Here is a 144,179-nt window from a genome sequence, read left to right on the forward strand (position 1 = left end):
TGGTGGTGTGGTGTGGTGTGGTGGTGTGGTGTGGTTGTGTGGTGTGGTGTGGTGTGGTGGTGTGGTGTGGTGGTGTGGTGTGGTGTGGTGTGGTGGTGTGGTGTGGTGTGGTGGTGTGGTGTGGTGTGGTGGTGTGGTGTGGTGTGGTGGTGTGGTGTGGTGTGGTGTGGTTGTGTGGTGTGGTGTGGTTGTGTGGTGTGGTGTGGTTGTGTGGTGTGGTGTGGTTGTGTGGTGTGGTGTGGTTGTGTGGTGTGGTGTGGTTGTGTGGTGTGGTGTGGTTGTGTGGTGTGGTTGTGTGGTGTGGTGTGGTTGTGTGGTGTGGTGTGGTGGTGTGGTGTGGTGTGGTGGTGTGGTGTGGTGTGGTTGTGTGGTGTGGTGTGGTTGTGTGGTGTGGTGTGGTTGTGTGGTGTGGTGTGGTTGTGTGGTGTGGTGTGGTTGTGTGGTGTGGTTGTGTGGTGTGGTGTGGTTGTGTGGTGTGGTGTGGTTGTGTGGTGTGGTGTGGTGTGGTTGTGTGGTGTGGTGTGGTTGTGTGGTGTGGTTGTGTGGTGTGGTTGTGTGGTGTGGTTGTGTGGTGTGGTTGTGTGGTGTGGTGTGGTTGTGTGGTGTGGTTGTGTGGTGTGGTGTGGTTGTGTGGTGTGGTGTGGTTGTGTGGTGTGGTGTGGTTGTGTGGTGTGGTGTGGTTGTGTGGTGTGGTGTGGTGTGGTTGTGTGGTGTGGTGTGGTGTGGTGTGGTTGTGTGGTGTGGTGTGGTTGTGTGGTGTGGTGTGGTTGTGTGGTGTGGTGTGGTTGTGTGGTGTGGTGTGGTTGTGTGGTGTGGTGTGGTTGTGTGGTGTGGTGTGGTTGTGTGGTGTGGTGTGGTGTGGTTGTGTGGTGTGGTTGTGTGGTGTGGTTGTGTGGTGTGGTTGTGTGGTGTGGTGGTGTGGTGTGGTGTGGTGTGGTTGTGTGGTGTGGTGTGGTTTGGTTGTGTGGTGTGGTGTGGTTGTGTGGTGTGGTGTGGTTGTGTGGTGTGGTGTGGTTGTGTGGTGTGTGTGGTGTGTGTGGTGTGGTGTGTGTGGTGTGGTGTGTTTGGTGTGGTGTGGTTTGGTGTGGTGTGGTTTGGTGTGGTTGTGTGGTTGTGTGGTTGTGTGGTTGTGTGGTTGTGTGGTTGTGTGGTGTGGTGTGGTTGTGTGGTTGTGTGGTTGTGTGGTGTGGTGTGGTGTGGTGTGGTGTGGTGTGGTGTGGTGTGGTTGTGTGGTGTGGTGTGGTTGTGTGGTGTGGTGTGGTTGTGTGGTGTGGTGTGGTTGTGTGGTGTGGTGTGGTTGTGTGGTGTGGTGTGGTTGTGTGGTGTGGTGTGGTTGTGTGGTGTGGTGTGGTTGTGTGGTGTGGTGTGGTGTGTGTGGTGTGGTGTGGTGTGTGTGGTGTGGTGTGGTTGTGTGGTGTGGTGTGGTTGTGTGGTGTGGTGTGGTTGTGTGGTGTGGTGGTGTGGTTGTGTGGTGTGGTTGTGTGGTGTGGTTGTGTGGTGTGGTTGTGTGGTGTGGTTGTGTGGTGTGGTTGTGTGGTGTGGTTGTGTGGTGTGGTTGTGTGGTGTGGTTGTGTGGTGTGGTGTGGTTGTGTGGTGTGGTTGTGTGGTTGTGTGGTGTGGTGTGGTTGTGTAGTGTGGTTGTGTGGTTGTGTGGTGTGGTTGTGTGGTGTGGTTGTGTGGTGTGGTGTGGTGGTGTGGTGTGGTGGTGTGGTGTGGTGTGGTGGTGTGGTGTGGTGTGGTGTGTGTGTGTGAAAGGGACATGACTGTGGGAGGAAGACAGGGAAAATGCTGCCTTATTAACAACATGAAAAGAGAGCCCCGGGCTGCACGGAGATGAGGGAAGCCTTAGAAGCCAACTAGCAGGACAGGAGGGGGGTGGAAGGGGGGGCGACAGGCAGCCGTGTAGCAGCTTCAGAGGTCACAGGCTCCGGGGGAGAGGAAGGAGGAGGGAGACAGCTGGTCACTCAGGACTCCACAACAGCGTAGGGTAAAGTGTGCAGAATACCTGCAGTTCTGCACACACAATTCTCCCTCCTCAATCCTCACTGTGCTGTTTCCATGCTTAGTTCCCTAATGCCTACCCGTCTGCCACAGTGCCACTACTGCTGGCTTCTTCCTCCTCCTCCCTCCTCGGCTCAAATCTCCCGGTTTGTCTCTTCTCAGTCCCGCCCCCCACTGTCATAGAGGAGGTAAGGAGAGTGGCGCTCTGCTCCGTGCTGTGCAGCATGCAGGGGGGACTGGAGGACAGCGTGGCAGCAGACAGCTGATCTGCTGCCGGTGTGGGGCATCCGCCCTAGCTCTACTGTCGGCAGGTTTCCGCCCTAGGAACCGGCCTAGGTGGCCTGTGCGGAAATCCGGCCATGACTGCACTGTTTACTTCCTGGTGCGGCCGCTCTGTGCGGCAATTGGCCGGCGGGACCACGTGATGCCGCATGCGTCCAAGAGTACGCATCACGGCAACACGAACGCCAGAGTGAGCTGCACAACGCGGCTCACTCTGACGTCCACATGGAAGAGCACCAGGCCTTGCGTTAGGTGCGCGTTATGCGACCTTAACGTAGCACCTAACGCAACGTCTTGGTGTGCAAGTAGCCTTAAAGGACTTTTTTCATGGTTATATTTTTTATTTCATTTAACCCTTTGTGGAAATGGGTAAGGGGTACTATGTACCCCTATACTCATTTCTCCTGGGGAGCGGCTGGGCATCTGGTAGTCCCTTTCTTAAAGGGGACTCCCAGATGCCAGATTCCACCATGAACCCCCCAGGTGTTGTCGTCCCCCATCCCTTTTTGGGGCACCGGAGGTGGGGAAAAGCCCCTTGTCCGAGGTTAGTACAAGGGCTTTGGGGGAGAGGGGGAGGCTTGGCCGCCCCTCCCCCCATACCATGGAGCAAGCTGGCTGGTATAGCTGTATTATATACAGTATATATAACATTTATACACATCTTGATACATTTTCATTTTACCGCTTTTAAATAGACTTTTTTCCTCTAACTTGAACATGGATTTTCGCAAAAAAGGTCTTTTTGAAAAGAAAAAAGAAAAAAAAGTGTTCTCACTGTCCTCCTTTGCTTTGCTATTAACTGCTAATTAATAGATAGTTGTGATTACATCTCATAGTTCAAAATGTACCTTCATAAGATATAGCATACAGCTTATTTGTAGATGTTAAATTTCCCTCCCATCCAATGTCAAAGAGAACCCGAGTTGTGTTTTACAAATCCTAATTGCATACAGAGGCTGGGTCTGCATATAATGCCCAGCCTCTGTTTCTATATTATCTCCCCCCAGGCCCCCCCTGCGCTCTGCTATGCCCCCCAAAGTAAACCGCCATGCTAGTGACACACAGCGTGTTGCCAGCAGGCGGTTTACATGTATACTGTCATTCTCGCCGCCCCCCCACCCGCATCCCTTCCCTCCAATCAGCGGGGAGAGAAGGGACGCAGGCGGGGAGCGGCGACAGGAGGCAGCTGAGGAGCGTGAGAATGACAGTATACATTTAAACAGCCTGCTGGCGACACGCTGTGTGTCACTAGCACGGCGGTTTACTTTGGGGGGCATAGCAGCTGTATATATTTCATTATGCGGCGCACAACTTTTGTGTGTGCCACGTTACAGTACCGCACATGTTAATGTTAACACCATTCATAATTTCATTACCAAACTATCTACTGAGCGGGCGAAGCGCCATTAATTTCAATGGCATATCGCACTTAGCGCGCAACCCTTAACGCCGTTCGCGCGCTAAAACTTAGCGTGAACGGCATAAACTTTGCACATGCAAACTACTTAGCATGCACGTTTGCACATGCAAAGCCTTAACACGTGATAACTGAGTTATCACAGTTTAGTGAATCCAGCCTCATGTGTATCAATCGCTGAAACGCGGTGGTGTTACTGGGCAGTGGAGGGACACAACATGTCAAGTCTGAGCGCAGCTGCATACGCACCTCCGTTATGGGGGGCACCTGTCCTGGGTGCTAACAAGCACCCGGCACAGGAAAGCAGCTGACTGGTAGTGACTTCCCGACTTGTCAGCTGCCCATGTGAAAGGGCCCTAAAACAGCCTGGTTGTTATGCTTTGTGCTGTACATACATGTTTATCTCATGACACGTTGCCTCGGGTACACTAACTAATTCAAACGGTTTAGGTTAAAGTACCCCCGAACCCGGGGAAAATGTATTACATTGTGGGCTAGATTACCCTTTAAGAAGGTAGATTACTGTGTTTAGGAAGCTAGTGCCCTTTGATACAAATTTCACAAGCTTACCGAAGTTCTGATTGAGATGTTCATTGTTCAAGTTGACTATGGCGTCTGTGGTTTCACCTGTTATGTCCCCCTGTTTAACCATCACCGAGGCATTGCCCACCTTAACTGCCTCGGGAGGGTTGGCAGCCATCTGCTATCTGGGCTTTGTCCGCTTCTGGAAAAGAATCAGAATAAAAATCAAAAGGCGAAAGTGTAATTTTTTAGAACTTAGTACTTCAGGTAGAAATATAGTAGAATAAAACATTTTAGCCCCATGACGACTGCAGTGGCCTACAAAACTGTAGAATGAGGATACTGCAACTGCTTGTCAGCACGGTTACTGCTGGCAAACCCCATTGGCCAGTGCAAGGACCAATAACAATTCCCCAAAGATGCTTTTGTTCCTTATACTTACTTTTTGTGCTGTAGGAGGAACCCTGGTTCCTTCTACAGCACAAAAATTAAGTATAAGGAACACCGGCAAGGCGGCAACGGCAAAAGACTTAATTGAATCCACCCGACTGGAGCTTGTCTACGAGAGGCTACCAATTCTGAATTGATGCAGCTGCTGCATTGCATTGGTGTGATTCCAAAATGCATATATTTACATAAAAACCATTGATAGGCTGTGAAATGCCTCTCAAATTCTCACAACTGCTCATTGCTGCTTGGCAACTGCTTGCTGAGCACACAGCTCAACAGTCGGTGTAAGGCCTCCTTTCCATCGACTGTTGAGGTGTGTGCGCGGCAATCAGTTACCAGATAGCAGTAAGCAGTTGCCAGGCAGCAACAAGCAGTTGCCAGGCAGCAACAAGCAGTTGCCAGGCAGCAACAAGCAGTTGCCAGGCAGCAACAAGCAGTTGCCAGGCAGCAACAAGCAGTTGCCAGGCAGCAACAAGCAGTTGCCAGGCAGCAACAAGCAGTTGCCAGGCAGCAACAAGCAGTTGCCAGGCAGCAACAAGCAGTTGCCAGGCAGCAACAAGCAGTTGCCAGGCAGCAACAAGCAGTTGCCAGGCAGCAACAAGCAGTTGCCAGGCAGCAACAAGCAGTTGCCAGGCAGCAACAAGCAGTTGAGAGAGTTTGAGAGGCATTTCACTGCCTATCAACAGTTCGTGGAAAAGAGGCCTAAAAGAGGCCTTACACAGACAGTACAGCCCTTATTCAAGACACTTTATGCTCTATTCATAAAACATGTGCGGTAAAAAAAAAATCTTGGAGGGAAAACACTGCATCGGTATTTTAGACTTTTGTGTGCTTATTCATAAAAAAGTTTACACTTGCGATAATAGGTCGGGGAGTTCCCGCACTAAACTGGCGGTGCTGCTGAGTTGTTACATTTGCTGGCTGAGTTGATACATTTTCTCCTGCAGAGACAACGTTAGTATAAAGGAGGCAGCCCCAGCATCCCTTTACATGTGCATTTTTCTGCCTCTCCTCCTAAGGGCTTGTTTCCACTGTTGCGACGCGATTCGCCGGCATTCCGACGCTTGTAAAAACGCATGCGGATGCGTTTCTGCATGCGTTTTTACCCGCGATTTCGCATGGCAGGGTGCCATGCGAAATTAACCATGACACTGCCAGGGCAAAATAAAAATTGAAAAAGGTGCGAAATCGCACGCGAAATCGCGGGTAAAAACGCATGTAACAAACGCATGCGTTTTTACTATTAAATACATTAGCGGCGATTCGCACGGATTCCCGACGCAGGCGAAATCGTTGCCTCTTTTGTGCGTTTTTTCTCCGCAACAAAAAACGCACAACGCCACCGCAGGAGTGGAAACAGCCCCATCCACTCACATTACATGTGCGAATCCGCATGCGTTGGACGCATGCGGATTCGCGATAGTGGGAACGAGCCCTAAATCTGCGCTGCATCTGTCTATTAGTCTTCCTAAACAATCTATTTAATTGCTGCAGCTTAGAAGAAGTTCCAGAAATAATACACATGCAGGCTTTCTGATGTGAAATGTATCTGTAAACAGGTACCCAAGGGGTTAAAAAAAACACAGCGGGCTCTATTCATAAAAAAGTTGTTGCGAGAAAACTCCTGGAGGGAAAATACCGCAGCGGTATTTTACACTTTTGGGTGGTCATTCAAAGAAATCTTGAAAGCTGCGATGCAAGAGCGGAGATCTCCCGCTGAAGGCTGGCGGTAAGCTGTCGGAAGGCATGCGGAAACACTTCAGCCGGCAGAGTCCCTCCGTGCACTGCTCTCTCTGGGAGGTCTGTCCCATTCACTTGTATGTAATCCGCAAAATCAGAGGAAGCGGTATTTCCCGTCCACATACCGCTTCCTCTAAACTTTATGAATGGCCATTTTGTTACTTTTTTCTAGATAAATCTAGAAAAACACTGGAGAAGGCGGAAATTTCTCGCTCTGCTGGGGGATTGTAGATTTTCATGCGGGAACAGCTTTTATGAATGCCGACTTTGCTAAATGGACGGGAAAATCCACTGTTTTGAGCGGAAAACTTGCGGTAAGGTTTTATGAATAGAGCCCAGCCTGGGTATTCCGGAATGCCTTGTCTGCTCTAATCTCACTGCAGCTGCCTGGGAGGTCTGTCTCTCCATTAGCTTGCCTGTTATCGCTGGCTTATCGCCTTATCTAAACAGCCGGGTTTCTCCACACACATTCCGCCTGCTCTAATCTTTATGAATTAACCTTCAGTGACATGTGCTGTGATAATCTCCGCACAAGGCGGTAATTTCCCGCACTGCACAGGAATGTCAGATTTTCATGCGGAAACAGCCTTTATGAATGCCCACTTTGCTAAATGGTTGGGAAAGTCCGCTGTTTTGAGCGGAAAACTTGTGGTAAAGTTTTATGAATAGAGCCCTTTTTCTCCTAAGGCCTCCTTTCCATGGACTGTTGAGCTATGTGCTCAGCAAGCAGTCACCAGGCAGCAGCAAGCAGCTGTGAGAGTTTGAGAGGCATTTCACTGCCTAGCAACAGTTCATAGAAAAGAGGCCTAAGTTTTTTCCTGGGTGATATATTGCGCACCATATTAATAAAATGCTTTTTAAACCACCAGCAAGCAAAAAAAAAAAAAAAAAAAAAAAAAAAAAAAAATTTGACAGTACTTTTTCACCAACTTTTTAATACTTTTTCAATTGCAGAGTGCTGAAAAGTAATTTTGAACAGCACATTAGTGAGGATCGTAATCTGCTAATAACACTTTTGCAAACTTTTGCATCAAATTTTGCATTAACCACGCGTAATTACAATTTTGAAATGCAACTGATTTCACATAAGCAATTTGTAACTTTGTGGCAACTTACTAGTGATTACTAGCAAAGCAAAGTTAAGCATAATGGCAAAATTATGTATCCAGATTAGGTTATGAACGGAATTGATAATTTTTTTCCAAAATGTTATATTACATTTTCACATAGTAATTGTGAATTATAATGCAAAATTGCAATTTTGCAAAATTGGCGACCACCACAACACAAAATTAATTCTTAGGAAAAAAGGTTAATTGAATTATAGCCGGTAGGGAATAGGATGTCAATGAGATGCAAATTTTGAATTGATGCTGAATTATGTAAATTTTGTATGCATATTAAGGCCTCTTTTCCACAAACTGTTTACAGGCAGTAAAATGCCTCTCGCAACTGCTTGCTGCTGCCTGCCAACTGCTTGCTGCTGCCTGCCAACTGCTTGCTGCTGCCTGCCAACTGCTTGCTGCTGCCTGCCAACTGCTTGCTGAGCACACAGCTCAACAGTTCGTGAGAAAAGAGGCCTTAAGGTGGCCACACACCATACAATTTTTTAAAGATCTGTTCAATTTAAGAATTGCAATCAATTTTTCTGACTGATTGTAACATTTCAAAAATATGACCAATGTACCACACACACGTTAAATTTTTCACCAATTATGATAAAAATGATTGGAAACTGACAAAATTGCTAGGGTGTGTATAATAAATTGACAATCTAACACACCATACAATCTTTAGAAAGATTGAAGAAAAATATCTGGCATTCTGGATCGATAAAGATTGAAGAAAATGGGAAATCCAATCGATTTTTTCAGTCGAATAAAAAAAGCAGCTTTCAATTTTTTCGGAAGATCCGATAGTTTTTATCGAATTGCCGTAAAATCGGATCATTTTATTGTATCGTGTGTGGCCACCTTTAGACAGCTTGAACATAAACCAAATCTAATCCTGCTGAGGTAAAATTTGATTAGTCTGTTTTCAAGCTGCATACATTTGCATACAAAATCACATTATTCTGCATCAACTTGAAATTATTTGCATCTTGTTGACCATTCCTAATGGTCAGTTCACTGGCAGTCACACAACATTTAGGCCTCCTTTCCACAGACTGTTGATAGGCAGATAAATGCTGCTGCCTGGTAACTGCTTGCTGAGCACACAGCTCAACAGTCCATGGAAAGGAGGCCTTACTGCCGGATGTACCCAGTGGTGTAGCTAAGTAGCTGTGGGCTCCGATGCAAGTTTTACAATGAGGCCCCCAAGCACTCTATACATAACAATTGATATGGTACACAAAATCAATGTCAACTACAGTGTCAGGGCTGGTGCACACCGAGCGGATTTCCTCGCGTTTTTACAGCCGCTTGCGGCTGTGGATACGCTAGAGTAATGTATTTCAATGGGATGGTTCACACCAGAGCGGGAGGAGTTTTGCAGAAACGCATACTCCCGGGGTGAGGCATTTTTTGGATTGCGGAGGCGTTTCTGCCTCCAATGTTAAGTATAGGAAAAACGCAAACCGCTCTGAAAAACGCCAGTTCAGAGCGGTTTTCCAGGTGTTTTTATTACAGAAGCTGTTCAGTAACAGCTTTGCTGTAACAATATATGAAATCTACTACACAAAAAGCGCTACCCAAAAACAAAACGCTAGCTGAAACGCTTCATAAAAATAAGAAAAAGAGGGTACTTATCAGTTAGCCAGGCGCATCCTCTAGGTGGTGACAAAACTCCACCAGTTACATCTTTCCCTACTATCCATGTCGGCCTGGAGGGGGAATAGTAATTAGCGCCACCTGCCGGATGCGTCCGGCTAACAGATAAGTACCAAAAAGAGTTTTAAAATCTGCTAGCATTTTGGGGATCTGCTAGCGGTTTTTGGTGTGCACCAGGCCTTTAAGGTGCAAGAAGGGGATGGGGAACAGCTATTACCAGTATTCAAAGTATCTATAGAAGTGATTATTATGAGCACAGGACCAATAGAGAGTGAATACTGTAGTTGAGGTAGGGCCCCTCTGGCCCAAGGGCCCCGATGCGGTGGCTACCTCTGAAACCCCTATTGCTACGCCCCTGGATGTAGCGCTCATAGCTTTCTGGAGTTTACCATCATTTGTGCAAACACTGCATTCTTTTTATCCCTAATTTTACTGCAACATGCGGTTTCATCTCCGCATCCCCTGCAGGGTTGAAAACTGACAATCAGCTGAAAGACGATAAAGAAGCCACTATAAGATGCAAAGGGCTTTACTGCACATTTGTAGACAAGCATTTAACCCAAGACCACTAGAAGCCCATGGGAATCAGCCATAATTAACTCACCCCTGTTATGCAGATCACATACAAGTTACCCTGCACTGGTGCGATCCCATGAGTATCTGGCTGCACCCCTAAGTGATGAGCACCTTGCTTTATAACCTCCTTCAGTGAATAACCAATCAAAAGCACTTCCTGTCAGCTTGGATTGGTCCAAATCCTATCTGAATACAATTTGCATTTGAAAGTTGGAAAAGTAGCACCTCACTAGGGAAGGTCAATAAGATGCAAATAAATCTGAGTTGATACAGGATTATGCAAATTTTGCATGCAAATGTATGCAACTTCAAAATGGACTAACCGAATTCCACCCTAGCGGGATTCAATTTGGTCCATTTTCAAGCTGCATACATTTGCATACACAATGGGCTCTATTCTCAAAGAGCCAGATTTTCCGCAAAATTTTACCGCTATATTCCCGCCAGCGGTAAACTCCGCATTTTTTCCACATTCACTAATATTTTCCGCATGTTTTCCGCATGCGGGGAAAAAAGATGCGGAAACAGCCATTATTCATGCGGGATTGATGCGGTAAAAAGGTCGCATGAAAAAATGTTTTAAAAAAAAAGTTAAAGTCCAGCAAGCACAGCCCTTAAGCCTCCACACTTCATTAAAGTCAATGGGATTCGGAATATATCACCTACTACTTGTAGGTGATAAAAAATCGGTAATTAACGACGAAATGATGCGCCTGAACATTTTTGAGAATTGATCTTTTATTGCGGAAAATACCGACTTTTGCGGAAAGTTCTCCGCATGAATCCCGCACTTTTACCACACTTTTTCCGCATGCGGGAAAAACATGCGGAAAATTTTGAGAATGCAAACTTGACGGTATTTTGGGTGCAAACTTCCCGCATGTACTTTACCGCATGCGGGAAGTCTTTGAGAATAGAGCCCAATGGCCTCCATTCACAATAGCATGTGCGATAAAGAAATATGTAACGGAAAAAATAACCAACAGCGGTAATTGCCATTTGAGTTTGAGTAAAGTTGTTAAATGTTTATTACAAATGCAAAATAACTGCGGAAAATCTAGTCTCTAGATTACATGTAATTGAAAATTTGCCCCAGGTACTTACAGGGGATAAATAATCGGTAATTAACGATGAAACAATTCACTCTTTTTTCATTCAGAATTTTATAGTTTGCATAATTTGAAGTGAACCTGAAGCCAATAAACAAAAACAAAAAACCAGATACATACTTACCTACTTACTTAGGAGAGTGAAGGCTCTGGCTCCTAAAGAGTCTTCCTGTACCTCCTATGGTCCCCGCGTTCAAACGCTGGCTCACCCCGTTAGCAGTCTCCGGCCAATGGAGAAAGCCTTCTCTGTCCTTAGGTAAGTATCTGGGGGATTGTTTTGTTAAATTGACTTCAGATTCTCTTTAAGTCTAAAATAATGATTTTTTTTACCAACATGTTGGCCTCTATTCATAAAGCATTCCCGCATGCGGTAATGCTCAAAACAGCGGACTTTACAGACCATTTAGCAAAGTGTCCATTCATGAAAGCTGTTTCCGCAGGAAAAGCTACAATTCCTGAGCAGTGTGGGAAATTACCGCCTTGTGCGGTGATTATCTCAGCACATGATGTCACTACATGTCAATTCATAAAGATTAGAGCAGGCAGTATCAAGACAGAGAATACCATCTGTTTAGAAAAGGCGATGAGCAGGCAGAAAACAGCAAAGCTAATTGGGACAGACTCCCAGGCGGCAGCAGCAGTGAGAACAGTACAAAAAAGGCTTTCCGCAATACCCAGGCTGTGTTTTTTAACCTCTTGGGTACCTGTTTTCAGATAAATTTCACATCAGAAAGCCTGCATGTGTAACGTTTCTTGAAGTTCTTCTAAGCTGCGGCAATTAAATAGAATGTTTACAAAGACTATTAGACACATTCAGAGAAGATTCAGGGCAAGGAGAGGCAGTTTAAAAAAAAAAAATGCACATCTAAAGGGAAGTTGGGGATGCCTCTTTTATTGTAACGCTGCCTCTGCACGGAGAAAATGTATCAACTCAGGCAGCACTGCCAGTTTAGTTCGGGAATTCCCTGACCTTTTATCGCAACTGTAAAAATTTTTATGAATTAGCACACAAAAGTCTAAAATACCGATGCGGTATGTTCCCTCCAAGATTTTTTTACCGCAAAAATTTTATGAATAGAGCCCGTTGTGGCACTTTTATCAATTTTTTAGTGCACTTTGTTCACTAACGGTAATTTCAAGTGGAAAACATTGTGAATGTGAACATGGTCATACTAAGATACTGGGGCACCTATAGAAGGCTAACCTATACTGAGGCATCAATACCTGACTAACCTATACTAGTGCACCTATAGATGGCTAACCTATACTGGGAACACTTATACCTGGCTACCTATACTGGGGGCCCCTTATACCCAGCAACCTATGCAATGGGGGCACCTATACCTGGCTACCTGTACTGGGAACACTTATACTGGCTACCTATACTGGGGGACCCTCATACCTGGCTACCTATACTAGGGGCCCCTCATACCCAGCTACCTATACAATGGGGGCACCTATACCTGGCTACCTATACTGGGGGGCTTAAGATCACATTGCAAATAAAGTTCTCGAGCCCACGGGGGAGGGGGGGGCTGGGCAAATGTCACAACCTCAACCTGGGAGCATTTTAGCCAGGGCAGTTTAGCAAACTGCCCTGGGGCTGGGTGCTAGGTGGTGGTACATATGTGGCTGGGTGGGGATTGCATGATGCTGGATATGTGTGCTTGCTGGTTGCTTGAACTGCTACTTACTGATCCCCGGGTGCCGTCGTCTTCTACATTTCCTGTAGCTCCCAGCGGCTTTCTGGGCTCCTCTGCTTACGGCTACGGACAACACGCCAGTATGGATGCAAGAAAGCTGCTGGAAGCTCTAGAAGTGTATAAGTCGGCGTCGGGAGGAGCGGTAACCTGCTTTCGCTGTGCTCCAAACTCTGCAAATGGCAAAAGTATTGTCCTCGTTGTCCACCCCAGGCATGCCGGTTACGGCAGTTAGTTGAGACATCCGGTTGCCTGAGTTCCGAATAACCAGGACTTACTACCAAACAACCTTACTACCTGGAAATATAGGTTCTGGGGGTCTCACGATCCCCCTGCACACCACAAACCACCAACCTCAAACAGCCAATTAGATTGCACCCTTTCATGTCAATGGGAAAATCGGCACGCTGCCATTCTCACAATAATAAACCCAGAGTTTCCAAACTTGGCAGTTTGTCATTTGGTAACCAAGGTTATAAATTCAGGGAAAGTGGGTGGAGCATAAAACAGCCAATTCAATTTCAGCCATTCATTTTACATGGGAAAATGTAAACTGCAGCCATTTTTAGGCTCCTTGCACACTGCAAATCTGTTTTGCAATTCCGATTCCGATTTTCCCTGAATACATTCAACAGAAAAATGAATCAGAAAATGCAGCATGCAGTAAAGAATTAAAATTGGAATCGGGTGTAAAAAACGATTAAAAAACGGAATTGCATGCAGTGTGCAGGGAGCCTTAGACTGGTAATGGCAGGGTTCTCAAACTTGGCACAGTTGGTCACCGGGTGACTGAGATTAATATTCAGTAAAGTGGTGGAGCCTACAACAGCCAAACTTCACCATTGATTTTCAAGGGGATTATTTAAATTGCTGCCATTATTCCATTGTTAATGACAGAGGTTTCAAACCTGGTACAGTCATTCATTGGGTGACTGGGGTTAAAATTCAGAAAAGTGGGTGGAGCCACAAACAGCCAATCAGATTTGTTTGATCGATAAACCGCTTCCATTCTCACATTAGTGATGCCAGAAAGCCCAAAGCTCTCAAACTTAGTCATTGAGTGACTATGTGTCAAGGTTAGGAAAAGTGGGTGGAGCCAACAACAGCCAAATACCCAAGCAATGCCAGGTCTTCACCTTGTAAATACTAATAGTTAACTACACAATCTGTTCATAGTATTCAAAATCTGTTGGCCTGCATACTACATGGAAGTGGCCAAATTGACCAATCAAAATTTGACATGTGCATGCACTCATATACTAATATCTGGGTGTACATGGATACCTAAAGCCAGTGGTACACACTTTCAATTATGACTGGCCAATAACAGATACAATTGCCTTAATTCACTAAGCTTATCTCCTGTGTTTAATAACTCTTCTGAGCTGTTTCTACAGTTATTACCATGGTGATATAATTGTGATAACTGTAGAAACAACTCAGAAGAGTCATTAAAGACAGGAGATAAGCTTAGTGAGTTGAGGCCATTGAATACTATGAGCAGATTGTGTAGGTAAACCCTCATACTACATCTAGGTCGTAAAAATGGATCCGTGATTGGCCAATAAGAATTTAAAGTGTGTACCAGGCTTTATTCTGGTATCTGGAGGGCACATGGCTATCTAAAGCCTAGTACACCTTTTCAATTATGATTGGCCAATCACTGACCTATTTTGCCACCTCCATGTAGGGTGAGGCTAGGTGCACACATAGCAGAAACGCTAGTGTCGCGGAAAATGCTGCATTTTTACCGCTAATGGAAGACTATGGGCTGCAGGAAAAAGTGCATATAAAAACGCATATGTTTTTTCTATACGTCTTCAAACCTGCATTTTTAAAAACGCAGGTTTTGGTGCATGATATTCATAAACTTATCAAAAACGCACATAATGAAAGTCAATGGGAACGCAACGGTATGCGTTTTTCATGTGTTTTCCATGTGTTTTTATATGCTTTTTTTCCCAAAAATATTTTTTTTATGCTGTATTTCCACTTCCTGTTGTCTTCCGAGTGATTTGCATAAATGTAAATTTAAAAGCGCATAAAAACGCATAAAAAACGCATATGCCTTTTGTACATGCAACTGAAAACACATTAAAACGCATGCAAAACAAATGAAAAATGCACCAAAAACGCAGTAAAAACGCACAAAAACCGCACACAACATTAACATAGAATATGACATAAAACGCATCCTTTCACGTTATGTTATGTGTGCTTCCAGCCTAAGGGTTTATCTACACAATCTGCTCATAGTATTCAATGTGCAGTGGCATACCAGTGTTACCAACCGCCCGTAAATTTATGGGCAGCCCGTAAATTTTGATACAAAATGAGCTGCCCGTGAATTCCGTAAGGAATTCAGCAGCGTCCGTAAAAGGGCGGCCAGTCGGCCGCCCGCCCTGTTGCAGGAGGACAGCAGCGCAGTGGAGGAAGAGCTGTGGGCAGCGGTGGAGAAGGGGGGCAATCTCCCCCCCCCCCTTCTCTCACCTTAGTGCTCTCCCTCCCTCGCTGACTGTCCCCTCCTGATCTAAGTGCAGAGTGGCGTTTGGCAGCGGGCGGGACTTACCTTCCGTCTCGTTCCTGCACCAGAAGTTCTGCTGCTCTGGTCTGGACCAGACTAGAGTAGCGGCAAATCATCCCGCGCCGGCGACGAGAGACGCAGCAGGTAAGTTCCGCTCGCTGCCGCCTGCCAGCCACTCCACACTTAGATCAGGAGGGGACAGTCAGCAAGGGAGGGAGAGCACTAAGGTGAGAGAAGGGGGGTAGATTGCCCTCCTTCTCCACCGCTGATGCCACAGCTCTCCCTCCACTGCGCTGCTGTCCTCCTGCTGGGGGGGTCACCTGGCTACCTATTGTGCGCACATATACCTCTGGCTACATATGCTGGGCACATCAGAAATATATACATATACTAGGACATATACCCTGACTACATATACTGGGCACATATAACCCTGGCTACATATACCTGTGGCTACATATACTGGGCACATATACCCTGCCTACATATACTGGGCACATATACCCTGCCTACATACTGTATACTGGGCACATATACCCCTGGCTACATATACTGGGCACATATACCCCTGGCTACATATACTGGGCACATATACCCTGCCTACATATACTGGGCACATATACCCTGCCTACATATACTGGGCACATATACCCCTGGCTACATATACTGGGCACATATAACCCTGACTACATATACTGGGACATATACCTGTGGCTACATATATTAGGCACATATACCCTGCCTACATATACTGGGGACATATAACCCTGGCTACATATACTGGGCACATAAACCCCCTGGCTACCTATTGTGGGCACATATACCTCTGGCTGCATATACTGGGCACATATAACCCTGACTACATATACTGGGCACATATACCCCTGCCTACATATACTGGGGACATATAACCCTGGCTAAATATACTGGGCACATATACCCCCTGGCTACCTATTGTGGGCACATATACCTCTGGCTGCATATACTGGGCACATATAACCCTGACTACATATACTGGGACATATACCTGTGGCTACATATACTGGGGACATATACCTGTGGCTACATATACTGGGCACAAATACCACTGGCTACATATACTGGGGACATATACCTCTGGCTACATATACTGGGCACATATACCCCTGCCTACATATACTGGGCACATATACCCCTGCCTACATATACTGGGGACATATACCTCTGGCTACATATACTGCGCACATATATCCCTGGCTACATATACTGAGGACGCTGGCTGTTTGCCATTATGTGCATTTACTGGTGAAAAGCTGTCTCTTATTATGTGCATTTACTGGTGAAAAGCTGTCTCTTATTATGTGCATATACTGGTGAAAAGCTGACTCTTATTATGTGCATTTACTGGTGAAAAGCTGTCTCTTATTATGTGCATTTACTGGTGAAAAGCTGTCTCTCATTATGTGCATTTACTGGTGAAAAGCTGTCTCTCATTATGTGCATTTACTGGTGAAAAGCTGTCTCTCATTACGTGCATTTACGGGTGAAAAGCTGTCTCTCATTACGTGCATTTACTGGTGAAAAGCTGTCTGTCATTACATGCATTTACTGGTGAAAGGCTGTCTCTTATGCGCATTTACTGGTGAAAAGCTGTCTCTCATTACGTGCATTTACTGGTGAAACGCTGTCTCTCATTATGTGCATTTACTTGTCATTCCCACTGTCGTTGCGCTGCAAATTTCCTTGTGCATGTTGCCCCCTACCCATTTGACTGCCCCCTCATATGTGCCAGTCTAGAACCGGCCCTGTACCCCTGCCTACATATACTGGGCACATATACCCCTGGCTACCTGTTCTGGGGACATCTATACCCCTGGCCACCTATTCTGGGGACACCTATAGACCTGGGGCTACCTATTTTTGGGGAACCACTGCTGTCAGATTAAATGTATTTCGGGGAACTGCTGCCAGATTATGTGTATGTTGGGGGAATCGCTGCTGCCAGATTACATCTATTTTTTGGGAACCACTGCCATATTGTCTGTATTTTGGAAGAACCTCTGCCAGATTACGTGGATTTTTGGTGAAATGCTGTAAGATTACATGTATTTTGGGGGAAGGGGGGAAAACACTATGGCAGAGCTCAAACTTCCCTGGCAGACCTTTTACAGCAATACTAAAATCATGTATATTTGGCCCCACCCATGACCACGCCCACATTCTGTTGCGTGACCACGCCCATTTTTCGCGCAGGAGATTTTGTCAGTAAATTTTAGGTATTTGTCAGTAAAAAATAACGTGAAAGGTTGGCAACACTGTGGCATACCTACCATAAGGCTACAAGTGCACACAGCCCCAGGTGTAGCCATGGCTAGGGGTGCCAGTATGGTGCTCAGCCACTGTGTTCTTTCATTTGGGACTTTTTTTCATAGTTTGGGCAACTTTCGGGAAAATATCAGCAGGAAGTGGGGCAGTGCATGGAACTGCACTAGATTGAGGACCCCTCCCCCTTCCTGTCTCGTGGGCAATGAGTTTCCTTGCTCTCTACACACAGCCTGCAGTGAGTGAATGTGCACTGCAGCAGGGTGAGTAGAGATAATGATTGCGGTGCTGCAGTTGGGACATTAGCAGGGAGAGGTGGCAGGATATGTTTCGTGCTTCAGAATTTGCTTTTCATTAGTAACCATGTGCACGGGCTGCTATAATACCAGAATGCCCTGGACTGTTGATTATTTATCCTGATGAGAGTAATTAATCAATAATGCAGGGCAGTCTGCTGTTGCAGAAGCCAGTGATACAGGTGCTGACAGTTAATTTTTGTAGTGAGCAGAGAAGCAAGCTCTAGGCAATTTAGATTAGCTTGATTGCAGGTACTCTTATCTCTTTGCCCAGCTGCCCCTCCCACCCTGTTGTCTTCCTCATGACCCTTTCTTCTTTTCAGATTTCAGTGGCTTCTTTTAACAGCATGCCAAACAGCACTGGTGATGTCTGTAGTCCTGATGAGAGTCCTTCCTGCCATTTCTCCTCTCCCACCAGACTCTCTGTCTTGTGCCTCACCCTTCTACCTCTTTATCCCCCCCCCTCCTATGCATCACCCTTTTTCGTATGTCCCCCTTTTCTGACTGTCCTCAGAGGAGCTCACAATCTAATTGTACCATAGTCATAGTCTAATGTCCTACCATATTATTATTTGTATTTATATAGCACTGACATCTTCTACAGCACTGTATAGAGTACAGAGTTTCATAAAGGTTAGCTCCATCCACATCCTGACCTGCTGTCAACCCTCCCATCCAAACATCCAAAAAAAATGTTTTGTTTTGTTTTTGAGGGGGGGGGGGCGGATGGTGGTCTGTAAAATATCAGCACCGGGTGTCTAATTTCCTAAGTACGCCACTGTCAATGTGTCTTGACTCTCATACAACACAGAGATGGTAAAATTGGTCAGTGATTGGCCAGTCATATGTACCAGGCTAAAGTGGACCCAGGGCTACTTAAATATTGTATCTGGGTGACACAGAATTATATAATTATGGCGTCTGGTGGCAAATAGTTACCTAATTCTGATATCTGTTTGTGTGTTACTAGTGTCTGTAACTTAGCATGTGTTAATACATTACACACAGGGGCGTAGCAATAGCCATATCAGCCATAGCAGCTGCTATGGGGCCCTGGAGCAGAGGGGGTCCAGGTGGTTCTTGATGTATTCACTATTAATTGTCTTAGGTTCTTCCGTTCTCTTAGTGCCCATGGAGTATATGCAGTGTTGCAGGAGAATGTAAATTGCAAATTAACTCATGTCCATAGGTTAGGGGCAGGTGGCATAGCTAAAGAGTGCCTAGGTTAGAGGGCCCCATGAAAGTTTTGCTATGGGGCCCCATAATATCTAGCTACGTCACTGATTACACGCATTCATAAAACATGTGAAGCATAATTTCCTGCTCATATTCAAAGTGCTTCCATCATATTCAGTGATGAAATTTTGCATATCTGGATGTAACAGAAAACCAACTGATTCTTAGCAGGTTTTTACATCACAACCTCAGATGAATAACAATACAGGGCATATTACCCTACGGTATGTCATTATTTATTTAGTTAAAATGCAGACGCAGGGAACAATTAACGTATTCTCAAAACGTTATATGAATTAAGAGAATAAGCAGCAGTCAGGTGTTGTTTATTATCAAATGTACTTAATCAATGGATCAGAAGCCCTATTGCGTTCCATCAGTCCAAGAAGGGTTATAAGGTAATTTTTGAATTAAAGGGGAACTTCAGCCTAAACAAACATACTGTCATTAAGTTACATTAGTTATGTTAATTAAAATAGATAGGTAATATAATCTCTTACTGTGAGAATCCGCTTAGCTGCCTGCGCGGGCAGGCAGCCTTTTGACCATTGTTTAGGTTTGCATGCTGCAGGACTCTGGAAAGGAGACCTTCTGTCAGTTTTGCAGCTTGTGCTTGCTGAGGAATTTGCATACGTTGTCATGCAAATTGCCTGGCCACATTCATTGGAGGCGTGTACTATAAGTACTATGTGTTTCCCACAATGCTTGGCTGGTCATAAGGATTCCTTCCTGTGATACACTCTCTGTTTGAAGATCAGCTTAGAGTAATTCCTGGAAACTGCACTGGGCAGGTTTCCCTAGTGCAGTTAGGATTGCTTATCTGTTTTGTTTGTCTGTTGCGATTGTCCTGTCCCAGCGGTGGTCGACAGGAAATCGTTCTGTGTGTTTGGGTGCTAACCAGAACAGCGGTTGTTACTGGTAGCCCCTTCTGATCTGTCTTCCTGGATTGCACTGGCCTCTTTTCGCTGGTGCTGTGGATCCTTCTGTTCTGCTACTCTTTACTTGGATCGCACTAGCATCTTGCGCTAGTGCTGTAGATCCTTCTGCTCTGCTACTCTGTACCTGGATCGCACTAGCATCCTGCGCTAGTGCTGTGGATCCTTCTGTTCTGCTACTCTGTAACTGGATCGCACTAGCATCCTGCGCTATTGCTGTGGATCCTTCTGTTCTGTCTTCCTGGATTGCGCTAGCCACTTTCGCTAGTGCTGTGGATCCTATTGTAACGATTGTGGAACTTTCCCCGTGATCAGCGCACAACGCGTGCGCTGACACGGCGGAAATCCTCCACAAGCGTATAATTTGCAGGAACCCAGCAAAAGGTGCTACGCACCCGTAGAGGGAAAATTCCTGTCGGCAGATGGCGCTGGGGAGTGCAGAGGAACCAATCCTCTGTACCTCCACAAATGCCAGACAGGAATTGTACGAAACACAGAACGCAATCGCAAGTGAGGCGATTGTGAATGAGAATGAGCAAAGGGACAGGTTGTATGTGTGTGTGCCAATCCAGTCGCCACCCCGCAACCGCACACACACACAACAGCAGATATGAAATAGGAACGCGATCGCGAGAGGTGCGATCGCCAGACGAGACACAAGGCAGATCAGAACAGAATACGAGGCTAGCAAAGGCACAGCAAATAATACAATGAGGAGATACGGAAAATAACAAATGCTAGCTAACCGCGAACACCGCACTCATTCGCAACAGTGCACGCGGTTATGCGCGGTCTCCACGTGATAAGCACAATAGAGACAAGCACGCCTAACTAACCATTAACAGACAAACATGAAACAGAGGACGCGAGCGCTTGCTTAACGGTTACCTCACCGAGCCTCCAGCAAGCGTAGCAGACAGACACACGAAAACAGGGACAAGCGAGAGATAGGATCCACAGCACTAGCAAAAAGTGGCTAGCGCGATCCAAGTACAGAGTAGCAGAACAGAAGGATCCCCAGCGCTAGCGAAAAGTGGCTAGCGCGATCCCAGAAGACAGAACAGAAGGATCCCCAGCGCTAGCGAAAAGTAGCTAGCGCGATCCCAGGAGACAGAACAGAAGGATCCCCAGCGCTAGCGAAAAGTAGCTAGCGCGATCCCAGGAGACAGAACAGAAGGATCCCCAGCTCTAGCGAAAAGTAGCTAGCGTGATCCCAGGAGACAGAACAGAAGAGATAGCTGGTAGCAACCGCTGCACCAGCTATACTCCAAGAACAGAGATCAGAACCATTTCCTGTCGACCACCGTAGGGACTGGACAATGGCAACAGGCAAGACAAGACAGAACAGGCAATACAGATAATACAATCCTAACTGCACTAGGGAAATCTGCCTAGCGCAGATTCAGGAATTACTCTAAGCTGATGTTCAAACAGAGAGCAAGGCTGACACCCCACCAGGAGTGTTACATAGGACGAAATCCTTATGAACAGCCAAGCATTGTGGAAAAGACATAGTACTTATAGTACACGCCTCCAATGAATGTGGCCAGGCAATTTGCATGACAATGTATGCAAATTCCTCTGCAAGCACAAGCTGCAAAACTGACAGAAGCTCTTCTTTCCAGAGTCCTGCAGCATGCAAATCAAAACAATGGTCAAAAGGCTGGCTGCCTGCACAGGCAGCTGAGCAAATCATCACAGTACCCCCCCCTCCAGGGTCGAATTCCAGACGACCCTCAAAACTGCTATTAGCAACAGACTCAAACTGAAGACTCATGAAGGTCGGGGTAGCCCGACAAGGTCCAATTCCAGAGTCAGTCCACCCGAAACCGACCTCATCGGAAACAGAAGCCACCGAAACATGCCCATCAGTACTACCAGTCTCAGTAGAACACCCATGAGGACTGTGACTGCCAGAGAAGAAGCCATCGACACCCTCCAGACAATACCCACCACCTTCCAAGGAGCGTCCGAAAATACCAAACCTGCCACAATACCTGTTCGAAGTGTCCCTTACAACACAAAAGCCACCGTTGATCTTATCCAGGGGACCAAGCAAAATTTCTCCCGGAATCTCCCAGAGCCTTTTGAAGCTCCACAGAGATCCCAAGAGGGCAGAACAATCACCAGGCTCACATGGAGAATTACCAAGAACCCCCATGGAACCAATGACAATTCCGGATTCAGAATTACGAGGACACCCATCAAGATCAAGACTTTCAGGGACCACTTCTGGGCATGCAAGCAGGCAGGCTAAATCAGAGCATGTCTCCACCGAGGAAGCATCTGAGTACGCTGGTAACCGAGGCACACTTGGGCTTTCTGGGTCACAGAGCACACTGGGGTACACCAGCACAGGAGAAACCTCAGGACATGTCGGGGAACTGCCAACCTCAGAGTCCGGCACGAGGAAACCAAAACCAGGACTGGGCAGAGAATCATCACGAGCAATGGTCTCAAGCACTGGACTTTCAAAAGAAGACTCGGATTCAAATTCGGAAATTTCTGTGACTGCAATATCATCATTGACTACACATGACTGAAGCTCCACCAGAGCTGAAAAGGTAGCCAGCAAGGCAGCAATGCCTACGGAAGAGGGCAACACCTCAGAAGGACTTGGGGGACAGGAGACATCTCCTACAAGTTCTGCACCCTTTGGGAGGAACTCGGAGACCTCCAGAATATCAAACAAGACCTCAGGAACATCATTTTTCAAGTTTTCTAGGAAGGATTCTGAACTATCCATGTTACAGGGCAAAACTGGAACTTTATTTTGTGGACAGGGCAGATGTCCCAGGAATGGTTCCACCATAACCTGAGACTGGATCTCATCATCATGAGGGGAATGTACAGGTATATTTACTGGAACACACACTGACTCCCTAACTTCATTCTCACTGTACCCAGAATTCTGTGTGGCAGTCAAACTAGCTTGTAACTCCAAAACTGCAGAAAAACAAGTAAAAATAGCAGCAATACCTAGACGAGCCTCTAGGGGCAGGGCAGGAGATATTGTACAAGGCAATGTTGACTCATCCAAAGTACAGGGTGGAGAGTCAAAACTTCCCTCAGAGCAAGAAAGGGACTCATAAATGTCAGTGTGATTGGACATCATATTGTTATTCATGGTACAGGGCAGGTTCAGAGAAAGCGTCTCTGAATAAGGCAAAGAGGGTTCAGCATCAGATTCTCAAAACCGAAGCGCTGTCTCACTCTTAGATTCGGCTAACAATGTCGAATCCGAAGAATCAGAACGCAAAACCTGCGAATCAAAATTCACTTTAGGTTGTGAAACTGACGCTTCTATAGCGCAAACCTCCGCGATCTGCGGAGCAGACTGCAAGGCATCTAGGACCGAAACCCTGAAGCAACTGTCCCCAGGCAACGGGCCCTTACAGGTGTGAACAGGGTGAGACAGAGACTCATCTGCAGAAGAAATAGTGACATCAACAGGACAAACTTTATTAGGCATATTAAATTTACTTTTGACGCTGCATAGTCGAGAACTTTTCCCCATAGCAGGGTCACAGACGGAAGATCTCAAAGATCTGTTTCTAAATGACAAAGGATCCCACACATCCTTGAGGAAACCGGCAGACTCATGCCGATCACAATCTGCAGGAACATCCGAGAAACAGGCATCAGATCGCACAGATTCAAACTGCACACTGTCAGAAGCGAATCCTTCAGGATTCGCACAAGAATCAACCACAGCGGCACACTCATTCATTTCAGATTGCACAAAGTCAAGACTCACATGCTTTACCCCAGAAAGGCAGGAACAATCATCCGACAACGATGTCTCTTTATTGGAATCAATTGGTTGGTGTGTGTGCAACTCATCCAAAATCGTTTGCCATACATAGATCACCAGATCCACATCATCCTTGTCACATTCATCGGAATCAATCAGAAGGTACATAGAGTCAAGACAAGCATTCAAGACATCTTCGCTTTTTGCGATGTAAAAATCGCAAAAGGCTTTCCAATCAAAATCGAATTCCTCCAGCAAGGCCCCAACATCCCAGGAAGCAAATGGGGGTTCAAACAGGCCAGTATCCAGATAATCTCCATAGGGTTGGAGTTCAGGAACAAGAACAGATTTTTTAACTGCTTTAATGTAGTGTGCGATCCTACCTATAGCAGGATCCACATAAGCTTTGGATTGGGGCAAAAAAGCCGGAGACGGAACAACATTATTACAAACATCAATAGGAAGTGTTTTATTCCGATGCTTGCGTTTTTTAGTTTTTCTCTTTTTCGCCACTTTGCATGTCTGCTGTTTAAAACCTGAAGTGGCAACAGACACATTGAACTGATTGTCATACTGAAAAGTTTTGCATGGAAGGGAAAGATCAGCTGACTTATCAGCAGCTACACACTCAATCAGAGCAGGTGGTAAGCCAGGCAGTTTAAGGGCTCGTTTCCACTATCGCGAATCTGCATGCGTCCAACGCATGCAGATTCGCACATGTAATGCAAGTGGATGGGCCTGTTTCCACTGTAGCGTTGTTGAGGTGCGTTTTTTCAGCGGTAAAAAAAACGCACAAAAGAGCCAACGAATTCGCCTGCGAGTGGAATGCATGCGAATCGCCGCTAATGTATTTAATAGTAAAAACGCATGCGTTTGTTACATGCGTTTTTACCCGTGATTTTGCGTGCGATTTCGCACCTTTTTCAATTTTATTTTGCCCTGGCAGTGTCATGGTTAATTTCGCATGGCACCCTGCCATGCGAAATCGCACGCGAAATCGCAGGTAAAAACGCATGCGGAAACGCATCCGCATGCGTTTTTACAAGCGTCGGAATGCCGGCGAAATCGCGTCGCAACAGTGGAAACCAGCCCTAAACCAGTGAGAGAATATCACTGCAAGCAACTGATACAGATTACCATTCCAAGAATTGATTTTTAACAGATTATATGCCCAGGTGAACAAATCGTCTTTTAAGAGCACATAGGCAAACAGAAGAGCCGACGTGGACGGATCAGAAATCTGAAAGGTGGGATTCAGACAAAACCTCACACATTCAGAAAGAAATTCCGCCTTGGTCTCTGAATTTAGCCTTTTAAAACTCTTAAAGACACAGGACCCAAACTCGACAAAATCGTACAAATCAGAAATTCCGTCTACACTGGGGTTTTGGGTTGGGCTGTTCATACTGTAACGATTGTGGAACTTTCCCCGTGGTCAACGCACAATGCGTGCGCTGACACGGCGGAAATCCTCCAGAAGCGTATAATTTGCAGGAACCCAGCAAAAGGTGCTACGCACCCGTAGAGGGAAAATTCCTGTCGGCAGATGGCGCTGGGGAGTGCAGAGGAACCAATCCTCTGTACCTCCACAAATGCCAGACAGGAATTGTACGAAACACAGAACGCAATCGCAAGAGAGGCGATTGCGAATGAGAATGAGCAAAGGGACAGGTTGTATGTGTGTGTGCCAATCCAGTCGCCACCCCGCAACCGCACACACACAACAGCAGATATGAAATAGGAACGCGATCGCGAGAGGTGCGATCGCCAGACGAGACACAAGACAGAATACGAGGCTAGCAAAGGCACAGCAAATAATACAATGAGGAGATACGGAAAATAACAAATGCTAGCTAACCGTGAACACCGCACTCATTCGCAACAGTGCACGCGGTTATGCGCGGTCTCCACGTGATAAGCACAATAGAGACAAGCATGCCTAACTAACCATTAACAGACAAACATGAAACAGAGGACGCGAGTGCTTGCTTAACGGTTACCTCACCGAGCCTCCAGCAAGCGTAGCAGACAGACACACGAAAACAGGGACAAGCGAGAGATAGGATCCACAGCACTAGCGAAAAGTGGCTAGCGCGATCCAAGTACAGAGTAGCAGAACAGAAGGATCCCCAGCGCTAGCGAAAAGTGGCTAGCGCGATCCCAGAAGACAGAACAGAAGGATCCCCAGCGCTAGCGAAAAGTAGCTAGCGCGATCCCAGGAGACAGAACAGAAGGATCCCCAGCGCTAGCGAAAAGTAGCTAGCGCGATCCCAGGAGACAGAACAGAAGGATCCCCAGCGCTAGCGAAAAGTAGCTAGCGCGATCCCAGGAGACAGAACAGAAGAGATAGCTGGTAGCAACCGCTGCACCAGCTATACTCCAAGAACAGAGATCAGAACCATTTCCTGTCGACCACCATAGGGACAGGACAATGGCAACAGGCAAGACAAGACAGAACAGGCAATACAGATAATACAATCCTAACTGCACTAGGGAAATCTGCCTAGCGCAGATTCAGGAATTACTCTAAGCTGATGTTCAAACAGAGAGCAAGGCTGACACCCCACCAGGAGTGTTACATAGGACGAAATCCTTATGAACAGCCAAGCATTGTGGGAAAGACATAGTACTTATAGTACACGCCTCCAATGAATGTGGCCAGGCAATTTGCATGACAACGTATGCAAATTCATCTGCAAGCACAAGCTGCAAAACTGACAGAAGCTCTTCTTTCCAGAGTCCTGCAGCATGCAAATCAAAACAATGGTCAAAAAGCTGCCTGCCTGCACAGGCAGCTGAGCAAATCATCACACCTATCTCTCGCTTGTCCCTGTTTTCGTGTGTCTGTCTTGTCTGCTACGAACGCTTGCTGGAGGCTCGGTGAGGTAACCTTTAAGCAAGCGCTCGCGTCCTATGTTTCATGTTTGTCTGTCGGTGGTTAGTTAGGCGTGTTTGTCTCTATTGTGCTTAGCACATGGAGACCGCGCATAAACGCGTGCACTGTTGTGAATGAGTGCGGTGTTCGCGTTTAGCTAGCGTTTGTTATTTTCCGTATCTCCTCATTGTATAATTTGCTGTGCCTTTGCTACTCTCGTGCTCTGCCTTGCTGTAACCTTTTGTCACGTCTGGCGATCGCACCTCTCGCGATCGCGTTTCTGTTTCGTATCTGCTGCTGTGTGTGCGCTGTCGCGGGGTGGCGACTAGATTGGCGCACACACATACAACCTGTCCCTTTGCTCGTTCTCATTCGCAATCGCTTCTCTTGCGATTGCATTCTGCGCTTCGTACAATTCCTGTCTGGCATTTGTGGAGGTACAGAGGATCGGTTCCTCTGCACTCCCCAGCGCCATCTGCCGACAGGAATTTCCCTCTACGGGTGCGTTGCACCTTTTGCTGGGTTCCTGCAATTATACGCTTGTGGAGGATTTCTGCCGTATCAGCGCACGTGTTGTGCGCTGATCACGGAGAAAGTTCCACAATCGTTACACTTACCCACCCTGTTTTAAAAGAACAGGCAAATGCTTCTAATTTCATGGGGGGCAGCCATCTTTTTCCTGGGGGCATCCATCTTTTTGGTTGAAAGGAGGCGACCGGGAGAATGAGACACAGTTCCAACTGTCCTGTGTCCTGATCACCTCTCCCAGCTGCGCCCGCTAGGCTTCAAATCTTAAATTCAAAATAAAAAAAAAAACAAATTTGCGCCAAAACAGCAAAATGAGAACAACAACATCAAAAATCCCCTCATGCTTTGTACAGCATCAGGGAAAATGCCTGGGCAGTTTTCTTCTGTGCAGCTAAAAATGAGGCTTGGGTAAGAAAAACAAAGTTCTGATGTTGTGAAACTGTTAAAAAACACCAAAGCCTTTTCAGATGCTGCTGAGTAGATTTTTAGTCTGGAGGTTCACTCTAACAATCCGAAGTCTGTCACTCTACAGTGAAAAGGATTCCCAAACAGAGAACATGCAAGAGGGTTGACATTCTTCCTAGAAGTAGATATCATGTTAAATTCACCACAAGGTCAGATTGTAGAATGCACAGAGAAATTGCAAAAAAGAAACAAAAACAAGATTCACCATAAGGCACTGTAGGCATGTGCCTACAGGTGCCTGATGATGGAAAGGCGGCTCTCTCCCCTCCCTGAGTGCCTCCCTCTCTTCTTTCCCTGTGCAGAGGTCCAAGTCGAGTTGAAAGGAGAGGCTACTCACCTGACTCTCAGCATTTCACTGATGAGATCTACCTTCAACTGGGGGGAACCTCTAGCTACCTAATACTTTGGGTCACCACTAGCTACTTAATACTGAGAGAACCTCTGGCTACCTATTACTTAATGGCACCTGTAGCTGCGTACATGCAAAAAGGGCATCGGGGAAAAAGGGACGTCTGGTGTAAACGTTAATCTGAAATATCGTTTATAAAACAATTGTATTTTAATATTTTGTTTACAATAATGTTTTACAAATTCAAATCATTAAATAATGTCTATGAAATGTTGTATTGGTAAAACGCTATTCTCTGTAATTAATAAACGGAAAATTACCATAATGTTTGTATATTCACAATGATGATTATAAATTATTATGATTTAAAACGGATTTTACATAAACAATGTTTAAAGGGACTCCGAGCTCATCTAAAAAATAAAAGTTGTACTCACCCGGGGCTTTTTCCAGCCCAGTGCTGGTCGGGAGGTCCTACGACGGCGCTCTGGCTCCTCTCCTACTCCCCGCTCCGGAATGGCTGACCGGCCGCAGCCCGGGCGACACTCGGCCGAGTGTCGGGCTGCTCCTTCCGCGTATGACGCGGCTGACGTCACACGCCGGCGGCCTCGCGTCATCACGGCGGCCAGCGTGGTAGTAACGCGCATGCGCGCTTTAATCGCGCATGCGCAGTACTTTCACGCCGGCCACCGTGATGACGCGAGGCGGCCGGCGTGTGACGTCATACGCGGAAGGAGCAGCCCGACACTCGGCCGAGTGTCGCCCGGGCTGTGGCCCTTCAGCCATTCCGGAGCGGGGAGTAGGAGAGGAGCCAGGATGCCGTCGTGGGACCTCCCGACCAGCACTGGGCTGGAAAAAGCCCCGGGTGAGTACAACTTTTATTTTTTAGATGAGCTCGGAGTCCCTTTAACCTCCTTAGCGGTAACCCCGTGCTGGACACGGGGTAAGCCGCCGGAGGGTGCCGCTCAGGCCCTGCTGGGCCGATTTTCATAATTTTTTTTTTGCTGGACGCAGCTAGCACTTTGCTAGCTGCGCCAGCACTGTGATCGCCGCCGGCCCCCGCCCGATCGCCGCTATTTGCTGCGGCGCGCGGCCCCCCCCCCAGACCCCAGCGCTGCCTGGCCAATCAGTGCCAGGCAGCGCCGAGGGGTGGCCCGGGACTCCCAATGACGTCCCGACGTCAGTGACGTCGGTGACGTCATCCCGCCCCGTCGCCATGGCGACGGGGGAAGCCCTCCAGGAAATCCCGTTCTATGAACGGGATTTCCTGATCGGAGATCGCCGAAGGCGATCGAAGCGGGCGGGGGGATGCCGCTCAGCAGCGGCTACCATGTAGCGAGCCCTCGGCTCGCTACATGATTAAAAAAAAAAATTTTTTTTTTTAAAAATGCTGCGCTCCCTCCTGGCGGTATTTTTCATACCGCCAAGGAGGTTAAAGAGAGTCTGAAGCCATAATAAAAATGGCTTTTTTCCTTATATATAGCAGGGGCATGTCTGCCCCTGCTAAAACGCCGCTATCCCGCGGCTGAACGAGGGTCCTTTCCCCTCCAAATCCCCCCCTGCAAAATCACGACCAGCTTGGTCGTAGATTTTGCTACCCCTGTGCTCTTCCGTGTGAGGCAAGGCTATGAGCTGCAGCCCTGCCTCACACGCGTCTATCATCGGCAGATCTCCGCCTTTCCCCCGCCCCTCTCAGTGAAGGAAGACTGAGAGGGGCGGGGGAGAGGCGGAGATCGGCCGCTGATAGACACGTGTGAGGCAGGGCTGCAGCTCATAGCCCCGCCTCACACGGAAGTGCTCCCCGGGCAGCACGGGGGGGGGGGGATTTGGAGGGGAAAGGACCCTCGTTTAGCCGTGGGATAGCGGCATTTTAGCAGGAGCACACATGCCTTTGCTATATATAAGGAAAAAAGCCATTTTAATTATGGCTTCAGACTCTCTGTAAGTACTGCGAGGAGAACGCCAGCGCATACCACTAAGGCTGCATCTGAAATGACCACCAGCTCAGTGTGTAGCACCTAAATAGATTTTCTGCACACTTCGCATTCAATTCAGATGCAAATCATATGCAAATCTGCTACTACTTCTCATGCAAACAGGAAACTCAGAAGGAGGGGCTTGGAGCAGCTAACCTGACAGTTATATAGTTACAAAGTTAAGGAAAGGTGGGGGGAAAGGCTTCGCATCCCTAAACACATGCTGCAATTGAATGATTAATCGCACAGGCATACTCCACCTCTGCCAGGCTGAAAAATGCATGCCCTGCATCCAAGACAAGTGCTAACAGAGGAACTTTAGCTTCCAATATGGTTTGCATGCAAACCATATTGGAAGCTAAAGTTCCTCCTAGTTTAATAAATGTTAGCACTTGTCTTGGATGCAGGGCATGCATTTTTCAGTCTGGCAGAGACGGTGTATGCCTGTGCGATTAAAAATTCTATTGCAGCATGTGTTTAGGGATGCGAAGCCTTTCCCCCCACCTTTCCTTAACTTTGTAACGATGTTTAAAGAGACACTGAAGCGCAAAAAAAATGATGATATTATGATTTGTATGTGTAGCACAGCTAAGAAAAAAAAACATTAAGATCAGATACATCAGTGTAATTGTTTCCAGTACAGGAAGAGTTGAGAAACTCCAGTTGTTATCTCTATGCAAACAAGCCATTAAGCTCTCCGACTAAGTTAGTCGTGGAGAGGGCTGTTATCTGACTTTTATTATCTCAACTGTTCCTGGACTATTTACTTTTCCTTTGCTAGAGGAGAGGTCATTACTTCACAGACTGCTCTGAAAGAATAATTTTGAATGCAGAGTGTTGTGTAATCTGCACATATTATAGAATGATGCAATGTTAGAAAAAACACTATATACCTGAAAATAAAAGTATGAGAATATTTTCTTTGCTGCTAATCTTCTAGTAATTATTCATAGTACACAACCAATTCACTATATCATATTTTTCTTCTTCGCTTCAGTGTCTCTTTAAGTACTGTTTGTTTTTTAGTTTTTTTCTGATTTAACCAGATCAGGATCCAAAAATATTTCTTTACATTTTATAGTACTATAAAGTTTCTAAACGATATTTTGTAACAATTTTTATTATAAAATTGATAAACCTTTAAAAAGTAATTTAGTACAGATTAAAACTTAATTCACATATATAAAAAAATCTAATCATAAAAAATATAAGTACGTTCGTAATAACTGTACTAAAACATTAGTAAATATTACTTACAGGGATGCTCATCTGGATCCCGGGTCCCCGGATTAACCCGGGTATCCGACCATTTTCCGCTATCCGGGTTGGATCCGGATTCCGGATACCTGGGCCAATATCCGGATAGCTCTATGTGGGTATCTGGCCGCATAATCCGGATACCTGCGGATATCCGACGCATATCCGGATCTGTACTGTACTGTAACAAGGGAGATGATGTCATTGAGCCAATCAGAGGGCTCCCAGCCAATCAAAGGGCTCCTAGCAGAAGCCCTAGCAACCAATCACAAAGGGGAACTCTGGCCAGCCCCACCTGACCTCATTGAGCCAATCAGAGGCCTCCCAGCCTAAGCCCTGGCACCCAATCACAGAAGGGAACCCTGGCCAGCCCCCCCATGTAATAAGAGGGCTGGCATGATGAGACAGATCGTCCTTGCTTGTGTGGCTGGCTGGTCACTGACAGACTTGCTCCAGTGCTGTTGGCATAGCAAGTGCTGCCTGTATACAGTGATAAACCTAAAGCTTTGAGTGCTAAACCCCTTCACTACACTATTGTTCTATTGTTTGTTTGTTTTAGCTAGCTAGTGTAATTGTTTGATTTCATTCACTCAGTTAGGTCCTGTCTGTGTCTGTGTGTGCTGTGCAGGCCAGAAGGACAGTATAGGTTAGGGAGGGAATAGGATTACTGTGTTATTGTATTGTATTATATAGTTAGTACTGCAGTTAGTTGTTAGAGAGAGTAGTACTGTGTTAGCTTACTACAGATTACTGCAGTGCTGCTGTGCTGAGCATTGTCAGTGTGACAGTTAGACAGATAGTGTGCACTGTCTGTCCTCTACTCTGCGGTCTGTCACTCCGTGCTGATTTGATTTAAAGTCCAACCCCGATTTCATTAAAGTAAAAGTACCCAACATCATCTGGTGACATCATCACGTATAAGTTGTACTATGTCTGCTGGCACCGGCAGCCGGGGGAGGGGCAGCAAGGGCAAGAGGACAGGGAGCAACATTACGGCCACCCTCAGGTCTGCCGTGTCAGTGTCGACCCCAGCGGGCAGCCTACCCTCAGTCAGCGAGCTTTTCGCTCCAGGCGCCACGATTGAACTCAGGGCTGTTAGCTGCAAGGAGTTTGAGGAGGATGTTCTGGGTTTTGAGGAGGGGGGGTATGATGTTGATGATGGGATGAAGGACCGTGACTACCATCCACAGGATGGGGATGTCAGCTTTGACTCTGAGGAGGAGGATGCGTCGGTGGGTTTGGCACAGAGGATCAGCATTGCAGACAGTGGCCGTGGAATGCGAGACCCACCACATCCTTCCGCCGCTACCACCAGCTGCACCACTCAACCCCCAACCGCCACAGGGAGAAAAGCCGCAGCATCCCATTCAGGCTGCACGCAGGGCCGGATTTCTGGAAAGGCCGCAAAGGTCAAGGCCTAGGGCGATAAAATTCAGCAGGGCGCAGGACTTGGAGAGATAAGAGGTCACATGTCAAAGTAAATCACTTCTGCTTTGCTCTATTCTGCCTGAATTCCAGAGATCCCTGCATCTCTCTCACTGCAGAGTGTGTGTGATGACAGTCAGCATGTGTTGTCATCTGAGGATCTTGTCCTAAGTATAATGAGTGGAGACATACAAGCTGCTGTGAGAAGAAAAATATATGGGCTCAAGTAGTAGAACTTTTGAGTTCAGATTAGTTTCTTTATGCAGCACGCATTCACTGACAGGAATTATCAGCTCTCCTCTCCCCCTGACTGATGTTTTATTACTTGGTCAGAGCTGTTAAAGACCTGAGACCTGTTGAATTTATGGTTTGTTTTCTTTCCTGACAGCAACATTCTCTTTGCTACAGTTTAACTCTTTCCTGACATGTTTTAGAAGCAGCAAAGCATTGTTCTGTGTTAGCCATCAGTGAAAGCAGGATGTTTTGAAACAGAATGATAACTGTATTACATTTATTTATATTTACAAAACAATGTATGCATCTCCTGCTGACTTTATATATATCTGGGTTCCCCAACATCTTACATCTTGTATACAGGAACAAAGTCTGAAGATGACTCATTAGCCAAAGGCTCACTATTTTCTTTTGGTTAGCCAATAAATATTATCATTTTATTACAAAACGTAAAAACTTCCTGCTGACTGATTAAGATCTGTCTTAACTTGCCCCAAGTGCTAAATTGTCACTGTGTGAAGTACACCTGAGCTTATGCTAGATACACATGATGCAATTTTCTGACAGATTAAGGCCCAGTGCACACCAAAACCGCTAGCAGATCCGCAATACGCTAGCGGTTTTGGGAGCTGATTTCAGAGCGATTCTAGGTATGTTTAGAGAGGTTTTCTAAACATACCTAGCGGTTTTGGGTGCGTTTTTGTGTAGCAGATTACACATATTGTTACAGTAAAAGCTGTTACTGAACAGCTACTGTAACAAAAATGCCTGGCAAACCGCTCTGAACTAGCGTTTTTCAGAGCGGTTTGCGTTTTTCCTATACTTTACATTGAGGACGAAACGCTTCCAAAAACCGCAAACGCGCAGCAGGAGGCACGTTTGCGGCTTGGCAAAAACCGCAAACCGCCGGTGTGCACCATCCCATTGCAATACATTAGACAAGCGTTTTTAGAGGCGGATGCGGCCGGCGGATCGCTCCAAAAACCGCTCGGTGTGCACTGGGCCTTACTGTCAGATCGACTATTTCCAACATGTCCCATCTGCTATCCAATAAATTTTCTGAATGATTTTTTTCATAGAAATGAACGGAAAATCGATTGAAAAATTGATCGGAAATCAAATCAGACATTGGAAATAATCGATCTGACAGTAAATCTGTCAGAATTGCATCGTGTGTACCTAGCATTACACGACATCTATGCCAGCATGTGTAGTGTTGGATCCTTCTACTTACCTGTTCTGTTTTGGATGGGTTTCTCTCCTTTGCGCTGCACCCTCACCTGTTTGTGACTCTGACTGAAGCAAGTCGCACAAAGGACAAAGAAGCAGCACATTTTCTGTCCTCTCTGGCTTTTTGTTATTACGCACTCCTGTACTGATGTGCACAGCAGCCGAGGCTGGGAGTGTTATGGGTATGTGTACTTGACAAGTGCTGCTCATATATGAGCATCATTTCTGAATTCTGCAAGCCCAGAACACTATCGGCTGCTGTGCATCCAGGCTGGAGTGCAAAATTACATGGAGTGGACAGAGCATGCACTGCTTCTTTGAACGGGGGGGGGGGGGGGGGGGAGGCAAAGCAGCAAAACAGACAGGAGCCCATGTAACCCAGTGATCACTAGTCAGAGTTGGACAGAATGGGGGGGGGGGGGGGGCGGTTGGTGACAGCCGGCCTAGGGCGCTGGAAAGTACAAATCCGGCCCTGGCTGCAGGGGAATGTTCACCTCCCCAATCTGGCGGTTTTTCACTCTGCCCTCATTGGACAGCAAGTTTGCCATATGCAATGTGTGCAAACTACAGATGAGCAGAGGTTGTGACCCCTACAAGTATGGCACCTCCAGCTTCATCACCCATCTGGCCAAAAAACATGTTGTTGAGCAAGAGGCTGAAGCAAGCTGGCGCTGGCTCCCACCGCCACGGTGCCACAGGCCACTGCTGCTGATACCACCACCTATATTCAACCCAAAACACAATTGCGGTGTCATTTTTTTGGAGGTGTCTGTCTGGGCTGAAAACTGTCATGTCCCAGTTGTGCGATTGGACTTTGGACACAATGTGGGCTGCACGACCGCTGTCTGGAGCCTAGTCCTGATGTTAATTGACAGCTTTTTTTTTTTTTTTCATTTTATGTCCACCAAACAATAAATTAGTGTGTCCCTTTAAAAAAAACATGATGCTACATGCATCATTTACCCTAAAAACCCTTTTTAAAGCTATTTAAAGGGCACTTCCGGTTTTTCTATCCAGGTACCCGAATAGGTCGGATACCCGCGGGTAATTTGGTCGGATATCCAAATTCACTCGGATATCCGCAAGGTCGGATCTGAATACCCGTATCGGATCCAGGTATCTGGGTACCCGGATCCGGGCGGGTATTAAAATGTACTACCCGAGCAACCCTGATTACTAACATTTTACTACAACTAAACCTAACCCTATTCTCACACAGAACCCTCCCTCTACCTATCCCTAACCCTTAGACCCCCCCTGGTGGTGCCTAACCCTAAGACCCCCCTGGTGGTGCCTAACCCTAAGACCCCCCTGGTGGTGCCTAACCCTAAGACCCCCCTGGTGGTGCCTAACCCTAAGACCCCCCTGGTGGTGCCTAACCCTAAGACGCCCCCTGGTTGTGCCTAACCCTAAGACGCCCCTGGTGGTGCCTAACCCTAAGACGCCCCCTGGTGGTGCCTAACCCTAAGACGCCCCCTGGTGGTGCCTAACCCTAAGAGACCCCCCTGGTGGTGCCTAACCCTAAGACCCCCCCCTGGTGGTGCCTAACCCTAAGACCCCCCCTGGTGGTGCCTAACCCTAAGACCCCCCCCTGGTGGTGCCTAACCCTAAGACCCCCCCCTGGTGGTGCCTAACCCTAAGACCCCCCCCTGGTGGTGCCTAACCCTAAGACCCCCCCCCCTGGTGGTGCCTAACCCTAAGAGACCCCCCCTAGTGGTGCCTAACCCTAAATCTCCCCTGGTTGTGCCTAACCCTAAGACAACCCTGGTGGTGCCTAATCCTAAATCCCCCCTGGTGGTGCCTAACCCTAAAAGTGATTGCTTTGTTGTGTGAATAATAATGTTTTACAAATAGTGACTGTAAAAAATATATTACAATGTACTTACTGATCGCTTGATTATGTGGATAATAATGTTTGACAAAAAGTAAGTGATAACATTTTAAATAACGTTTTAGTTAAATACGATAGATATGTTTAGTATGTTTGTAAGCATTATTCGTCAGATTTAGCTATTACTCGGTTTATCAGATGGATAATAGTATTTTATAAGTATTAGGTGAAAAATGATATATTATGATTTTGTTGTTGCGCAGTTTATTTGGTGGAGAATAATGTTTTACAGAATGTTAATAAAAAAAAAAAAAAAAGTATATTACGATTTATTTGTTGATGGCTTTATATGTTGAAAATAATGATTTATGAAAAGTGATTATTTAAATATTACATTACGATTTAACTAAAAACTATAAATATTATTTTATGTGTAAACGTTACTGGTCGCAGGCAAAGTTGGGAAACCTTAATTATCACGGATGCAGTTTGAAAACAAACATTATCACGGGCGCCCTTTTTTCCTTTTCGGCACCTGTTAAACGATATTTAAAGGACTTCCGAGGCCAAAAATCAAAATTTTGATGAGTACCTGTCTCTTTTTTTAAATCCATGGGCAAGTTCCTCCTCTCTCTCCGCTCTGTTCCGCGCAAATGTATTCTTTTCTCTGCCCCCAGGTCGGGCCCGACCCCACTGCACGGGTCGGCCCGTACTCCACTCGCAAGATGGCCGCCGATCAGAGCCGTTGCTGCGCAGTACATATGAAGGCAAGTGCGGCTGCGCAGCTCTCCTCTCGCAAGATGGCCGCCGATCAGAGCCGCGACTGCGCAGTACATGTGGAGGCAAGTGCGGCTGCGCAGCTCTCCGCAGCTGGAGTATGGGCCGACCCGTGCAGTGGGGTCGGGCCCCGACCTGGGGGCAGAGAAAAGAATACATTTGCGCGGAACAGAGCGGAGAGAGAGGAGGAACTTGCCCATGGATTTAAAAAAAGAGACAGGTACTCATGAAAATTTTGATTTTTGGCCTCGGAAGTCCTTTAATATGGGAGTAAATGGCGGCGCCCTTTTTGTCCACCTGCCTCATGCGCCCAAATTTCCTGCTTCCCCTGTAGTTACCTACGCCAGGAAAATGAAGTAAGGGAGAAGTGACAGCTGGGCCTGCCAGCAGTGCACACTTGCGATGCAGTTCAGCGGGGTTTGTAGGTTCGTGGAGGGCAAAGTCTATGGTGCCAGTAGACCTGTGCCTATAGGCTCATGTGATGTAAATCCGGGCCTGATAACAGTGCAGTCCTCATAACTTCCCCCACCCATAACAAGTGTAGCTACAATACCTTATCTGCAAGGGGTGGCCGGCCGGTATCGAAGGAACGGAGACTTTGAAGTTGTGGGGTGTGTATTGGCCCCCTGCTCCTTCAGTTGTTCCCCCTCGACTATAAGACAAAAAAAAGAAGCATGCGTACTTACCTCGATCATCTACAGCAGAAGTAACGTCAGAAGGATCTTGTGTCTCTTTTAGTTGCTTTATAGTTATTATGCTACCAGCCGAGAGAATGAGGGTCTGTGTTTGCTCAGACACTTGCTATTCCCATCCAGGATCTATATAGTGTACTGATTCATGGGGCATTCAATATGACAGCTGGGACTGCTCACATGCTCAAGGCACAAGTTACTTTCACTTTTACACCTGTTCAGTCGCTCACTGCTCAGAATAAATATTGCATCTTAGTTTATATGGTGAGAAAGACAAGAGACGCAACAGTTACCGGTATCTTTCTAGTTTAGTCAGATTTTATTGTCATCTGTGCCCCAATTGGAAAAAAAGGCCTACTTCCCTGCCCATTGCCATTGTTGCTTGCAAATTTTTCGCCAAAGTCATTTCGCAACAAAAATGCTATTTTTGATTTCGAGATAATTTTGCAAAAATAGCTTGAATTTGTTGTGCTGAACCTTTGCCTCCCTCTGCCCTCGCCATGTCTCCTAAGGGATGACAGATGTTTGCCAAGTGCAACTGGTGGCGGCCTCAGCTCTTGACTTTCGGACATTATTATTATTATTATTATTATTATTTATTAGATTTATATAGCGCCAACATATTACGCAGCGCTGTACAATAAATAGGCTTACAGACAATGATAACTGGGTTGACAGAACAATACAGGTAACGGACCATAGATACAACAATACAGGAAATAGCAATAAGATACACAACACAATGCAGATAATAGTACAATGCCAGATCATAAACTGGAATGGTAGTGGTAAAAAATTACCAGTTCCAAATTCTGGGTAAAGTGCACACAGTCAAGTATGATACACAAGGGAAGAGGGCCCTGCCAAAGGCTTACAATCTACATTATGCCCCCCATTCTTCCAGAACCTGTATGAGCCAAAACCAATCCCGGGTACAACCACCCATTTGTACTTGGTGAAATAAATGATTCTGATTCTGTCTTCGTGTTTTTCTCGAAAATGCGGAAAATCAATATTTTTAGAGAAAACATGGAAAACAATATTTTTACTGCGACAATTTTCAGCATGCATCGCGAAAAATCTATATTTTTACTCTGATAATTAGCAAAAAGAATGAAACAAATACACAAAAAAATGGTGGCATTTTCGCTCAAAAATCAAATTTAACATTATTTTCATGAAAATGAATGCGAAAAGAATATTGACATTTTTGCTCATCACTGCCCACTGCTTTCTGTTTAAGGAGGTTGTAAAAAGTGCCAAAAAGTAGTTATTTCCCCAAAAAATATATGTAAACTCTTTTAAAATAGAATACAAATTTAAAATAGGTCCCTATGTGTCCCCATTTCTTTTTACTTAGTCTGGAGAAGAAGAAAATTTGGGCACCTGCGACTAATGGACAATTTGGGCACCACTATAGACGTTAAAGGATACCTGAACTGACATGTGACATGATGAGGTAGACATGTGTATGTACAGTGCCTAGCACACAACTAACTATGCTGTGTTCCTTTTTTTCTTTCTCTGCCTGAAAGAGTTAATTATCAGGTATGTAAGTGGCTGACTCAGTCCTGACTCAGACAGGAAGTGACTACAGTGTGACCCTTACTGATAAGAAATTCCAACTATAAAACCCTTTCCTAGCATAAAATGGCTTCTGAGAGCAAGAAAGAGATAAAAAGGGAAATTTCTTATCAGTGAGAATCACACTGTAGTCACTTCCTGTCTGAGTCAGGACTGAGTCAGCCACTTACATACCTGATAATTAACTCTTTCAGGCAGAGAAAGGAAAAAAAAAGGAAAACCGCATAGTTATTTGTGTGCTAGGCACTGTACATACACATATCTACCTCATCATGTCACGTGTCAGTTTGGGTATCCTTTAATGCAAATATTGGCAGATAAATAGCGAGCACCAGGCCCGTCTAACGCCCCCTTCCACCCTAATACCTTTTTTCAGTCACCAGAAGTATCATTGATGATATTGACCTGGGTCTTTGAGTTTAAGGTAAAATGAATTTGGGGCCCTTTATATTTTCATACTGTACTGAAAGTGAGGTTGCGACTTCTACAGTACCAAATGAAGCTAGAAAGTAGGTCAGAGTGCTTTAGGTCCATTGCTGCCCAGCCACATGGTCAGGTCATGTGATCCCAAAGTCGAAGACCCTTGTACAGTAGTCGGGGATGTAACAATAACCTCTGCCATTGCGGGGGGGGGGGGGGGGCTTGGTCCTTTGGCAAGGTGTAGAGCAGGAGTAGCATCATCCTTTACATTATTATTATTATTATTTATACCTTCATCCAGTGGAGCGACGTGTCCTTAATCTTCTCTTCACTCTGTTAGAGAGAGATTTAACAAAATTATAACCTTAAACAGACCACTCTGCTCCATCACACTATGGCCGCTGTACAGTCTATCTCCCTCTGGCTCCCGTCTGTGCATGTCACGTGTGGAGATGCACTGTAAATATTACTGTGGGGAGGGAGGGAGCTGGCCTGTATTGACTAGTTGTTGTCCCGGTGGCAGTATATCTACGCCCCGCAGGACTTCATCTACAGTCCCAGGGGTGTAGATATATGCCTCTCACTGTGATTGCCACTACGCGCACTCTCGCTGGCTCCTGTACGTGCTTCCCGTGCACATTCTCGCCACCATCCGTTAGTAGGATGATCAATGAATGGGAAAGCAGGGGTCCTTTCACTGACACATCATTCAAAAATGCTGTCCGCCACCATCAGTCTCATTAGGTCCTGTGATTTCCATCAAATGTGTGTATGAGCCTTAGCAAGTTTCAAATGCTAAGCATGAAATTTGGGCACCTGTGGCTAAGGGACTGTACACACTGAAAATCACAAGCGCAATCACAAACGCAGTGCGCTGCCATTGCGTTTTTAAATCACATTTTAGGGCCTGTAAACACTGAAAATCACAAGTGCAAACGCAGTGGGACGCGATTGCATTTTTATTTAAATTTGTACTTGCGATTTTTGTGCATTTGCGATGTGCTTGCGATTTTGCTGAGTCTATCCTTTTCCTGGTTTCTTGATTGTTTACCTGAAAAACACATTAGAAATTGCATGCATTGCATCTTTCATGCACTTTTTCAAAGGCAGCACTTAAAAAGCGCAGCAGTCACTGCGATTAATTTTTTTTTCTTCTAAAAATGCATTGGACCAGTGTGTACAGGTCATCACGATTTTCAGGATATTTCAAAAGACCTTGCAATTTAAAAACCGCATGTGATTTTAAAAACGCAGCGCAAATGCAGCAGTGTGCACCAGCCCTTGATGGACATTTTGGGTGTCCGTTAGCCGCGAATGCAAATATTCGCTATAAGGTGTCTAAAGCAGAAAATTGGGCACACGATAATTATCATTTTGAAAATTACAGCGTTATAGTTTTTTGAAATGTTTTTTATCATTTTTAAAATTAGAGCATTCTAGTGTTTGACATTTGTTACTATGCAGAAATTATTCAGTTTTGAAAGTTATAGTTTTGAAATGTATTGTTTTCAATATTCAATATTATAAGGTTAGGAAGGGGGGTTTAGGGTTAAGCGTCAGGAAGGGAGGTTTTATGGTTGGCCTCAGGAAGGGGTTTTTAGAGTTAGGCATCAAGAAGGGGGGTTTAAGGGATAGGTGTCAAGAAGGGGGATCTTAAGGTTAGGCGCCAGGAAGGGGGGTTTTAGGGTTAGCCATTAAGAAGGGGGTTTTAAGGTTAGGCGTCAAGAAGGGGGGTTTCAGAGTTAGGCATCAAGGGGGGGGGGGGGTTTAGAGTTAGTTGTCAAGAAGGGGAGTTTTAGTGTTAGACGTCAAGATGGGGGAATTTAGGGTTAGGCGTCAGAAAGGGAGGGTTCTGTATGAGAGTAGGGTTAGGTTAAGTTGTAGTAAAATATTGTTAATCTACACCAATATTTTATTACAATAATTTACACTTTAAAAATGTAAAATATTGGTAATTAACGATATTTTTCAAAAAAAGTATTCATTTTTGAACTTTATCGTTTTGAAATGTATCATTTTCAATATTATATGGTTAAGAAGGGGGATTCTAGGGTTAGGCGTAAGGAAAGGCGGTTTTAGGATTAGGCGTCAAGTGGGGATTTAGGGTTAGGCGTCAAGAGTAGAGATGTTGCGAACATCAGATTTCGGGTTTGCGAACGTCGAACATGCGGATAAAGTTTGGATTTGCGCGTACCGGGCGAACCTCCATAGACTTCAATGGGCAGGCGAATTTCACAAACTACAAAACCTGTTTCTGGCCACAAAAGTGATGGAAAACTAGTTTCAAAGGTTCTAACACCTGCACAGGGGCATGCCAGAGGCGGATCCATACCAAAAGTCCCACCAAAAACTGTGGAGTTGACGCAGTCGGGTTTTAATCCCTAAAGGACAGAAATCACTGTACATTCCTGCATTTGAGGAAAAGGGCTGCTTTATAATGTCCAGAGTTGTAATGTAAGGGTTATGCCCGCTTCACACTGACAGACCAAACGATGCATTTACCGAGATTGAGCGCTAACAGGTCTGTAAGGCCCTTAGGCAGGGCCGGCCCGCTCATGAGGCGGGGTGAAACATTTGCCTCAGGCGGCAAATCTGGGGGGGCGGCACCCGCCTCTGCATGGATGCTGGGGCCGCCCGCCGAGCTGGAGGGGTAGCGGGCAGAAAGGGGGTATTGGGCCTAGCGGCGGGGAGGGGGGTCGGACCCCCCCCTCCCTCGCCTGGGTCCCCCGATCTGCGCTCCTCCAGCGTAAAGTACCAGGCAGCCAGCGTGCATATGACGAAGAGGCAACGGGCGGGAGAATCACTCACCTCTTCCGCGTTCCATCGCGTGCTCCACTGACGTCACTTCCGGCAACGCCGCCCACTGTATTGTAAGTGGACGGCCTTGCAGGAAGTGACGTCAGTGGAGCGCACGATGGAACGCGGAAGAGGTGAGCGATTCCCCCACCCGCTGCCTCTTAATGATATGCACGCTGGCTGCCTGGTACTTGACGCTGGAGGAGGAGCGCAGATCGGGGGACCCAGGCGAGGGAGGGGGGAGTCCGACCCCCCTCCCCGACGCTAGGCCCAATACCCCCTTTCTGCTAGCTACCCCTCCAGCTCGGCACTCCCCACCCCACGGGGGGGGGGGGGCGATTTTTTCGAATCTTGCCTCAGGCGGCAAAAAGTCTAGGGCCGGCCCTGCCCTTAGGTATGTGGGCGCTGCATGTGTGCTCAACTGAGGCAGACTGGCTCAGTGTACAGCTGAATTTAAATTTTTCTCTTGGGCCTATTTGTGAAAGTTATTGATAAAAAATATATTTTGAAAGTTATTTATGTATAGATTTGTTATTTATAACAAAATGAAAAAATACAAATGTATTTATACAAAATACACTTCAAGGTAATATTTATATAATTTCAATGATAATTTTCAAAAATTTTTAATTCATCAGGTGTCAGGCTGGCAGCAGGCATGCCTGCCATTCATAGTGGGGTGATGTGGTGGTGTCACCCAACTCCAATACAGAGTCACGCAGTGGAGACTTCCCGCCAGTTGCCATTGGTGTTCAGTGGGTGGCAGGCTGGCAGCAGGCCTGCCTGCCATTCATGGCGGTGGTGCCACCAATGCCACTGCAGAGCCACGCAGTGGAGGTTTGGAAGCAATGAAATGCAGGCTACCTGAAAGTCCATCATGGTGCTTGAAGAACAAAGAATGAGAAGGGAGGGTGGTGGCTGGTGTACATGAACTGGCATTCTCCTTTTTTTTTAGTTTACCTTGTTGGTCAAGTTAATTTTGAAAAATAAATACATATACAGTATAACCTATTTGTGTTTTTTACATATTGAAAACTGAGAAAACTGGGGGGAAGGGTCTCCCCAGATAAAGAAGTGTGTACACGTCTCTGGTTGTCAGTGGGCTGCGTAGTGTCACACACCGAGATACAAGATACGGAACAGTTCAAACACAATACAGTGATAATAACAGAGGCCCTGGAGCACTAGTGGTAAAACTGTGCTTGTGATTTTTTTTATGTGGCACACAATTTGATATCACTGTAAGCGGGCACGTGTGTGGCTCTGTGCCAGTGTGCTCTGTCTGTGCACTAACACGCAGACACTGAGAAAGGCAGCAACACTTCAAACACAATTTAGTGATAATAACAGAGGCCCCCGCAGCAGTAGTGGAAAATAGGTGCTTTTATGTGGCACACAATTCGATATCCCTGTAAGTGGGCACGTGTGTGGCTCTGTGCCAGTGTGCTGTCTGTGCAGACAGACACTGAGAATATGCACCGATACTTTAAACACAATACAGTGATAATGACAGAGGCCCTGGAGCACTATTGTGCTTGTAGTGAACACTGGGCACAATAGTGGGTGCCTGTGGGCTGTGGAGTGCCGTACACAAAAAAAAACAAAAAACAGCAGAAGGATAAAGTAGCCCTCAGAAGGGGACCAGTTCTGTTCTGCCGATAAAGGTATTTTAAAACGCTATTTACTCTCTCTCTCCCTCCTCCTCCTCTTGTCTTGTCTTCCAGGGATTTGTAGTATGTCAAAAGCCAGCTCACATACAATGGCCAGGAATCGAATCCAGGTCAACTGCTTGGAAGGCAGCTATGCTCACCACTATACCACCTACACTACATGCTGAATTTGAAGTCTGGAAGATTCCAGGGCAAGGGTGGGAAGGAGGAAAAGCTAGGTGGCCATGCAACCATTCCTGCTAACCTAAAGCTTACTTGTGTGTTTTTTTTTTTTCTTAAGTGTGGTGTCACAGTTCACTCATCTCTTCAACTACAAGAAAGGCCCAGTAGTCTTTGCTACCGTAATATCTATGTTACGGCAGGGCCCTTATTACACTTTCTCTTACAGGGCTATGGAAACCGTGTTGCCCATGTGATAAAGCGAGGTGCAAAAATGAAATCCTGCCTAGAAGAGGATGGTTTCAATCCATCATCCTCTGGGTTACGGGCCCAGCACACTTCTGCTGCGCCACTCTGCTTACATTTGTATACAATCTTCAAGTTTAAGAAGGGTACATTCGTTGAAATGGTTACACTACAATCTCTGTTACAGCAAGGCCCTAATGACACTTTCTCTTAAGGGGCTATGGACGCCGATTGGCCCATGTGGTAAAGCAAGGTGTAAAAAAACAAAGTACACCTAGCAGAGGATGGTTTCAATTATCAATCTCTGGGTTATGGGCTCAGCACACTTCCACTGCACCACTCTGCTGCCATACAGCAGACACTTCGTTGTAGGAGAAAGTGAGTGAGACCGTTTAGCCGTACGGAAAAATGGGCACTCCTTTGCCTACTTCTTTCTGGCCTTTGTCATCATGAAAGGACCATAGAAAGCCATCCCTGGGTGGGCTTGAACCACCAACCTTTCAGTTAACAGCCGAACACACTAACTGATTGCACCACAAAGACTGTGCACACAGTTGCTGCTAAATGATTTTATGGGGATGTATGTGTGTCTTTTGGAGGGAGGAAGTAAGTCTGCTCCAAGAAGTGTAACACCACTTTTTCCTAAAATGAAGCATTCACTGTGTGGCAGCAGAGTGGTGCAGCAGAAGTGTGCTGGGCCCAAAACCCAGAGATTGATGGATCGAAACCATCCTCTGCTAGATTTACTTTGTTTTTTACACCTTGCTTTACCACATGGGCCAATCGGCGGCCATAGCCCCTTAAGAGAAAGTGTCATTAGGGCCTTGCTGTAACAGAGATTGTAGTGTAACCATTTCGATCCATCAACCTCTGGGTTATGGGCACAGCACACTTCCACTGCGCCACTCTGCTGCCATACAGCAGATGCTTTGTTGTAGGAATTAGGCGTCAGGTTGGGAGGTTTTTCGGGTTAGGCGTCAGGAAGGGAGGTTTTAGGGTTAGGCGTCAGGAAGGGGGGTTTTAGGGATATGCATCAAGAGGGTGGGATTTAAGGTTAGGCATCAAGGGGGGGTTCAGGGTTAGGCATCAAGAGGGGGGTTTTAGGCTTAGCCGTCAGGAAGGGGGGGGGGGGGGTTTAGGGTTAGGCTTCAATAAAGGGGGAGTTGGGGTTAGGTTAGGGAGGGTTCTGTATGAGAGTAGGGATAGGTTAAGTTGTAGTAAAATATCGTTAATATATACCAATATTTTATTATTACAATAATTTGCACTATTTACACTTTAAAAATAAAAAAACATCGGTAGATATTAACGATATTTTATTAACAAAAATGGGCGCCCATTTTTCCTCGTCCCGCTTTTTCATGCATGCTTTCTAAATGTTCCTATTCAATACCTGATCTGATGAAACCTTTGTGTAGCTCTGCTCTCTTTGTTTATTATATACATTCCTATGGAGAGTTCACCAAGAAGCTAATGACTTGCTGATGGGTTTATGTGCATCACCCACAAGCACAGACTGAAAAGAGCTTCGGTGTATAAATAGCAGCTCTAAGATTTCAGGGAGTGTACGCAGCATATGTGAGCAATGCAGAGAGCGAAGCAAGACCTACAAACTTTCTGTTTCCTGGAATTGAAATGACTTATTCTATTTGTTACAAGCTGAGCAGGAAAAATAAAATCTAGGCTATCCATTATAAAATGAAGAATCAAACAAAGTGTGCATGAAAAAGCACCAGGAAATTTGAGCACCCAATTTCAGCAAGAAGACTATCGGTATATTTACTGATATTCTACATTTTTAAATGGGCAATTATGATAGTAAAATATTGGTAAATTATATCGATATTTTACTACAACTAAATCTAACCCTATTCTGACACAGCTCCCTCTCTCTACCAATCTAACCTTAACCAACTCCCCCCCTCCACTCCTAACCCTAACCATTCTCCCTCCAATGCCTAACCCTAACCACCCCCCCCCCGCAGATGCCTAACCTTAACCGACTCCCCCCTCCACTCCTAACCATGACCCCTGCCGATGCCTAAGCTTAACAGACTCCCCCCTCCACTCCTAACCCTATCCACCCCCCCCTCCAATGCCTAACCCTAGCCACTCCCCCTCCAATGCCTAACTCTAGCCACCCCCCTCCAATGACAAACCCTAACCTTCCCCCCTCGCCGATGCCTAACCGACTATCCCTCCACTCTTAACCCTAACCACCCCCCCAACCGATGCCTAACCTTAACCGACTCCCCCTCCACTCCTAACCATAACCACCCCCCAACCGATGCCTAACCTTAACCGACTTCCCCCTCCACTCCTAACCCTAACCACGTCCCCTCCCGGCAGGCAATGGAGAGAAGATACAGGAGGACTGCACCAGCCAATAGGCAAGTTGACACTTCTTCTGCACACACTATGGGCCCTAGGAGAAACACATTACATGGGGGAGACCTGGCAGGCAGAGGGGGTGGCCTTAATATGGTACATTCCAAATATACTTCATGTTGAAATGAAAGTAATAGATCTCTCTCTAATCAGATTCAATCAGAAAGGGATCCATCTGATGGTCGATCAGGTGGCCATCGAGTAATGCATAAGTAAGTAATGTATAAGGGCTGCCAGGCAACTGGTATTGTATAAAGGGAAATAGATATGGCAGCCTCCATATCCCTCTCGTTACAGTTGTCTTTTAAAGGATACCAGAGGTGAAATGAAATGCAGTTCTTTTGCTTACCTGTGGCGTCTTCCAGCCCCCATAAGCTTGTGTCTCTCGCTTCCTCCCCCACCTAACCTTAAAGTGTACCTGGGATGGGACAGGAGAGAACATTTATACATACCTTTATACATACCTGGGGCTTTCTCCAGCCCCTCCGGCCTGATCCAACCCTTGACATTCTCTGCTACCTTTCCCTTCTCCCGCAATCGATCCCAGTAAGTTGTCCAGTAGGCACAGTATGGCCGTTCGTGCTGCTGTGGCCGGGAACGTTCTGCGTCTGCGCAGTAGTTTCCTGTGCAAACTGTTGCATGATTATTGCATGCAAATCCCTGAATACTGAGCACTGTGTGTTTTGATCTAGCTTAGCTTACAGTAGATGCTGTCTGTGCTCATTTGCAGAAGCATTGAAAAGAAAAAATGACTCCCAATTATTGACTGAATTAAGATACAGTACCATTTTACAAGCGATTCCAACTTTTGATGCAAATAAACAATCCTGCATGCTACGTTTTTTCCTCTGTTGTTAGCATTCAAACATCGAAACCACAAATCAGAATCGGAATTATGATTTGCAGTGTAAAATAAGCATCAGTATGACAATTTCTGATATATTAACTTCTGATATAGCAAACTACTTTCAGGGCCCATTTCCACTATCGCGAATTCGCATGCGTTTTTCGCATGCAAATTTGCATAGCAATACAAGTGAATGGGACTGTTTCCACTTGTCAGGATTCCTTTGCGTTTTTCTGTGCAGAAAAAATTCGCATGGCAGAGCCATCAGAATTCGCATACCGCTATGCGAATCGCATACAATGTGTTTAATAGGAGATTCGCATGCGAATTTCGCATATAAACAATGGAAAAGCACACCAGCACTGCCATGGTTAAATTCGCATACATCGTCATCCATGCGAATTCGCATGGAAATTCGCATGAAACTTCGCATAGACCCACATGCGAAATTCTCATCCGCATGTGAATTTTTACCGCGGCGATTCGCACCGCACAAGTGGAAATGCAGCCTAACTGGTCCCTTGGGGTGTACTATAAAGGCAGAAGCATAGCTAAGGAGCTAGGGGCCCCAGTGCAAGTTTTACATTGGGCCCCCTCAAGCACTCTATACATAACAATTGATATGGAGCCAGGGGAGTAACTAGAAATCACTGCCCCCCCCCCCCCTGCGTAACTTTGGATGGGCCCCCTTCCCCCCACTTTCTAAACTGAGAACCGATGTTATTCACTTGGCCAGTGCACACTTGAATGTGGTCTCCCCATGCAGAGGAAAGTAGACAGCAGTGAAGCACTGCAGGCATTTTCTCTATCACTTACATTAGCTTCTGTGATAAAACGTGCATGTTTTCACACATACAGACACACATGGGCCCCGCAACTCTAAGGCTACTTACACACCAGGACGTTGCGTTTAGGGGACATTATAGGGCACATAACGTGCCCCTAACGCAACGCCTGGTGGTGTTGGAGCAGGACGCTACCAAGAGCCGCGTTACAAGCAGCTCTTGGTGCGCCTGCTCCGTCGGAGGCACTGCGGAGACCACGTGAGCGGAGCTCTCCGCATCACGTGGTCCCGCCAGCCAATCCGCGGCCGCTTCAGGATGTAAACACTGCAAGTGCAGTGAATAATAAGTAGCCATGTGCCTGGCTACGTAGCGGCCTCTCCCCGCCTCCTCTCCGCCCATAAAATGAAAAAAAACCCTACTGAGCATGTGCAAACAGTCTAACACGGCTTAGCCGCGTGTAAAGTACTGCATGCAGTACGTTCTGTAGACGTGCTGCGTTACAATGTAACACAACGTGGGCACTGTGAACAGCCCATTGATTTTTCATTGCTGTGCGGTGGGCTGCGTTACAGGCTGCTCTAATGTGCGCCTGTAACGTCCCACTGTGTGAAACCAGCCTAAAGCATGATAACTGCTATCACAGCAGTTATCACGCGATCGGCCGCGCGCAAAGGTTTTCACGTGAACCGCATTACTTCACGTGATAAGCGAAGGTTTGCGCGTGATCACATGTGCGTTTCAAGTGAAACACGCACGTGATCGTGCGCAATCCTTCGCTTATAGAGAATCGAGCCCTTGGTATGCAGAAAGATGAGTGTGCTCCCAGCCTCAGCTTATTACACTCACTCCGTCCATCTCTGATAGAGCAGAACTGGCTCTATAGACTCCTCTAGCATCACTACAGTACACAGCACTAGGGGAGGGGCTTCAGAAGCTGTGGGCAGGGCTCTGCAGACTCCTCCAGCCTCACTACAGTACACATCAATTGGGGAGGGGAGGAGAGGCTGGGGGCGGGGCTCTGCAGACTTCTCCAGCCTCACTACAGTACACAGCACTTGGGGAGGGGTAGAGAGGCTGGCAGCTGGGCACTGTACACAAGACCCTGCTGCACACTAAGGCCTCTATTCCTAAAGTATTCCCTCAAGCGGTAATGCTCAAAACAGCTGACTTTACTGACCATTTAGCAAAGTGTCCTTTCATAAAAGCTGTTTCCGCATGAAAAGCTACAATTCCTGAGCAGTGCGGGAAATTACCGCCTTGTGCAGTGATTATCTCAACACGTCACTACAGGTCTATTCATAAAGATTAGAACAGGCGGAATGGGAACGGAGAACACCAACTGTTTAGAAAAGGAGATAAGCTAGCAATAACAGGCAAGACAACAGCCAAGCTAATGTGGACAGACCTCCCAGGCAGCTGCAGTGATAGCAGAGCAAAAAAGGCATCCTGGAATACCAAGACTGTGTTTTTTAACCCCTTGGGTACCTGTTTTCAGATACATTTCACATTAGAAAGCCGGGATGTGTAACATTTCTTGTAATTCTTCTAAGCTGCAACAATTAAATAGATTGTTTAGAAAGACTATTAGACAGATTCAGAGAAGATTCAGGGCAAGGAGAGGCAATTTTAAAAAAAATGCACATGTAAAGGGATGCTGGGGCTGCCTCCTTTATACTAACTCTGTCTCTGCAGGAGAAAATGTATCAACTCAGCATCACGCTAATTTAGTGCGGAAATTCACTGACCTATTATCGCAAGTGTAAACTTTTTTATGAATTAGCACACAAAAGTCTAAAATACCGATGGTGTATTTTCCCTCCAAGATTTCCCCACAAATGTTTTATGAATAGAGCCCTAAATAGGAACTGTCTACAAATCTTTGTATACAAAACTTTGTGTAATTCATTTATCAGTGGCTGAGCAGATGCAGTCATTAGAACAATTGTGCAGAGAGCAGAACATTTTTTTCCCTATGTGCCCTTAGTTGTCAGTCTCTCAGACCACGGAAAAGAAGCTTCTCTCCCCCCCCCCCCCCCCCCCGTGGGGCCCCCTGTGGCTTCTGGGCCCCCTTCAGCTGCATCCCTTGCAGGGGCTATTATTATGCCCTTGTATGGAGCACCAAAACCTGCCCAGGACAGCTGCAGTGTCAGGGCTGGTGCACACCAGAGTGGTTCTGGAGCGTTTTAAAATGCTTGCAGGGAGAAAACCACTTGGTTAATGAAAGTGAATGGAAAGGATGCACAACAGAGCGGTTAGTTTTTTCCACAAACGCAAACTCGGCGGCTGCAGCATTTTTTAGATTTCGGAGGCGTTTCTGCCTCAATGTTAAAGTATAGGAAAAGCTCAAACCACTCTGAAAAATGCTAGATCAGAGCGGTTTTCCAGGCGTTTTTGTTACAGAAGCTGTTCAGTACAGCTTTTAGGGCCCGTTCTCACCCGCTCACTGCAAACCGCTAGCAGTTCTGCAAAAACGGCTACACAATGGGCTCTATTCTGAAAGACTTCCTGCATGCGGTAAAGTACATGCGGGAAGTTTGCGACCAAAACACAGTCAAGTTCACATTCTCAAAATTTTCCGCACGTTTTTTCCGCATGCGGAAAAAGTGCGGTAAAAGTGCGGGATTCATACGGGAAAATTTCTGCAAAAGTCGGTATTTTCCGCAATAAAAAATCAATTCTCAAAACTGTTCAGGCGCATCATTTCGTCGTTATTTACTGATTTTTTTATCACCTACAAGTAGTAGGTGATATATTCCGCATCCCATTGACTTTAATGAAGTCTGGAGGCTAAAGGCTCATACACACATCAGACTATAGTCTTTGGAAAAGGCAAGATCACAGACCAATTTTACCCCCTTCCATGTAGTATGAGAGCCATACCTACACAGTCTTTTCTATGGAACTGAACTCCCCATCAGAAAAAAATCTTTGCAAGATGCTGCACACACAGATGCTGTACAGACACAAAAGATCAGTATCTGCAAAAGATCTGTTCCTGCCAAAAATCCATTCCTGAAAATTGCAATGATAGTCTATGAGATCTGCAGATCATCATACACACATAATTTAACTGACATTCATCTGCAGATCAGACAATCATCCGCAGATCTGTAAATCCATCCTGGTGGATCTGATCTGCAGATGAATGTCAGTTAAACAATGTGTGTATGATGATCTGCAGATCTCATAGACTATCATTGCAATTTGCAGGAATGGATTTTTGGCAGGAACAGATCTTTTGCAGCTACTGATCTTTTGTGTCTGCACAGCATCTGTGTGTGCAGCATCTTGCAAAGGTTTTTTCTGATGGGGAGTTCAGCTCCATAGAAAAGACTGGGAAGGTATGGCTCTCATACTACATGAAGGGTGGTAAGATTGGTCTGTGATCTTTCATTTTCAAAAGACTATGGTCTGATGTGTGTATGTGGCCTTATGGGCTGTGCTTGGTGGACTTTGACATTTTTTTTTTTTAAACACTTTTTCATGCGACCTTTTTACCGCATGTTTTCCGCACGTTTAATGGCTGTTTACGCATCTTTTTTCCCGCATGCGGAAAACATGCGGAAAATATTAGTGAATGTGGAAAAAATGCGGAGTTTACTGCTGGCGGAAATTTAACGGTAAAATTTTGAGGTGTTTTTGCCTCTTAGTGAATAGAGCCCATTGTAGCGAGTGTTCTCACAGCCGCGGTTGCGGTTAGCGATAACCGCGATTAGCGATCGTGATTAACGTGCACAGCATGCTAATCGCGATCGCTCTGAAACCGCCGCAGTGTCCAGTGATTTTTCCGTGCTAATCACGGGAAAATCACTCCCGCAAAACGCTGGCGGTAATCGCCGGTGTTCTGCGATTGCAAGTGTGAACGGGCCCTTACTGTAATAATATTTGTAATCTGCTACAAAAAAACGCTCTAAAAAACGCTAGGCAACGTATAGGGCCAGTTCTCACCTGAGCGGGAATCGCGCGATTCCCGCTCACGGCAAACCGCTAGCGGTTCTGCAAAAAACGCTACACAATGTAGCGAGTGGCAGTGAGTTAGCGATAACCGCAACAGCGCTGCATGCAGCGGTTTGCCGGCGACTAGCGTTCCGCGATTAGCGATCGTGATTAGTGTGCATAGCACACTAATCGCGATTGCTCCAAAACCGCCACAGTGTCCAGTGATTTTTCCGCGCTAATCGCGGGAAAATCACTCCCGCAAAACGCCGGCGGTAATCACCGGCGTTCTGCGATGGCAAGTGTGAACGGGCCCTTAGAAAAACTCTCTAAACATGCCTAGGAATCGCTTTGAAATCTGCTTCAAAAACCTCTAGTGTTTTGCAGATCTGTTACTGTTACAGGTTTTTGGTGTGCACTGGCCTTAGAGAGGTGTAGGCTGGGGAGGAGAACAGTCTATTAATGTTTACAACTACTGTATATTCCTGCGTATAAGACTACTTTTTAACCCTTGAAAATCTTCTGAAAAGTTGGGGGTCGTCCTATACGCCGGGTGTCATTGATGCGGGGTGTTGCGCCCTATCCTGTTACCGCCTCTCAGATCTCCCTGCTGAGCGCAATCTATTCTTCCATACTGCTCTGATAAACAGGTAGACAAGGAGAGCTGACCAGTCTACTTAAGGAGAGTTGACCAATGCAACAAGTCAATTGACTATATACTGTGATATACTGGGTAACACATACAGTACAGCACCAGTATCTGTTCATACACAGCACCAGTACAGGATTTTTTAATTTTTATTTTAATTTGGTGTGTGTTGGAAGTGGGGTAGTCTTATACGGCGAGTATATCCCAAACTCTATATTTTAACTGGAAAAGTTGGGGGGTCGTCTTATACGCCCAGTCGTCTTATACGCCGGAATATACGGTAATCAAAGCACATCAAGCCTGTGATCATTATCAATGAAGAGCTAACAAAGTGGTTGAAGGAGGGGGGCCCTGGTGCGGTCGCAACCACTGCACTCCCTATTGCTATGCCACTGTTTAAAGGACCACTATGGTGAAAAAAGTAGGCAGTTAAAATCTGGCAGAACCGAAAGGTTTTGGGCCAGTCCATCTCCTCATGGGGGATTCTCAGGGTTTTCATTGTTTTCAACAGCATTTCCTGAACAGCAGTTGCAAAGTAACTAACTGATAAAATAGTGTGCAAGTGAGTAGGGAGGCTGGCTGGTATCTTACTGTTTTAGCAGTTGAACTGCTGTTCAGGAAAGGCTGTTGAAAACCAAGAAAACCCTGAGAATCCCCCATGAGGAGATGGAGTGGCCCAAAACCTGTTGGTTCTGCCAGATTTTAACTGTCTACTTTTTCATCATAGTGGTCCTTTTAAAGAGATTCTACTGTATGTGATATTTGTAGCTATCAGTGTGTTCCCGCCCACTTCAGCGAGGTCACGGCAGCATTATCAGAGGCGGGAGCATTTTCCTGTGTTACGCAGGCAGACAGAGTTGTGGAGGTGTTGGTGATAGTGTTGTCCGGATCATGAACGATTCGGATCTTTGATCCAAATCTATTTTGTGAGTCGAATCATCCGAATCATCAAAATGAGTGATTCGGATCGAAAAAGGGGCGGGGCAAGGAGCGACACGCCCCCTCTCAGCGGGCAGCGGGGTCCTGGAAGCAGAGCAGGGATGGATCGCTCTGTTGGAGGGGAGGCAGCCTTGCAGCCAGACAGGTAGATGAGAGAGAGGGGACATGGGTGCCACTGCCAGATATGTGTAGAGCACACATACTGGCTGCAATGTGCTGCCCATTATAGGCTGGCTGTTCCGTAGTGCTGCACAGTGATCACATTGGAAGCTTTTGGCTCAGCACAGCACAGCTCAGTAACTTTGCAGGCACTGTGATTGCAGGGCAATATGATCCTCCTGCACTGGGCACTAAACAGCTGCACTTATCTTCTGGGAATGCTTTTTTTCACTGCGACAGTACGCAGATGAGCAGATAGGTGAAATACCTGTACAGCATATGATTGCAGCATGTGGGTATTGTGTGCAAACATTTCTGCTCTCTGCTCGTCCCTCCTCCCTTCTCTGTCCACTCCCTGCCCTCTGTCCATCTTCTCCCCTTCTCTCTGTGTGTCCACTCCCTCCCCTTCTCCTGTCCACAGCAGGGAAAGACCTGTCCTGCTATTCATTTCACCCCCGAATGCTTCCTCTAGTAAAATGATCCGAGATTCGGATCAAAGATCCGGATCTCTTCAATGATCCGATTCGAATCATCCGGATCATTGAAAAGATCCGAACTTCCCATCTCTAGTTGGTGAGCATTCAGTCTAATGTGAGTCATGCTAAACAGAAAGTGAAAGAATGTGAAAGCCGAAGCCCTTTTCACAGTTTCTATTTCTCTACTTGGGAAGGGCAGAGAAACAGGAAGCTGCTTTGTTATTGTGACTCCATCAGAAAACTCAGCTTTTACAGCCCAGTAACTTCTCCATAGAACCATCCTGTGAGTATATCAGTTTACAGGGAATGTTTGCATGCTGTGATCGTATTGGTGAGTCCTATACTCATGCTGGGCTGGTGGTCGGGACAGACTGGGTGGACGGCTGTCTCTCTCTCCCTACTTCCTGGGTCTGTTCTGTAATCTCCTGTCTCTCTGTGCATAAAAGGGAACCTAAACTGAGAGGGATATGGATGTTTCCTTTTAAACTACCAGTTGCTGGTCAGTCCTGCTGATCTCTTTGGCTGCAGTAGTGGCTGAATCCCACACCAGAAACAATCCAGTCTAACTTCAGTCAGATCACCTGATCTGCATGCTTGTTCAGGGGCTGTGGCTAAAAGTATTAGAGACACAGGATCAGCAGGCGATTCAGGCAACTGGTATTATTTTAAAAGGAAAAATCCACATCCTTCTCAGTTTAGGTTCCCTTTAACTCTCAGCATTCTAAAGCAGAATCTAATGACATTCCTGTTCCACAAGTAGTCTTAAACCAAACCTGAAGTATTTCTGAAAAAAACAGATACTTACCTAAGGTCTGGGAGGCTCTGGGTCCTAGAGCCTTCCTGTTCCTCTCACGGTCTCCTCGTCCCAGCGCTGTCTCCACGTTTAAATCTCACCGCGGGAGGCTTCATAAGTCTTTGGGAGCCCAAGTGCTCCCGAAAACAGGCAGCATTGTACTGCGCATGTGCAAGAGAGATGTGCATTACAGAGCCGCCTGTCTGACTTGGAAAGCCTCCTGCAGCAGATGAGAGCAGTTTCCAACCCATCGGTCAGAGACTGCTAACCGGGGAGACAGCTCTGGAATGAGGGGACCGGAAGAGGAGTGGGAAGGCTCTGTAGGATCTAAAGCAGGCATGGGCAAACTTGGCCCTCCAGCTGTTAAGGAACTACAAGTCCCACAATGCATTGCAGGAGTCTTACAGCCACAGTCATGACTCATAAAGGCAAATGCATTGTGGGTCTTGTAGTTCCTTAACAGCTGGAGGGCCAAGTTTGCCCTGATCTAAAGCCTTCCCCCTCCTTAGGCGAGTATCCTTTTTTCTTTTTTTTTTATTTCAGAAACACTTCAGGCCCACTTTAAGGTCTCGTTCACATCATACGCGCTGCCATGTGCATTTTGCCAGCGTGTATGATGTGTGACACGCAAGCATGGCAGAAATGCATAGACAGCACTTCTGCCGTTCTTATCATATGCGCAGCACAGCAGTGAGATGCGCTATCGCACTGCTGCATGCATTTTTTGGAAAACGCATTGCTGACCCATACACTGTAATGAATGAGATCAGCGGCACAGCGCATAGCGGGGCAGATGAGGTGTGATCGTATGTGTTGCGTTCCTTGTTTTTGTTCGGTGAGTCGACAAGGTTTTTGCCCTCTGACCTGGGGAGAAAGAGAGAGAGCGAGAAACCTCTGAAAGGGATTTTGGCCATTTGAAGAGACTTTTGGAAGCATTTTAAGCCATCTTCAGGTCACTTCCGGTTTTCTATCCAGATATCCAAATGTGGCCAGATACTGAAGTCGGATATCCGGTTCAAATCCGGATTGGAAAATGTTAAACTTGGATATCCGACCCAGATCGGATATCTGGGTATCCGGATCCGAATTAGATCCAGATAGTGAAAAGTGGTATCCGAGCAGCACTGTTGGTAGGCGTTAAAACTTCAATACAGGTTTTTTATGTGACATTGTCACTTTAATAAACTTAAAAAAAACCTTTTTAAACTTTTTTTTCTTCCCTCCATTTCTATCGTACTCCGGCGGAAATAGCCGGGAACAGAGAAGTAATGACCCTTTGAACTTTACTGCAGTTAAACCTCATAATAAGCCTTCTCTCACAATTTTTTCAGCTGTTTCAGCCTCTATTTACTTTTTCGTGAAACCGGTCGGAACTAGAGAAGCTGTCGATAAGCTCTTTTGAATAGATAACGACACTCTAGAAAAAAAACCAGAAAGGGATTTCAGGGAATTTCTCACTAGGGCTAGTATTTTACGTACGGGCGGTCCCTTACTTACAAACGTTACGGTTCCGGAGTTTGTGTGTAAGTTGAAATTGTTTGTAATTTGAGCCACATGTTAAACATAGGGAAACCTGGATAAATGTTTTGCTTTCTGACACCCCTGGATTCAGACATATAGGGCTCAATTCACTAAAGCTTGCTAACACTTAGCATGGCAGTGATATCTTTGCACGTGATATGTGCTAAGTATCATTATCATGTGCTAAGTATCATTATCATGTGCTAAGTATCATTCTCACATGAAGTCACTGTAGATCACTCGAACGGAATGTAGATCATTAATTATTACTGTATACAGTACATGAAGCGTTAAACTTTGCGCGCACCATATTACATTAAAGAGAACCCGAGGTGGGGATCTTAGAATGAAATCTATACACAGAGGCTGGGTCTGGCTATAGTGCCCAGCCTCTGTTGCTATTTGAGTCCCCCCTAAGTCCCCCTGCGCTCCGTTCTAGCCCATAAATTACAGCCGCCCTGTCGGGCAATGTTTACCTAGCTAATGTCACTCACGCCCCTCCCCCCGCCTCCTGCAGAGCGCCGGTCCCCGCCCACGTCCCTTCCCTCCAATCAGCGGCAAGGGAAGGGACGTGGGCGGGGACCGGCGCTCTGCAGGAGGCGGGGGAGCGGCGTGAGTGACACTAGGGAGGTAAATACAGCCTGCTGCGACATGCTGCGTGTCGCCAGCGCGGCTGTAATTTGTGGGGGAGAGCGGAGTGCAGGGGGCACTTAGGGGGGGATTCAAATAGCAACAGAGGCTGGGCACTATAGCCAGAGCCAGCCTCTGTGTATAGATTTCGTTCTAAGATCCCCACCTCGGGTTCTCTTTCTCTTTAACTCACATGTTAATGTAAGCACCATTGCTGATTTCATTACCAAACTCTATCTTCTGATCGTGGAAAGCGCCATAGTTTTCAATGGCATTCTGCACTTAGAGCTTGATTCACTAAAACCGTGAAAACTCATATCACGTTCGTTTTCGCACGCATTTTCGCGAGACTGTTAGTTTCGGGAGATAGACGGCGAAACCGCCGTCTTTTCACTAAGTACAGTGCTGCGATCTGCTGTACTGGGGACAGCCGTGTGAAGCCTATGACAGCCGATCGCCATGACTGGCTGACTGCGGGGAGGGAAAAGAAAAGAAAACAAATAGTTTTATTTATTTAAAAATATAGAAGATAAATATTGATACAAAAAATAAACACGGGGGGGGGGGGGGGGGGGTGTTAGGAATCAGACCACACCAACAGAGAGCTCTGTTGGTAAGGAGAAAAGGGGGGAATCACTAGTGTGCTGTGTTGTGTAGCCCTGCAGCAAGGCCTTAAAGCTGCAGTGGCCTATTTTGAAAGAAATAGCCTGGTCTTTAGGGGTTTTTTAGCACTGTGGTCCTGAAGTGGTTAATAATAATCTAAGTTCAATTGAGTCATCAGATGCAGCAGAAGACTTTCATCACGGGCAGCATGGTGGCATAGTGGTTAGCGCTCTCGCCTTGCAGTGCTGGGTCCAGGCCAGTTTGAATACCAGCCAGGGCTCTGTCTACATAGAGTTTGTATGCTCCTCCTCTGTCTGCATGGGTTTCCTCCGGGCACTCCAGTTTCCTCCCACCGGCCGAAAACACACAGATAAGTTAATTGGCTTTCCCCTAAATGGGCCCTAGACTATGATACATACACTACACGATACATACATAGAAATATCACTATGGTAGGGACTAGAATGTGAGCCCCTCTGAGGGGACAGATAAGTGACAAGACTGTATACTCTGTACAGCGCTGCGGAAGATGTCAGTGCTATATAAATACTAAATAATAATAATAATAATCACACAGGTAGAAAGGAATCAATGGCAGCATAGTTCTGTACTGCAGTAAGCAGCACAACAGACTAGCGAGTCCAGTGAGTGCAGCAGTTCCATCATTCATAAAATGTCAACCAGCAAGCAGGAAATATATATATATATTTGCATTATATTTGAAATGCATTATAAAATGCATTTCTACATATGACCACTAGGTGGGGGAAATTATTTTATAAAGCTTCATTTTCATTGATGTTGGTTATATCACTAGAAGTCTGTTGTCTGTTGGTGATATCTGTTGTGATTTGACCTTTACAAACTGTTATTATTATTGTTTTCGCTTTATCATAATATCATTATTCTTTGTGAATTTATTATTATTGGTGTTTGTATTGTTTGGGAGTGTATTTTTCCTTAAAGCGACCTTAAGTCAAAAATAAAAAAATGAGTTTTACTCACCTGGGGCTTCCCTCAGCCCCCTGCAGCTGATCGGTGCCCACATAGAGTTGCTCTGATGCTCCTGGACCCGCCGGCGGCTACTTCCGGTGTTGCTGTCACCGGCCGTCAGGCTGGGAACGCGAGTGATACTTCGTGTTCCCAGCTACAATATCGCCCCCTATGCTGCTATTGCGGCCTTCCTTGCCACAATAGCAGTATAGGGGGTGCTATTGTGGCTGGGAACGCGAAGAATCACTCGCATTCCGAGCCTGATGGCCGGTGACAGCGAAACCAGAAGTAGCCGCCAGCGGGTCCAGGAGCATCAGAGCGACTCTACGTGGTCACCGATCAGCTGCATGGGGCTGAGCGAAGCCCCAGGTGAGTAAAACTCATTTTTTATTTTTGACTTAAAGGGAACCCGAGGTGAGAATAATATGGAGGCTGCCATATTTATTTCCTTTTTAAAGGGACTCCGAGCAGTGCAAAAACTATGGAAAGATGCATATCATTTTAAAGCTCTCTTTCTCCTCTTTCCAATGATATATAAACCGCCGCCCTACACCTTTTTAGTTTTCGCTATTTTCGCGATTGAAATTGCCGCTGCCACGATTTCAATCGCAAAAATAGAGAAAACTAAAAGGCGTAGGGCGACGATTTAGGTGTTGCCAGAAAGAGGAGAAAGAGAGCTTTAGAATGATATCCATCTTTCCATAGTTACTTGTATTACACAGGGCGACTTTTTCCTAAAGTCACCAGCTTCATTCTGCTGAATGGAGCTGCTGACACTGGGGAAAGTGTCGCCCTGTGTAATACAAGTAACTATGGAAAGATGGATATCATTTTAAAGCTCTCTTTCTCCTCTTTCTGGCGACACCTAAATCGTCACCCTATGCCTTTTAGTTTTCTCTATTTTTGCGATTGAAATCGCGGCCACTGCAATTTCAATCGCGAAAATAGCGAGAACTAAAAGGCGTAGGGCGGCGGTTTATATATCATTGGAAAGAGGAGAAAGAGAGCTTTACAATGATATGCATCTTTCCATAGTTTCTGCACTGCTCGGAGTCCCTTTAAGCAATACCAGTTGCCTGGCTGCCGGTGCTGGTCCTCTGCCTCTAATACTTTCAACCATAGACCCTGAAAAAGCATGCAGTAGATCAGGGGTTTCTGACAATATTGTCAGAACTGACAAGATTAGCTGCATGCTTGTTTCTGGTGTAATTCAGTTTACTACTGCAGCCAAATAGCTCAGCAGGACTGCCAGGCAACTAGTATTGTTTAAAAGGAAATGAATATGGCAGCCTCCATATCACTCTCACCTTGGGTTCACTTTAAGGTTCACGTTAAGCAGTAAACATATTGGCTCGTATTTAATTCACTTTTTCTCCTAGCTGATATTTTCACACCCCATTCATAGAATGCCTTTTAGGCCACCAGCAAGCAAGAAAATAATGTTGACAGTAGCTTTTTCACCCACTTGTCCCCTGTTTATGAGAGCTGTATGGAAGAATAGATCGCGCTGTGCCCATAAAATACGCCTCTTTCACCCGTCTGGCTTACCTTTGTATCCTATTACCATACCTCCTTCTCTGCCTCTCAGATCTCGCACATGTGCGCCTGCGCCGCTTCACTACAGTCCTCAGCAGCGAGATCTGAGAGGCGGTAACAGGTTAGGGCAAGCCAGACGAGTGGAAGAGGCGTGTTTTATGGACACAGCGCGATCTTTCTTCCATACCCTTGGCGTCCCAGACTTTGCAACGTGAGCGATGAGCTACTCCCCCGGCATATGTGGCGACCACCGAATCTCCAGCACCCGGTAATTAAACATCAGCATGTTGCGTATGCGCATCACGTATCAGCATTGCGTAAACATCAGCATGTCCCATATGCACATCGCCTATCAGTATCGTGTTTCACCCGGCATCAAAGACACCCGCCGTATAAGATGACCCCCGACTTTTCAGAAGATTTTCAAGGGTTAAAAAGTAGTCTTATACGCCAGAATATACAGTACTTTTTGATAAATCAGAGTGCTGTAAAGTTGTTTTCAAGAGATCCTGTAAGGAAAAAAGAGCCCTTGGGGTCTTCTTACCTCGGAAGGAGAAAGCCACTGGATCCTACTGAGGCTATCCCTGTCCTCTTCATCCTTGGGGATCCAAAGCTGGCAGCCCCAGAACAGGGAGCGGCAAAATGCACCTATCCGCGCTCCTGCACAGGCGCAGTACAAGCTTCTCCCCAGGCTCCAGCGGAAATAGTTGAGCCCGACCGGGTCCACTCGCGCCTGCGCAGTAGAGCTTACCTGAACTGGGCTTGGCTATTTCTGCCGGAGCCTGAGGGAAAGCAGGTACTGCGCCTGTGCAGGAGCGCGCATATTACCTCACGCTGAAGCCCCTACTGTCGCCTGTCCAACAGGCTTGTCGGTGGATTTTCGGGGGCTGCCAGTGCGGGACCCTCGAGGAGGAAGAGGACGGGGGAAGCCTCATTAGAATCCAGAGGCTTCCTCCTCCAGAGGTAAGCACTTTTTTCCTTACAGTTTCTCTTTACACAAAAAAATGGACAACTATGTCCTAGGAGAAAGCATGGGAGAAAAACTGAATTGAATGAGGGCCATTATATGATATTAGTCAGGTTCTCAGATAATTCAGCCGCCAGTATAGTGTACAGTATTCTTGTGTTTCATTGTCATCTATCTTATTGATTTTACAGGAACACAAAAATGGCAAGCATAGAGGAATTACAAGAGGAACTACGACGTTGGAAGGTATTTGGGAAAGGGTCATGGCATCTGGAAAAATAATTACCTTTTCAAGCAAATCTGAAGCAAAAAAACCTTCTGCTATAATGATTTGTATGTGTAGTACGGATTAGAGGCCTGCAGCGGGTCGGGTACCCGCTGGTAACCTGAAACGCGGGTCGGGTTAGGGTACCCGAATTGATTTAAGGTGCGGGTAGCGAGGTGCGGGTAGCGGGGTGCGGGTCACAGGTAGTAAAGGAAGTATGTAAACCTTCTTTAGCTTTGGTTTGTGTATAAAAATAGGTTTTATTAACTTTACAGCTCAATGTTACTTTAAATGTGCACTTGAGAAGAAACTTAAAAAAGCGGGTAGCGGGCCTGCGGGTCGCAGGTCGGGTGCGGGTAAGGTTGCGGGTATCAAATTCACCAGAAAGCGGGTCACGGGTCGGGTGCGGGTAGCGGGGGGCGGGTCGGGTTGCGGGTATCAAATTCACCAGAAAGCGGGTCACGGGTCGGGTGCAAGTCGCGGGTGCAGGTCGGGTGTGGGTATGAAAAAGTGGACCCGCGCAGGCCTCTAGTACGGATAATGTATGGAACATTAGTAGCAAAGAAAAGAGTCTCATATTTTTATTTTCAATTATATAGCTATTTCTTTTTTATTTTTTTTATTTTTTTTTTACAACATTGTATCATACTCTAATATTTGCAGTTTAGAGACCACACTCTGTCTTTTTTAAGCTTTAAAACAAAGCAGAAATAATGGCTCTGAACTTTCCTCCAGTGAAACCTTATCTCAAGCTCTCTCTCAGTAGTTCTTCGCTGTTAAAGCGCTTCAGAAGACAGGACTGCGTTCCACCAAGTCGAAGAGCTCAGAGAAGCTCTTTTGCATAAATAACTATTTTTTTTAACTCTTCCTTTGCTGGAAAACAATATAAGATTCATATCTTTCCTACTAATGCTCTATTTCTTAGCTGGACACTACACATATAATTCATTAGCTCATAAGTTTATTTTCACTTCAGGTTTGCTTTAAAAAAAGAAAAAAAAATGGTCCTTCACTAATTGTCATTGGCTCCAGTTTTAAACACTCTTTAGCTGTCCGACTTGCTTATTTGAATAAGCAGGGGCAGGGGCGTAGCAATATAGGTTGCAGAGGTTTCAACCGCATTGGGGCCCTTGGGCCAGAGGGGCTCCGAAGGGCCCTCGCTCAGTTGCAGTATTAGCTCTCTATTGGTCCTGTGGTCATAATAATCACTTCTATAGATACTTTGTTAGAGGTAATTATTATCAAACTGTTCCCCATCCCCTTCTTGCACCTCTGACAATGTAGTTGCCATTGGCAGGTTTTGGTGCGCCGTATCAATTAAGTATGAAGTGCTTGGGGGGACCCACTGTAAAACTTGCATCGAGGCCCACAGCTCCTTAGCTACGCCACTGAGCAGGGGATAACCAGAGGAACCTGGGATTTTTTATTTAGACTGTTCACGATTCATTCTATTCTAATGGGCCATTTTTCAGAGCAGATGGAAGCGGCCTAAAAGACATGCAGAACGGACCCCTTGCTTTTTTATGGTTTGTTCACACATATCTATCTTCTGTCCAGGTTTGTCTATTGTGTTTCCACAATGCACAAACACAACCTGCACAATGTTTCTAGACAGCAGAGCCGACAGAATGGCTGCCACTCAGGCAAGTGTGAACCGAGTCCTAAGCTGAATAATGGTGTCATTTTTAAACATGATACAATGCCTGGTGGATAAAGAAAACAGCTGTCTCTGAAAAGTTTATGAAGCTTCATTTAAACTCACTTCACAATACGCTATATATATATAAAATAGATACTACAGTAACATCACTAAGTTTTGTTACAAGTTTTTTTTCTCCCATAAGATTTAAAGCTATGTGTAGAACCATATCAGTCCATGCCATACACTGATTAGGACCAATATGTCTGAAAGAGGCTGTATATACAGGTCCTTCTAAAAAAATTAGCATATTGTGATAAAGTTCATTATTTTCTGTAATGTACTGATAAACATTAGCCTTTCATATATTTTAGATTCATTACACACAACTGAAGTAGTTCAAGCCTTTTATTTTTTTAATATTGATGATTTTGACATACAGCTCATGAAAACCCCAAATTCCTATCTCACAAAATTAGCATATTTCATCCGACCAATAAAAGAAAAGTGTTTTTAAAACAAAAAAAAGTCAACCTTCTAATAATTATAAAGTGTCTAATAATTATGTTCAGTTATGCACTCAATACTTGGTCGGGAATCCTTTTGCAGAAATGACTGCTTCATTGCGGCGTGGCATGGAGGCAATCAGCTGTGGCACTGCTCAGGTGTTATGGAGGCCCAGGATGCTTCGATAGCAGCCTTAAGCTCATCCAGAGTGTTGGGTCTTGCGTCTCTCAACTTTCTCTTCACAATATCCCACAGATTCTCTATGGGGTTCAGGTCAGGAGAGTTGGCAGGCCAATTGAGCACATTAATACCATGGACAGTAAACCAAACAGTGGTTTTGGCATAGACTTAAATGCGAAACCTGCTTGCAGCAAGTTAGGATAACGCGATCTGTTACTGTGAACAGGTCCATAGCATTGTATGGGCAGTGAGTTGACAAGCAGAATTTTTCTGCAACGCAACTGACCACTGTGAACAGGGCCTTAGGGTTACAGCGCTGCGTAATATGTTCGCGCTTTATAAATACAATAAATAAGATGCTACTCATATTAATGCAGATATCATGACAGTACTGTATGATATGACAAATCAGGCTATAAAATACCGTGGCTATAATTTACCATACTGCAGCGCCAGGCCTGGATTTACATCACAGGAGCCTATAGGCACAGATGTCAGGGCACCCTACACTTTGTCCTCCATGAGCATACAAACCTCCACCAAACCGTACCGCAAGTGTGCTGTCTGACCCAGCTGTCACTTCTCCCTTACTTCCCCTGCCTAGTGTAAGTAGCCACAGGTGTTCCCCAAAGCAGTATTCCCCAACCCTGTCCTCAAGGCCCACCAACAGTGCATGTTTTGTGAAAACCCACACTCCTGATGATGCGCCACTGCATATAATCGGCGCGAAACGGCTGTCGACCTCCCTTACTGCCTGTACCTCTCTTTTCATATGCATGGACATGTAATGTATATATTTTTACTTGATACATTAAAAGTGAAGTTTTAGAAGAGATGTGCATGGCCTCTGTCTCTACAAATCTGGTGAAAACCCACATGAGTAGTTAATCAGTTCTGCTGAGACACTAATTACCTCACCTGTGAATGTTTGTGGTTTCCTGCAAAACATGTACTGTTGGTGGGCCTTGAGGACAGGGTGGGGGAGCTCTGCCTTAAAGGATACTAGAGCCGAATAAACCTAGAGAAGGGGGGAGTGGGCATATACTGTCATTCTTCGCATGCTTATGAAATCACTACATCATGTGCATGATGTCATATGCATGCGCAGTGTGCTCCCGGCCACGAGCGAGCGCTGTAGGATGTGCGGCGTGGCCTGTGCAGCAGTGCCCCACTCCAGGGACCCAGAAGAGGCTAGCGGAGGGGCATTTAGATAGAATGCACAGAGAGGAGATCGGGGGGAATGGTGGGCATCAGGACAGGTGACAGTATATGCCTGCTCATCCCCCCCCCCCCTTCCCGCTTCTCTAGGTTTATTCAACTCTGGTATGCTTTAATACTGAGTGTACTTCTGGCTACCTAATTTTAAGTGGGTAGAGGTCCCCCTGGGTATTGGGTAGCTAGAGGCGCCCCCAACTACAAAGCTCTTGTCAGTGAATGCTGAGACCCATGTGAGTAACCTCTCATTGATTTATAGGGAAGGTGGGAGGCACTCAAGGAAGGGGAGTGAGGCACCTTCCCATCATCAGGCGCCTGCAGGCAGAAGCCTACAGTGCCTTATGGTAAATCCGGCCCTGACGCAATTTTAGCTGGACTAATGGGGGAAGCACCACTGGTTAACCCATTAGCCTCATGCACATCGTCCCAATATGCCGTGCGCTACCCTTGTAACGTGTGTGGCTCTAGTGGATTAATGGGCGGTTCTCCCATTGCGTTGGTACCGGTGAAATTGGCATGCGCTATCTGCTCACAGCAATCTTACAGCTGCATGACAAATAAGAGCCCTTGTGAGGTAAAAGCCTTTTTTAATTGACCTAACAATGCATGATTTGGCTGGGGTGAAATCACTTCCATACAGTAATACATTCTTGTGGACTTCAGGGCTGGTGCTTCCATAGAGGAAAAGGGGGTCATTGCCCCAGAGCCTCTGAGGGCCCCCCAAGGTGTCCCCCCTCCTCTCTAGTTATGGTGATGCATGATAGTGTGGAAAAGGAGGAGGTGAATAATGAGAACCCCCAAGATGCTTTTTAGGGGACATGATGGACACCTAATGATGTTGTTTGACCATGCGGGGGATGGGCTGGTGGGGATTGGATCGGGCCTGGCAGATGGCTCAGGGACACTGAGGGTTATTTAGTTCCAAGGAAGGCATCTGGGGGGGGGCCTAGTTACTTTTACCCTAGAGTCCCATCATAGCTAGAACCGGCCCTGGTGGACTGAGCCCTGTTCCCAATCCTGTACAATGCTGAGAATCTCGTGTTTGTTTTATGCTCTAGGAAAAATGTGATCAAGCAAATAAAAGCTTCAAGAGAAAAAATTTAGATCGAATGGAAATAGAAGATGCAGTAGATGAAGGACAGAAAGCGGTAGATGCTCTCGCTGAGGAACTGAAATCTTTAGAAGGCGCTTTAAAAGATAAACAAGATGATTACAAGGTAAGGAAACCTTCCAAACAGGTTCTCTCTTGCTATTTCGCTTATCAATTATTATAAATCACTAAGGAGTATCTATCCTCCTTCTCCTGAAAATTAATTTGCTATTTGCATGGTATTATTTTATATTTAAATCTACTTCTTACGTTTTTACTGCTTCATTGTCTTTGCTCAATGACACATTCATTAAAGTATGTTAGAACTAAAATCTATGAACTATTGACCCTTTTGAGGTAGTATGGAGTCAGAGCCAGCGGTAAACACCAAACAGGTAAAGTATAATTGCACAGGCACATTTTACATTAGTGGGGACCGTGCGCGGAAGTAACATGCCGTTACTTCCGCGCACCCGATTGAGCATGTCTGCCTTACATCTTCCACCATGTCCAATCGATACATGCAACCAATTTTGGCCCGAAATTGGTCTCATTGTCGATCAGGCAAGTTCTTGGCAGCACTGATTTTCATCCAATTATATATAATTGAATCGGATGGTCGACCGGCCACCAAGTCGCCTCATGTATGGCCATCTTTATGCTGTATAACCACTATCCTCTATAATAAAACCACTGTGTCCCTGCATGTGCTGTCCCTGTGTAGCTGGGTCCGTGCTTTTTGCTACTTCACATGTGCGCAGCACGGACCCAGCCTCAGAGAGACAGGGCGACCGGGTGTGCGGCGGGTGTGCGCGTGGCGGGTGCGCGGAGGGTACGATCGTACGTGTATGGCGCTTGCGTGCGCGGCGATTGCGCGCGCAGTAACACGTGGCAAGCGCCGGCGAGAAACAGACCCTAGAGCCCGTTTTTAAACGCCCTTGGGTGTGCTAGTTGAAAATAAAAACCAAACATTGAGGAAGATTTCCCACTGTTGGGCCGAGTCTGGATCTGACTTGTTTCCCAGTGCATGTTGTTTTTCAGGAGTTGGGCTTGGACCCTCAGTTCTAGCAAAAGGAACTGAATGCTTCAGAATATCTAGACATTTTGAACAATTTCATTCTCCCAACTTTATAATTCAGCTCACACACAGAGAAATAATGACTTTTTTTTTTAATTTTTCATCACCACCCTTTTATCAGGAGTGTTTGTACAGCCAGATACAAGTATCCTGGCCTCTAATTATTTTTCATAACAGCTGCTGCTCCAGTTCTTTCTTTGGCTGCACAGTAAAAAGACTGGTTTATTAATCCTTGCAAAAAGACACAAATAAAAGAAGGAAAAAAACAAATTAACCCTTCGCACACTCGCGTCCAAATGCTCAAACAAATGCATTCACAAATGCATTCACAGATTCACTCATCCAGGCACCACTGTTATCCCTACAGCTAAGTTAAAAGCCAGGGTCTTAGTTCACAAAAGAATGCATTCTCTTGCTTAGTCACCTACACTGCGCAGAATTACCCAGGTAATCGTAGGAGTCCTAACTCTGGCCCTGTAACATGCATAGTGCAGACATGCAAACATTCATTGCCTCAAACCTATCTGGGGATTAGGAGCACACATCCTGACGTCCTCTCCTGGGACAGATAGCGCATCATACCTGTGTTTCTTGTCAGCATGCACACAGCTTATGCTGGTGTATGTGCATGGTGCACATGGATACATTACGTTAGCTCCCTTGTGCGATTGTTAAGATGCACTATCTGTCCTAGGAGAGGACGTCAGGATGTGTGCTCCTAATCCCCAGATAGGTTTGAGGCAATGAATGTTTGTATGTCTGCACTATGCATGTTACAGGGCCAGAGTTAGGACACCTACATTTACCTGGGTACTTCTGCGCAGTGTAGGTGACTAAGAAAATGCATTCATTTGTGAACTAAGACCCCGGCTTTTAACTTAGCAATAGGAATGGCAGTGGTGCCTGGATGAGTGAATCTGTGAATGCATTTGTTTGAGCATTTGCATGCAAGTATGCGAAGGGTTAATTTAGTTTTTTGCTATTTTTCTGGTCACACCCACTTTAGCGCCTCATTTTCCATAATAACTTTTTTAAATGTCCTAACTAGAGGTGATGTGTTTCTTTGCAAAAAAAAAAAAAGGAATACAGGCGAGTTCTAAGTAGGATTGGTACTACAGTCCTGCGCATAGTTATTCATACCCCTGGCAAATTTTGACTTCTAGTTACTTTTATTCAACCAACAAGTAATTTTTTGATGGGAAATTACATAGGTGTCTCCCAAAAGATAATAAGATGATGTACAAGAGGAATTTTTGTGAGAAAAATAATTTCTCAGCTTTTATTTACATTTGAGCAAGAAGTGTCCAGTCATAATTATTCATACCCTTTTCAATAACCAATAGACAAGCCTTTATTGGCTATTACAACAATCAAACGCTTCCTATAATTGCAGACCAGCTTTTTGCATGTCTCCACAGGTATGTTTGCCCATTCATCTTTAGCAATGAGCTCCAAATACTTCAGGTTGCCATCACCCTGATCTTTAGCTCCCTCCACAGATTCTCAATCAGATTAAAGTCAGGAATCTGGCTGGGCCACTCCAAAACCTTAATATCGTTGTCTGGTAACCATTTCTTCACCACTTTTGCTGTGTGTTTTGGGTCATTGTCATGCTGCAATGCCCACTGGTGCCCAAGGCAAAGTTTCTCTGCAGACTGCCTGAGAATCCTCATGTATTGCTCTTTTTTCATGGTGCCGTTTACTGTGGTTAGGTGCCCAGGTCCATTGGCTGAAACCCCCTCCCTCCCCCTAGCATTAGGTTCCCACCGCCATGTTTGACAGTGGGATTAGTGTTATTTGGGTTGAAGGCTTCTCCTTTTTTATGCCAAATGAAGGAAACATCATTGTGACCAAACAATTCAATTTTTGTTTCATCTGACCATAACACAGAAGGCCAGAAGTCTTCTTTGTCCAGATGAGCATTTGCAAATGCCAAGCATGCTTTTGTGTGCCTTATCTGGAGAAGTGGCGTCCTACTTGGTCTGCATCTGTGGAACCCAGCAGTGTGCAGTGTCCATTGGATTGTCTGCCTAGAGACATTGCCACCAGCAGAGCCCAAATCCACCAGGATGGCCTTGGTGGTGATCCTTGGATTCTTTTTTACCTCTCTCACTATCCTCCTGGCCAGCACAGGTGTCACTTTTGGCTTCCAACCACGTCCTCTGAGATTTTACACCAGTGCGGAACATCTTGTATTTTTTAATAATACTTTGCACTGTAGCCACTGGAACTTTAAAACATTTAGAAATGGCCTTGTAGCCCTTTCCTTTTTCCACAATAATGCTTTTTGTACATTTATTATATTTTGGGAGATGCCTATGTCATTTTCCGTCAAAAAATTACTTGCTGGTTGAATAAGGCTGCTTTCACAGTAAGACGTTACAGGCGCACGTTAGTGCAGCCTGTAACGCAGTCCACCACCCAGTAATGAAAAATCAATGGGCTGTTCACAGTGCCCACGTTGCATTACATTGTAACGCAGGACGTCAGTTGAATGTGCTGCATGCTACGGCGTTATGTGCGGCTAAGCCGCGTTAGACTGTGTGCACATGCTCAGTAGTGTTGGAGGAGGAGGTCTTCCCTCCTCCTCCTCGGCCAGGCACATGGCTAATTAATATTCACTGCACGGTGTGACGTGCAGTGTTTACTTCCTGGAGCGCTGCTCTGTGCGGCGATTGGCTGGCGGGACCACGTGATGCCGCATGCGTCCAAGAGTACGCATCGCAGCATCACGGACGCCAGAGTGAGCTGCACAACGCGGCTCACTCTGACGTCCACATCTAAGAGCACCAGGCGTTGCATTAGGGGCACGTTATGCGACCATAACGTCCCCTAAAACGCAACGTCTTGGTGTGTAAGTAGCCTAAAAGTAGCTTAAAGTCAAAATTTGCCAGGGGTATCATTATGGGCAGCACTGAATATGTATGCATGTTTATCCTATCTGGTCACATGTCACTTCAGGTACCTTTTAACTACTGTGGGTGACATGAAATGATGTTCATTGTACAAGTTTTATATGAAGTCAATGTGATGTGATCAGCTAGAGAGGCGTTCCTCTGACCTCTTCATTTAAAAGCTATGTTAGTAGAAGTGAGAGTCTGACAGCATAAAACAAACTTGTGTACTGCATTTTTGCACAATTTCAGTTAAAGTTAATGTGATTGTTGTATTTCAAGCTGGTTGCATCAAAATTTATACCAACCCATCTAAACCCATATATGCATCAGCTTGTAACCCTTTAGCAGCCGAATAAAGTAAAACTTTATTTGGCTGCAGGGCTGAAATTTTCCTGCTGCTGGGGAAGTGTGCCTTTCCCAGCCTGGCAGACTCGGCAGGGTATGAAGAGCAGGTAGCAGGATGCTTTTATAGCTACCTGTCCGGGCAGCTGGATCGGCTTCTTCATCCACCGTGGCGACGACGTAACCCCAACATGTCTTTACCGATTCCGATCACATGATATGACGTGATCGGGATCCAGGAGACCATGTCAATATTACAGCACCGCGCATCACCAGGCCGCCTCTGAATGGCCTCAGCTCAGAGATGCGCTGAGCCCCCCCAGAAACTACAAACGCACCTTGAACCCAAACAGAGGCTCTGCATACACCAAAGAAACACTATCAAGTGGGAGCAGCTGACCAGAAATAAATCAATCAAACATAGCAAAGAAATGAACAGCGCTACTTAAAAACAGATGAGTGCTTACCTGCAAGAAAGTGCACACCCCACTCATGGGATTCAAATACACAATGAGCATACACATGACCTGTCTACCACTTGGAGGATGTTAGTTTCCACTAACACCTTGCATGCAATTTGTTAGGTACTTGTCCCTCCCACTGTCGAAGAAGTCTTTCCTCCATGGGAGGGGACCTAACACTAACTAAATTCTACCTATGCATATGCATAGCCTGGGCGCGCTACCAGTAAAATTAAGAATTGCGCAAAAAAAGTGGGATCAGCGCATCACCAGGCCGCCTCTGAATGGCCTCAGCTCAGAAATGCGCTGAGCCCCTTTTAAGAATTGCGCAAAACAAATTGCATGCAAGGTGTTAGTGGAAACTAACATCCTCCAAGTGGTAGACAGGTCATGTGTATGCTCATTGTGTATTTGAATCCCATGAGTGGGGTGTGCACTTTCTTGCAGGTAAGCACTCATCTGTTTTTAAGTAGCGCTGTTCATTTCTTTGCTATATTTGATTGATTTATTTCTGGTCAGCTGCTCCCACTTGATAGTGTTTCTTTGGTGTATGCAGAGCCTCTGTTTGGGTTCAAGGTGCGTTTGTAGTTTCTGGGGGGGCTCAGCGCATCTCTGAGCTGAGGCCATTCAGAGGCCTGGTGATGCGCTGATCCCACTTTTTTGCGCAATTCTTAATTTTACTGGTAGCGCGCCCAGGCTATGCATATGCATAGGTAGAATTTAGTTAGTGTTAGGTCCCCTCCCATGGAGGAAAGACTTCTTCGACAGTGGGAGGGACAAGTACCTAACAAATTGCATGCAAGGTGTTAGTGGAAACTAACATCCTCCAAGTGGTAGACAGGTCATGTGTATGCTCATTGTGTATTTGAATCCCATGAGTGGGGTGTGCACTTTCTTGCAGGTAAGCACTCATCTGTTTTTAAGTAGCGCTGTTCATTTCTTTGCAATATTACAGCACCACCCGGTGGTGGAAGAGGAGTGATGGAAGAGTCTCTTCCATCTATTCTATCGTGTGACGTCACATGCAAGCTCAGAGCGCTCCCGGCCGGGGGTTCTGTACTGATGTAAGCGCGCCGGCAGGGGTTGCGTGCTATAGCATGCATGCAGCCCGGCCAGAAAGCCACAATGCTTACAAACCCAGCCGACCAGAAGACGGGGCCACAGGGTAATTGCAGCTACAGGAGGGGGGAGCGGTGAGCATCAGGACAGCTCACCATACATGCCTGCTCCCCCTGTTTCTTATCATCTCTAGCCTGCAGCGGTAAGCCGTGATCTTAAAAACCTTCCACAGAAGACTAAGAGTCAGAGGGGGAAAGGACAGCCGCAGGGACGAGGGGGACAAGATAGAGGAGGACAGAGGGATGGGATAGCCACAGGGACAGAATAGAGGGGGACAGGGGGAACGGGACAGCGGGGGGATGCCAGGGGTGCATTACCACAGGAATTCTCAGTGGAGGGACACCTGACAAGATAGAAGAGGACAGGGGGAGATGGGTAAGGAACAGAGGAGGACAGTGGGCCAGGACAGCAGCAGGACACAGGGGGACAAGACAGTGGAAGAGAGGGGGCCAGGACAGCAGCAGGACACAGGGGGACAAGATAGTGGAGGACAGGGGCCAGGACAGTAGCAGGACATAGGGGGGACAAGATAGTGGAGGACAGTAGCAGGACATAGGGGCACAAGATAGTGTAGGACGGGCCAGGACAGCAGCATGACACAGGGGGACGAGATAGAGGACAGGACAGCAGCAGGGACACAGTGGACAAGATAGAGGAGGACAGGGGGAAACGGGCACGGAATAGAGGAGGACAGTGGGATGGGAAAGCAGCAGAACACAGGGGGACAAGATAGAGGAGGACAGGGGGATGGGACAGCAGCGGGGACACAGGGGAACAAACAAGAACACAAAGGGGGCAGAAGAGGATACAAGGGAGACACTAAAGGTACAAAGGGGACACGAGTTATAAAGGGGACATAATTATTGGGGAGAGGAGGGGAAAATATCCACAAGTTGCCCCTGTACCATGGATGCACCAAGTTTTTTTTTTTTTTTTCTCCCTGGTGTTTGTTCTCTAAACCTAGGTGCGTCTTATGGTCTGAAAAATATGGTAATCCCTACCACCATAGTCATATGTCCATTGTCCATCATAACTGGGACCTGGTGTACGGGGAAGCCAAATTACTTACCGCATTTGTATGTTTGGGAGGAGGTGGGAGGAAACCAGAGTGCCCAGAGAAAACCCACGCAGACACTGGGAGAACACACAAACAATGTGCAGATCGTGTCCTGGCTCGTATTTGACCTGTGGACCCAGCTCTGCAAGGCAAAAGTGCTGCCCATGATGCCACCATGCTGCCTACAGCACAACTCCTGCACTGCATGTAAATTGCCGTCTGTTTCTTTATTTTAAGGAGGAGTTACGCCCTCTGCTACAGGAGAAGAAGCAACTGGAGGATAAGTTGGAAGACTTGGAGGACAAATTTAAAACAAGAAAAAATGTTTTCGACAACATCCAAAACAACTTACAGGTATTTCACATTTGCTCAGAAAAATCCAGGTGAAAGCTCCACCTAGAATTTAGGCACTTCTGCAAGTGTTGGGTATATACAGTACAGTAAGTAGTATACTATACAGTCATTTGTAAAAGATCACTTTCTACCCCCACCCCATAAACTATTGCTTGTTACAGGGAATACCATAATAAAGGGTGCCCTTACATTATTCAATATTGTGGAACGCTAGGGAGGTTAACTAGTTGAATGCTGTTTTAGTAAAAAAAATGGTGGTAGTATTTAATATGCTGTAAATAATCTTTTAGAGCACAGAAGAAATGCTGGGTTTCATTCCGCTTTAATAAAAATTAATTCTATTTATAAATATGAATGTGTTGTTATTGAGGTAAGCCACCTCCCCCTTTTCTCTTGTATGTATTTTTACACCTCTTTGTGTTAATTCTGAGGGGTATTGATGTGCTTCAATACATTGAAATCTAAACGTGTGTGGTCATCATGACTACTCCTTGTTGCCTCTGTTATTGGTTTGCTTGTGTTGCTGTTTCAGGTCAAAACCAGATTACCTGCAAAGAATGTCAATTATAGACAAGACTACACCGGTGCTGAAAATCCAAGTACAATGGATGCTTCGACCATTTCCTACAACTGCCATATAGTAGTGGGAAAGCCATACATCCTGCACCCTGGCCAGGCCGTGCTGACATTTCAGGATGAGGAAGGTATACTTACACAGCGCTCACAGAACTGGGGATCTGCAGAGTGATGTTGCATGTTGCTGATACTGGACTCACCATTTTAGATGAGCAATAATTCCTCTAACATGCAAATTCCTACTACCAGTTCAGGGAGGAAATTAAATTATACCAATAAAAGCCTCTGTCTGCTCATTAAATAATAAGCTGCCAGTTACCATATTCTTCAGACTAGAGTATAAGACACGTATTCTGCCCCTTAAATGGGTGAAAAAAGTAACTGCATCTTATATTCCAAATACAGGGAGACCCCGACTTAAAGAGAATCTGTACTCTAAAATTTTTACAGCAAAAAGCATACCATTCTATTCATTATGTTCTCCTGGGCCCCTCTGTGCTGTTTCTGCCTCTCCCTGCTGCAATCCTGGCTTGTAATTGCCAGTTTTAGGCAGTGTTTACAAACAAACTAACCAGCTTGTGATAGGCTCACATAAACAGAGTGTGTGAGTCACAGCGTGTGCAGGGGGCGTGGAGAGGGTGCGTATCGCTTCTATCCAATCACAAGCAGCCCTGCACGTTCCACACATTCCATCCTTAGACAGAGGAAAGGAGATAAGATTTATTACAGAGACAGTGCAATTAGGAAAGGCAGCAGTAAGCCAGAGCACATTAGAGCAGGCATAGGAACGTATAGGATAGAAGAACTAAGGCTGAACATTTTGTTACAGAGTCTCTTTAAGAACACCCACCGATACAAACCGCCGAACCGCCCCAATGTTGGGGACTTCCTGTATTGTCCCCTACGTCTCCTCCAGTCCCCCGTATCCTCCTCCACTCCTGAATAAATGAAAGCAGCATCAGCGCAGCTCACCTAATCCATCGGAGCCTGCAGCGATCAGAAACATCTACTCTCCCTCACTGCTCCCCTAGTGCCGGCTTCTGCTGATGACGCGGGAAGGGGGGGGGGCACATGGTAGACAGAAAGGAACACACAGTGGGAGCAGGGGACACATGGGGAACACAGGAGGACACATGGGGAACAGAAGGGGACACATGGGGAACACAGGTGGACAAATGGGGAACAGAAGGGGACACAGGAGGAAATATGGGGAACACTGGAGGACACATGAGGTACAAGGGGGACACAATAATTGGGGGAGAACATCTACAAGATGCCCTCTAAACCTAGGTGCACCTTATGGTCTGGAGTGTCAAATACAGGTAGTCCCTTACGAATGTTTGACTTACGAACGACCCGCAAATACAAACTGCATGAGTTCTGTGTTTCCATGGGAACAAGTAAAAAAGTTTTAAAATTGGACTTGTACTTTTTGAGAAAATAGTTTAAAAAAAATCAAAGTAAAAATGGCTTTTAAACTTGTATAAGCAGGTGCAGAGGTGCACACTGGAAGCACAGGGGGACACAGAGGTACTAGGGACAGAGATGACACAATGTTCCGACTTAAGAACAGATTCAGGTTAAGAACGAACCTACACTCCCTATCTCATTCGTTAACCCGGGACTACCTGTATTACACAAAATATGGTAATTGCTGCTGGTTTTGGCAATGGTCAAAGGGCTAAAAACTCCAAATTTCAAATCAAATTTTATGAAATTGTATGGAGCTTGGAAATGGGCCAATAAAGATTACGGCAGTTGCCTAGAGTATTGGTTGCTTAGGACAAATGCTCTTATTTTGCTCCAGTCTTGTTGACAGGTTGACAAACCAGTAGGTTAGTTTTTAACCCGAATCTGTTCATAAGTCACACTGTGCAATCTATGCCTCCCTGTGCCTCTAGTGTCTCCCCACTGTGTCACCTCTGTACTCGGTGTACTGCAGCAAAATATCATTTTCTGGTTTAAAGCCCATTTTTTTTTGTAGTTTTTGAGAAAAAAAATTCTAAGATCTTTTTGAAAAAATAATTTTTCAATTGTCCCAACAGAATCAAATTTTACATTTCAGGCCATTCATGTCGGCGGATCATTCATAAGCCGGGTGTTCGTATGTCAAGGACTACCTGTACTTTTTGCATTTGGCCCAGTGGGTTCCTTTTCTTTTCATCACCACATCCTTTGGTATTGGCATTCAGTAATCTGTAGTAGGGCCCTGACGCACCGGAGAGCATTTTGGGGGTTGTTTTCGATTAAAAAAAAAAATGTTTCCCTTTATTTGCATAACCTTTTTATTTTTGCCTTATTTCATTTAAAAATGAAAAGTCACGATTGTGGCTATTTTATCGCGATTTTAATGTAAATCAATGGAAGCATTATTAAAAAAACATGAGAATGACCCACAAAACGCTTTGTGTCAGAGTCCTTACATGGTATTGTTGGCAGCATCTCAGTGTGTGGAGCGTGATAGCGAGGACGTCAGCGGTCTTGCTTCACAGACAGCACTCATGGTGCAGACTTCTGTTGTCCCACAAAACATAATTGTGTCATGTGCAGGGCCGTGCAGAGGGTCCTTAAGAGGGTTCTTAAGTGGGTGCTCAAATTTAAAAAAGGGGCCTCTCAACGCCCCCCCTCTCTCCCCTGTCTTCATTTCTGGCTAGTGGGTATTGGTTATCATGTGGATGCTGAATGCAGATGTGGGGGTCATGTGGGTTCTGGCTATGGTTGGGTATCGAGTGTCATGCGGGTGTTGATTGCAAGTACTTAGTGCCATGTGAGATCTGGGTGCATGTACTGGATGTCATGTGGGTGCTGGGTGCAGGTACTGGGTGTGACATGGGTGCGAATAGTTGGTGGCATGCCTGAACTGGGTGCTGGCTATGGGTGGGCTTTGGCCGTCCCATGGGTTTTGAATGTAGATGCTTTGGGTGCGGGTACTGGTTAAGTGGGTGCTTAGTGCAAATAGTGGGGGCCATGTGAAGGCTGTGTGCAGGTGTGAGTACTGGGTGCAATGTAAGGCCTGGGTGCAGGTACTTGAGGTCAAGTGAGTATGGGGGGGGAGGGATGGATTTTGGGAGAAGTAGAGGCCAGTGTGGGTGCTGCAGGAAGGGAAAGTCATTGGGGGTGCTGAGGGAGGGAGGGAGAGATCAGTTAGGTGCTGGAGGATGTCACTATGGGTGCTGCTGGGGACAGGAAGGGTGCTGCTGAGGAAGGGGAAAAGTCACTGTAGGTGCTGGGGAGGGAGGGGTGATCAGTGTGGGTGCTGGGGGAGGCAGGATCACTACAATGCTAATGCTGGGGAGGGAGAGGTCAGTATGGGTCCTAGGTGGAGGGAGAGGTCCCTGTGGGTGTAAGGTTGAGGGAGAGGTCACTGTGGATGCTGGGGGAGGGAGAGGTCACTGCTGTCAGAGAGGCACTATCTTACCTGCTCCCACACAGCTGTGTGGATGGTAATACTAGGATTCCTGTATGGCACTTCTTTACTCCAAAGTGTCCCAGATGACACTTCCTATGGGTGTGGATAGGGGCATCCTGCAATAAGGGGCAGAGCTTATCAAGGCCAGGGGCGGAGTTTCATTTTTACAGCCAAAGGGGCCTTTTATGGGAATTTAAAGAGTGGGGTGCCTGGGCACCCAGACCTCCCCCCCCCCTCCCCCTACTCTTTGGAGGTGCCTGGTCATGTGACCAGGCAGCGCCCTCTTACACCGCAGAACTGAAAGTAATCCACAGATAATTTGCAAGTCTCTGTTCTTTTTTGTTTCAGTTGCCAAAAACGTTATCGCCGACAGAAAACATAAACTTGAGCTCGGTGGTTTTCTGACTGAAGTGAGAGCTGAACAGCCACAGCTAGAAAAATGTGTGAAATTCGAGGTAAGCGACTCATTTTGTCTCTTTATTTTTCTGTCAGAGTGGTTGATTCCTCTGCATTAAATCTGTTCAGCCATAGAACAAGCATGCAGATCAGGTGTTCTGACCGAAGTCTGACGGGATTAGCCGCATCCTGTTTTTTTGTGTATGAGTCAGGCACTACAGCACCCAAAGAGATCAGCAGAACTGCCAGGCCACTAGTATTGTTTAACCACTTCACCCCAAAGGAGCTTTTACCATAACAGACAAGATCGATTTTCACCTTTCAGTGCTCATCCCTTTCATTTGCCAATAGCTTAATCACTACTTATCACAATTAAATGATCTATATCTTGTTTTTTTCACCACCAATTGGGCTTTTTGGGGTTGATATTTGTTTTCAGTGATTACTTTATTTTCGATGCATTTTAAGGGGAAAAACAAAGAAAAAATGAAAAAATATACTATTTCTCCAATCTTATCCCCTATAGCTTTAATATAAACACTGCTACTGTGCATAAAACCCACACATTTTATCTGCCTATTTGTTCTGGTTATCACAAGATGTTAATTATGTCCCTAGTACAAAGTATGGTGACAAGATAGTATTTGGAAATAAAGGTGTATTTTTTTTTTTTTTTTTTATGGTGGGGTTTTTTTTCTCACTATTTTCACGTGCACGTGAATGCATATGCACGTGCACAGCGGCAGCAGCACTGTCTGACTTATAAAAACGTCCTGGAGCCATTAAGAGGCTCCAGCAGGACTATTTATAAGTAGGCTTGTCATTAAGTGGTTAAAAGGAAATTAATATGTCAAGTCTCCATATCCCTCTCACTTCAGGTTTCCTTTAAAGCGATCCCGAGCCTAAGCTTGGGATCAAAATCAGATACTTATCTTAAGAGAAGGAAGCCTCAGTATCCTATTGAGGATTCCCTTGCTACTCCATTGTCCCCCGTTGCTGAGCACAGCCCCCCTCCACATCAGGGCTGCGCAGCTCCTCTTCCTGAAGCGTGGCCAAGCAGTAGCCGCACAAGTGCATGTGCAGTACCATGGCTTACTAGGGAGGCGTGGTCGTCTATTGTGCGGCCAGCGACGGGGGACATCAGAGCAGGGAGGGAAGCCTTAATAGGATCCTGAGGCTTTAGGTAAGTATCGGGTAATTTTGTACCCAAGCTCTCTTCTCTTTAAAGTGAATGGGAACCCATAATTAAATAAAAAAGTCAGATACTCACCTAAGAAGAGGGAGGCTCTGAATCCCATAGAGCAGGGGTCCCCAACCACCGGGTCGCAGCACACTGCTGGTCCATTGGCGGGTCTGTCATCTTGCCTCATGCGAGCGGTTCCCATGGTAACGGCGATGCATATCGCCGCTACAGGAAGCCGCAGCCCTGCTTCCTTCCCTTCTTACAGCAGCCGCAAGACGCACTGCAGTAATAGGAGATGCTGCTAAGAGGAGAGCGGCTACAGGGGGATATAAGAAAGGAAGCGGCCACCAGCTTATAAGATAACAGGAGCGGGGGGGGGGGGGGGGGGGGGGGGGTGCACCACCTACCCATACTAGGGCGCTATACTGGGCACTATACTAGCTATATACTGGGCACTATACTAGCTGTACTGGGCACTGTACTAGCTGTATACTGGGCACTGTACTGGGGCACTATACTAGCTCTATACTGGGCACTATACTAGCTCTATACTGGGCACTGTACTAGCTATATACTGGGCACTATACTAGCTCTATACTGGGCACTATACTAGATATACTGGGCACTATACTAGCTCTATACTGGTATACTGGGCACTATACTAGCTCTATACTGGGCACTATACTAGCTATACTGGGCACTATACTAGCTCTATACTGGTATACTGGGCACTATACAAGCTCTATACTGGGCACTATACAAGCTCTATACTGGGCACTATACTAGCTCTATACTGGGCACTATACTAGCTCTATACTGGGCACTATACTAGCTCTATACTGGGCACTATACTAGCTCTATACTGGGCACTATACTAGCTCTATACTGGTATACTGGGCACTATACTAGCTATACTGGGGCGCTATACTAGCTATACTGGGGCACTATACTGGCTATATATTGGGCACTATACTCGCTATACTGGGCACTATACTAGCTCTATACTGGGCACTATACTGGGCACTATACTAGCTCTATACTGGGCACTATACTAGCTCTATACTGGTATACTGGGCACTATACTAGCTATACTGGGGCGCTATACTAGCTATACTGGGGCACTATACTGGCTATATATTGGGCACTATACTCGCTATACTGGGCACTATACTGGGGCACTATACTAGCTATACTGGGGTAACTATACTAGCCATACTGGGGCAACTAAACTCCCTATACTGGGGCAACTATGCTAGCTATGCCACCGCACCCCAGCACCCAAGTGATGTCCCCCCAAGCCCCCACCCCCCCCCCCCCTGTAACGTCACTGTTCACTAGGTCATGAAAATTTGGTCAGAAAGTGGGCCCCGGGCCGGAAAAGGTTGGGGACCCCTGCCATAGAGCATTCCCTCTCCTCTCCTGGTCCCCGTCATTGCGCTGGCTCCCCCATAGCGGTATTCAACTGTTTCAGTCAAATACCGCTGTTTCCCAGCCGAAGGGAGGCTTCGGAAATGCTTTGGGAGCCCGAGTGCTCCCAAAGACGGGCCGCTCTACACTGCGCACGCGCGAGCGCCCTCTATGACGCACTCGCACGTGCGCAGTATGGAGCCGCCTTTCTTTGGGAGGACTCGGTTCGGGGGATTTGAACGGGGGAGCCAGCGCAGCACCGAGGGCACCCGGAGAGGAAAGGGAAGGCTTATTAGGACTCGAGCCTTCCCTCTCCTTAGGTAAGTATCTGGCTTTTTTTAAATTTAATTACGGATTCCCATTAGCTTTAAAAAGGAACTGTAGTGAAAATAACATAATGAATAAAATGTCTTATTTTTTGACAATATTAATTATTACATTATTTAGTCAGTGTTTTGCCCATTGTACACGCTTTTCTCTCTCTGATTTACATTCTGAAATGTATCACTGGTGGTGACATCTTTAGTTCTGCCAGGTTAATTTGGCGCGTATATGCAGGATTTATTGTTTACACTTATTTCACCTCCACTCCTCGCCTTTTAATACCATAATTTTACCAGATGTATAAGTCTAACGGAGATATTCATGAAAGAATACATAAAACATTGTTATAAATTATATTTTTTAAATTTTGGCTTCACCCTCGCACCTTTTTTTTCTTATTTAATGTACTCTAAAACACCCCCGTGTCACCTCTGCCTTCTGTACCTGCTTATACAAGTTTAAAAGCCATTTTTTCTTTGAATTGTTTAAAATTTATCTACTCAAAAACTACAAGTCCAATTTGAAATTTTTTTTTACTTGTTCCCATGGAAACACAGAATCCATGCCGTTCGTATCGGCAGGTCATTCGTCAGGCGTTCGTAAGTCGGGGTCAGCGTACGTACAAAAAGGGCGCCCGGACAAAAAGGGCGCGGGGTGTAAACTCTAAATAATAATTAATCATTAATAGGGTTTATAAAAATAGTGTGCTATATTTCGTTTACAAATAATGTTTAACAAAATTATAAATCATTAAATAATGTTTATGAAATCGGAAATTGTGAAAACGTTAATCTTCCCTATTTCAAAAGTTAAACTTATAATTATGTTTATAAAAAAAACAATAATATATGTTTAATTGTTATAATTGTATATTGTTGTGAATAACCTTCATTTATGGTTTGTTCTTATAATAAAATCTGAAAATATTGTTTATAAAGATGATATAAATATAACTACGTTCGTAATAAGTGTTGTAAAACATTAGTAATTATTACTAAAATTTTACTAAAACTATACTTAAGCCTACTCTTACACAGAACCCTCCCTGTACCTATCCCTAACCCCTAGACCCCCCTGTTGGTGCCTAAACCTAAGACCCCCCTGTTGGTGCCTAAACCTAAGACCCCCCTGTTGGTGCCTAAACCTAAGACCCCCCTGTTGGTGCCTAAACCTAAGACCCCCCTGTTGGTGCCTAAACCTAAGACCCCCCTGTTGGTGCCTAAACCTAAGACCCCCCCTGTTGTTGCCTAAGTAACCCTCCCTGTACCTACCCCTAACCTAGACCCCCCTGTTGGTGCCTAAACCTAAGACCCCCCCTGTTGGTGCCTAAACCTAAGACCCCCCCTTTATTATGTGGATAATAATGTTTTACTAATTGTGGATGCAAAAAATATTTTGCAATTTACGTTACGTACTGATCGCTTTATTTTGTGAATAATAATGTTTTACAAACAGTAAGGGATAAAACTTTAAATAATAATTTAATTTAAGTTAAATCATGTGTGTATGATGATCTGCAGATCTCATAGACTATCATTGCAATTTGCAGGAATGGATTTTTGGCAGGAACAGATCTTTTGCAGATACTGATCTTTTGTGTCTGTACAGCATCTGTGTGTGCAGCATCTTGCAAAGATTTTTTTCTGATGTGGAGTTCAGCTCCATAGAATAGACTGTGTAGGTGTGGCTCTCATACTACATGAAGGGTGGTAAGATTGGTCTGTGATCTTTCATTTTCAAAAGACTATGGTCTGATGTGTGTATGGGGCCTAAAAGTATTAGAGACACAGGATCAGCAGGAGAGTCAGGCAACTGGTATTATTTTAAAGGGAAAAATCCATATTCTGCTCAGTTTAGGTTCCCTTTAAATGAGGTGAATAACAGTTAATGTATTTACCAACATTTAAATGTATATTTTTTTTTCCTTTGAAACTTTAACATCGATTTTCTCAAAAACTATAAAGTATTTTCGAAAAAAAAAAAATCCCTCTTGTTCCCACTGTTCTTCTTATCATATTTGCCAAATTTGGTGTTTCTTGCATGTAAGGGGGCTTTGCTATTAACCGTTAAAGTCAGAGGGTTTTTAACCACTAGCCGATAGGCGTTGGCTGGTCGCAGTGGTGTTTCCATGGAAACGGGCGCTCGTTCGAGCGGCCGTTCCATGTCAGTTCACGGAGGGTGTCTCCGTCAACAGCCTGCGAGCCTCCGATCGCGGCTCGCAGGTGCTTGCAGCATACGGCGCCGTAAGGGTGATCGGCGATCCCCGGCCTCTGATTGGCCGGGGATCGCCGCCGTCCGATAGGCTGAAGCCTATCAGACGGTACAGGACGGATCGCCATCCAGTACCGCCCATAGAGGAGAGGAGAAGAAGGAGAGGGATAGCGCTGCGGAGCCCCTCCGCTAAACACAGATGGCCGGCGGCGATCAGAACCCCCAGCAGGACATCCCCCTAGTGGGGAAAAAAGGGCGGAAATCTGATCGCCCTGGCTAAAACCTGATCTGTGCTGTGAGCTGAAGAGCCCACCTAGCACAGATCATGTAAAAATCCTGACTTGTGATTGTGATAACCACTTGTGATTTGTGATTACATGCAGTTATTCGACTCAAACCCACACTTTAGTCGGATATCTTTTTCTATTTGTGATCGTGATCACGAGTCAATTTGTAAGTGGGCGGAGTTGAATTCGTGATCACTCAGATTTGTGAATGGGGGTATCCAAGTATCTCTGGTTACAGTATTGGCTATGTACTGGGAAAGGTCTTCCTTATGAACTATATTTTTGTTTTATTTAGATGAACATGGAGATCTCAAACAAGAAAATGAAAGTTTCCAGTCTGCCTGATGATCTGTCTGAGGAGACACTGACCGATAAACTGGAGCTGGCCTTTTACAAGTCTGCTATAGGGGGAGGAGAGATTCAGAGCGTGCACTATGATCGGAATACTAACTCTGCCGATATCACATACCTGCACAATAAAGGTACACTGTGGGGATCTGCAGCATGCTTAGCAATTACAGTGCAGGGGTGTTTAGCAAACTAGTTACAATTGTCTGCTGAAAAATAACACACCTGTTCTCTCAATGTTTTTTTTTTTTTAAACTCTGCACAATATTTTACCATGGATATTATGTGACCTTTATTATTATTGTCTGTTTAGAGTTGTTTCTGTTTCAAAACCTTCCTCTTAACGTAATAATTGGTGTATACCGTACATAGGATAGGATACTTTTTATCCCCATAACCAAAAAGTGGGCGGAGACAGAAATTTCACTGGGAAAATGTAAACAGCAGCCATTCTTACACTGGTAATGGCAGGGTTCTCAAACTTTGCACAGTTGGTCACTGGGTGACTGGGATTAATATTCAGAAAAGTAGGTGGAGCTTACAAAAAACAATCAAAATACACCTATTGATTTTCAAGGTTAATATTTAATTGCTGCCATTCTTGCACTGTTCATGGCACAAGCCTCAAATCTGGTACAGTTGGTTATTGGGTGACTGGGGTTCAAATTCAGAAAAGGGGGGTGGAGCCACAAACAGCCAATCAGATTTGTTTAATTTTAATGCAAATTTAAAGCAATTCCTTTACTCTCATTGGCTGCTTGCGGCCTGCTCAGTGCTAAGTCACATTGCAACGGGGGGGTTGGGGGGACCACTAACACCACCTGCTGCTCACTGGACCGCTGCACACTGCAGAGTGCAGGAACTGCATGCAGCCAGTTAGAACAGGGCAGGCACCAGCTTTGCAAGGACCCCAAGCAAAGTACAGCAGGAGCCTTAAAGTGAATGGGAACCGCATTTAAAAAAAAAAATGAAGCAAATACTTACCTAAGGAGAGGGAAGGCTCTGGGTCGTATAGAGCCTTCCGTCTCCTCTCTCGGTGCCCTCTATCCTGTGCTGGCTCCCCCCCCCCCCCCCGTTTCAATCCCCCACCGAAAGGGTATTTGGAAGTCTTCGGGAGCCGTGTCCTCCCGAAGACGTGCGGCTCCATACTGCACAGGCGTGAGCGTGCAAGAGAGCGTGCTTGCGCAGGTGCAGTACAGGGCCGCCCTTCTTCAGGAGCACTCGGGCTCCCTGAAGACTTCTGAAGCCTCCTACGGCCGGGTAAAGCAGTATTTGACTAAATTAGTCAAATACTGCTACCGGGCGAGCCAGCACTGGAACAAGGGGACCAGGAGAGGAACCGGAAGGCTCTATAGGACCCGGAGCCTTCCCTCTCCTTGGGTAAGTATCTGTCTCATTTTTTTTAAATGCGGTTCCCATTCACTTTAAAGAGCCCCCTGCTTGGTCCCCGGCAAGAGGCAAAAAGCTATGCTGCTGGCAGCTAACCAGCCACCAATGAGTTGTAACTATGCTATGCAAACTCCCCCCGTGTGCTTTGCCCACCCTCCTGCCCCTCAATCCAGTGCCCCAGGCGATTGCACTATTTGCACGCCTGTAGAATCGGGCCTAGCTCATTCCGGTAAAGAGACTTACAGTATTAGAGGCGGAGCATCAGCACAGAAGCCAGGCAACTGGCATTGTTTATTAGAGAATAAAAATGGCAGCCTCCTTATTCCTCTCACTTCTTTGGCCGAGAGCAGGCTGAGCCCATTGTTCCCCTCCTCACCCAATAATGCTGCCCAGAATAGAACTTCAGTTCATTAGGAAAAAGTTTGATTTTGTCCAGATATTGAAATTTTACCTCTCCAAATATCTCTTTCACCTGATCCAGCGGCACTTGCGGTGATCAGCAACGGCTCCTCTCCCTCATTGTTTCTCTAGGGGAACAGTAAGGGAGAGGAGACTTCTCTGTTCGCTTCAGGCACTGATACATCAGGTAAGGCACTGCAAATAACTGTAAATCTGTATGAGGGGGAAACGTGAGGAGAGGAGGACAATGGGGGACACAGGACTATGCAAAGAGACACAGAGGACTAATTGGAGTATACAGGACTACACAACGGGGCAGGGAGGATGACACAAGGGGAACAATAGAGAAAAATGGAGACCATAGGGCGGGGCAGAGGAGGACACGGGACACTAGAGGTACAAGGGGGAGAACATCCACAAGAAGCCCTTTCACCATGGATGCACCAGGTTTAGTATATTTTTTCCCCTGGTTTTTGTCCTCTAAATTTAGGCGCATCTTATGGTCCGGATTGTCTTATGGTCCAACAGATACAGTAGATCTTTTCCAGGGCATGCTTTTGTAAAGAATAAAGGTAATACCAAGAATCTCCTATGAGAGAATAGGCTAGTCCAAAAATCTGCCACACCCATCAGCTTATTGCTACCTACTGTAAGTGACACTGACCTAGGAAAAAAGTAATTTATATTGTATTTTACTCTGGGAGAAATGTACTTTTTTATATGTAATGTCTATATCTCTGCCCCGATTTCAGATGCAATCTTCAGTTCGATACTCTTAAACAACTGTTGCATTCTCTTTTACAGTGCCTCTGAAAGTGCTTAAGAAGGGCTATCACTGTATCAAAGCTGGAGGCTGCAATCACGAGGTTAAGGTGGAACCATCTATAAATGTAGAACTCAACAAACTGCAGGTAAAATACATTTATTTCCTATGCGTATTCTACAAAGCCTACTATGCCTTTATCCGGGGAGGAGCAATATTGCTAATTTAGCTTTGTTTAAAAAATACTGGCATGGCACTGCCAATGTTTACATTAAAGTGAACCTAAACTTACCTGGGGCTTCTACTAGCCCCCTACAGCCGTCCTCTGCCTGTGCCATCACTGAGCGATCCTCCAGTCCCCCACAGTGCCCCTCTTCCATTTGGATGCATGGCCCCAGTCCGAGCTCCTGTTCGGGCTCCCATGGATGGGATTTCTCTGCGCATACGCAGTGCGGGGAAATCGCTACTGTGAATGCACTGAACACTCCCGGCAATGGGAGAGGGATCGAGAACATGAGCCTGCGCATGTGCAGTGGCCGTTGACTCACCGAGTCACCCGGGCGAAAGAGGGGTGCTGAGGGGCAGTGGAGAATTGCTCAGTGATGGCACAGGGCGGCTGCAGGGGTCTGGTAGAACCCCTAGGTAAGTTAAACTAATTTTTTTATTTCAATGTAGGTTTCCTTTAAACTTGCCTTTTAGTAGTTCTATTACAGATGATCTTCCCTTGGGTTTACTACATTAGTAACAAGAAGTGAGGGGACTGCTCAGGAGGCACCTAGACAGCAATTAAATCTTAAATGATAAAAGACCGAGAGCCCAATATAGTGTAGTATGCAATGGCAGGATATGGGAAGTGTAACAAATAAAAATATTATACTCACAAACCAGGGTTGCCTCGGAAGCAACCACTGTCAAAGCAGGTGGGGAGAACAAGCCTGTCCCCACTCAGGAATAAAACGTCGCTCTCCGTAGGATAGAGGAAATAGTAGGGTAAAACACCCTTCCACCAAGGGTGGACTTCTGGATACGTGATTGGTGTACAGAGGCGCCGATAGTATAAAAGTGGCTAAAACATTAAAAAGGTTTAGGTTGCGGTGGTGGACCAGCTAACCACAAACGGACGACAAGGCTGTCGAGTATCAACATATATAATTTATTCCAAAGCTCCCACTAAAATTCGCAACGCGTTTCACGGGCAGCAGCCCGCTTCTTCAGGCAATGAGGGTCAGGAGCAACAACACAGCGTGACGTCTGGAAGACTGCTTGGCACCTCTGGCACAGAGGTGCCAAGCAGTCTTCCAGACGTCACGCTGTGTTGTTGCTCCTGACCCTCATTGCCTGAAGAAGCGGGCTGCTGCCCGTGAAACGCGTTGCGAATTTTAGTGGGAGCTTTGGAATAAATTATATATGTTGATACTCGACAGCCTTGTCGTCCGTTTGTGGTTAGCTGGTCCACCACCGCAACCTAAACCTTTTTAATGTTTTAGCCACTTTTATACTATCGGCGCCTCTGTACACCAATCACGTAGCAATTAAATCTTGACATTCTAACTCAAATCCAAATCTCAAAGCGCACCTGAAGTGACGTAGCCTGATGACATAAACATGTGAACATATAGCACCAATCCTACTTAGAACTTACCTGTGTTCACTTTTTTTTTTTCATTGTAACTGTTAATAAACCAATGCTTTTATCTGTGCATTGGTGCGTTCTGACTTCAGCGGCAGCTCTGAAAACTAACTAGAAGTTATAAAACCTCTGTCTATCTACACAAACACTTATGACAGCAGAATAGTGATAAAAGTTCAGTAGGTCATCATTTCTCTGTGTGGAAGCTTAATACACTGCAACCTTGTCAGTGTGACATTTTATTTGGCTGAGACTTCAGACCTAGATTTTTAACCCTTAACCACTTCACCACTAAGGGGTTTTGACCCTTATGGACCACAGCAATTTTCACATTTCAGCGCTCCTCCCATTTATTCGCCAATAACTTTATCACTACATATCACGCCAAAATAATATATACATAGTTGTTGTTTTTTTGCAACCAATTAGACTTTCTTTGAGTCGTACATTTAGATAACAGTCATTTTATTTTATATGCTTTTTAGTGGGAATAAGAAGGAAAAAAAATAATTTCTCAGTTTTCAGCCATCATAGTTTTAAAATAAAACATGCGACTGTACATAAAATTCACACATTTTAGTTGCCCATTTGTTCCGTTTGTTACAACATTTAAATGATGTCCCTAGTACAATGTATGGGGACAATATTTTATTTGGAAATAAAGGTGTATTTTATTTTTTGCTTTTTCACTGTACCCAATTAATAATTACAAGCCTATATTTGCAACATAACAATGTATGTATTCTCTTTTAAATTCTTTCACTTTGGCATTTTTTTTTACGGTACATCTCTTTATTTCTAGGGCAGAAAGGGGTTAACTGTATTTTTTTTATTTTTTTTTTAGTCAATATATATTTATGGAAGTTTTAATTAGCATTACATAGTTATATATATATTCGCTGTGATCGTTGTAGCGAACACTACATGACGTAACCTGAAAAGGAAAGAACAGTAATTATGCAAGTGATGTTATAGTGTAACGCATATATTGTATACCCAAGATGTCCTGAACCAGGACTTATAACAAGAGTTATACACTAAAGAAATGGGGGTGGTACTCCCACAGGGCATAGATATACTGCCTTAATTCCGGCTAGTGGTTAAAATTAAATTAAGAATGTGGGACTATTGGAAAGTTCTATTTAGAATTAGTTCTATAGATCTCTTAAAAAGGAGTCATCAGGAGGATATGAGGACAATAAATGCTACTTACCTGGGGATTCATCCAGCCCCATGCTCCCAGCATGTCCCTCACTGCAGCTCCGTGGTAAGCCGTTCGCCTGTGAAGCTTCCCGGTCCCCGGCGATGACGTCAGGCCGACCTGGAGGTACTGCGCCTGCTGGACGAAGCCCAGGGTAAGTAGCCTGTATTGTCCTCATATCGCCCTGATAACTCCTTTAAGTTTACTTTCATTTTAGGTTTGCTTTAAAAATGAAAGCTAGAAAAATAGTTGGTAGGGAAGGAATAACAGACGATAGTCAGTAGTGGTATTTTTTGGTGTTGTGCTGCAGCCGATAGTTATGGTGGATGTTTCTTCCTGCCCATCACAGATGTTTTCCGGAGTTTCGGGGAGGTCCGTACTGCTGACAGGGATCAAATGTGAAGCTGAAGACGAGGATGACATTCAGGACATGATACAGATTCATTTCCAGAAGGCAAGCAATGGCGGCGGCGAGGTGGAAGCCATCGCATTTTCCCAGGAGGCGAAAAAGGAACTGCTGTTTGAGGAAGACTTAAAATAACTGTGATGCTCTCATACTGCCCCCTACTGTCAGTTATGTTTCTGCAATCACACCTCTTTTTCAAGATTGTCAATGAGGCAAGTATTCTTGGCAGGTCTGCTGATCTCAAGCAAATTGTATGCAACTTGGGCATGACCCAATCAGATTTGACAGGAAGTTGATTTGATGGGCTCAGTTTCAAGCTGCATACCGTCAGCAATTCCGGGCATCATTCAAATATTATGCAAACATCTCGTTGACCATTTCTAGTAGCTATTCTTTGTGACTTCTTTTTATAAGGGTGGAGATCAGCCTGATTGCTAGAAAAGTGAAAATGTAACCTCACTTTTCAGATCATCTGATTTATATAAAGCAGGGATCAATCTCTCATCAAAGTGATCTTTTCTTAGAGATTCTTAAGGCAGAACTCTGTGGGTTATACATAATAAATGAAGTATTGCAGTTGTTGCAAATCAATCTTTGAACATTGCTTACTGTTTGTTTATAATTGGCTCTGAGACATGGATGAAAATGTTTCTGCTGTTGAAATCATGATCTTTCATGAAGTATTTTTGATAGCATAATGTTACCGATTTTTCTACTATCGACTTCACTAACCTAACTTTTACATTAACCCTCTCCTACCGATGCCTAACACTAACTCCTCCCCCCACCTCTCTACACTACAGCCGAGTGCCCGCCTCCCACTGTAGCCAAACCCCCAGTGCCAAAACTGACACCTTCCTGAAGTGCTGCCTGGTGCAGTTGAATCCACAGAACCTACTATAAGCCGAGAGTCCATTGACACTGTGTCACCAAAGCTGAACAGTGCCTACAACTGGAATACCGAGATTCTAACCTGAATTCAGAATTATAGATACCAAGTGGCCAAAAGTGTGCGTTGCAGTTAAAAATGAAAAAATTACCAAAGTGTATGTTATCCAAATAAAACTTACGTTAAGTGGTAACAATACTACTGATACTATATATTCCAGCAACTCATTATTGGAATAGAATAGAAACAAATATTTATACTTAATGGGAACCTAAATTGAGAAGGATATGGATTTTTCCTTTTAAAATAATACCAGTTGCCTGAATCGCCTGCTGATCCTGTGTCTCTAATACTTTTAGCCACAGCCCCTGAACAAGCATGCAGATCAGGTGCTCTGACTGAAGTCAGACTGGATTAGCTGCATGCTTGTTTCAGGGTGTGATTCAGCCACTATTGCAGCCACAGAGATCAGCTGGACTGCCAGGAACTGGTATTGTTTAACAGGAAGCATCCATATCACTCTCAGTTAAGGTTCCCTTTAAATTGATTCAATATCAGATATTGACATCTGCCATCTGCTACCAAGTAAAATAGTGATCTCTACTTACAAATAAAAATATATAGAAAAGCACAAAATAAAAATCTTGAAAAACAGCCAATCCTTGTCAATAAAACTATTTATGTGAATATCAATGATTAGGCCTTTGGCATGCAAGGTATCTAAAATGTAGATCCACTTCATTTCATTTCTGGAGTTACTCCTGAGGCCGGATTTCTAGAAAGGCCACAAAGGCCCACACTTTGGGTGGTGGCTGGGCAAAAGGGTGGCTGGACATGGAAGTTACCCCTTGTCCTATTACTGATTGTCCTGGTTACCCCTAGTCCTATTACCCCATCTGCAAAATGTCTTCAATCTGTACATCTGTAATCTCTAATACAACATGTCAAAAGAGATGGTTCTGAAAGAACAGGATGTGTGCATTTGATTATTCATCAAATATAGATTCATCCAATGTGGAGGTTGTTTTTGTTGTAAGACATGTGGGTGAATAAAATATATTATTTCTGATCATTCAAGGCAACAATATATGATTAGGTCGTAGGACAGTAGAGCCGTTTTTAGGCATAGGCAAACCAGGCCAAATGCCTGGGGTGAAACCAGTAGGAGGGGGAACCACAGAGCTAGTCTTAGGACACTGTACTTTATTGAATTCTTATTACCAACTGCTCGTTCCATTAAGAAAGGGATGGATGATAATTTTAACACCTAAATCGGCTCTGCTGCTGCGATTGTGGGTACCCACCAATCCAAACCATTATAGTAAGGGTTTGTTATGTGGGTTCAGTGAGTGTGGGACAGTGAAGTGTATGCGGCCTGTAAATAATTTTATGTATCCTTTAAAAAACGTACTTTATGAAACAGCATTATGTCTGTGTATACTTTCAATGTGTTATTAGTGTCCATCGATGTTTTATTCGTGCCCACTAATTGATGTAGTTTGTTTATGATCTTCCTAATCACTACATTGGGGTAGAGAAACAAAATCTGCCTTGCCTGGGGCCAGGGGCGTAACTAGGAGCCACCGGGCCCCCCCCCCCTCCCTTCCCCCCCGGGTGCCTGCTCAGAGCCGTTTTAGGGGGCTGGAGGGGTCACAGCTACAAGTAGCGTTAGACACTAGAGCAAGGAACATCCATGGTGGAACGCAAGGAAGGTATGTATATCTGCCGCTGCCCGCCGCCTGCACACACGATGAGGGGGGGGGGGCGCCCCCCTTCTCCGCCGATGTGCGGCCATGGCTTTACCCTTATGCTGCTACCCCCAGCCCCCTAATACGGCCCTGAGCAGGCCCCAGGGGGGGGGGGGGGGGGCAGGCCCCCTTGCGGGTGCAGAGGCTGCAGCCCCTACTGTTACGCCCCTACCTGGGGCCCCAAAATGGCCAGAAACGGCCCTGAGAGTAGCCCTGTAACTTGTTTCTTGGAATGCCCAAAATACTTCTGGAAAAAGCTCTTTATGACAAATTGATGAAGAAAGGACACTGATTTCTTGATACATTGTGAGTTGGCCAAAGCAAACAATGGCTGAGATGACTCATCTTTTTTAAACTTTCTGTGCCTCTAATAAATTGGTTGAAGCAAAGCATGGAAAGTGCCATACCTAAAATTATCTGTTGGTCTTCCACCCTCATTACCCAAATACTGGATAACGGCCAACTGCTCCTCTCTCGTGCAAATCTCCAAAAGGCGGCCATCTTGCTGTGGTCGCTGACGCCACATTCCCAGAACCCCCTTCTGATGGGCTGTGCATAAAAAGAAGAGTACACATATCTGTTAGTTCTATATTATGTCAACTGCTTATTACATCTGATTTTTTTATTATTAAGGTTATTTTTTACTCTACCTCATACCTCTGCATTGCAGTTATTGGTAAAATGAGCGGCAAAGGTTAATTTACTTGCTAATCCTCAGTGTTTAAAACAAGACACTTTTATTTGCAGTATTTCTGGCTAAAACTTAAGAATTTAAAATTATAACCAAGGCAAACCTCGGGTCAAAAGTTTACTTTACTTACCCAGGGCCGGTTCTAGACCTTTTGCTGCCTGAAGCTAACTTGTGAGTCTGCCCCCCCCCCTTCCTGATTTGGAATGATCGCAGCTCAACACAATAGCACACTAGCTGGCTGTGAGTCTGTGACAAACAAACTGCTCACCCTCAGACACTACATTCCTCCTCAGGAGGGTATACACAGTACAAAAATGCTGCCCATTTAAATCTCTGCGCCTGATGAAAATGTTTCACCTTGCTTCATGAGAGAACCGGCCCTGTACTTAAAGGGGAACTGAAGAGAGAGGTACATGGAAGCTGCCATGTTTATTTCCTTTTAAGCAATACCAGTTGCCTGGCAGCCCTGCTGATCCTCTGCCTCTAATACTATTAGCCATAGCCCGTGAACAAGAATGCAGCAGATCAGGTGTTTCAGACTTTAAAGTCAGATCTGACAAGACTAGCTGCATGCTTGTTTCTGGTGTTATTCAGATACTACTGCAGAGAAATAGACCAGCAGGGCTGCCAGGCAACTGGTAATGATTAAAAGGAAATAAATATGGCAGCCTCCGTATACCTCTTACTTCAACAGGAGGTGAAGAGGCGCCCAGTAGGCATATAAAACACTTTAAAAACAATAAAATAAAAAAGAAGAGGTGGCTTACCTCATAGACGACAAATCACTTGAGGCGTCTCAAACGTGGCTTGATAGACAGAGCGGCACTTTATTTGGCCTGAGGAAGTGGGCTGGGTCCCACGAAACGCGTTGCCGGTGCCTAATTACTATTAAAATTATTTTTCTAAAGTGATTTGTCGTCTATGAGGTAAGCCACCTCTTCTTTTTTAATTTTATTGTTTTTAAAGTGTTTTATATACCTATTGGGCGCCTCTTCACCTCCTGTTGTACGGTACTCTCCCCGCTCCAAAGTGAGGGGAGTCCCACACATCTAACCTAAGGTGGAATTCCACCACCTCATAGGTCTACAGTGTATGGAATTTTTCTAAGAGAGCGACCGCCTCCAGGACTGCTGGTATACCTGAGTGGAGTCAGGTTAAGATACTCCACCTGCCTTAAGTGGTCGGTTGCCCCTCGTGCAACCCACCTTTGTGAGTATTCCTTTGTCGAACCCCCCCCCACCCCCCTTTTCGAATTTTCATCTTTTTGTGACATACTGCACCATTTGGGCTCCCGTTGTCTTTGTGTTTTTTCCCCAGTACTCCATACCTCTTACTTCAGTTCCCCTTTAAGAAGAGTGAAGCTTCTGCATCCTGTAGTCTTCCCATGCTGTCCTCCGGTCCACCGTTCTGAGCGTGGACACCCCCCCCAAGCAATCCGACAAGACAAGCTCCTGTCAGATTCCCATTCCTCTTCACGTGCGAGTGCACCTGTGCGACGAGCATGGCCATACTTCACCAGTAGTAGCATGGCCAAGCCTGCACAGTAAGCCAGAGTTCATACATGGTCACGACGCGCTCACACTCATGCATTAGGAGGAGCGTGGTCACGGTGTGCAGAAGGGACCCGGGCAGCAGGTGGAGACCTGGAGGATGGTGTGGGAAGTCTGCAGGATACAGAAGTTTCCCTCTCCTTAGGTAAGTATTTTATTTTTGACCCAAGGTCCTTCTCAGGTTCTCTTTTAAAGAGGAACTTCAATGAAAGATAGTCGTAGAGGAAAAAAAGGAATCCATACACTGCAAAAATAGAAGACAGATCAAGAAATGACCGCATTTTTTAGACTATAAGATGCACCTAGGTATAGAGGGAAAAATTGAGGGGGAAAAAATAATACTAAACCTGGTGCATCTATAGTGCAGGGACATCTACTGGACCGATACCTACCCTGGTGTAGGGTAGATTGTCAATTTATTAATGTTAAGGCCCAAGCAATTGTTTTCAGAGTTTTCAATCTCTTTTTTTTTTTTTCATAATTGGGAAATAATTGAACACACGTGTGTGGGTACATTGATGGGATTTTTTAAAAATATTACAATCAATCAGAAAAACATAGAGGACCCGGAGCTGTATAGCGGCAGGCGGCCGTAGTGTACTGCTATATCCACAGCGGCAGGAGGAGAAGAGGAGTGGGTCTATCAGCAGGACAGGAGCAGGGCTGTGGAGTTGGTTCAAAAATCATCTGACTCCGACTCCTCAGTTTATGAAACCTCAGACTCCGAATCCCAACTCCGATTCCAGGTACCCAAAATGGCTTCGACTCCGACTCCTTAGTCTAATACTTACCAGGGCTGTGGATTTGGTACAAAAATCATCTGACTACGACTCCGGACTCCGACTCCTCAGTTTATGAAACCTCCGACTCCAGGTACCCAAAATTGCTCCTCAATTCCGTCTCCGACTCCACAGCCCTGGACAGGAGCAAGGGGGAGGGGATCGTGGCGACAGGATCAGGCAAGAGCTCCCCTCTGCATTTACCATATCTTCTGAATATTTTCCCCCGAGTTTGAGGGAAGAAAAAGTGTGTCTTGGATTCCCAAAAATACAGCATTTTATACAAATTTTATTAATGCACTTAAAGAAAACCTGTACTGAAAAAAAGTTCCCCTGGGGGTACTCACCTCAGTAGGGGGAAGCCTCTGGACCCTATTGAGGCTCCCCCGTCCTCCTCGGTCCCATGGCGGTTTCGCTGCAGCCCACGGAATGCACAGGCGACAATTTGTCGGCCTGTGCAATATTTAACTTTCCTGGCTCCAGCGAGGGCGCTGTTGCGACTCTTCTGACGGAGATAGGCGAAAATAGCCGATCTCGGTCGGGTCCGCTCTACTGTGCAGGCGCAAGTCTCCTGCGCTCCGGGAGGATTTTCGCCGCCGCCATGGGACCGAGGAGGTCAGGGAAGCTTTAATAGGATCCGGAGGCTTCCCCCACCCGAGGTGAGTACCCCCAGGGGAGTTTTTTTCATTACAGATTTTCTTTAAAGGGGAACTGAAGTAAGAGGTATATGGTGGCTGCCATATTTATTTCCTTTTAATCAATACCAGTTGCCTGGCAGCCCTGCTGGTCTATTTCTCTGCAGTAGTATCTGAATAACACCAGAAACAAGCATGCAGCTAGTCTTGTCAGATCTGACTTTAAAGTCTGAAACGTCTGATCTGCTGCATGCTTGTTCAGGGGCTATGGCTAATAGTATTAGAGACAGAGAATCAGCAGGGCTGCCAGGCAACTGGTATTGCTTAACCCTCCTGGCGGTAAGCCCGAGCTGAGCTCGGGGTAAGCCGCCGGAGGGCACCGCTCAGGCCCCGCTGGGCCGATTTGCATAATTTTTTTTTTGCTGCACGCAGCTAGCACTTTGCTAGCTGCGTGCAGTGCCCGATCGCCGCCGATCCGCCGCTATCCGTCGCGCCGCAGCTGCCCCCCCCCCCCAGACCCCGTGCGTTGCCTGGCCAATCAGTGCCAGGCAGCGCTATGGGGTGGATCGGAATCCCCTTTGACGTCACGACGTCGATGACGTCATCCCGCCCCGTCGCCATGGCGACGGGGGAAGCCCTCCAGGAGATCCCGTTCTTTGAACGGGATCTCCTGATCTCCGATCGCCGGCGGCGATCGGAGGGGCTGGGGGGATGCTGCTCAGCAGCGGCTATCATGTAGCGAGACTTTGTCTCGCTACATGAAAAAAAAAAAAAAAGATTTGCTGCCTCCTGGCGGATTTTTAGCAAACCGCCAGGAGGGTTAAAAGGAAATAAATATGGCAGTCTCCGTATACCTCTTACTTCAGTTCCCCTTTAAGTATGCTTTGCACAATTGTCTGGTCAGATAAGACGGAAATGTTGCTTTGCACTGTGAAGCTCATCGAATAATCTGGCCTAATTATCCAAAATCCAGGTAAGGAGACACAGTCACTACTTTTGTTTGGAGGATAGGGTTATCCCCGGGACTATCTAGAGGCTTACCTCCAGGAATGAATTAAGATGAAATGGGGTTCTAGGCTAGATAGCAGTTTTTTTTCCCACCGCTGATGGTCACCTGGCTTTTTTAGTAAGAATTGGTGGGAGCTAGCATCTGCCAGGCCTCTAGACTAGGGACGCTCAAATAATGAATTCGGATGAAATCTGAATAGGTGTTATTTGGATTTCATCCACGTTAATTAAATCACCTGTGCGGGTGGGCGAGGGGCGAGGTTAATATTACCCATCAGGCATCTTCTTAGATCGTCCCTCGGCGCCTCCCGCGCTGCGTTCCAATCTGCCGTCACGTGACTATACACTTCCTCCTTCAACCCGGAAGGAGGAAGTGTTTGTGATCACATGACGGCGGATTGGAACGCAGCATGGGAGGCGCCGAGGGACGATCTAAGAAGATGCCTGATGGGTAATATTAACCCCGTCCCTCGCCCACCCGCACAGGTGATATAATTAACGTGGATGAAATCCGAATAACACCTATTCAGATTTCATCCGAATTCATTATTTGAGCGTCCCTAGTCCAGACTCTTTCCAGGCCCTAGGCAGCTGCCTAGAATTGCCTTGTGGATTATCCTGCTCAGTTTCCCTTTAGTGAGGGATGTATCCAACTTTTACTTTTGATTCTCTTACAGCACCGTTTAAAGGATACCACAACTGACATGTGGCATAATGAGATAGACATGGGTATGTACAGTGCCTAGCACACAAATAACTATGCTGTGTTCCTTTTTTTCTTTCTCTGCCTGAAAGAGGTAAATATCAGGTATGTAAGTGGCTGACTCAGTCCTGACTCAGACAGGAAGTGACTACAGTGTGACCCTCACTGATAAGAATTTCCCCCTTTTTTATCTCTTTCTTGCTCTCAGAAGCCATTTTCTTCTAGGAAAGTGTTTTATAGTTGGAATTTCTTATCAGTGAAGGTCACACTGTAGTCACTTCCTGTCTGAGTCAGGACTGAGTCAGCCACTTACATACCTGATATTTACCTCTTTCAGGCAGAGAAAGAAAAAAAGGAACACAGCCTAGTTATTTGTGTGCTAGGCACTGTACATACCCATGTCTATCTCATTATGCCACATGTCAGTTGTGGTATCCTTTAAAGACCAGCCTGTTTTTTCCCTAATTGGCCACTGCAGCTTTGAGGCCAAGCTGCAGGGCTGCACAACACAGCACACGAGTGATTCCCCCCACCAACAGAGCTCTCTGTTGGTGGGGTCTGATCGCTCCAAAAATGTTTATTTTTTTAATATAAATGTTTTTTTCATTTGTTTTTTAATAAAAACTGCCTTTTTAAATTTTATTTCCCCTGCTCCCTCCCTCCCCCCGCCAGCCAATCAGGGTGATCAGCTGTCATAGGCTTCAGCCTATGACGGCCGATCACTGCCAAGCCTATGGAGGGGATAGCCGTGTCACACGGCTGTCCCCAGTACAGCGCTTCTGCCGATCGCAGCGCTGTACATGTAAATAGACGGTCTAACAGTCTCCGGAGCGGCGATTGCCGCTTGGAGAATGAAGGCGGGGCGGAGTTCCGCCCCCAAGAAGGAAATGCGCGCGCGCACCCTGCGCGCAATCTCCTTTAGTAGCCGGCTCCAGGACCTGACGCCAATTAGCGTTAGGCGGTCCTGGGGCTGCTGCCGCGGCCACGCCCATTGGCGTGGGGCAGTCTTAAATTAAAATTAACCTCAAGCCCACAGTACTGAATGTTATCATTAAAACTGTCACCTCCACTGCAACACTAATATCAGATGACAAAGGAGGACTAAATTGAAAACCAGCAGATTACAACACGTCTGCTAAAATCGATACAGGGGGACCACAGCCTAACCTAAATGATATCTCTAAACGTTATTCTTTCCGGAATCTGACCAAAAATTCATGATATATGCATTACTCATTGCCTTAAAGGAATCCAGAGATGAACGCTTTGGCACAAAATAAACATATCCCCAGAAAGATTTTACAAAATAAATACTATACCTGGTATTTTTGCCGCTCTGGTGTGACGTTTTTTGTGTTTTTTTTTACTAAAACCCCATTCAAAACACAGTTTATCAGAAAAGCATATTATTTAGTGGGCTGTGTGCAAAATGAAATCACCATTTCTTAAAACCTCTTATGACTAACAAATATAGAATAAAAAAAAAGTTTTTCAATATACCCTTACATTAGCAGCTCCTCCCATCTCATCACAGCTCTCTGTGATGCTGCAGTATACAGAACAGGAAAGCAGATCCAGAAGGGGGCAGGCTTGGGCTTGAAAAAAACATCAGAAAAGACAGACTCAGCTATAATGATTCCTGAGCAAAGCCAGACTAAATGCTCAGTCAGGATTTTATCAGGGCTGTTAACAAGCAGGCTGAGCAGTGAAGGACGAAACAGAGAGCAGGGTAGGTGTTTTCTCTAATATTCCCACTGATATACAGTACAGTATATGGTAAAATACTTGAGGGTGCTTCATCTCTGGTTCACTTTAAAGGGAAGGTTCAAGCAAAAAAAAAAAATGAGATTCACTTACCTGGGGCTTCTACCAGCCCCATGTAGCCATCCTGTGCCCTTGTAGTCACTCACTGCTGCTCCAGTCTCCCGCTGGCAGCTTTCTGACCTCGGAGGTCAGGGCCACATTGCATACATTTTTACGCATTCCAGCTAGTGCAGGAACAAAAATTTACGCGTTTCACCACTAACGCGTAAAAATGTATGTGTTAATGTTCCTGCACTAGTGGGAATGTGTAAAAATGTACGCAATTTGGCCCTGACCTCCGAGGTCAGAAAGCTGCCAGCGGAGGACTGGAGCAGCAGTGAGTGACTACGAGGGCACAGAATGGCTGCATGGGGCTGGTAGAAGCCCCAGGTAAGTGAATCTCATTTTTTTTTATTGCTTGGACCTTCCCTTTAAAGAGGAACTGTGATAGTGAAAATAACAATGAATGAAATAGCTTATTTTTTACAATATTTATTTATAGATTATTAAAATCAGTGTTCCCTGATTTATATTCTGAAATTTATGTTGGGTGGCCAGAGCTTTAGTCCTGCCAAGTTATCTGTACGGAATGTTCATTACTGAGACTTCTATCCACACAGGGAGACACTGTTTGCTTGGCAGTTGGAAACAGCTGTTATTTCCCACAATGCAATGAGGTTCACAGACAGCAAACTGTCAGTGCCCTGGTCATGACATCACACTGTGGGAGGGGTTTCACCACAATATCAGCCATACAGACCCCCTGATGATCTATTTGAGTAAAGGTAAATATTTCTTGTAGGAAAGGGTGTCAGCTACTGATTGGGATGAAGTTCAATTGTAGGTTGAAGTTCCTCTTAAATGCCATTTCTTCCTTATTTCTTTACATTTTAAGCTCAGGTGGTCAGGGTTTGCACGCTGCTCTTTCTTGTAACTGTTGTATGTTTCGCTAGACATATTGTAGCAGGAACTGAGGACTTTAGTTTATCTATGACTTTTTATTGACCCAGGACTGTATTATCCACTCATGTTTATTTCTTATTATTTCTTATATTGTACAGAGCCATAGAAGATTATGCGGCTATACAGTATAGATCAATAAGGGCACCTTCCCGAATTTGCATGAGAAAATTTGCATTAGTACCGATACCAATGCAGTTTCAATGGAGCACAGGAATGATAAAAATATAAAGAGCCGTGTTCAATGGATATTTATTTTCCCCAGTAGATGGCAGCATATACCCAATTGTCAATTTCATATACTGTACTTCTTGCAATGTATTGTACACAACCCAACACCAACAGAAGGAACTGCCTGTGGGAATGATCTACAGTCACTCAGGCTACTCTAGACCGCAGCTGTAGCTCATGTAAAGGTCATCTTTTCTGAAACCATATCTCCCTGTCCCTCTCTGGTCCGCAACAGAGATGGATTAAGGTGAAATGAGGCCCAGTGTAGTCAAGCAATGAATTTGATGATGGCTTTTTGGGCAAGATTTGTTGTGGGCTAACATAAACCATGCACCTAGACTCTCTTCAGGCCCTAGGCACCTACCTAAGTTGCCTCGTGGATGGTCTGGTCCTCAAAAGTAGACCCTCTTTCAAGTCTTGTTTATTAGCATCTGTAAATAGAATGTTGACATAGTAAAGTATAATATTTATGCCCAGCCTTTGAATTAGTCATGCATTACTTATTTTAGCGCATTGTCTTTATGGTAAGCATTTAAAGGAAACTTTCACTTATGAGATATTTGTGTCCTTTAAAGATAGATGTGTGGAGAAGACAGTAGAGCAGTAATAGGGAATCCAGAGGTTGCGACCAGCCCCGGGCTGTCCATGAGGTGGGGTAAGGCAGGTTCCTCAGGCAGCGGAAGGTGGGAGATGGGGGCGTGGCGCCCACCTGGCCGAGGGTGGGGAGGGGGTAGCTGCCAGCAAGGGGGCAGAGTGCACAGTGGTGGGGAAGGGGGTCGGACCCCCCCTCCCTCACCTGAATCCCCCCAGTCTGCGCTCCCCCTCCAGCTGTAGGCGCAGTGTCAGGCAGCGGGCGAAGAAGCGATTACTCACCTCCTTACATTCCAGCGCAGCGTTCCACCACTTGTCACTTCCTGCAGTGCCGCCCATTGTACTTGCAGAAGTACAGTGGGTGGCATTGCAGGAAGAGACGAGCAGTGGAACGCAGCGCTGGAATGTAAGGAGGTGAGTCATCGTTTCCCCGCCCGCTGCCTGACAGTGCGCCAATAGCTGGAGGGGGAGCGCAGACCGGGGGAATCCAACTCCCCTCCCCACTGCTGTGCCCGCTGCCCCCCCTGGCTGCTACCCCCTCCAGGCTACCTATACAGGGGGCAATTATACTACCTATTGGGGAGGGGGGGCATCCTCACAAGTTTTCCTCAGGAGTCAAAAAGTCTAGAACCGGCCTTGGTTTTGACCACACTGGGGCCCCTGGATCAGAGAGGTCCAACAGGGGCCCTACTGCAACTGCTGTATTATGCAACTGCTGTATTAGCCCTTCATTGGTGCTGTGCCAATAATGATCATCTGTATATGTGCTTTGAATAGTGGTAATCATTATCAAACTGTTCCTACTTAGAAGTTTCTGCATTCTAAACACTGCCCCCTATTGGACCCGTGCATCCGCAAATCCTGGGGTGAATGGGTTTTCCCACACTACATGGAGGTGGCAAAATTGGCCATTCATTGGCCAATCAAAATTGGATGTCTGTACGAGGCTCCAATCTATGTACACACACGCGATAATTGTCATCTGTGGGAGATCAGCAAATGATCCCACAGGCAACAAATCAGGGACCGCTACGCCTATCTGGAGGAGAGAGCCTGGCCAATCAGGGGAGGGGAGGAGAGGCGCGCAGCCAATCAGGGGAGGAGAGGCGCGCAGCCAATCAGGGGAGGAGAGGCGCACAGCCAATCGGGAGGAGAGGCGCACAGCCAATCGGGAGGAGAGGCGGAAAACGTCCGAGTTCCGACTCCACTCACGCTGCCCACCGGAGCCTCCCTCAGCCGCAGCTGAGGGAGTGAAGACCTGGACGCCATCGCGGGAAGACACCAGCCCTATACCCAGGTAACCTATACTGAAGGGACCTATAGCCAGCTAACCTATACTTAAGGGACCTATACCCAGCTAACCTATACTGAAGGGACCTATACCCAGCTAACCTATACTTAAGGGACCTATACCCAGCTAACCTATACTGAAGGGACCTATACCCAGCTAACCTATACTGAAGGGACCTATACCCAGCTAACCTATTCTGAAGGGACCTATACCCGGCTAACCTATACTGAAGGGACCTATACCCAGCTAACCTATACTGAAGGGACCTATACCCAGCTAACCTATACTGAAGGGACCTATACCCGGCTAACCTATACTGAAGGGCCCTATACCCGGCTAACCTATACTGAAGGGACCTATACCCGGCTTACCTATACTGAAGGGACCTATACCCAGCTAACCTATACTGAAGGGACCTATACCCAGCTAACCTATACTGAAGGGACTTATACCCTTCTAACCTATACTGAAGGGACCTATACCCAGCTAACCTATACTGAAGGGACCTATACCCGGCTAATCTATACTGAAGGGACCTATACCCTGCTAACCTATACTGAAGGGACCTATACCCAGCTAACCTATACTAATGGGACCTATACCCGGCTAACCTATACTGAAAAGACCTATACCTAACTACATTTCCGGGGGGGGGGGGGGGGGGAATGGGTGCATTTGAAACATCGGTAGATCTCCTGGCCTCGGCAAATTTTAAAGTAGCTCGCGAGCCAAAAAAGTGTGGGCACCCCTGCGATACGGTATAAACACATTGCTAGCCTTTAGGCTAGTGATGCATTCTGTTGTTATTGAGGGGGGTGGAGGGTTGATGATCAGTGCATGATGGAGCAGAGTGGAAATAACATTGGGAGATAGGTCCTGTTTGGGCACCGAAGTTGAGATCCAAGCAGGATCGATCAGACGGCCTCAGCACACACACTCAATCAGCAGATGACATGGTTGTTATCGTCCGTTTCGGGCAACAATTTTCGCACGTGTGTGCATACCTTAAAGCATACCTGAACTGAAAATTAAAAGTCAAAATAACCATACACAGGTCATACTCACCTCCCGCTTAGTCTACTCCTCAATCTCTTTCTCCTCTCCTGCGTCCTTTTTGTCCACTGTGATCGATGGAATTCTCCGTCTTCCATTTTAAAAATATAGCAAAGAAATGAACAGCGCTACTTAAAAACAGATGAGTGCTTACCTGCAAGAAAGTGCACACCCCACTCATGGGATTCAAATACACAATGAGCATACACATGACCTGTCTACCACTTGGAGGATGTTAGTTTCCACTAACACCTTGCATGCAATTTGTTAGGTACTTGTCCCTCCCACTGTCGAAGAAGTCTTTCCTCCATGGGAGGGGACCTAACACTAACTAAATTCTACCTATGCATATGCATAGCCTGGGCGCGCTACCAGTAAAATTAAGAATTGCGCAAAAAAAGTGGGATCAGCGCATCACCAGGCCTCTGAATGGCCTCAGCTCAGAGATGCGGGGGGGGGGGCTCAGCGCTGATGCGCTGATGATGCGCTGGTGATGCGCTGATCCCACTTTTTTTGCGCATTTTAAAAATAGCCTTTACTCCATACCAGTTTCCTGGTCAGCACACTACTGTAATATTACACACTTGAGTCATAGGTAAACATGGACATTACCTCACACAGCAGTTGTCCTTTCAGTTATAACTGACAGCAACTGATACATAATTGACAGCAACTGATATATAAGGGATCATTGTTAGAAGAAAATGGTGAGCTTCTGAGAGGAACTGATGGTGTAAGTATGTAATATTTATGTATCTATTTTAAATCATTTTACTCACTTCAGGTCCCCTTTGAGACCTGCAGTGGTCCCTTTACTTCATTTGCTCTGCTACCACAGCCAATCTAATCAGGGTGATCAGAAGATATCGCCTCTGACCAGAAGCAAGGCCGGTCTTTGCTCAGCAGAAGCATTCACAGAACATAAACACAAAATTCCCTTTTAATATTCACAGGACATTAAGATTCCGCTACGCAGGCAGCATCATAAATCCAGGCTATTGAAATGTATTATAATGACATGCCGCAGTAATTAGCAGCAGCTTACGAGCCTCGGATGCCCCCAGCACGGTGCCGCACCAAGCTGTCCATTAACAGGTGCTCGGCTCTCGTCTGAATTTACAACTCCGCAGTGGCAGCGGCGAGTCTGAGGCCTTCATATTTCACCGCTCACCCTTATTTAATATTTAATATGACTTTTTTTTTTTCAATTCAGAATTCATGAAAAATCCCCCATTAACTCATGCCCTTTTATAGCGCTGGATTAAGCCGACCGCAAATTTTTTCTTTTTTTTTTTTCAGTGTCGATCCCAAAAATAGCTCCTCGTAACATGTCAACAGTATAAATAATTAAGTGAAACACCTGTCTGTGCTCAGCGACGGCCTCACGCTGCTGGAAAGCTGCGGCAAGCCTGAATATCGGCAATAAAACATTCCTTTATTACATGGTGGCGTGCCGCTGAGATCACAGACAAGTATATTACTTAGAAATGTTTAATCTAGTAACGAAAAGAAAAAGAAATCGCTGTTAGTGAGGAAGGCTGAACCGAAGCTCGCAGTGACGGTAATAAAACATGAACTGTGTTACCGCGCTGTCTTGTCTATTTATTGCGTTTAAGTACCAGGCCAGCGCATACCTAGTCCTCTACTGCCGCTCACATATGAGTGGGCCGGAGTGACCAAATGAAGCAGAGGCTTGTGGGATTGCCGTGGTTCGAAGCATGTTTATTTTATACATTTGTGCTGTGTGTGGGTTTTTTAATGTAATCTTAGCAGGTCTGCTGATGTGTTGCTGGGGAAAGAGAGAGTGGGGGGACTGCTGTTGCTATGCATGGTGGTTGCTGCCCCTCACCTGTGATTGGTGCTGGGGTAAAGGAGTAGGATCATCAGCAATGCCTAGTGGCGTCTGGGGGAAATCTATATTTTTTTTTTAAACTCAGGGCAGGGTGGATGACATCATTTCGTCAGATAGAACATATTGATATCGCCTCAACTGCCCTTTTTTGTATTAAAGGACCACTTCAGTGAAAAATGTAAGCAGTTAAAATCTGACAGACTACTTGTATTCTCTACAATTTTGGAAAATTAAATAAAAGTTGTTTTTAAAAAAAAAAAAAAATCTGACACTACCAACAGGTTTTCGTCTAGTCCATCTCCTCATGGGCTATTCTCAGGATTTTCTTTGTTTTTGAAAGCATTTCCTTAACAGCAGTTTAACTGCTAAAATAGTAAAATACCGGCCAGCCTCCCTACTCCCTTGTGCATTATTTTGGCAATTAGACTTTGCAAATGATGTTCAGGAAATGCTTTTGTAAACAAAGAAAACCCTAAGATTGCCCCATGAGGAGATGGACTGGCCCAAAACCTGTCGGTTCTGTCAAATTTTAACTGCTTACTTTTTTCGCTGGCGTGGTCCTTTAAAGAGAACCAGAGACGAAGCACCCTCATGTATTTTATTACATTTATCAGTGGGAACATGACAGTAAACACCTATCATGCTTTTAGTTTCATTGTTATCTGCTTAATTAGTCTATTAGCAGCTGTGATAAGAATCCACCGACTATTCAGTCGAGGTTTGACCTGGAATCATTATAGCTGAGTCACTCTTCTGTGGAGTCTTTTCAAGCCCAAGCCTTCCCCCTCCTGGCTTAGATTTCCTGCTTTGCATACTGAGAGCTGTGATGACATGGGAGGTGCTGCTCCTGCTGAGAGAGAAGCTCTGCGGCTGCAATATGATCCCTGTGTGCTCCGTGTGCACTCAGACTGCATACTGTAGATACTGATGATGACTGCAGTTTCATTCCTATGAGAGACACTTCCTACAGGCAGCTGCACATCATACCAAAATGAAAGCACATAGATGAAAGGCTGCATTTAGCCTAGATAGCAGCATAGTCTCATAAAGCCTAGACAGCACATCCAGAACAACTCATAACCCGGAAGCAGAAGGGATATGAGCCGGCGGACATATTTGATTTTTCCTGGAGCAATAATGGATAAAAAACACTAAAAAAGGCACACGAGCGGCAAAATTATCAGGTAGAGCATTTATTCTTTACAAGCTATCAACTGATATGTTTTTTTTTTGTGTGAAACGTTCATCTCTGGTTCCCTTTAAGGCTTGTCGTAGACAAAGTGTTGTTTTAAACCATACATGTCAAGCTCCGGCCTGCGGGCCAAATCTGGCCCTCAGAGCCATTCAATTTGGCACCCAAGTGGTCTCCCCACTTAGCATTATGTTTGGTGAACTCTAGACCACCAGAGAAGCTATATTGGAGGTGAAGCCCTAGAAAACCAGGGAAGAGGTGGGGGAAGTAACTAAACACTAGGGGACTGTTTAATATGGGGGGGGGGGGGGGGGGGGGGCATAGACACCAAGAGAACTCTATAGGGGAGGGAGGACCACTAGACATCAGGGGACTGAATAAGTGAGGGAGGAGGACCACTAGACACCAGAGAACTGTATAGGGGTTGGGGGCCATTAGACACCAGGGAACATTATAAGGGAGGAGTGTGGCCAGTGGACATTGAGAAAGGCCTGCGACTAGGACCCAGTGTTCAGTTTTGGCCCACTTTGTATTTGAGTTTGACAACCCTGCTTTAAACAGATCTGTTATGGTTAGTTCAGGTTTTAAGCTACGCATAAATATCCGATGACTGTCCCTTAGCAGGGATCAAGAAATGATCACTCAGGCATCAGTTTGAGGCCCGATGTTGCTATGGAGAGCGGCAGAGGTGAAAGGTGCGTGATGGAGCAGCTTCCTGTGGGCGGGGCAAAAACAATGTGATCAAGGCTGCTTGGGCATTAGGGGTCCTTAAGGATCTGTCGTGCTGGATCCTTAAACGCTGTTGGGTGGCTGCTGTACACACACTAGATGAACAAACAATGCTCAGCCAAAGTGACCCATAGATATAGTACGCAAATGTGTATGCCTTGCTAAAGGGTGCATACACACATCCAATTTTGATTGGCTAATGATTGGCCAAATTTACCATCTTCATGTAGTATGAGGGCCAACAGATTTTGAATACTATGCTCAGATTGTGTATCTACGCTCTCATACGACATGGAAGATGTAAAATTGGTAAGTGATTGAAGTTATCAGGCTTTAGCCTGTTGTGATCTGGTACGGAATCCAACAGAATGGGCCTCTACCCAGTATCTAAAATTGGGCAATCATTGGCCAATCAAAATTGGGTGTGTGTATACGCACCCTTTAGCCTGGTACACACATCCAATTTTGATTGCCCAATCATTGGCCAATTTTACAACTTCCATGTAGTGCAAGAGCTTACCAGCACAATCTGTTCATAGCATTCAACATATGTGGTCCCTCATGCTACATGGGAAAATAGGCCAGCGATTGGTCAATCAATTTTGATCGGCCAACCTCCATGTAGGATGAGAGTTTGCCTGATGCGCTTTGAGTCCTATGAGAGAAAAGTGCTTTACAAATGGTATTGTATTGTACTGTACCTACACAATCTGTTCAAACTATTCACAATATGTTGGCCGTATGCTACACGCAGAAAGTACATTTGGTCAGTGATTGGGCAATCAAATTTGAAGGTGTGTATCAAGCTTTAATCTTAGTACACACAATTATGATTAGCCAATCGCTGACCAATTTTACTACCCCCATGTAGTATAAAGGTCAGCTGAAACTAAATGGCTATAACAATATGCCACTTATAATAAGTACAGATATCAGTCATGCTGACTATTACACAAACAAAATGATCTAATATATTTAAGGCAAGGAAACATTTGTGGTCTCAAGTGTAAATACAAATATATGAAACTTTATTATTAGCAAAGAGACATGAAAAAAATATATTAAAAGTAAGAGCAAGAGCTGACCAGCCATTAAATAATGGCCGGCCAGCAATGTGGTATTTTGTGCTCTGCTACTTGCTCTTGCTTTTAATCGTGTTTGTTCACGTCTCTTTGCTAATGTTAAAGTTTCATATATTTGTATTTACACTTGAGACCACAATTTTTTCCTTGCCTTAAAGAGAACCCTAGGTGGGTTCTAAGAACGCTGTTAGCACACAGACTGGGTCTGCATATTCTGCCCAGCCTCTGTTGCTATACAGTTCCCCCCACAGGCCCCCCTGCACTCTGCTTGCCCCCCCATAAATCACACGGTGAGCTAGCGACACACAGCGCGTCGCAGCCGGCTGTTTACCTCTTGATGTGTCACTCTTGCCGCTCCCCCGCCTCCTCCATAGCGCCGGTCCCTGTCCGCATCCCTTCCCTCCCTGCTGATTGGAGGGAAGGGACTCGGGCAGGGACCAGCGCTATGGAGGAGGCGGGGGAGCGGCGAGAGTGACATGAAGGTCAACAGAAATCGAATACCATGACCAGACTGCATAAGTAAACTCTCATGTCTAGTCTCATGCTACATGGAGGTAGTAAAATTGGTCAGTGATTGGCCAATCAAAGTTGAAGGTGTGTACCAGGCTTTAGTGTTTTTACAGTTTCACTGGGAGGGAGGAGCCGCCCCAAGATGTAATGTGTGGAAGTGGAAATGGAATACATTTTAATAGAAACCAGACACTTGAATGATAATGCGTTTCGCTGATCGCAATCCGCTTCATCAGATCAAATAATATAAAGTGTGTGAATAGTATAGTTTTGCAAGCCGGGAGCGCCTCTATGACAATTTTTGTTTTTACAGTTGTTTTCTGTGCTGAGATCCAAGGATCACGGCCACTGTGGGTTTCCTAGCATAAAAAAAACCCTGTTTACCAAGGACGTTCCTATAATGCCGATTAGGACAACAATACAACCATTCCCTATGTCCCGGCACACAGTCACCAAACACCAAGTAATGGCATAATGGAGGAAGATCTATGTGTAAAGTAAATATTGATGCGCGTTTGTTGACACGATCTTCTCCGGAGCTGTCCTCACATGGCTTGCTATTATATCTAATTTATTTACAAATACATGGAAATTGCACACATCGAGAAGCCATTGCCTGGCACGCCAAAGCAGCAGATGGAGTCATTTAACTTGTTTAGAAGCTTTTGGAACAATGACAATTTCTAGGGAGCCGCAGAAGAATCGCCCTCCATCTGGACTGCACCTCCTAACAAAGGATGAATGGAGGGGAACCGTCAAAGAGATTCTGCCGAGGAATATGGGGAGGTCACATGACCACAGCAGAAGAGATTGGAGGAGAAACACTGCAGGGCTCTTAGCGGGCAAAGGTCATGCTCAGTTTTGTGATTCTTGTAGAGTGGATTAACAGGTTGAAACTAATCTGCCTGAAGTGTAGAGTAAGGTCAACACTCAACAGGCATAAGGACTGATTCAGAAGGACTGCATAGCCACAGCCATTTCATTACCTCTTCTTTCTGGAGTGGTTGGACAGTGTAATGGTTAAAGGGAACCTGAGGTGAGAGGGATATGGAGGCTGCCACATTTTCTTTTCAATAATACCAGTTGGCTGGCAGTGCTCCTGATCCTGTGTCTCTTAAGGTGCGTACACACATGCGACTATAGTCGTTTGTAACGATCGTTCCCCGATCTTTACCAACGACGATCGTTACAAAAAACGAACCACCGACTATTAAGGCAAACGACGAACGAGCCAAATCGCTACAAAAGAAAGTTCTGTCTCGGCGGATTTTAACCAACGACGATCGTTTGCAAAAGTAGTACATCGTTGGAAACGATCGTTCGTACTAGGCTTGACATGCGCATTTCACTATTTCTCCATGGAACTTCTCATTTTTATGCGCAGGCGCAATAGTTGCTTTCTGTGATGTAACGTTCGTTCTAACGATCAGATCGTTACACACATTTTAAAACTACCTTTACTTAGGTCGTTCTTGCATCAATTAAAAGTTCGTTCGTCGTTCTCAACGAACGATCGTTGTCGCATGTGTGTACGTAGCATTAGGCCCAGTTCACATTGGCATTATTTTGCGGACCGCAGCCAGACCACGGAACGCACGAGAAAGGGTCCAATGTTAATCAATGGATCCGTACGCACTCGTCCGTTCCACTGGATCCGGATGCGTTTTGCGGACCGGCCTGCGGTCCAGAATTTTCCAACCTGCGCCTTTTTTTCTGACCGGTACCTCCACCGCCGGAACGGATCCAGACAAAAACCCAGCACAACAGGAACCAATAGAAAACGGAAGTGTCACAACACACTGCCTGATAAAAGCCGGACGTTCTATCCCACTTCCTGTGTGTTTTCAATGGTACAGGCGGCCATCTTGGCTAGTGACACATGTGCCCAGTGTTGTGTGAGTGGGACAGCTCCCAGTTTCTCATAGAGCTGTTTGGGAACATGCCAGAGCTCAGGGAATACTCCATTGAGGAGGACCTGATTGTCCAGGTGCAGGGTCTGGAACTGTCCCTTCCTCTGCCTCTCTGCCTCTAGGCTTTCTTTGGATGGAACTTTTTGCTAAGAATTATTTTATTTTGTAAGTATTTTAAAGGGGATAAAAAAATTGAAGAGTCATTATTTCTCAGATTTCAGCCACTATAGTTTGAAAATAAAAAGTGCTATAGTACATAAAACCCACACATTTTATTTGCCCATTTTACAAGTTATTACAACATTTACAATTGTGTCCCTAGCACAATGTATGGTGACTACCGATGATCAATGAGATGCAAATATTTCTGAGTTCATACAGATTTATGTAAATGTTTATGCAAATATATGCAGCTTGAAAATAAACCAATCAAGTCCCACCCAGGTTTAAATTGATTGGTCCATTTTTAAGCTGCATATATTTGAATAAAAATGTACATAAATCTTCAGGAACTTGGAAATATGTGCATCTCATTGATCATCCCTAATGGTGACAATATTTTAATTGAAAATTAAAGTGTATTTTTATTTATTTATTTTTTGTTTTCTTTTTATACTCTATCAAGCCCTTATTTGCAAAAATAACAGTAAGGCCTACTGCACACCAAAAACCGCTAGCAGATCCGCAAAACGCTAGCGGATTTTGAAGCGTTCTTTCTTATTATTAAGCGTTTTGCGGTTTTGTGTAGCGTTTTTTACTTAAAGTGAAGCGTTTTTGGTAGCATTTTTGTGTAGCAGATTACAGATATTGTTACAGTAAAACTGTTACTGAACAGCTACTGTAACAAAAACGCCTGGAAAACAGCTCTGATCTGGCGTTTTATCAAGCGTTTTGCGTTTTTCCTATACTTAACATTGGAGGCAGAAACGCCTCCGAAATCCAAAAAATGCTGCAGCCCGCGAGTTTGCATTTCAGCTAAAACCGCCCCGCTCTGGTGTGCACCAGCCCATTAAAATACATTACCCAAGCGTTTCCACATCCACAAGCGGTTCTAAAAACGCTACCAAAACCGCTCGGTGTGCACTAGGCCTAATATATGATATACATATTAAAAAAGCTGAGTCTCTAAGGTAACTATTAACCATCTTAGCGGTATGGACGAGCTCAGCTCGTCCATCACCGCCGATGGCTGCCGCTCAGGCCCTGCTGGGCCGATTTTGCTCAAATAAAGAGCAGCACACGCAGCCGGCACTTTGCCAGCCGCGTGTGCTGCCCGATCGCCGCCGCTCTGCGGCGATCCGCCGCGAGCAGCGGCGAAAGAGGGTCCCCCCAGCCGCCTGAGCCCTGCGCAGCCGGAACAAATAGTTCCGGCCAGCGCTAAGGGCTGGATCGGAGGCGGCTGACGTCAGGACGTCGGCTGACGTCCATGACGTCACTCCGCTCGTCGCCATGGCGACAGGAGAAGCCAAACACGGAAGGCTGCTCATTGCGGCCTTCCGTGTTACTTCTGGCTGCCGGAGGCGATCGGAAGAACGCCTCCGGAGCGCCATCTAGTGGGCTTTCATGCAGCCAACTTTCAGTTGGCTGCATGAAATAGTTTTTTTTTTATTTAAAAAAAACCCTCCCGCAGCCGCCCTGGCGATCTTAATAGAACGCCAGGGTGGTTAACTGGCTCAGGACCCCTGCACTGCACTTGTAGTTGCTTAAAGCTACGTACACACATACGACAACGATCGTTCGTTGTGAACGACGATCAAACTTTTAATTGACGAAAGAACGACCTAAGTAAAGTTAATTTTTAAAAGTGTGTAACGATTTGATCGTTAGAACGAACGTTACACAAGTATTGCGCTTGCGCATAAAAACGAAGTTCCATGGAGAAATAGCAAAATGCGCATGTCAAGCCTAGTACGAACGACCGCTTTCCAACGATGTACTACTTTTGCAAACGATCGTCGTTGGAAAAAATCCGCCAAGCTAAATCGTTCATTTTTAACAATCTAGCTCGTCCGTCGTTAGACTTAATAGTCGTTGGCTGTTTTTTTTTTTAAACGATCCTCGTTTGAAATGATCGGGGAACGATCGTTTCAAACGACTATAGTCGCATGTGTGTACGCACCTTTAGCCTGATGCAACATAGTTTTTACACCGCCAGCTCCAGTGCACTAACTGCAATAGCGCATCCCGCCGGCAAAGTCTAAAGCGAAGTTGCGTACATCGGTCAGGAGCCGTTTTCATTGGCTCCTGACCATCTATTCATTGTAAGCCTATCACAGTAATCGGGAAGTGTATAATTTAAAAAAATAAAAGCTCTGGTCCTGTAGTCAGAGCAAGTTTGTCCCAAATGGGTTAATGTATTTGAAAAAAAAACCATTAGCTCTTTTTTGCATGCATAAAAAGAGGGCGCCGTGAAAAAATATAACGAAATGGCACCGGTGGATAACAAAAACTGATAACGATAAGCATCGTTGTCAAACTTGGTTAACAATAAATACTGTTGTAAAAACAGATGGGAAATAATAACGAAAATATATTAACATTATAAATTGTTACGTACCGGTAATTCAACAATACAGCTTAACCCAACCATACTATCACACAGAACCCTGCCCTGGTTGTGCCTAAAAATAACCACTCCTCCCCTGGTGGCACCTAACCCTAACCTCCCGGTGGTGCCTAACCCTAACCAATCTCCCTGGAGGTGCCTAATCCTAACCACTCCCTCTGCAGAAACACCCTTTTACACATAAAAACGATAATATCTTTGATAATGTAAAATCTGTACATACACACAAAATAATATGACAAAAACTATAACGTTGCAAGCTTCTAAAATGATTACATACTTCAAAAACTGTAATGTTTTAATGTTGTTAACAATATTAATCGAGCTCCCTTTTTTCTGCTTTTTTCGCCATATTAACGATAATTGCATTAGATTCTATGGCAGTACCCTTTTCATCCACCCTCAGCCGGCGCCCTTTTTTCCTGCTACCCTTTTTTTTATTATTATTCTTGTAACCATGGGGGCGGGGGAGGGGGAAGAAGGGGTTCATGGCTATAGTAAATGTATTTTTAATTTATGTTAATATAATTTTAGACCACTAGATGTCCCCACACACTTTACTGTGAACTGCGTTCTGAGCAACTGGAAGTGTGTTTACTATCATTTCAATGAATAATCTCTGCTACTGATTGAAGCAGTGATCATTCATTTATCAGGCACGTTGATTGGCTTTGGGAACACATGGTTTCATTTACGAATCATTGCAGCATTGCGGAGGTGCAGGCCTGCGTGCGGTCATGCGTGGCGCTCGTAATAGGGCAATACGTATAGATACGCCCCAAGTCTTCAAGTGAAGTAATTAGGGGTGTACATATACGATGCAGTGGACATATGGATACCACAGACATATGGATAGGGATGGTCGGAAATGAAAATTCTACAAAAGAAAAAATAAATGCATGCTAAAACCGCAATCGCTTTGTCATGTAAAAGTGTGGCGAGTGCATTTTACAATTTTCAATGTGAAGAGGTCCAAGGCTGGGTACTCATCACCTGACGGGTCCAGCGACATCCCCATGACGACAAGTGTTCAGCGATTCCTCTTCCTGTTGGCGACATTACACGTTGGCACATGATGGGTGCGAATGGGAAGTCCAGGGATCACAGTAATTTGCATGGAGTTATCGGGGATCTTAAAGCTCCAATCTACCTTGATGGTTGTTATCGGAGCGCGTCACTAAACATCTTTCGCGTGATTGTGCGCCTGTGCCCACATCGCGAGATTGCGGAAACAACCGCTCGTTGCTCCAAAAAATTGACAGTCGAACAATCGCGTGGTAGGTTTGGGCCTTGGAGATGCCCTGAAAAATGTTTAGGCTTGATCTGGAAGTCTAGTGTGTTATTTCAAGATCTTCCACTAGATGGCCTCATAGCAGAAGCTATCCTGGCCGTACATTAATATCCATCAAATACCCGTCTGGGTATTTTAAATGAAATCTCATTTCCAAAGAAGTGAACTGGATCCAAAATCGCATGTTCAGCATTCCTCTCCTCGAGCTCCTTAATTATGCCAAAGTACAAATAACAAAAGCGCTATTTATTCGAATATCTCTCGCTAACCAAATGGAGAAATGTCAATACAATGAGTGCGCTTGTCAAACGGATATCTACCTTTCGCGGCTGCCTGTCTACAATACAGTATATTGTTCAGATCTATACACGGCAATCCCCTGTAGCTATGCTGCCTCTAATTAACAAGCATCGAGCCGAAACTATCCCGGCTGGTGAGAGCCCAAAACTGTCTCCTTGGCATAATTCTCATTATAAGGAGGAAAAAGAAGGTCGGGCAACTTTATAGCTTTTAATAGCTGCAGATTCTTAAAAGATAACTGAGACGAAGAAGATTGTTTACATCTACCAGGCCCCTAGACTCTCTCCTGGCCCTAGGCAACTGCCTAGGATGGCCTTGTGGATGATCTAGTTCTGCCTTAACTTTGAAATGCTGGATAGAAAAATCAGTCCTAATTGCAGAAATTGCAGATGCTAAAGGATAACCGAGGTGAAGAAGATTGTTAGAACGGGGGGAGCAGGCATGTACAGGGAGCAGTCCTCATGCTCACCGTTCCCCCCATTCACCTCAGTTCTCAGTTCTGTTCTCTCATAAGAGCCATGAGAAGCTGCTTCCGGGTCGGCCAGGTTCACGGCAGTGCACAAGTGTTAGGCCCGGCGATGCGCGTCACTGATCACGCTCCTGGCTGGGAGCACTTTGCACATGCGCACTACTTCAGGGCTTGTAATGCGCAAGTGTAGAGCGTTCCCTCCCACAGGAGTGGGATCAATGATGCATGGGCCTAGCGCTTGTACACTGCTGCCGATTTGACCAACCCAGAAGCCAATGGAGCTCTGGGCCCCAGCGCAAGTTTTACATTGGACTCATCAAGCACTCGATGCATAACAATTGATATGGCGCACCAAAACCTGCTGAGGACAACTACAGTGTCAGAGGTGCAGGAAGGGGATGGGGAACAGTTTTGTACTGAATACTACTATTCAAAGCATCTATAGAAGTGATTATTACCAGCACAGGACCAATAAAAAAGCTAAAACTGCAGTTGAGGGAGGGCCCCTCTGGTCCAAGGGCCCTGGTGCAGTTGCAATCTCAGCAATCCCTATTGCTACGCCACTGCCAGAAGCTGCTTCTGATGATCATCTTGCCTAGGGGCCTATCTCATCTTAAAGGGGAACTGAAGAGAGAGGTATATGGAGGCTGCCATGTTTATTTCCTTTTAAGCAATACCAGTTGCCTGGCAGCCCTGCTGATCCTCTGCCTCTAATACTATTAGCCATAGCCCCTGAACAAGCATGCAGCAGATCAGGTGTTTCAGACTTTAAAGAGAACCCGAGGTGTGTTTAAAGAATGTTATCTGCATACAGAGGCTGGATCTGCCTATACAGCCCAGCCTCTGTTGCTATCCCAAACCCCACTAAGGTCCCCCTGCACTCTGCAATCCCTCATAAATCACAGCCACGCTGTGAGGCTGTGTTTACATCTGTAGTGTCAGTCTCAGCTGCTCCCCCGCCTCCTGCATAGCTCCGGTCCCTGCCCCCGTCCCTTCCCTCCAATCAGCAGGGAGGGAAGGGATGCAGGCGGGGACTGGAGTTCTGCAGGAGGCGGGGAGAGCAGCAGACTGACACTATAGAGATAAACACAGCCAGCTCTGGACAAGCTGTTTGTCAGCAGCGTGGCTGTGATTTATGAGGGGTTGCAGAGTGCAGGGGGACCTTAGGGGGGGTTTGGGATAGCAACAGAGGCTGGGCTGTATTGGCAGATCCAGCCTCTGAAGGCAGATAATATTCTTCAAACCCACCTCGGGTTCTCTTTAAAGTCAGATCATCTGACAAGACTTGCTGCATGCTTGTTTCTGGTGTTATTCAGATACTACTGCAGAGAAATAGACCAGCAGGCCTGCCAGGCAACTGGTGTTGATTAAAAGGAAATAAATATGGTAGCCTCTTACTTCAGTTCCCCTTTAATCCTTTCCTGAGTTAATGTGCTCAATAACGGTGCAATTTTTAGCAAATAATCTTATTTTCAATAAGATTATAATAATTTTTTTATTTACAGTATATAGCGCCAACATCTATCATAGCACTGTACAGAGCACCAAACAAATAGTGCGGAGCATAGATACATGAGAAGTTCAAAACTCTGTACAATCAGGACATCCAGCAATACAAATATAGACACAGTTTATGTGTGGTTTGAGACATCACCAATACTGGGTAATGGTCATGTGATAAATAACAGCAGAATAAGAAACACTAGGAGGAGGTCCCTGCCAACTTACTATCTAGAGCAGGGGTGTCAAATTCAAATACAAAGTGGGCCAAAATTGAACAATGGGACCTAGTCATGGGCCAAACTCAATGTCTAGTGGCCACCTTCCTCCCTTATAAAGTTCCCAGGTGTCTACAAGCCCTCTTCCCTCCCCTATACAGTGCACTGCTGTCTAGAGGCCCCCACCCTCCTCTATACAGCTACCTGGTGTCTAATAGCCCTCCTCCCTCCCCTATACAGATCCCTGGTGTCTAGAAGCCCCCATCCTCCCCTATACAGTTCCCTGGTACTTAGTGCTTCCCCCCTACTTCCCCATATGGCTTCCCTAGTATTCTAGGACTTCACCTTCAATAATGCTTATCTGATGGTCTAAAGTGGGCCAAACATAATGCAAAGTGGGGAACCCACTAGGGGCCCAAATTTAATGGCCAGATTTGGGCTCCAGGATGAGGTTTGACATGTACAATCTAGAGGGGAGTGGGTTGGGACATTATGGAAGTAGACACCAGGGTTAGCGGATGAGGCAGTGAACTTACAGCGCTACCTATAGCAAATTATGAACTTTTTTCGAACAGGTCTGTTTGAAGGGTACGTTTGAGGGTAGGAACACACTAAGGAGAATCGCGTTTTCCACTATGTGCTATGGGGAAAACTCATGCAATTCTGCCTAGTGTGTTCCTAACCTGAAGGTTTCCAGGTCTGGAGCATGATGGACTGTCTGTGGGAGAGTTCAAACAGAGAGGTGATGCTCGTGAGAAGTCCTGGATGCGGGAGTGAGAGGATGCAGGGCAGTTTCTAGGCTAAATTGCACCCAAGGCGAGGGTGTAAAAATCGCGCCCCCCCAGTGTAGGTTAGATAGGTAGGCGCCCTGAGTATAGGTTAGATAGGTAGGTGCTCCGACTATAGGTTAGATAAGTAGGTGCCTCCAGTATAGGTTAGATAGGTAGGTTCCCCCAGTATAGGTTAGATAGGTAGGTGCCCCCAGTATAGGTTAGATAGGTAGGTGCCTCCACTGTAGGTTAGATAGGTAGATTCTCCCAGTATAGGCTAGATAGGTTAGATAGGTAGGTGCCCCGAGTAAAGGCTAGATAGGTAGGTGTCCCCAGTATAGGTTAGATAGGTAGGCGCCCGCAGTATAGGTTAGCTACCTAGGTGTACCGAGTATAGGCTAGATAGGTAGGTGCCCTGAGTTTAGGTTAGATAGGTAGGTGCCCCGAGTATAGGCTAGATAGGTAGGTGCCCTGAGTATAGGTTAGATAGGTAGGTTATATAATTTTGTTTGTGACCGAGCAGCCACTACATCTGGTGAGCGCATTAGCCTTCCTTTTATGTGCTACACTGGGTTGGAGTGTGCTGCACGTAAGGTGGTGGTCGCATGCAAGTTTTTGGATGATATCACACTATATTTCCTTTTTGTTTTCTTGTCGCACACCTCGCCTGAGGGCGTTTAGGTGAAGAAAACACCGTGAAGGACTGGAAGGAGTCAGGAAAGGTGTTGAACTTATAACCCTAGGATACCATTTGAGCGCAAACACTTTTTTGAATAATAGTAGATAGGTAGGTTCCCCCAGTATAGGTTAGATAGGTAGGTTCCCCCAGTATAGGTTAGATAGGTAGGTTCCCCAGTATAGGTTAGACAAGTAGGTGCCCCGAGTAAAGGTTAGATAGGTAGGGAGCGGGCATAGTGTCTTTACAACTCAACTTCTGCCGTCGATCCCCCGCAGCCTGTATTTTCTTCCTGTCCCAGCATCTATCGCATTGGTAACAGCACCCCCTGTGGTGACATGCGGTCACGTCATCACATGGGACGCTGTTACCAACGCGAGACGCCTGGCCTGGGAGAGGAAGGAGATAGAGGCTGCTGGGGATCGGCAGCAGAAGTTGAGTGGTAACTACACTATGTGATGGGGGCGGGGGGCGCCACAGGTTTTCTCGCCTGGAGTGACGAAATGGCTAGAGGCGCCCCCGGGAATATATACATGTAAAGCTGTCTTTGGGCCTTTTTCCACTGCACAGCTGAATGGCAAAATGGCAAATCACTAGCAATTTTTAAATCGCTAGGGTTGCTACTTTACCATAGAAATCACAGAGAAGTATTTTCCACTATAGTGATTCGATTTGCAAATCGCAATCGCTTTCTGGAGCAATTTTAAGAGGGATAATGCAATGCAAATGAAAAATCGCAATCGCATAACAAAATTAATGAAAAATTGCAATTGCTATCGCTGGCGTTTGTGATTTGTGATTGTGATTGCTAGTGGAAAAGGACCCTTCTTCTGGATCATCAGTATCTGAAATAGAAAACAATACTATGCTCCTGTCACAGACACATAATGAGTACAATGTATCAAATGCAACAGTTGTCTCCCACTTGTATTCAGAAAAAGACACAAAGTATCTCTCTCTCCATGCCTCATTGCCAGCACTGCACAATGCAAGCTCTCACTGCAAGTGTCACATGATAATAGAGACCATTACCGTCAATTGCCTTTCAACACTCTCTTGTAATCATTGCATGTCCATGGACAGATGGTAAGGCCTCACAGCCAAAGCATTACACAGAAGCCAGCCTTGCTAAGTCATTAACAGGGATTATATAGGTGAATTAAAATGTCTAGCACAAATTATTGTTCATCTCTTTTGGAGAGTTTTGTCTTGTCTTGTTTTTTTACACAGCGTGTTGACATCTTCATAGACAAATAGATGCCCATTGGCAGTACTAAGAGCTCTGGCAGGGTTAGGTAGCAGTCTTCAAAGTGTTTGTAGTTTCTCTATGAATTAAAGCATACCTAAATTCAGGAGCCAGTTTGCAAAGTATATGTGTGAGTTTTGTTCACGTGCCTAAGGGTCCTTTCACACTTAGGCCCGGTTCACACTTGCATTTTTTTTGTGCAAAAACGGTTTGTTGGAACGGATCCGTTCCGGTCCATTCCAAAAACAACCGTTTGCAATCAGGATCCGGTCCATTTACGTTCCGTTTCCATCCGGATTTTCATCCGTTCTGCATGCGTTTGTAATCCGTTTCTGTTTTTTAAAGAGATAAAGTACTGTATAAATATCTGGGGGTCTGGAAGGTCTGGAAGGTCTGGAAAGCGCTGGGGTCATTTTTTGAGAGAGCCTGCTGTGTGGACATCATCCTTCGAGAGAGACTGCTGTGTGGACCATGGATCCAGTGATTTTATACAGCTTTGTTGGTCCGACTCAGGTCAAACCCCTCCACATACTTCTTGGCGATTTGATGCCATAGCTTCCTGCACAGTCGTACATTACTGTGGTCTGGATGCCCCATGTCCCACAGGGCAGGTTTCCCCTGCAACTGGACAATCAGGTCCTCAATGGAGTAGTCCCTGAGCTCTGCCATATTCCCAAACAGCTCTATGGCCTGGTGCACACCAAAAACCGCTAGCAGATCCGCAAAATGCTAGCAGATTTTGAAACGCTTTTTCTTATTTTTCTGCAGCGTTTCAGCTAGCGTTTTGCGGTTTTGTGTAGCGGTTTTGGTGTAGTAGATTTCATGTATTGTTACAGTAAAGCTGTTACTGAACAGCTACTGTAACAAAAAACGCCTGGCAAACCGCTCTGAAGTGCCGTTTTTCAGAGCGGTTTGCGTTTTTCCTATACTTAACATTGAGGCAGAAACGCATGCGCAATCCAAAATCTGCAGCAGCCCGGGAGTATGCGTTTCTGCAAAACGCCTCCCGCTCTGGTGTGCACCAGCCCATTGAAATACATTACCCTAGCTGATCCGCACCCGCAAGCGGATCGCAAACTGCAGCCGAACCGCTCTGGTGTGCACTAGCCCTATGAGAAACTGGGAGCTGTCCCACTCACACAACGCTGGGCACATGTGTCACTATCCAAGACGGCCGCCTGTACCATTGAAAACACACAGGAAGTGGGATAGAACGTCCGGCTTTTATCAGGCAGTGTGTTGTGACACTTCCGTTTTCTATTGGTTCCTGTTGTGCTGGGTTTTTGTCCGGATCCATTCCGGAGGCGGTGGACGGAGGTACCGGTCAGGAAAAAAGGCGCAGGTTGGAAAATTCCGAACCGCAGGCCGGACCGCAAAACGCATCTGGATCTGGTGGAACAGACGAGTGCGTACAGATCCATTGATTAACATTGGACCCTTTCTCGTCCGTTCCGTTTCCGTTGTATGCTGACCGGCTGCGGTCCGCAAAATAACGCCAATGTGAACCGGGCCTTAGGGCTTGATTCACTAAATTGTGATAACTGTTATCACGGGTGCGCTATGCGATTCACGCAAGTTTGTCGCGATTTTTGCGTGTGCGCGCTAACGCGAATTTTAGCACACGCTAACCTACACATTTGTGAAAATTTGCACACGAAAATTGCGGCAAACTCACGGGAATCACATAGTGCGGCCGTGATAGCAGTTATCACACTTTTGTGGATCAAGCCCTTAAAGTGAACCTGAACTCTTGCACAGGACAGAAGGAAAACATAGAGAAATGCAGTTAGAGAGTTTAGCCTGTCTAATTCCATCTCATCTGTGTCTAATCACAAGTTGTAATTTGATCTCTCCTCTGCCACAGCAGTGCAGCTAATTGGTAAACAGAGGATGTTAACCCTATGCCTGCTTCCATGAAAGCAGGAAGTAGGCACACTGCAGATTTATTGCAGGATTTGTATCAGCTGTAACAAAGCAATGTTTTTCTTTAAAGGGAGGATAGTATTTAACACCGCCGGGGATATAAGTGGCAGCAGGGAGAGCCGTCATTTGGCTCACCCTGCACCCAGCTCACCGGCGGCGAACTAATAAGTACGACTGGAATTGGCATTGCGGGAACATGCCAAACCAGACAGCGTGAGACATGATCTGGGATTTACGGGTCTGTTCCCCACCTGGAATATCAGGGTGGCAAGCTGAATAGTAAGTGTTTGGCTGAGTGGCTGGATCCAGTACTTGTTCATGGCTCTGCCTCTGGGTTCCTGGGTTCAAATCTTGGCTCTTCCTGTTCAGTAAGCTAGTACCTATGCAGTAAGGAGACTTTTGGCAAGACTCCCTAACACTGCCTATAGACCATGCCCTAGTGGCTGCAGCTCTGGCGCTTTGAGTCTGCCAGGAAAAAAGAATTATATAAATATGCTGTGTCTTGTCTTGTCTAAGTGAAGGAAGTTGTTATAATCTGTTAAATTGCTGGGGAGCGTAACTCATTTAACTACTCAACGACCGCGTCATGTCGACCGCAGCAGCAGCCCCAGGACCGCCTAACGCCGATTGGCGTCAAGTCCTGGAGCTGCAGTTTAGCAGGGAGCGCGCGTGAATGCGCAATCGTTCCCTGCCGTTCACAGAGCTCCGCTCCCTGATTAGCCTGCTAGCCGCAATCGCGGCTAGCAGGCTGTTAAGAGCCGACATGGGAAAGAATTCCCCTTTGTTTACAATTGTACAGCGCTGCTAACTCCTGCAGCACTGTACAGGGGAGACTATGCTGTCCCTCAGAGTGGCTCGATAGGCTGATACCTATGAGAGGCAGGGAACAGTGCCGATCGCCATCCTATGGCGATTAGGATGGCACAGGTGGGAGGGAGGGAGAGGGGGGAAGGAGGGAGGGAGGGAAAAGCCTCCATTCTGTCTATTGGAAAAAAAAAAAAAGATTGCAGCAGTGATCAGCAGTGATCAGACACCTCCTACATATAGCCTAATTCACTAACTGACGCTAAGCCGGTTAGTGAGCCTTATCAGTTTGTGGGCGGAACCAGGGCGCTAGGTGGTTTGTGCCCACACATAGCGCACAGCACCACTCATAGCGCACGCAGTGCGGTGCGCCGATAATAGTGCGCGGTGCATTGGGTGTGCCCTAAGCGGCACATTGATGCACCGCACCGGGCGCACCAGATGTGCCGTTTTTGGCGCACCATTTACAGCATAGCTGGTGCGACGTTATCGTCGCACCGTGCACTTTTGTTAGCGCACCGCTCTGTGTGTGCTATGAGCGGTGCTGTGCGCGATGTAGCTTTGCGCGGCTGTTAGGGCGTGCAAAGCTACTTAAGGGGCTGTGGCTTTTCACTCCGGCGCTAACACTTAGCTCATAGTGTCCTATTAAGGACACAAAAAGGAGGTTAAATTCCTTTATGTGCTGATTTGTAGGGCTGTGCAGCACGCCAACAAAGCTGCACAGCCCTATGTTATAATACATGGCCTGGTCACTAGGTGATGTAAGCCTGAGGTCCTGAAGTGGTTAAAACACACTGGACATTCAACAAGAATATATTTACATAGCTATTTAATTAGAGAGAGTCAAGAAGACCGCATCTGTGTAGGAATAGAGAGTGTCTGTGTGCATAATTAGAGCCTGTGTATCAGTGTATTAGTGGTATCTACTAATTGGGTGAGGCTATTCTTTTGTCCTTGTTCTGTGAGCATGGAGGTTTGATTGCATTATGCATTGTACTGAACTCACTACAGGCATTTCAAGCTCTACCACAAAAAAATTGTAAAATGTAAAATACGTGTAAACACATACAAATATGGTAAGCAGTATGTTTCTTCCAGCGTTAAATGAGCTATAAATTACTTTTCTCCGTCACTTACAGTAGGTAGTAGAAACCTGACAGAACTGACAGGTTTTTGACTAGTCCATCTCTTTATGGGGGATTCTCAGTATTTTACTACCTACTGTGACAGCAACTTAGGAGAAAAGTAATTTATAGCACATTTTACTCTGGGAGAAATGCACTTTTTATTTTTGTGTTTTCATGTATTTTAAATTGTACAATTGTTTGCAATATAAGTCCTTTAAGTTATCTACTGCTGGCTATTGCTCTTCTATAATCCTAACGTTTGTATAGGTCCTGTCAGACTCAAAGCACTCAATGGGCCACCCTGCAATATTAGGAAGTCTTGCGCAAAGACTTCTTAATGAATAGGTACTGACCCTAGCCAGGATTAGAACCCTGGTCTCCCATGTCAAAGGCAGAGCCCTTAACCAATACACATAGCTGGGCCGAGGCAGAGGTGAAAGAGGCTCCAGCCTCAGGGCGCAATGTGTAAGGAGGGGACGCATAACTCACTCAGCTATCATTCCCCTATTGTGTTTGAAGCAGAGAGAAATATGAAAAGGGGATACATGGCAGTGACTGCAAGCCAGATAACTAGAGATTAAGGTGTTGGGGGTGTTGGGGGCCCTGGGGCGCCTCTTATGCCTAGTACACACCATACAGTTTTCTGTAAGATTTTCTGTTAGATTTACCTGCCAGATAGATAATTTCCAACATGGTGGAAATTATCTATCTAACTAACTACCTGCCTAGCAATTAGGCATTGTTCTACTCAGCAGGAGATAACCACAAGACAATGCACCAGAGATAATGACCAGTCTCTACCAGTACTTTACAAAAAATAATCTAATTACAGAAAATCTAACAGAAAAATCTAACAGAAAATTGTTTGGTGTGTACTAAAGGTGGCCACACACGATACAATAAAATGATCCGATTTTACAGTAATTCGATAAAAACGATCGTATCTATCGAAAAAATCGAAAGCGTTTTTTTCATTCGACTGAAAAGTCCGATCGGATTTCCCATTTTTTTCGATTTAAATCGATCCGGAATGCCAGATATTTCTCTTCAATTTTTACTAAAGATTGTATCTTTCTACTAAAGATTGTATGGTGTGTGTTGGATTGCTAGTGTATTAATATACATACCCTAGCAATTTTCTCTGAGTTTCCAAACATTTTCATCATAATTGAGGAAAAAATTGAACATAGGTGTGTGGTACATTGGTCAGATTTTTGAAATGTTACAATCAGTCAGAAAAATTGATTGCAATTCTTAAATTGAACAGATATTTAAAAAAAGTGTATGGTGTGTGGCCACCTTAAGTCTAAAAGCATTCAATGTGTGACGGCTGGGGTGGGAGGGATGGAGGGGCGCACTTTGGTGTCTTAGCCTTGGGTGCTGGAGGACCTTGTCCCAGCTCTGCCAGTACAGTATCCTATCTGCTTACTGGTTTGCTTTTTTTTTTTATAGCATTTTAAGATTGGGTAAATCTATGACATTTTTTGAAGGACTACTTACTACAGTGAAAAAAATTACATTCTGCTACTTTGTGTCAAAAATGTATCTGGAATGCAAGCTTTCAATATCTGTCAATATCTGTCAGGTCTTTCCCTCTTATTTGTCAGCAGAGCTGCTGATAGAAACAGAGGAAAGAACTGCACCACCTCAAACCACCGATAAAGATCTGGCTGAAAGGTTGTGACTGTGTCATCACCCCAATCGTATTCTATTAAAGTAAGGAACGGGTCCCATCAACTACCCAGATTATTATTGTTTATTATGTAAAATAATCTACCCCCCCTCTCCCCCCCCCCCCACCCCCACACGCACGCACGCGCACACACACACACACCTCTTCCTCCAGAGCATTTTGAAACAACAGAGATCTTTTCTACTGGCTTTAGAATGCTCACGAACATTCTGTAGAGATCTCTTGCTGGTACTAGTTTACTCAGAAAGTAAATCAGGGAGAGGAAAGATTTTACAATGGTCAATCTCTGACTGATTAAATAATCTAGAAATTAATAATGTAAAAAAATAAGCAATTTTATTAATTATGTTATTTTGACTACAGTTCTTTTTAAAATATCTGGCATGTATTCACAGAGAAAACCACGATACACATCTATGGCTAGAGTTCCTCATCTGTCAATCAAGCTGCAAGAAATGCTAGAATAACACAACTCTTTACAACAACAACAATAATGAAGCATTTGTAAATCGCCTTTCTCCTGTAAGACCCAAAGTGCATAAGCTTGTCTCATATCAGTACATAGTGATGTGTACAGAGGAAAAGTCACGTGATCATAAATGCCGGACTGAACAGGTGTCTTTTCAGTTTTGATTTTAACGAGTCCAGGGTTGGAGCTGTCTTGATTAAGTTTGGCAAGGCGTTGCACAGGGTAGGGGCAGCATGACAGAAAGCTCTGGCCCCAAAGTTTTTAGTTGGACTCTGGTGGTGGTCAATTTATTGGATCATTTTAGTCTGAGGCTGTGGGTAGGTGTGATGCAGTTGCAACAAATGCTTCAGGTATCCACGGCTTAGGTTGTGTAGGGATTTGGATGTTAGCATGCCAATTTTGAAAAGGATTCTCCATTTTATGGGTAGTGAATGAAGTGAGCATAGGATAGGTGTTATGTTATGTATTTTACGTTATAACAATAAGACCTTATCGCTGGCTATAGCTGCATGCAGCACTGCAGCAGGTTTACTCTTTTATCTGTGTTGTGTCATCTACACATCAAGTCTGATGATCAGTGATCTGGGAACAGACAGGAAAGGAATGGATTGCAGAACAGTGAACAGACCTGACGTGCCGATAAAAGATACGCGAGTAATCTGGTTATATTTCCCTTTCATATTTTTTTCTTACTATTCTGGTCTGCTGACAATAATAATCCCTTAGCCAGACAAGTACAGAGTAGATTGACCTTGAAATTGGGAGGATTATTTCTTTTTTTTAATTAAGTCATGCTTATTTGCTCCAAAACCCAGGCCTGGCACTGAGACAAGATGACTATCGGCAAGATAGAGACATTCCTTAGATGCTTTCCTGAGAACAGGCAGACAATAGTGCCATTTACACTGTCACTTATGTTGGCAGATAGACTTGGAGATAAATCAATGATAAAAAATGATGCCCTGACCCGGGCAGCTGCCCCAAGGTGCAGAGGGGACTGAATATCCTTCATCAGCATAGCAGATTCCACAGACAGTCTGTTAAATAAACATGCTCATGGGCAACATAAATAAACCCGTTCTCACGCGTACATAGGCACACCACACATACACACTGCATGCATCATATAAACACACACAGAACGCGGACACAACATACATACACACTCACAACGCACCCACAAAAACATATAATGTACACACACTGCACATTAACCACACACTAGCTGTACATACACACTGCTGCAAACATCATAAAAACACTCCACAAGCACACACAGTACACATACCATATACACACACCCAGGCTGCAACCACAAACACATTTAATATAAAACTGCACATTAACCACACACTGTACATACACACTGCACATGTCATAAAAAACCACCAACGCATACAGTACACAAACACACCATACACACACTCCCGCTCCAGCCACAAACGCATATAATGTACACACACACAGCTCATATACACACCATACACACCATACACACACTCCCGCTCCAGCCACAAACGCATATAATGTACACACACACAGCACATATACACACCATACACACCATACACACACTCCCGCTCCAGCCACAAACGCATATAATGTACACACACACAGCTCATATACACACCATACACACCATACACACACTCCCGCTCCAGCCACAAACGCATATAATGTACACACACACAGCACATATACACACCATAGTCACACACTGCACATACACACTGCACACATCATAAAAGCACTCCACAAGCACACACAGTACACATACCATATACACACACCCAGGCTGCATCCGCAAACACATATATAAAACTGCACAATAACCACACACTGTACATACACACTGCAGTCTGCACATGTCATAAAAACACTCCACCAACGCATACAGTACACAAACACACCATACACACACTCCCGCCAAACATATAATGTACACACACACAGCACATATACACACAATAGCCACACACTGTACATACACACTGCACACATCATAAAAGCACTCCACAAACACATTCAGTACACAGACTCAACATGTACACACACTCAGGCTGCATCAACAAACACATATAATGTACACACACTGCACACATACACACATTAACCACACAACATGATACATACACATACCCCCCAATTTTTGAGATAAGAAAGAGGGACACTTTAAGACATTCCCCGCCACAACCCTTGTAACGCATATCACAAAGATGTCTCTGGTTTTATACTTACCTGGGGCTTCCTCCAACCCCCTTGAGGCTGCTCGGTCCTTCACCATCTCCCCGGCCACTCCTGTCCCCCCTGGACGTCCCGGTATTCTGGCAGAGTCACGCTTCGTTGCACGTGCGCAGTCCGGCCGCATGGAGCATGACTCAGCCACAATACCGGTCCGTCGAACACAGAGTCTATGGCCACACACTGCACACACATAAACACAATGTGTACATACTCCATACACATACAGTACATACACTCTACACACATGCACTGGCCACAGACATACACACTGTGTACTTGTACACAGTGGCATAGCTAGAGTTTATTGGGCCCCATAGCAAAACTTTTATGGGGCCATCAGATGTAGGCACTCTTGAGCAATGCCAACTCCCCCCTTACCCAATGCATATGGGTGAATTGGGAATTACCATTCTCTGGAATGTACATTGAATATAGTACCTGAGCACTGAGACAAAGTCAGAGGCTGGAGGAACACAAGAAAGTTAATAGTAAATACATCAAGCCACCTGAGCCCCAGGGTAGCCATCGGGGGGGGGGGGGGGGGGGGGGGCAACTGACACTGCAGTGAGGGGCCCTGGGCCCCCCCCCCCCCCCAAAGCGCTGGAAGGGCTGCATGTGCTAGCTGTGGGCCTGTGGCTCACTAACCAGCATACCGCGTTCCAGCACTGAGAGAAGAGTGACATCAGTACTTGAACATGGGGAGCAGATGAGTGAGCTGGCTACAGCGGACTTTCTATACTGGGGCACCACCTATATCTGGCTACAGGCTACCTATACTGGGCCACCACCTATACCTGGCTACCCATACTGGGGCACCACCAATACTTGGTTAGCTTTACTGAGGGCACCACCTGTACCTGGCTATCTGTACTGGGGCACCTCCTATACTTGGCTACCTATACTGGGGCACAACCTATACCTAGCTACCTATACTGGGGCACCACTTATACCTAGCTACCCATACTGGGGCACCACCTATAAGAGGCACAGGAAGAAAAGAGGGGGATAAAAGAGAACGGATAAAGGATAAGAATGGACCTACAAGTCCCTATCTCATTTGTTAACCGGGGACTACACACACATATCTGGGATCTCTTTTGGGACAAGATCAGCATTGCTTATTATGACTGCATTGTTGATCAGGGAACAATTTCGGGTTCATTCATTCGCTTTATTTATTCGCTCTCTTCCCTGATCCTTTAAGTCGTGTTATTAATCATCCTAATAATGAAATATCTGTGTGTTCTTCATAATGTTGGCTTACTGGATCAGATCTGCCTCTCTGGCAGTCCGATGGTTACTTACAGAGATTACAGCAGTAAGAAGGCCACATTTATTTAATGGAATATCTCAACTTCCTGAGTCTAATACCTCAGAGAGGATAATATAAACAACTCCACAAACATTGTTTCTTCAGTCCATGTTTTTTATTAGGAAAAATAACATATGTTGCAATGTGCTTTTTGTATACCAAGGTTTTTAGGTTTTTTTTTTAGTATTTTGCGTGAAATGTTTATCCACAGCGTATGAAAACACGATAGAATTGGGAAATCTGTTTCTAATTTAGGACTGGTCCGTTTGGCCTCGGCAGGCCTATTTCACAGGAAGTGAGTGCGCTGGGCCTGTGCTGAGAGCCCCCAGCTGGAGCTGCAGCCTGACACCATTATCAATCCCAGATGTTGTGTTGCAGGCCCTGCCGTAACTTAATGGTGTGGAGATCCCAAGGGTTGGCTCCTCCAGGCATCCAGGAAATTCAAGTTTCTGCTGAATTTCAGAGAGATTCTAAAATGACTCAGCCCAAAGCAAAAATGTACAGATTTCTGCTACGCTTTATCCTACAGCCGAACTGGAGGCAAAACCGAAAGTCTGGCCCAAATTTTGTTCAAAATATTCCTACCTTTGCTGGCTTCTTAGATGGGAAAGAAGAGCTATTTGACTCTGCTCAACATTAAAGAGGAACTATAGTGAAAGTAATACAATTGCTTATTTTTTACAATATTAATTTATAGATTATTTAGTCAGTGTTTGCCCATTGTAAAATCTTTCCTCTCCCTGATTTACATTCTAAAATGTATCACTAGTGTACAATAGAGTAAGGTGTAGCATTAGTAGGAGAGATAGTGTTAGGTGTAGAGGTAGTAGGAGGGATAGTGTTAGATGTAGCAGCAGAAGTAGGGATAGTATTAGGTGTAGCAGTAGTAGGAGGGATAGTGTTAAGTATAGTAGTAATAGGAGGGATAGTGTTAGATGTAGCAGTAGTAGCAGGGATAGTTTTATGTGTGGCATTAGTAGGAGGGATAGTGTTAGGTGTAGCGGTAGTAGGAGGGATAGTGTTAGGTGAAGCAGTAGTTAGAGGGATAGTGTTAGGTGTAGCGGTAGTAGAAGGGATAGTGTTAGGTGTAGCGGTAGTAGGAGGGATAGTGTTAGGTGTAGCGGTAGTAGGAGGGATAGTGTTAGGTGTAGCGGGAGTAGGAGGGATAGTGTTAGGTGTAGTGGGAGTAGGAGGGTATTAGGTGCAGTAGAAGTAGGAGGGATAGTGTTAGGTGTAGCAGTAGTAGGAGGGATAGTGTTAGGTGTAGCAGTAGTAGGAGGGATAGTGTTAGGTGTAGCGGTAGTAGGAGGGATAGTGTTAGGTGTAGTGGTAGAAGGAGGGTATTAGGTGCAGTAGTAGTCGGAGGGAGAGTGTTAGGTATAGCGTTAATAGGAGGGATAGTGTTAGGTGTAGTGGTATTAGGAGGGATAGTGGGAAGTGTAGCGATAGTAAGAGGGATAGTATTAGGTGTAGAGGTAGTAGGAGGGATAGTGTTAGGTGTGGCGATAGTAAGAAGGATTGTGTTAGGTGTAGCAGTAGTAGGAGTGATAGTGTTAGGTGTAGCAGTAGTAGGAGTGATAGTGTTAGGTGTAGCAGTAGTAGGAGTGATAGTGTTAGGTGTAGCAGGAGTGTGAGGGATAGTGTTAGGTGTAGCGGTAGTAGGAGGGATAGTGTTAGGTGTAGCGGTAATAGGAGGGATAGTGTTAGGTGTAGCGGTAGTAGGAGGGATAGTGTTAGGTGTAGCGGTAGTAGGAGTGATAGTGTTAGGTGTAGCAGTAGTAGGAGTGATAGTGTTAGGTGTAGCGATAGTAAGCAGGATAGTGTTAGGTGTAGCAGTAGTAGGAGTGATAGTGTTAGGTGTAGCAGTAGTAGAAGTGATAGTGTTAGGTGTAGCAGTAGTAGGAGTGATAGTGTTAGGTGTAGCAGTAGTAGGAGTGATAGTGTTAGGTGTAGCAGTAGTAAGAGGGCGTGTAACTAATCAACAACAACAAAAAGTATCTATTTTTTTCAGGTACTCTTTAAGATAATATTCACATTTTAAAAAATAAAGTAATATTTGTGCTATCAAGGTTCTCTTTAATAAGACAGCCATTCTCCCCAATATCCTGCCTAGGCAACTGCAATATTATCATCAATAGACACTTTGCCGATGCTACAAGGGCTTCCGCTCCTGCTTCCCCCGGTGACAATGACACCACAAAAATAGATTCTAATTAATGCCGCGGGGACTTTGTATTCAGCAGAGAGAGATCCACATTAACCTGCAGCCATTGTATTCAGGTCAATATCGCTGTGGCATAGATGAATATCTCTCTTTGTGTACAGATAGCTGACTCACTGTACAGTGCATTCCCATTAAATAACTTTTCAATTTATTTCCCTGCCTAGTTAGGCTTCCGTCTGGAGTGATGTGTTCCTCGGCTGCCTTCAGCGCGAGATTATTCAATTCCTGCCCGTCTTTTCCGCTTCTCTACAAGTCATTAATAAGAGAGCCTGAGAAATAATGGAGGAGCCGCCAAAAGAGGTCGGGTTTAATTGGGAAAGTAATTTGTTGAGATAGGCGGCGGGCCGGATGATGCCAGCAACTTGAAGGGCTTTATCCATCCAGAGATCAGAACCTGGAATCTGGCAGCCAGGGAACACAGCTGGTTAATGGCGCATTTGGATGCTGGTGTCGCAGACCGTTCCAGGGCCTGATCAATGCCTCCATATGTCCACTTGCTGCTGTTTCGTCTGCAGCTGTTGCCTCCAGCTCCTGCTTTGCTCCCGCTCTGGTCCTGCATGCAGCCTCCGTGTCTGGTACTCACCAGTGCTTGGCATACTCACCTCACTTTCAGAAAGGCCAGCTTTATAGATTTTATATGCAGCAACCCAGAACCGGCTCTAGACTTTTTGTCGCCTGAAGCAATACATTGTGAGGACGAAGTACCTGTGTGTTTGCAAAGCTGGACCGGAGAGCAGAGACACATTGGGCTGTGCATTGGAGGCACTGGCACTTCGCTTTAGTAGAGCTGGGACAAGGTCTTCCAGCACCCAAGGCTGAGACACAAAGTGCGCCCCTACATCCCTCCCACCCCAGCCATCACACACTGATTGTTATTAGACTAAGAGGCACCCCAGGGCCCCCAGCACCTTAATCTCTAGTTATCTGGCTTGCAGTCACTTCCATGTATCCGCTTTCCTTATTTCTCTCTGCTTCAAACACAATAGGTGAATGATAGTGGAGTGAGTTGTGCGCCCCTCCTACACTGCGCCCTGAGGCTGGAGCCTCTCTCGCCTCTGCCTCGGCCCAGCCCTGTGTTTTAGAGATGGCCAGGTTCCGATTCTGCCGAAATTCCAATTTCCGCGTTTCCGATTTTTTTCAATTTCCGAGGAGTATTTTATTTGTAATTTTTGCATTAGAGAATGCGCATTAAATGACCAAGAAAATGAAAAACGGAAATTGGACAATCAGTCTTGTGATTGGTCTAAAATTACCGTGGTAATCCGATTTTTGCGGAAAAATTTTGCATTCTCTCATTAGTCCAATGCTTCCGAGTTCTGAGATTGGGCTAAAATGACTGAGTTGCGGTAAATAGGATTTCTGATCAGAAATGCGGAAATTTAAATTCGACGGGATCCACATGAGCATCCCTACTATGCGTAACTCCTTCTGCTTCTTCCAAGACAGCATCTCCTCCTTGGTGGCCTGCAGCCTCTGACCCCCAGGATGCCGGGTATGTGCTGCACTGACACTGCATCACTCACCCGCTCTCAGCAGACTAGCAAAGGGCTCACCAGCCACACATAAAGTCCTGCTTCCTCTCTGACTACAGCGGCGCCTCATGTGACTCCGCAGCACGTAACAGGTCACATGCGGCACCGCTGTAGCCATGGATACAGGACGCTGGACAATCGGATGGAGATCCCATCGCTGGCACATTGAGAGCAGGTGAGTGACGTAGCGCTGCGCATCTAGGGAGGGGGAGATGGGAAGCGTGAGGAGGGGGACATTTGGAGAGGGGAGCCGCCTCTTGACATCCTCTAATTGTTGCCGCCCCGAAGCATGTGATTCATGGAATAACCGCCCCTGCAGCAACCTCTCTTTCATATCCAGCCACCCCTTTAGGCAACAGCCACCATAAACCTGGGCCTGTGTAGCCTTTCCAGAAATCTGCCCATGACCTCCACTCTTGATTCCTTTGTTCTCCAGACACTGAAGTGATACTTTTCTCCTGGCATACTCAAACACCAAGCCTTTTCAGTGCTGCTGGGTAGATTTTTAATCTGGAGGTTCACTTTAACAGTGTGCTGACCAGAAAGCTGTTATGGGGTAATGGACATTTTTAAGATGGAGGACCGAGAATTCCATTGATCACAGTGGACAAATGCGACACAGGAGAGGAGAAAGAAATTGAGGAGCAGACTACACAGGAGGTAAGTATGACCTGTGCATGGTTATTTTGACTTTTCATTTTCAGTTCAGGTTCTCTTTAAGTTATCACCGCTGAAGTCATTTTCACATGCAGTATATAGGGAGGGGAGGAGCAGTTGCAGGATGTAGCTCCATCCCTCCTGCTGTCTCCTCTGCCAGGGCAATTAACAGCGTGTGTGTGTGTGTGTGTGTGTGTGCGCTGTGTACATTCCTCTCTATACAGAGTTTACAGAGTTCCTTTCTGCATAAACCAGTAAATAATAAAGCAGACAGCTCATAATGCTTCACTTTACACTGCAGTCTGTAGTAACTCTCCATTTAACAACAGCTCAGGCCAGGAGATAACTTCTCTCACACTTAAAGGGATACTGTAGGGGGGTCAGGGGAAAATGAGCTGAACTTACCCGGGGCTTCTAATGGTCCCCCGCAGACATCCTGTGCCCGTGCAGCCAGTCACCGATGCTCCGGCCCCGCCTCCAGTTCACTTCTGGAATTTCTGACTTTAAAGTCAGAAAACCACTGCGCCTGCGTTGCCGTGTCCTCGCTCCCGCTGATGTCACCAGGAGTGTATTGCGCAGACACAGACCATACTGGGCCTGCGCTGTGCGCTCTTGATGACATCAGCGGGATCGAGGACACGGCAACGCAGGCGCAATGGTTTTCTGACTTTAAAGTCAGAAATTCCAGAGCATCGGTGAGCAGCTGCGCGGGCACAGGATGTCTGCGGGGGACCGTTAGAAGCCCCGGGTAAGTTCAGCTCATTTTCCCCCGACCCATGCCATGCACTGATCGATTGCCACCAGATCAACCAACAGATAGATCCATCTCTGATCGAATTTGATCAGAGAGGGATCTATTGGCTGCCTATACACTGCAGACAGCATGAAATCGATTCACAACCTGTGGAGCTGCCACTGCCTGCCTCGCCGCCCCTGATCCCCGGCCAGCAGCATTACATTACCTATTCTTCCGGTGCAGGTCCCCGGGTCCCCGCTGTCCCTTTCTCCGGCTGGTCTCCTTCTGCATCTCCTCTTCACTTCCTGTCCCGTCCTGTGACAAGCCGGAAGTTCAAACAGTAGAGGGCGCTCTATTGTTTGAAATTCCCCTTCTCACAGGACGGGACAGGAAGTAAAGAGGAGATGCAGAAGGCCAGCCAGAGAAAGGGACAGCAGGGACACGGGGACTTACGCAGGTGGACAGGTGACATATTGCTGTGTTGGTCGACCCCAAATCGAACGCCGCTCCCGACCCGCCGGCGATCAAGCAAAATTATCCACCTGGACAGATCGACTGAATCGATCAATTCCGGATGGAAATCGGTCGATCGGTCAGTGTTTGCGTTAACGATTTCACACCAGATTTGATCACAGTGATCGTATCTGCTGTATATCAGGGGGAAATCTACGTAGTCTATGGGCACCTTAAAGAGAATCTGTATTGTTAAAATCGCACAAAAGTAAACATACCAGTGCGTTAGGGGACATCTCCTATTACCCTCTGTCACAATTTCGCCGCTCCCCGCCGCATTAAAAGTGGTTAAAAACAGTTTTAAAAAGTTTGTTTATAAACAAACAAAATGGCCACCAAAACAGGAAGTAGGTTGATGTACAGTATGTCCACACATAGAAAATACATTCATACACAAGCAGGCTGTATACACCCTTCCTTTTGAATCTCAAGAGATCATTTGTGTGTTTCTTTCCCCCTGCAGCTATCTTCCACTGAAGTGTAAGGCTGTTTCTTCCTGCAGAGTGCAGACAGCTCTGCCTGTATGTAATTCCTCAGTATGTGAAAGCCCAGCCAGCTCAGAGGAGGATTTATCCAGCTTGTAAAAGATAAGAGAGAAGAGAGAAGCTGCCCTAATCTAAATAATACACAGGCAGTGTGCAGAGAGGGGCCTGGAGGGGGGAGATGCATCACAGAACCACAACACTGAAGAACTTGGCAGCCTTCCAGACACAGGCTGACAAGTCTGACAAGAGAGAGATAAGTTGATTTATTACAGAGATGGTGATAGTAGAACGTGCTGCAGTAAGCCAGAACACATTAGAATAGCTTTTGGAAGTTGTAGGATGATAAAAAACAGGATGCAATTTTTGTTACGGAGTCTCTTTAACTCTTGCATTCCTCTCTGTGAATTAACAGCCTGTCTTTAACTTTAGAATTCTGAAGTTATTTTATGGATTGAAACGTTAACTTTAGAGATCTCTCCTTAAAGGAGAACTGTAGTGAGAGGTATATGGAGGCTGCCATATTTGTTTCCTTTTAAGTAATACCAACTGCCTGGCAGCCCTGCTGGTCTATTTGGCTGAAGAAGTGTCTGACTCACCTCAGAAACAAGCATGCAGCTAATCTTGCCATATCTGTCAAAATTGTCAAACACCTGATCTGCTGTATGCTTGTTCAGGGCCTATGACTGAAAGTATTAGAGGCAGAGGATTAGCAGGATAGCCAGGCAACTGGTATTGCTTAAATGGAAACAAATATGGCAGCCTCCATATACCTCTCACTACAGTTCTCCTTTAACTTGAAGACAGAAGAGTTAACTTTAGGTTTGCCTGAGGTAAATTGCTTAGTGAATACTACTTGCCTTATCACCATGGTGATAATTCTAGAAACTGCTCAGAAACATTATTAAAGACCGGAGAGTGAATTGAGGCCAATGTGGGGAGTTTCCCTGACAGTAATAAGCTACAGCATGTAAGCAATAACCTTCTCGGTAAAGTGAAAAACAGTCTATTAACTCTGTCACTTGTAAAATAACTGTTTTTCCGCACAGGTTTTTATAGTGTGGCTAATCTTTCAGAACAAAGAGGACATTTTGACTGAAGCACCACTTTCAGAGTGGAGACTTACAATAATTATTACAAATGCCTGTTTGTTACAGGTTTATCGTAAAGGAGTAACATAATGCAACCCATTCATCTTTTTTTTCTCATTGTCTTCACCTAACCTGGTCTAATCAGCTTTGATTACAGTGATTTTTCTTACTTATTTTGACTTGTTTTAAATAGGAGAGAAAAAAATGCAAACCAAATGCTAGAATGAAAAATGTTTTATTGGTTATGGGGATGATGATGGAATAAGCAGGTTAGATTGCGCCTTTCAATCTTACGGAATTGGTTTACGGGCTCATGTTCCATTCCCAGCTAGTGTGTAACTCAATTTTCACCGTCTAGATGGGGGATTTTCACGCTGACAAGAGGATTGTCTCCAACGAAATGTGGTGGAGCTCTGTATGGAGAAGAACAGATAGACACTAGGCAGACGTTGGTCCAGCCTAAGAAGGTAAAGTCTCTCCTCCGCAGGAAGATATGGAGAACGCCGTCTGGAATCAATAAGCAGCAGGACTTCTCTCACCTATCCACGCAGCAGGGAAAAAAAGACAAATGATTAAGCCATCCTACTCAATCCAAAAACTAAGACAGTGTTCTCTGGATCCAAAAATAGTAGTCCTAGAAGAATTTAATAGATTAATAACGCAGGAAAAAAAAACAAAATATTTATGATGAAACAGAGGAGGAGGCATGACTAATTTGCCGTGAGCTGGATAGATAGATAGCTTGGTGCATATCAAAGACGGTTTTTGAAGGACAAAGAAATGTGTGCATGAAATAAGGGCGAGAGAGTAAAAATAGGCTGGGATATAGCTGATATAAGTGTAAAGGATAAATACTATTGTGAATTGGGAGTCAAATTAAAACGATAAATATTAATAGTGGTAATAAGGATAGTGAAACATTGGCAAATGTTAACAATAACTTTATTACAGCTTAACCTAACCCTGCTTTCACACAGAACCCTCCCCCTCCAAAACCTAACCTTAAAACCCCCCTTTCTAACGCCTAACCCCCCTTCCTAAAGCCTAACCCTAAAACCTCCCTTCCTGATGCGCGTGCAAGAAAAAGGGCGCCAGGAAAAAAGGGCCCAGCTGGATAACGAAACGGCGCCGGTGGATATTGAAATCTTAATAACAATAAACATCGTTGTCGAACTTGGTTAACGATAAATACTGTTTAAAAAAGACTGAAGATAATTACAAAAAGATAGTAACGTTACAAATCGTTATGTAACTCACCAATACAGTTTACCCCAACCCTACTCACACAGAATCCTCTCCTGGTGGTGCCTAAAACTAACCACTCCCTTGGTGGTGCCTAACCCTAACCTCCCCCCCCCCCCCGTGTTGCCTAAAACGAACCACCTCCTGGGTGGTGCCTAACCACTCCCCCTGGTGGTGCCTATCCCTAACCACTCCCTCTGCAAAAACACCCTTTTAAACATAGAAATGATAATATCTTTGGAAATGTAAAATCTATTCATACAAGCGACATAATATGACAAAAACAATAACGTTGCAAGCGTCTACAACAATTACATACTTAAAAACTGTAATGTTCTAATGTTGTTAACGATATTTATCGGGGCATCCTTTTTTTTCTGCTTTTTTCGCCGATAATGATAATTGCATCTATTGAGTCTATGGCAGCGCCCTTTTCACCCACTAGTCGCCGGCACCCTTTTTTCCTGCTACCACTGATGCCTAACCCTAAAACCCCCCTTAGTGATGCCTAACCCTAAAACCCCCCTTTCTGATACTTAAACCTAAAACCAGCCTTCCTGACGCCTAATCCTAAAACCCCCCTTCCTGATGCCTAACCCTAAAACCCCCCTTTCTGATGCCTTAAAACCCCCTTCCTGATGCCTAACCCTAACACCCTCCCTCCTGAAACCTAACCTTAGAACCCCTCTTCCTAACTTTATGGTGTCTACAATTATACATTTCAAAAACATAATTTTCAAAAATGAGAAATTTATAAGTACAAAACACAATTTCAAAATTATAATTTCAAAAACAAATCATTTATAAATACAAAACATGAAAAATTTCAAAAACTATAACGTTCTAATTTTGAAAACAATAAAAAAAGGTAAAAATCGAAAACATTCTAATTTTGAACAATGACAACAATGGTATGCAGGGGCGCATATATAAAGAGCTGCCAGGGAAAATAAGCCCAGTCCTGTGCTTCAGAGAAAAAACAGACAAACAATAATAGATCCCGGCACTGAGAGCTCCATCTACCTTACCAGTCTGGCGGTTTCAATATATGTTAAAATGCTGGCTGGTTAAAGCGGGATGAATTCGGTGAGTTCTGGAAACCGCCGTTGGCCACTCCTGTCTGCATGCAGATGCTGCTCCTAGCTGCCGTTAAGTATCACCACACAAACAGCGCTAGGGCACGTTGGGTTCAGCTCCCATCCAGGGTGTGGCTTGCCAATCCGATCTCCCTCTTCCACTTCCGCACACGTCAGTGAGTAGGCGGGCCAGCCAGTGACCCTACGTGCAGTGAGGAGAGGGGATTTCACACAAGAATAAGGGGACTTACTGATAGAGATGGCCTGAACGGTTTGCCGGCGAACATCAGCTGTTCGAGTTTGCGGCGGGTAGCAAACAGATAGGGCAGCTCGATCCGCCCCATATACTCGTCATTGGGCTAAACTTTGACCCACTACTTCACAGTCAGCAGACACATGGCAGCCAATCAAGCTGCACTAACCCACGGACCCCCGCTCCCCTATAAAAACGTAGCAGCGCTGGCCATGTTCTCAGTCTGGTGCTGCTGCTGTAGTGAGTGGAAGGGATAGACAAGGCTGCAGAGACAGGGACAGTTAGCTAGGTGCTTCTGTGTATTGCTGATTGCTGAAAGCACCCCAAATCAAAAGCTTTTTTGAGCGCTCATTGTTCTATTTGTTTTTTTTTGTGTTTGTGTGAGACACTGGTCACACTGCATACAAGCCGGCCACAGTCACTGCTGGACTGTGTAGTTCTACTATACACTTCTATCTATATTGCAAGCAAGCCAGCACACTGTCTATCATAAGCTGTGCTTAGCTTACAACTGTATCGGTTATTGATATCTGTTTGTGTGGGTTACACTTACACTGCATACAGGCCACAGTGAGTTGCTGGGCTTTGTAGTTCTCCTATACTCTTCTATCTATATTGCAAATATAACGCCAAAGACTAAGTCAGTCCCCACACAGCATCTCTGCCTGCAGGCTGCTTGACTGCCTTCTCCGCCACCTCCAACAGGGTCCAGGACTCCAGGTGAATACCTGAATTTTTAAGGCCGCTGCTAGCAGCGGCCACTACCACAGATGATAATAATTTTTCTGGTGTGTTTACATGCCTAATTTTTATAGCTGCACTGTGGCTGCAACAACAAAACAAAAGCAATGTACAGTACATGTGTCAATTCCCCTTCGTGATCGTTACCTTGCCGTGGAGAAGGGGCTTGCGTATCACAATGAAGCAATGACCTGAATGAGTGTGTTGGGGCACCCAAGATAATACGGTCGTTGCTTCATTGTGGACATACCAAATTCGATCAGCTGGACAGTCATTGTTGTTCTTTCATTGAGCTACTTCAGCCTGACCATATGGGCTGGAAAACCACTATCACCTGCACTCTCGCCAACATGCGCAGCAGCATCACTACACAAACAGCTGTTTGCGGTGCGTTACACAGTAAGTTTGGTCTGTCAATGTGAAGCAGTACACTACTTACACTACCTGATCGATGTATACACACTCAGGATGTTTTAAAGCACTTTATGCCTCCAATTTATGAATGTAATGTGATGTCTGCCCTTTAGGGATTGTAACCCTACTCTGCGTTGTCAAATATGTAATTTTCCAAGGGACTTTTTGCATGTATCCCACTCCGCCATGGCCCCCTTTAGGTGTTAGACCTCTTGAAACAGCTTTTCTATCACTTTTGTGGCCAGAAATAGTCCCTGTATGTTTTAAAATGTGCCTGCCCATTGAAGTCTATGGCGGTTTGCGCAACCTTGAACTTTTGCGGAAGTTCGCGTTCGCAGTTCGCGAACCCAAAATCTGAAGTTTGAGCCTTCTCCTCTTACTGAAAGGTTTCTTGATTTATTGCACTGCAAATAACACAATACTGTATCCCTACCACGGGTTTCGGGTCTTGGTCTTTTTCAGGGGTGTGGTGTCACACACCTGACGAATGCAGAGAGCCGAAACCCGTGGCAGGTCTTTAGTGTTAGGCACTGACATGGCAGTTTTAGGGTTGGGGTTAGGCAGTGCCAGGGGTGTCCTTAGTGTTAGACACCAAAAAGGGGGGTTTGAGGGTTAGACCCCACCAGGGGTGTTCAGTTAATACTAATGGTACTAGCCATCGAGAGGGAGGGCTGATGTTATGATGAGGTCAGGTTATAGTAAAAAATAGGTAAAGATTATTTTTATTATTGGAATGCACTGGTAGAATACCGGTAATTTTACTGATATGCTTCTAGGGGCTAACTCCAGCACACTTTTTACCGAGCACCCTTTTTCCATGTACGCCTTCATTTACCTACTGTACAGTTAATTGGCTTCCATCCAAGATGGTCCTAATGTATGCGAACGCATGCAGTAGGGACATTAGACCTTTGCTATGTTAATAAGTCGAGTTATAAAACCCACAACACCAGTCAGCTACTGAGGAGTAGGTTGAGACTTCTTGCTACAGACTCTTTTTTTAGTACCAATAAAAATAATATACGCTGATGAAATTGCCTGGATGACTCTCTGGAACTGAGGTCCATCACAAATCTGTGGTTATCGGCCATCCCCAACCAAGAGAACCAGGAATTAAAAGGCCGCGTGGATTGTTTGGACAGGTGCAATAAATACCAGCCATGTAACCCTGATAAAAGAATATTCACTCGTTTTAATGGCAGAACCTCATTACCGGGTATCATAAACGTCAAATGCCTTGGAGGGCAATCAGTCAAGCCTCGTACCAGGGTTTCGGCACCGGCTCCTCCATCTGTAAATGATGTCGTTTAGAGGAACATGCAAAGAGCTCTGGTATTTTACTGCAAGCAATAATTTAGAGCTCAGCAGAGAGGCGATGCTGGAAAGAAACGGCCATAAAATTGTTTTACCTCTCACTGGGAAGCCATGGACGCGGAGGGGGCTGGACCGGAGTTACAGAGATTCAAATGATAAAATCAATACCAAGCTGTACAATGTTCCACCTGGTAAATTTTCAGCGTGTTAACGGTGATGAGGCCTCCGTTCTACTGGAGGAATCAGAGGACAATTGTATTTTGACTGTACACGTAAAAGCATACATCATTAGCATTTACATTTAATACACTTTAAACTAAACCACCTGCTTTCATATACTATTTAAATGGGGTCTTATGCTGGGCATACACGGTGAGATAATGCGCCGGCATCGAGCCAGTGGCTCGATGCCGGCACGTCACTGCTCGTCCGTGCGAGCGCGCGGATCGATTCCCGCTCGTCCCCGCAGGCACTTCCTTATCAGCACTTCGTTTTTGCCCATTGTCCGCCCGTGGGGATCGAGTCGGGAATCGATCCACGCGGTGATCGGACACGTCGGAAATTATCAATCGAGCCATCATTGATAAGAAAATACACCGCCGTGTATGCCCAGCATTATACCACGCAACAGGCGGCTAATCTATTGCATATCAGCTGTGAGGCCAGAAACCCACTAGGAGTAATTTTCTGAGCACTTTGTGATTTGAAAACTCTTGCTAATGTAATGCTATGGGTGTGATCCCACTTGAACGATGTGATTTTATAAAAATCCCCCATAGCATTGCATCAGCAAGAGCTTTTTCAAATCACTAGCGATTAGAAATCACTCCTAGTGGGTTTCTGGCCTAATAAAGATTCCACCTACCTATATTGATCAATCATCGATCTAGTCACACGATTAAAATCCTGTTCTTCATTTAAAAGAACACCAAGTAGGAGGAAGGGATGTGTGCACTGCTAACAGGCAGCGGGAATGTGTGCACTGCTGCTAACAGGCAGAGAGAATGTGTGCACTGCTAACAGGCAGAGAGAATGTGTGCACTGTTAACAGGCAGAGAGAATGTGTGCACTGCTAACAGGCAGAGATAATATGTTCACTGCTAACAGGCAGAGAGAATGTGTGCACTGCTAACAGGCAGGGGGGATGTGTGCACTGCTAACAGGCAGGGGGGATGTGTGCACTGCTAACAGGCAGGGGGGATGTGTGCACTGCTAACAGGCAGTGCCTGCTTCTCTATGGAGAGAGATACAAATAATGCAGATTTAATGCAATTTATATGCAGCTTGAAATAGGGGCTAATCAAGAAAATGGAGTCTGGAGTTCCTTAAGGCCTGTACACGCTCAACCAAGCCACCTGATTGTGGTCTGATTTTGGTCTGTTGGATGACAATCAGGTGTGTGTACACGTGGTGGCTAGACGAGCGAAGGGCAACAAATGGTTTGACCGATCCTACCAGTGGCTTTGTGTGTACAACGTCGCTTCGGTTCAGGGCAAAATGATGGGTACTAAGTGCCCCTGACATCTGGGGCACACTGGGAGGAGATCCAGGGCACTAGCCCCAAATGTTTAGCCCTAATGAGGTGCCTGACCAGCAGTCTCAACCAACCAGCACAAATTGCCGGCAGTACTCAAAGTGATGAAGGCTAACTTCTTTTGTTTGTGAACTATGCTGTGCTTAAAGCAACAGGGACAGCCATACTATCCCAGGAAAAAAAACACATATATAAGTAGACAATTACTTGTTCTACTTACATAACATATGTATTGTACTGTCCCTTGTTTTGATTTCAGTTAATTTTATATAGTAAATAATGAGAAAACTGTTCCAGGCATTTTTTATCTTTACTGCCTCTGACTGAAGTCAATCCTGATCTAATTTCCTTCCTTACTAATTTTTTCTCCTAGAAGCTGCACTGCCATATCTAGCTTGCTTTGTAAACACATGGGAGCACTACATAGGTTGTATTGCAGCAGCTTCTGCAAAGGGGTGAGGTGTATTTCGCTTCTCATCTTCGTGTCACACTGAGCTGCCCTCAGCCAATAAGTGAGGAGCAGGAAAGTTGGAGGGGAGATAACAAGCCTCCTCCCTCTCCTTGGCAATGTACCAAGAGCCAGGCTGAATGAGATAAGATTCATTACAGCAGAAACATTTATGATTATATTGGAATTCTTCCAATGCAGACTGCATGTAGACTACATAATAAACACAGAGCAACATGTATACGGAATTTCAATTTTGTCACTGACAATCCCACTGGGTTCTGTGCCAGCCCCCTTGATTCCACCCCGCCCAAGGTTTATAGGCCTATTTTTAACATTGGGTCTCAGGCAACCAGAAAGCACACTTATTCTGCATTAGTAGATCCCCAACAGTGCCAGATAACCAAGACTCTACCGGTGCACAGTTGACAGAATTAAGTAATTCAATATAAAAATAACAGTATTTCTGCGCGAAAGATACATACGCCCAACAGCTGTTTAGCAATAAGCAACACATAGCTGAACTCTGACACAGAAGCAGAGTCTTTTCTAAGTCTGTCTTCCTTCCTTCACGTTAAAGCGACTCTGGGATTGTTACTATAGCAACCCCTCTCAATCAATATC

General features: G+C 45.6%; 2 protein-coding genes across 9 annotated transcripts in view; one reads left to right on the top strand and one right to left on the bottom strand.

Annotated features, from left to right (window-relative positions):
- LOC137525063 (protein mono-ADP-ribosyltransferase PARP15-like) overlaps nt 1–37,364 on the bottom strand; it is an 83,636-nt gene extending 46,272 nt beyond the window's left edge. For 2 of the 6 annotated variants that reach the window (XM_068245826.1, XM_068245820.1), the window contains exons 1-2: nt 37,248–37,364; nt 4,271–4,424 (exon numbers count right to left, since the gene is read on the bottom strand). In XM_068245826.1, coding sequence (XP_068101927.1) covers nt 4,271–4,400 — 130 coding nt within the window. In that variant the 5' untranslated portion in view covers nt 4,401–4,424; nt 37,248–37,364. Of the gene's footprint in view, nt 1–4,270; nt 4,425–4,857; nt 4,964–12,922; nt 12,995–31,064; nt 31,236–37,247 lie in introns of those variants that run through there. The other 4 variants (XM_068245825.1, XM_068245824.1, XM_068245822.1 and 1 more) reach the window with 4 other exon arrangements.
- Nucleotides 37,365–46,444: 9,080 nt separating this feature from the next.
- NMI (N-myc and STAT interactor) lies at nt 46,445–90,074 on the top strand. Of its 3 annotated transcripts, none has more exons than XM_068245829.1 (9): nt 46,445–46,518; nt 61,542–61,596; nt 66,215–66,373; nt 73,438–73,554; nt 74,087–74,258; nt 77,888–77,994; nt 83,643–83,829; nt 86,288–86,394; nt 89,427–90,074. In XM_068245829.1, exons 1-9 carry the CDS (start codon nt 46,481–46,483, stop codon nt 89,616–89,618), a joined length of 1,134 nt encoding a protein of 377 aa, XP_068101930.1. In that variant the 5' UTR covers nt 46,445–46,480; the 3' UTR covers nt 89,619–90,074. The 3 variants fall into 3 exon arrangements, with proteins under 3 accessions (XP_068101930.1, XP_068101929.1, XP_068101931.1); XM_068245828.1 differs by lacking the exon at nt 46,445–46,518 and adding an exon at nt 53,739–53,817; XM_068245830.1 differs by lacking the exon at nt 46,445–46,518 and adding an exon at nt 54,323–54,590.
- The last annotated feature ends 54,105 nt before the right edge of the window (nt 90,075–144,179 follow it).

Source organism: Hyperolius riggenbachi, chromosome 7, assembly GCF_040937935.1.
Source record: "Hyperolius riggenbachi isolate aHypRig1 chromosome 7, aHypRig1.pri, whole genome shotgun sequence".
In the NCBI taxonomy this organism is placed as follows: domain Eukaryota; kingdom Metazoa; phylum Chordata; class Amphibia; order Anura; family Hyperoliidae; genus Hyperolius; species Hyperolius riggenbachi.

Bases quoted from the DNA above. Each gene is read 5' to 3' on its own strand.
- NMI (XM_068245828.1), top strand. From the start codon at position 53,774: ATGGATCGCTCTGTTGGAGGGGAGGCAGCCTTGCAGCCAGACAG. The intron at 53,818-61,541 runs GTAGATGAGAGA...TTGATTTTACAG, and splicing joins GCAGCCTTGCAGCCAGACAG to GAACACAAAAATGGCAAGCA. The intron at 74,259-77,887 runs GTATACTTACAC...TTTTTGTTTCAG, and splicing joins GACATTTCAGGATGAGGAAG to TTGCCAAAAACGTTATCGCC.